Genomic DNA, 131879 nt, shown 5'->3' with positions numbered 1-131879 from the left:
GCGAGGCTGCAGCCCAGCTTCTGCCCAGCCCCTTGCTGGGGTGGCACCGCGAGGGCAGGGCCGGCGGAGGCCAGGGCCTGCCTCGCCCCAGCTGCTCGCAGGGCCGGGACGCTCGGCGCCTGGCCCTCGGCTCCTGCTGCCTCTCACCTTCCCAGCAGCAAGGGGTCAGTGAGGCGTGGCTGGCGTGGCCTTCGTGAGCGTGCGCAGCCGCCAGTGTCACGTGTCAGGCCAGCAGGGTCGTTGGCTCCTTGAAGCCTGTTGGAAGCATGTAACACCTTCGCCCAAGGAAGTTAAGGAACAAACGCAATCTGCTAGCGACTCGGGGCTTGGGGACGGCCCAGGTTTCAGCTGGGCATCTGGAGAAAGTGCTGCTCATCCACGTTGTCTTGTCTGTCGTTACGAAACCCAAAAATGGTGACCTGCGGGCCTGGGGGGGATTTCATGCTCTTGCCAAGTGGCTGGGGTGCTGCGTACCCCTTTTGCCATCACGGCACCTCTGAGTGGCAGATCGCGCCTCCCCGGGAACAGCTGCGGATGAGGAGTCAGGGCTTCGCCGCGGGTGCGGGCTGAGGGATGGTCTGTTCGAGTGTCGTGTGCCTCTTGACCTCTGGGGTTAGACTGCTGTTTAATCCCAGCACTGCCGCAAGGAAGCTGTGTCATCCCGGGCCGGTTTCCCAACCTCTCTGAGCCTTGGTCCCATCTGTAAAGTTCGCCCCCACCCCCACGCCCACGGTTAGGAGGAGTAAACCTGTGCTTCCCGACACAGAGGAGCAGTCGGTGGTGAGCACGTAAACCGGGCTTGGGCGGGCTCTGGGGACCCAAGAGCCCGATGTCACTGTGACCTGCAGGCTGTGGTCCAGGTAGTTGGGCTCCAGTTACAGGGACTGTTGAGAACCTCGAGGCTGCCGTTTAGGGGCGCACCAAGCAGCTTTCTCGTTATAATTCGGCTCAACTCAAGAAGGGACGTAGGGAGTTCCCGTCATGGCTCGTGGTTAACGAATCCGACTAGGGACCAGGAGGTTGCGGGTTCGATCCTTGGCTTCGCTCAGTGGGTTAAGGATCTGGCATTGCCGTGAGCTGTGGCGTAGGTCGCAGAGGCAGCTTGGATCTGGCATTGCTGTGGCTCTGGCATAGGCCGGCAGCTACAGCTCCGATTAGACTCCTAGCCTGGGAGCCTCCATATGCCGCGGGTGTGGCCCTGAAAAAAGCAAAGAAAAAAAGGACAAAAAAAAAATACAGAACAAGGCAAGGGTTTTAATTCTCTAGTCAGTTTTTCCTGTTTGACTGTTAACATATTGTCACGTGTGGAGGCATCCCTCAGACGGGAAGTCTGCTGCCCTCCATCAAGGCGGTGACCCAGAGTGCCTGTCCCGGCTGCCTTGGTTCCCTGGGGCGGGTGGATGGAGGGACGCGTGGATGGGTGGACGGATGGGTGGGTGGACGGATGGACAGATGGAGGGGCAGGTGGGTGGACGGACAGCTAGCTACGTGCCGTGTGGGAGACTGTCAGTAACGTGTAACACGCTCGTGTGTCGACACATCCTGACGGCTTCTCTGTGGTGAGCGTTTTGAAAAGGGGCAAAACAGTCAAATCACTGTTGTGTAGCAGAACTAATGTAGTGTCCTGAGTCAGTTGTACTTCAAAAAACTCGTAGTGGGAGTTCCTGCTGCGGTGCAGCAGAAACCAGTCCAACTAGGAACCATGAGGTTGCAGGTTCGATCCCTGGCCTCGCTCGGTGGGTTAAGGATCCGGCGTTGCTGCCAGCTGTGGTGTAGGTCGTAGACGCGGCTCGGATCTGGCGTGGCAGTGGTGTCAGCCGGCAGCTGGGAACCTCCATATGCCGTGGGTGTGGCCCTAAAAAAAAAAAAAAAAAAAAACACCCTCATAGAAAAAACAGGTTTGTGGTCACCAAGTGGAGGGAGGGGGGGGCGTTCCGATGAAAGAGTCAAACGTCGTAGGTGCAGTCGCAGGTCCCAGGGACGCGGCGTATAGCGCAACAGGTAGAATTAACTCTGCAGCGCGTCATGCGTGAGAGTTGTGATGAGAGTGAATCCCGAGGTCCCTTCACGGGGACAAGGGCTCTCTGCCTCTTCTTTGATCTCGTGTCCCTGCGCGATGGCGGGTGTCACCGGACCCCCGTGGTGAGGCTTCATGATGCCTGTGAGGGCCGTGCTGTCCGCCTGGGCCCTGAGCTGAGTAAAAGGCGAGGGGAAAGACGGGGCGGGAAGAGGCGAGCTCCTTGGCGCCTCAGAAGCAGTGCTGTCGGCCCCACGGGCTCCAGGCCCTCCTGCTCTCGGGGGGCCGCGGGCAGGGCGGACCCCAGCACCCGGTCTTTGCGCGGCAGGAGCGGCTGCCAAGGGGAGCGTCTGGTGTGACGCGCTGGCGGCCGGCTCTCTTCCCAAGGAACTCCCGACGGCAGCTTCCCAGCTTCCTCCCGCAGTACCCGACTCCGGACAGGCTGAAGAAGTGCGTGGAGCAGAAGATGGACATCCTGACCTTTCAGCCGCTGCTCGCAGAGGTAGGCAGGGTCCGGCGCGAGACACAGAGCGTGCGGCGCTCGCCACAGGCGCCCTTTCCTGACGCGCTCAGGACGAGTCCCGTCGGGGGGTCCGACAGACGGCACACGGGCTCCTTTTCCGCGCAGGGAGCCGGGAGCTTCAGGACGAGAGATGGGGGCCTTGCCCTCGGCCTCAGGGACTCGTGCCCTGGGGCTTTAGGGGGCCGGGGCAGAGCAGGACGGGGGACACCGTCTGCCACTAGCCCAGCCTCTCACGCAGACCCTGCAGTGGGGCCGGAGCTCTGAGCAGCTGGGAAGGGGACACGGACCGGTGCGGGGCAGCGGGGGCTGCCTTGCCTGGCCCGTCCCCTCCCTCCCGCTCCTCCCCTCCCCGGGTGTGTAGCGTCCGTTCTCAGGCTCATCCGTACTCTGCCTGTGGCTCAGGGGGTCGAGGACCTGGTGTTGCCGTTAAGTGTAGCCAGGCCGTAGCTGCGGCATGGGTTCGATCCTTGGCCCAGGAGCTTCCACACGCTGAGGGCGCCGCCGGAAAAAAAACCTTCGCCCTGAGCGAGGTCTTGTCTGAGTGTGCCCGCCATTGCCGCAGCAGGTGGCTGGAGCTGGAGCCGGGGGTGTGGGGTGGGGGGGTGCAGCCTGGCAGCTGCTCCCTTGCAGTGAGGGAGGGCGCCGCCCTGTCTCAGGAGGGCATTTCCTGGAAGCATTTTGGGGGCCCGTTGACTGAGGATTAGCGGGTGGAGTGAGGGCCCGGCCCTGTGGGGTCCCCCCTGTGCTGCATCGGGGTGAGGAGGAGGAAGAGACTGGACAGTGGCTGGAGAGACGTGGGTGAGGATGGGGGGGCCTCGAGGGGGCGCGGGTGAGGGGAGGGGCGGTTTGGGAGGAAGCTGGGTGGCGATGCCGCCACTGTACCCCTGCGGGCTGGTCACCCTGCACCGGAGGGCAGGCTCGGCGCGGGGCTGGGGCGGGAGCTCCCTGCACGGCCCTCCGGCCTCGTGGGAGCGGAGGGTGCTCTGCAGGGACGTGAGCCGGGGGTGGAGGGGAGGTGTCTGCAGACTCAGAAGCCGGACGTGGTTGCAGTGCTGGCGTCAGGGCGGAAGCGGGGCCGGGGCAGCGGGGAGGGCAGACCCGAGGGTCCGGAGGGCCCCAGCGCGCTGCAGCGCCGTGACCTCGTGTGGGTGTCGGCCTCTCTGCCTGTCCTGTAACGCGGGCCCAGGGCCTGGGCAGGGGCCTCCTCAGGGACACAGACGTCGCCAGAAGACAGCGGCCGCCGACTCCTTTCAGCAGCGATGACGCCGGTGGAGCTGATAGTCGGGACGGACGGGTTCAGGTTCCGCAGCACGTCCTCCTCCTCCTCGGGCCCTGCCGCTGCCTGGGAGCTGCGGTCGGCCTGACAGTGTCACCACAGACGCGCGACAAGGCACACGTCTGCCGCTTCCCTGTGTCCTTGTGATCCGCCCCACAAGCCGCCCGCAGCGAGCTGCGTCTCTTCCTGGTTCACCGGAGACCCGCTGCCTTTTCCGCAACGTCCCGGGGCCAGGAGGAGACGGTGTGTGCTCCTTGCTTGCGCTGGCGCCCTGGGCTCGTCACCGCCTGGCTTTGGGTTCACTGGGCCCTTGTTCCTCCTCCTCTGCCTTTTCAGCGATTCTGTCCCCTCTGCCCGCCGCTGCTGACTCCCGTCGGCCTGTGGCTTCCTAGGGTCTGGCACGGGGCCGGCCGTGGCCACGCTCGGCACCTGCGCCCGTGGGCAGCTCTTGAGCGTTCATTGGGAGCGTGGCCGGGGTGGCCGAGCGCCAGCCCTCAGCCCGCGTTCTGAGGCCAGCGCTCGCCTCTGCTCTCAGCGCTGCCTCCCAGGTCGCTCCTGGGCCTCTGGCCTGCGTTGCAGTCCGACTCCTGCGCGTCCTGAACTCTGCAGGGCTCCCTGTTTCACCACTCGGACTCCGCACGTGGTCAGCACGCGCCAAGGCCTCTGGAGGCCAGGCCTCTTCTCCCCGCCGTTGCCGTTGTCCTTCCCTGGGGCCGCGGGGCTGGCTGCTTGGAGCCGGGAGAGCAGGAGAGCGCGGCGAGTGGGTGCCGCGCTGTCCTTTTGGAAGGTGTGCCTGCAGGTCTTGGCCTCTGGGTGGCGCTGCCCCGCGCCTCTCCTGGCGAGCTGGCTTCCTCCTCACCCCTTCTCTTGCGCGTGGCCCCTCTCTTTTGTGGCTCCTCTCGGGGTTCCCTCTTTCACCAGCTTCGAGGAGCGTAAACTGGAGCGCGCCCTGCTGTGTCTTCCTCGCGTCGCTTTGCTGGGGTCCTTTGGGCTTATTTGATGAGCTGGACCTGGAGGTCTTCCCGCGTGGGCAGGTTTTGGCCATTCCGTCCTAAAAGCGGTGTCTCTGCCGCCCTCTCCGGGTCCTGGTTCCACTGACGCAGCGAGGCTGCGTCGAGTCTCCGTTCCTGCTTCGGTCTTTGGCGCTCTATTGCGTTCTGCACGGTTTCTGTGGCTGTGTCTTCAAGTTCACTATTTTTTCTTGCTTTTTTCCTTCCTTTTTTTTTTTTACAGTATAATCCCATCCAGCGTGTGTATGTCAGACGTCATCTCCACGAGTTCAGTGAGCATCTTTTTTGTGTGTTGTGTGTCTCTGTTTAATGTGCTCAGTTGGTCTCCGACTTTGAAGTACCTGATACATACAGCGCAGTCACGACCAGCGTGTCGATACCCGCCTCTGTCACTGGTGTCATTTTTGGTGCTGCTTCTGTTGGTAGGTTTGTTCCTCGTAGTGGATTGTCGTTTGTGCGTATTTCCATGCCAGGATTTTCTTGTTTAGATGTGAAGTGCTGTGAGTTTGACCTTGTTGGTGCAGCATATTTTTCTATCCCTGAAAATGTTCTTGAGGTTTGCTCTGGGATGCATCAAGTTTTTACCTGGAAACAGCCGGGGGTCTTTAAGCCTGGCTTGAAAGCTTTGTTGGGTGGAGCCAAAGTCGCCTTTACCTTGGGGCGCACACGTCTGAGCACCCCACCCAGCGCCCCTTCATCTCCAGCCTTTCCATCCAGGCTGTGGGACCCCACGCTTCCAGCCCTGGGGGTTCTGGGGACTATCTCCAGCAGCTGACGCTTCCCCCAGGTGGCCTTGCTGGTGTCACAGCTGAGAGGGCTCGCAGCACCTCAGGGTGGGGGGGGCCCAGGCGCCAGGTGCTGAGGCCGAGGAGCTCGCTCTGGTCCCAGCAGGCGTCTCCCCTCTGACATCCGTTGGCGGCTTGCGTGCTGGCCAGGGCTCCGCTGACGTTCGGAGGGGACCCTCGGGAGCTCTCCAGACCCTCTGTGCTGCACGCTTGCCAGCACTCAGCCCCCTCGGACCCCCAGCTCCACGTACTAGGCGCAGAGACCGCAGGGCTGCCCGGGGCTCTGTGCGTACGGAGCCTGGCAGCTCTGTCTGGGGAGGCGCTGGGCGGTGTGGGGCTCACGTAGACGGTCCCCCCTTCAGGGTCACTGTCCTGCACTGCCCAGCGCTTGGTCCCAGCTTCCAGTTCTCTCACACGGGCGCGCCGTGTGTCAGCGCCCTCGCTAGCATGTGGGTTCTTTTCCAGCTTCTGAACATGTCCAATTACAAGGAGAAGTTTTCGACTCTGCTCTGGCTCGAGGAGATTCACGCCGAGATGGAGCTGAGAGAGTACAACCTGAGCGGGGTCACCCTGAAGCGGAGCGGGGGCCTGCTGGTCCTGGAGGTGCCGGGACTGGCCGAGAGCAGGCCGTCTCTGTACGCAGGTGGGTCTGTGGCCCGGCGCGCTCTCCTGGGGGGCCTCGCAGCCAGTGACGCCCGCGCGGGAAAGCGCGTTCTCAGCGGGCAGCTCTGCAGTCCCCTCCTGCAGTGTCCTTTGCCCTGGGCCAGAAGGTGGCTGAAAACAACTCGAGTGGGGCCAGCGTCTCCGTCTCAGGGCGCGGAGGTGGCCTGAAGCCCTGGATCCCAGCGATGCTCGGTTTTCTGCCCCTTCTCCAGAGGGTTTGGTTTTACAGCACGGAACCCAGGCCTCCGGTCCTCCAGCTGTCCGCGGGGTCGTGTGTTTTCACCCAGGTGACAAGCTGATTTTGAAAACCCCGGAGTACGACGGCCACGTCATCGAGTACATCGGCTACGTCGTCGAGGTGAGAGGCCGCCCAGGCCCGTCCGCCGCGGGGCCGGGGGTCCCTTGGGTGCGGACGACCGTGCGGAAGGGGCGAGGGCAGAGCCGGTCGCGACGTCCCTGTGACGCGTGAGGAGCACCTCGTGTCTGAGGAAGCCCTGTCGTTCTGAGCGCCAGACCCTCAGCTCTGAGCGCCTCGCAGGTAGGTCCTGCCCTCGTCGCATCCGCGTCCCGCCCGGGTTCCGGAAGAGAGGCCTCGGAGCGGAGCGTGCGGAGGCGGTGTCCTCAGCCCTGCGCCCGCGGGGACGTTCGCCACCCCGAGGCCCTGGCTCGAGGCAGCCCGGGCTGGGAGAGCCAGCGGCGGCGGGGGGCACGTTCGTGCCGTCTCCCCCTGGAGCGGGACCTCTCCAAGCGTGCGGCTGGACAGGCAACGCGGAGGTGAGGTCGGCGCCGGGCCCAGCCGGTGGCTCCCCACCGAGGACAGGCGAGACCCCAGAGACGGCCGCAGCGCACGGGGTGGCTCTCCTCCCTGAGAGGAGGAGGAGGTGGCACCCGAGAGCCTCAAAAGACAGACAGAAGGCCTTGGTGGCTGAAGGTCGTCTCTGAAGGCGAAGGACAGAAGCAAGCCGCAGAGGCCGCTGTTCTGGAAAAGCCGGGGGGCCGCGCGTCGGCCAGGTCCGCCGGGCCGAGAGGAGCAGGCCAGGTGGTGTCCAAGAGCAGCGGGCCCCTCGCGGCGCTGCCACTAAGGGGGGCAGGCCCTGCCTGGAGACTGGAGGCCAGGGGGCCCGCCCCTGGTCTTGTGCTCATGTCGCCTCCGCCAGATCAGGCTTGGGTGCTGGTGCCGCCACCTGCCCTGCTGTCCCCGTCCGCAGGGCCGCTGGACCGCGCCCTGAGTCGTGAGCCTCGCCGTCCTAAGTGCGCACCGAAGGGGTGCGGGTTCTGGAGCCAGAAGCCCTCCTCCCCAGAGAGCGTCCCCTCTTCACGCCGGACATCAGCCAGCTTGGCCCTGGCGGCTGTCCTGCAGGACCTGGCCCTGCAGACGGTCCAGCCTCCTTCCTGTCCGTGTCACCCACAGGGCGCCCACATCTGAGGAGGGAGGGAGCCGAGCGGTGTCTTAGGCGCGTGGGCAGGTGGTTGGGCTGTGGCCCTTACGGACGAGGCTGACTGTGAGGCCAGCGCCTGCACCCTTGGCGCGCGCGCCTCAGTGATGGGCGGCTTGGCCGAGTCCTTCCGCTGCGGGCAGGGGCTGCTGAGCCCGAGCTGGAGGGTCCATCAGCCCCGCCAGCTCGAGCTCACTTAGCTGGAGACAAGGCTCGCGGAGCCCAGACGGCCCTGAGACCACCTTTGCTTCCAGAGCGTAGGCCCCTTGTGCCCCTGGGGTCGCCAGCCTCAGAAGAGTTGGTCCCAGATCCCAAGCGCGGCCCCTGGGTCCCGAACCCCAGACTGCGGTGTGAGGGCCGCCTCGCCCCCTGCCCGGTCCGTGAAGCGCAGCCAAGCCGGTGGTGTCTGCAGCTCTCGGGCCCGGCCTCACTCGCTGCCCTGGGGCACCCGGCCGTGCGGGGTGGTTTAGGGAGCTGCGGGCGGGCTCGGTGGCCTGAGCCCCGCGCTGCCCCAGGCCCGCCGCCGCCTCGGCGCCTCCGCCTTCCCTCTGCGTTGAGCTCCACAAGCACGACCTTCGTTTGTGAACTCCGTCGGGCCCACCACACGTGCCTTGTGTCGTGTGTCATCTTGTGTTTCCTTATCTTGGTCTCTGTAGCTCCTGGCGTCCCCGGTCTCTGTAAACGGCAGTGTCTGTCTGTACACAGCGGCCTCGGGACCCAGAGCTGGCGCCCCTCTTCTGTTGGAGGCGGCGGCGCTCGCCTCTTTGCTCGGGCGCCGGCCGGTCTGCGGGTACAGGCCCATCTTCCTTGGCCGCGATCTCCGGGGAGCCCCAGGGCCCTGTGCTGGGCATGCTGGCCTTTAGGGGCGGGGAGCAGGGGCCCCTGCACACTCGGGCCCCGTCAAGCCCACCCGCAGCCCCCCGCTTGGTGGTCCCCCCAGCTCTCCGGAAGCCCCGCTGCCTGCTGCCGCCTCCTTCCCCGGGCCCAGGTCCTCTCGGCTTAGGGTTAGGGTTTGCCTTCCTGCTCGTCGGGGAATCGCTGTCAGGAATCTGGCTTTGGCTGCAGGGTCCCCGTAGGGCCGGCCGTCCACGGAGGGCGGGGTTCCTGAGGTCGGGACACGCTGCCTCGTCCTGGCCGTCCTGGCCGTTGGTCTGTCTCCCTCGGAGGCAGCAGCCTGTCGTGTTGTCGCGCACACCCGGTGTCCGCGGAGAGGGCTGGCCCCGCTGAGTGTCTGCACATGTTTAAGCTGCCACGTTTTAGCTCGGGGCTGTGGAGCGAGTGTTGCGTGATGTGTTGCTGAGTGTGGATGGAAGATTGTCCCAAGGAGTCAAGAAGTAAATGTGGAAATATAATTGTTTCTTTTTAGATTCGTGAAGAAAATGTAACTCTTAAACTTAATCCGGAATTTGAACAAACATATAACTTTGAACCTATGGACGTGGAGTTTACTTATAACAGGTGAGCTGCCAGCGACTCTTCCAGATGCTGGGAGGGCGGCGGCTTCTCCCGGGATGGTCTCTCACATGTAGGTCGCAGCGTGGGTGCCGTGGCGTTGGCGCCCACAGGGGTGAGTGGGCACCACGTGCCTCTGCGACCGCAGCTCCATCTCCAGATGCTTGTTAACATACACGGTTGCAGGTGTGTGCGTGTTCATTCCTTTTCGGGTTTTTGGTTTTGTTGTTGTTGTTGTAGGGCTGCACCTGCAACACATGGAGCTCCCCAGGCCAGGGGTCAATTAGAGCTGCAGGTGCCGGCCTCCACCACAGACGCAGAACTGCCAGATCCTTAACCCACCGAGCGAGGCCAGGGATCAAACCCGCATCCTCACGCATACTAGTTGGGTTGGTGACCACCGAGCCACCACGGGCACTGCCGTTTCTTCCTTTTTGGACCTTGGGTGCACGGATGCTGGTTCCTCACGCTGCCCCCACCAGCCGACTCCTCTGTCTCACTCACTCGTCGTGTGTGACTTCAGGAGTGCAGGGACCCCGCCCCAGCCATCGCTTGTCCCCCCTCCAACAAGCCCCCCCCCCATTAACTGGGATCTGGTGTTTCTCCCCTGCTCTTTGGTAAACAGTGCGCACCCCACACGCAGAGGAGATCGGCCCCTTTGGCTTCCGTTGTTTGTGCCCGCGGCCCGTAGTTTCTGGGAGTCGTGTCGGTGCTGACACTCGTCGGCAGTTTCCGTCACATGGTGGGCATGCCCTGCTCTGGCCGCCTCTCCTGGGGCGGACACCCCGCGGCACTGTCCCCTGCCTTAACTGGCCTGTGGCTGCTGGGGAGGCCCCTGAGCTCCGCACGCACAAGCCCACGGCTCCTTGGCTGTGCCCGGGCGTCACACGAGGCGGCGGCAGTGCCTCCCGCGTGAGCATCTGCACGGCCGGGGGCTCCCCAGCCCTCCCGGGACCTGCCTGTGGTGCTTGTGGCAGGGGCGTGGCGTCTCACCGTGGTCCCCGTGTGCGTCTCTGCCCTTCCAGGACAGAGCACCTCCCTGCTTGTGGGCCCTTAATGCTTTCAGCTGTGAGATGCCTGCTCGTGGTTTTTGCTGAATACTTGGGTTTTTCTTATTCGTCATGCTACACTCTTAGATACATGTGTCGGGGGCAACTCCTCAGAGTTTATTACTTGTCTTTTCACTTTCTTAAAGTATCTTTGCAGTTCCCATTGTGGCTCAGCGGGTTAAGAACCTGACTATATCCATGAGGACGCAGGTTCAATCCATGGTTGGCGCAGTGGGTTAAGGATGGGTGTTGCCATGAGTTGTGGTGTAGGTGGCAGCTGCAGCTCCCACTTGGCGCCTAGCCTGGGAACCTCCACATGCCTCAGGGGCGGCCCTAAAACAAAAAAAAATCTTTTGAGTAACAGAAGGTGCTAATTTTAAGATATCAGGGGTTTGTGTATCAGTGGTTTTGACGTCTAGGTTAAGAGCTCTTCAGCGTTTGGCCGCAGCTGGAGGGAAGTGTGTCGGGGTGACTGGGCTGTGCAGAAAGGGAGCTGGTCCTTGTGCAGGCGTTCTGGCTCTGAAAGCAGAGGCTGAAGAGGCGCCTGAGGTCAGGCGGGTCTTGCTTGGTCTGCGGTTTAGAGCGACATGGAGAGGGGGTGATGTGTGGAGAGGGAGCAGCGGGGACGCTCTGGGCACAGGCTGGGCCTGTGTTTGGGGCCGGGCCGTACAGGAGGTGGGAGCTGAGTGTAAGTGGGAAATTGGAATGGCTTGTTTTTGCTCTGGAAGGCGAGGCAAGGACGTTCAAAGGAGCGGGTGTGGATCTGAGTCTGGGGGTGGGGAGGAGAGAGGGAGCATCCCTGCGGAAGTGGGGGGAGGCGGGCAGGCGGGTGCGGTGAGCTCTGGGGTTTGCACCAAGCAGAGAAAGCAGCAGAAGAAACCAAAAGGCCAAGTGGTCAAGGGACCCAGGGGCCGGGGTGGTGGTTCTTGGCCCAGAGTTCTGGAGAGACGGGAAGTTTGAATCCACTCAGAGGGTGCGGGCTGCAGGGAGGCCAGGTCTGCGGCGGGGGGTGGGGGTGGGGGGTTGGGAGGTGGCGTCTGGGAAGGACAGGCCCGTGGCCACTTGTGCTGCGCAGAGGTTTTGTGTGCCCACCTGCAGCACGTGGAAGTTCCTGGGCCAGGGACCAAACCTGAGCCGCAGCTGCAGCAATGCCGGATCCCTAACCCCCTGTGCCACATGGGCACTGCCCCATGTGAGTTTGTGATTGTTTGCATCAAGTTGCTCAAAATCAGGAGAGAGATTCCACATTTAGAAAAACAAAATCTGTGTTTCTCACTCGTTTTGAAACATTGGAGGACTGCGGCATGGCAGGCAGGACAGAGCTGAGAGGCTGGACCCTCTAGGCGGGCAGACACCTGCACCTTTGTGCTGCTTGCTTATTTAGTTCTCGTAGTGTTTTTCCTTTTTTAAAAATCAGGTTTCCTGGGATGAAATGCACATAAAACACGCCTAGTTAAATGTGCAGTTTGACAACTTGACGCTTGTAGGCCCCATGAAACCAGCCTCCCAGTGGAGCCTGTGAGCGGATCTGTCACCCCCAGTGTTTGTGCCCCTTCGCTCATCCTCCTCCGCGACCCAGCTCCCAGTCCCACGCAACCCTGTCAGCAGAGTCATCTCCGTTTTGTAGAATTTACATAAGTGGAAACAGACAGACCTACTGTTTTTTGCCCGGTATCAAGTCGCTCAGCGCAATTATTTTGAGATTCATCCTTGCTTTCGCGTGGATTCATTCTCCGTTATGACAGTAATATTCTAAGGTCATACCCCGGGTTATACCTCAGGCACCTGGGGATGGTTGCGGGTCCTTTGCGGATCTTGGCCTTTACAGATAAAGCTGCCGTGACCACTGTGTCCAGGTGTGTGTGTGGACATAGGCGCAGCTGCAGCTCCGACTGGACCCCTAGCCTGGGAGCCTCCATGTGCTCAGGTTCGGCCCTCAAAGGCAAAATATACGGAGTCTCCTCTCAGACAAGAGTTTGTACTTAGGGAAGCTTTCTTTAATTACCCTGCTTTTCTGTTCTTTGTCCTTCTTTGGAATTCCTGTTCATTTGGGTTCGTTCCCACCCCCGCCGTTTTACTTCTCGGGGTTTCCGTCTCCTGTGCTTTCATCTTGTCTCACCTTCTCACGCAGGTACTGTCTTGCTGTCCATCAGATCGTGTTCAGGGATTTCGTGTGTCAGTTTCCGTTTTACCTGTGATGCCTGGTGCCTTTTTAGTGTGTTTTGGTTTTGTTTTGTTTTTTGCTCTTTGGGGCCATACCTGCAGCATACGGAAGCTGCCAGGCTAGGGATCAGATCAGAGCTGCAGCTGCTGGCCTACACCACAGCCACAGCAGTTCAGGATCCGAGCCAAGTCTGCGACCTACACCACAGCTCACAGCAATGCCAGATCCTCAACCCACTGAGCAAGGCCAGGGATTGAACCTGCCACCTCATGGATCCTAGTCGGGTTAGTTTCTGCTATGCTGCGCCACAGCGGGAGCTCCCTCTTTGGCATTTGTTAATTATTTTTTTTCTTCAGCCTTGAGATGGCTGTTTGTTTTCTTGGTTTTAGGGGGTTTTGTTTTGGTTTTGTCTTTTTGCCTTTTCTAGGGCCACTTCCGAGGCATATGGAGGTTCCCAGGCTAGGGGTCTAATCGGAGCTGTAGCCACTGGCCTACACCAGAGCCACAGCAACGTGGGATCCAAGCCATGTCTGCGACCTACACCACAGCTCACAGCAATGCCGGATCTTCAACCCACTGAGCAAGGCCAGGGATCGAACCCGTAACCTCATGGTTTCTAGTTGGATTCGTTAGCCACTGCGCCGCGATGGGAACTCGGGGGGGGGGTTAAATAATGCATTTTATTACATTTATATGTGTACAACAGTCATCACAACAACATTTTATAGCATGTCCATCCCAAACCCTCAGTGCATCCCCCTACCCCCAACCTGTCTCCTTTGGAAACCATAAGTTTTTCAAAGTCTGTGAGTCGGTATCTGTTCTGCAAAGAAGTTCATTGTGTCCTTTTTTCAGATTCCACATGTCAGTGAAAGCATTGGATGTTGGTGTCTCATTGTCTGACTGACTTCACTTAGCATGATAGTTTCTAGGTCCATCCATGCTGCCACGAATGCCATCATTTCTTTCCTTTTAATGGCTGAGTGATATGCCCTTGTGTATATGTACCACCTCTTCTGGATCCACTCCTCTGTCGATGGACATTGAGGTTGTTTCCATGTCTTGGCTATTGGAAATAGTGCTGCAATGAACATTGGAGTCTATGTGTCTTTGCGAGTCGTGGTTTTCTCTGGAGAGATGCCCAGGAGTGGGAGTGCTGGATCCAGTGGTCGTTCTATGTTTAGTTTTCTGAGGCATCTCCATGCTGCTTTCCACAGTGGTTGCACCAGTTTACAATCCCACCAACAGTGTCACGGGGTTCCTTTTTCTCCCCTCCCTCTCCAGCACTTACTGTTTGCAGACCTTTGGATGATGGCCATTCTGGCTGGTGGAAGGTGGTACCTCACAGTGGTTTTGATGTGCATTTCTCGAATAATGAGTGATGCTGAACATCTTTTCATGTGGTTCCTGGCCATCCGTATGTCTTCTTTGGAGAAATGTCTATTCAGGTCTTTTGCCCATTTTTTTCTTTTTGATGCAGTTTTATTCTTTTTGATGCAGTGGTAAGCGGGATTGCTTCCCTAATTTTTCTTTTTGATCTTTCATTGTTAGTGTATAGAAATGCCGTCGATTTCTGTGTATTGATTGTGTATCCTTCGACTTTGCCCAACTTGTGGATGAGCTCTAACAGTTTTCTGGTAGCGTCTTTAGGATTCTCTAGGTATAGTATCATGTCATCTGCAAATAGTGAGAGTTTTACCTCTTCCTTTCCAATTTGGATTCCTTTTATTTCTCTTGCTTCTCTGATTGCCGTGGCTAGGACTTCCAAAACTATGTTGAAGAGTAGTGGTGAGAGCAGACATCCTTGTCTTGTTCCTGATCTCAGAGGGAATTCTGTCAGCTTTTCACCATTGAGAAGGATGTTCGCTGTGGGTTTGTCATATGTGGCCTTTCTGATGTTGAGGTAGGTACCCTCTAGGCCCACTTTCTGAAGCGTTTTTATCAGAAATGGGTGTTGGATTTTGTCAAAGGCTTTTTCCGCGTCTGTTGAGAGGATCGTATGGTTTTTATTCTTCAGTTTGTTCGTGCGGCGCATCACACTGGTGGATTTGTGGGTATTGAAGAACGCTTGCATCCCTGGGGTGAGTCGCACTTGGTCCTGATGTACAGTCTTTTTGATGCATTGTTGGATGCGGTTTACTAGTATTTTGTTGAGAATTTTTTTATATATATATATTTTTTTTAATTATTTATTATTTTTTTCCCACTGTACAGCAAGGGGGTCAGGTTATCCTTACATGTATACATTACAATTACATTTTTCCCCCCCGCCTTTCTTCTGTTGCAACATGAGTGTTGAGAATTTTTGCATCGACGTTCATCAGTGAAATTGGCTTGTAGTTTTCCTTTTTTGTGGTATCTTTGGTTTTGGTGTCAGGGTGATGGTGGCCTCATAGAATGAGTTTGGGAGTGTCCCTTCCTCTGAAGTTTTTTTTATCACTTCTTGGGCTTGGTTCCCAAGCTAGGGGTCGAATCGGAGCTGTAGCCACCGGCCTACGCCAGAGCCACAGCAACGGGGGATCCGAGCCGCGTCTGCGACCTACACCACAGCTCACGGCAACACTGGATCCTTAACCCGCTGAGCAAGGCCAGGGATTGAACCTGCCACCTCATGGTTCCTAGTCGGATTCGTTAACCACTGCGCCACGACGGGAACTCCCCTCTGCAGTTTTTTGGAACAGTTTCAGAAGGAGAGGTGTTAGCTCTTATCTAAGTGTTTGATGGAATTCGCCTGTGAAGCCATCTGGTCCTGGACTTTCGTTTGTTGGAAGTTTTTTAATCACAGTTTCAGTTTCCGTGCTTGCGATTGGTCTGTTGATCTTTTCTTTCTCATCTTGATTTAGTCTTGGAAGATTGTACTTTTCTAAGAATATGTCCATTTCCTCTAGGTTTTCCGTTTTATTGGTGTAGAGTTGCATACAGTAGTCTCTTATGATCCTTTGTGTTTCTGTGATGTCCGTTGTTACTTCTCCTTATTCATTTCTAATTTTATTGATTTGAGTTCTCTTTTTCTGGATAAGTCTGGCTAAGGGTTTATCAATTTTGTTGATCTTTTCAAAGAACCAGCTTTTCGTTTCATTGATCTTTTTTGTGGTTTTCTTTGTTTCTGTTTCATTGATTTCTGCTCTGATCTTTCTGATTTCTTTCCTTCTGCTCACTTTAGGTCTTGTCTGTTCTTCTCTCTTGAGCTGGTTTAGATGTAAAGTTAGCTTGTTTATTTGAGCTTTTTCTTGTTTCCTGAGGTGGGCTTGTATTGCTATAAACTTTCCTCTTAGAACGGCTTTTGCTGCATCCCATAGGTTTTGGAGTGTGGTATCTTCGTTGTCATTTGTTTCTAGGTATTTTTTAATTTCCACTTTGATTTCTTCAGTGATCCATTGGTTGTTTAGTAGCATGTTGTTGAGTCTCCAATGTTTGTGTTTTTTGCAGTTTTTTCTTATTGTTGATTTCCAGTCGTATAGCGTTGAGGTTGGAAAAGATGCTTGATAGGATTTCAAATTTCTTAAAGTTCCTGAGGTTGGATTTGTAGCCCAGGATGTGATCCATCTTAGAGAGTGTTCCAGGTGCACTTGAGAAGCATGTGTATTCTGTTGCTTTTGGATGGAATGTCCTATAAATACGTATTTAGTCCATCTGGTCTAATGCTTCATTCGGGGCCTGTGTTTCCTTATTCATTTTCTGTCTGGTTGATCTGTCCACTGCTGTAAGTGGGGTGTTAAAGTCCCCCACTATGATTGTGTTATTGTTGATTTGTCCTTTTGAGGTTGTTAGCGGTTGCCTTATATATTGTGGTGAACCTGTGTTGGCTGCGTAGATATTTAAAATTGTTGTATCTTCTGGGATTGATCCTTTGATCATTATGTAGTGACCTTCCTTGTCCCTTAAACTATTCTTCATTTTAGAGTCTATTTTGTCTGATAGAAGTATTGCTACTCCAGCTTTCTTTTGATCCCCATTTGCATGGAATATTGTCTTCCATCCTCTCACTTTCCATTTGTATGGGTCCCTAGAAGTGAAGTGGGTCTCTTGAAGACAGCATATGTATGGGTCTTGTTTTTGTATCTGTTCAGCCAGTCTGTGTCTCTTGGTTGGGGTGTTTCGTCCATTCACATTTAAGGTAATTATTGATATGTATGTTCTTATTGCCATTGTATTAATTGCTTTGGATTTGTTTTTGTTGCTCTTTTTTCTTCCCTTCTTCTCTTGTTCTCTCCTCTTCCGGTTTGATGACTATCTTTAGTGTTGTATTCGAGTTGATTTTTCTTATTTGTTTATCAATTGTAGATGTTTGGTTTGCAGTTCCTCTGAAGTTTTGATATGAGAGTCTATATGTATATGAGACTGTTTGAAGTTGTTGGTCTCTCAATTGCAAGTGCATCTCCAGTGTCCTGCATTTGTACCCTCATCTTCTCACGATTTCTGATTTTGGTGACATAATTGTGCATACATGATTTCGTATCTTTACTGTATATGTACCTTTCCTGGTGAGCCTTGTCATTTGTAGTATCTTCTTTTCCAGTTGCGGCCTTTTCTTTTCTGCCTAGAGAAGTTCCTTTAGCATTTGTTGTAAAGCTGGTTTAGTGTTGCTGAATCATCTTAGCTTTTGCTTACCTGTGAAGGTTTTGATTTCTCCTTCAAATCTGAATGAAAGCCTTGCTGGGTAAAGTAATCTTGGTTGGAGGTTTTTTCCTTTCATCATGTTGAGTATATCATGCCACTCCCTCCTGGCCTGCAGAGTTTCAGCTGAAAAATCTGCCGATAACCTTATCTGGGTTCCCTTGTCTGTTATTTGTTTCTTTTCCCTAGCTGCTTTCAGTATTTTCTCTTTGTCTTTAATTTTGGTCCATTTGGTTAGTATGTGTCTCCTTGAGTTTCCTCCTTGGGTTTATTTTATATGGTACCCGTTGCGCTTCCTGGATTTGAGTGAGTGGTTCCTTTCCCATGTTGGGGAAGTTTTTGGCTATTGTCTCTTTGAGTATTTTTTCTGTCCCCTTATCTCTCTCTTCTCCTTCTGGCACCCCTATAATACGGATGTTGGTGCGTTTCACGTTGTCCCAGAGTTCTCTGCGACTCTCTTCATTTCTTTTCAGTCTTTTTTCTCTTTTCTGTTCTGCATCCGTAATTTCCACCAGTCTGTCCTCCACCTCACTTATTCGTTCTTCTGCCTCCCGTATTCTGCTGTTAGCTGCTTCTAGTGAGCTTTTTATTTCAGTGATTGTAGTTTGCATCTCTTCTTGTTTAAGTTGTATGTCTTGTATCTCTTTGCTCAGTGTTTCCTGTAAGCTATGCATCTTCGCCTCCAGTTTATTTCCAATGTCTTGCATCATCTTCAGCATCAACAGTCTAGTCTTTTTCCTGGAGGCTGAGAATCTCATCACTTAGCTGATTTTCTGGGGTTTTTCCTTTCTCCCTCATCTGAGTTATAGTTCTCTGTCTTTTCACTTTTATTGGTTTTTTTGGTGTGATCTTTTCACAGATAATAGAGTTGTAGCCCTCTCTTCCTTCTGGTGTCTGCCCCCCTTGTGGCTGAAGGTGGTACAAGGGCTTGCTGGAGGCTTCCTGATGGGAGGGACTGATGCCTGCCCACTGTAGATGGAGCTGATTCCTATCCCTCTGGTGGGTGGCGCTTTGTCTCTGGGTGAGATTAGAGGTGGCTCTGTGCCTTGGGGGGAGGGGTTCTTTAGGCTGCCTGTTTACTGAGGGGTAGGGCTGTGATCCCACCTGGATTGTTGTTTGGCCTGGGGCTTCTCAGCGCTGATGGGTGGGGCCAGATTTTCCCCAAATGGCCCCCTCCAGAGAAAGGCACTGCTGCTGAATATTCCCGAGAGCTTTTCTTCCAATGCCCTTCCCCCACAACAAGCCACACTCACCCCAGTTTTCCCAGGAGGTCCTCCAAGAACTGCAGTCAGGTCCGACCCAGATTCCTATGGAGCCCTTGCTTTGCCCTGGGACCCAGTGCACGTGAAAGTCTGTGTGCACCTTTTAAGAATGGGGTCTCTGTTTCTCCCAGTCCTGTGGCGCTCCTGCGCACAAGCCCTGCTGGCCCTCAATGCCTGATGCTCCGGGGGCTCACTCTCCCCATGCCAGCTCCCCAGGCCTGGGGGTTTGACATGAGACTCAGAACTCTCTCCTCTGTAGGTGAGTCCCTGTGATAGTTACTTTGCAGTCTATGGATTTCCCACCCAGGAGGTATGGGGTTGCTTATATCACGTAATCGACCCTCCTACCTCTTGATGTGGCCCCCTCTTTGTCTTCTGGAATCTTTTTGAAAGTCGCCAGTCCATTTAGTTGATGGTTGCTCAGCATTTGGGTGTAATTTTGTTTTTGTGAGAGAAGTTGGGCTCCAGCCCTCTGTTACGCTGTCCTAATCCCTTCGAGATGGCTCTTGGAACTGGATAACGTTCTGGACCCTTCCTTTTATGCCCAGGATGAGAACCGTGATGTTTTATTCTCGTGAATTCCTCCCATAATGTCCTTCTAGCGTTTGTGTTCTTCATGCACTTAGGCCAAGGTGACGGTCTGCAGGTTGACAGGGCGTTCTGTCTGCGCAGCCTGTCGTCTTGCGGTCTGTGCCGGGCGGCTTTTGCACCTCCCACTGCAGGGTTTCCTCCTTGTTCGGTGATTCGCTTTGAGGTTTTTTTTTTTTTCTTTCTTAGAGTCAGTCTTGCCAAGTCTAAGTCCTGGGAGGGTCTTTGCTGGTTATTACTCATCTTGGGTGGAGTTTATTGTATCCCACGGGGCAAGGGGGCTGCCAGGAGCCCCACAGGGGAGGTTCTTGTTCTTCCGGCCCCACGCACGCCTCCCTGGGACACTGTGCGTGGGAATGGGTCCTGATGGTGACCTGCACCTCCAGATCCAGGGGAGAGACGGTCCCTCAGGTGCCCAAGTCCAGACTTTGCCGACACCCGCGTGTGTCCTGAGTCTGGGACGCCATGGGCCAGCTCTGTGCCTGTGCGGGGCCCAGGCCCTCTGGTGCTCTGGAGCTTTGGTGTCTTTTTCCATTGACCACAGAATTTTATTTTCCATTTTCCATTTACTCTTTTTGTGGTGTTAAAAAAAAAAAAAAAAAAGACAACAGGCCCACAGTGGAGCTGCTTGTGCTAAAGCCCCACGGTCAGTCACCAGACAGGTTTCACTCAGAATCTCACGGTCCCAGAAACCAGCCAATCAGGAGCCTGGGGTGGTGTCTGCCAGAAATGGATGGACGCTTAAATCAGCCAATCAGGAGCCTGGGGCGGTCTGCCAGAAATGGATGGATGCTTAAACCAGCCAATCAGGAGCCTGGGGAGGTGTCTGCCAGAGAAGCCCCAGCCTCCCCTGAAGGACAAGTGACCCTGTCATAACCGACACGCTTTTTTGCCTAAGTGACTTCTTGCTCTGCCGCCTCCTGCTGGTAAGTCTTTCCTTTTTGCGCCGCTCTCCAGGGCTGCTCCTGTCTTAGCAGGAGCCCGTTTGTGTGTGGATGAGCTCTGAGAGTTTTCGCCTGCCTGACTCCATCTTTGGGCTGTGACTTGAGTGGGTTTCAAGGGGCGACTCTTCCCGGTCGGAGATGCTTTCCTGCGGCCTGAGCAGCACTGGGAACATCTCCCCAACAAGACCCGTGCTGTTTCCTTTTCCTCCGATGCGTCCACCTTCTGCATGAAAAGAGAACTACTCTGAGAAGGGAAGGCGCCTCTGCTGTCCCGACTGGCATGTTGACATTTGCCCGGTGGCCGCCCTTGGCCTGCAGCCCCCCTGGTGGTGGCCTGCCCTGTGTGAGTGTTCCCTGAAGGTCCCGGGTGGTGACAGGTGTTGCTTTCTCCTGCAGGACCACCAGCCGACGGTGTCACTTTGCTCTTGAGCAAGTCGTCCACTTGGGTGCGAAAGGTATTTCCTTCGTGGGGGATGGTGTGGCGTCTTCCAGGAGTCTTTTCAGAAGCTCCACACAGAGTTTTGTGTAAACCAGTCTCTTTAGTTGTGCGTCAGAAGTAGAGCTGGCGGGGCTGGGGGGGTGGGATGGCCGGGGGGAGTTTGGGGTTAGCAGATGCAAACTATTCCACTGAGACTGGGTGAGCAACAGGGTCCTGCGGTGCAGCCCGGGAACGCTCTCCCGCCTCCCGGGACAGGCCGCGACGGAAGCTAATGCGAGGATATGTACGACCGGGTCCCTGTGCTGGACGGCAGAAATCAGCACAACTACGCTTTAACTAAAAAGGGGGGGAGTTCCCATTGTGGCTCAGCAGGTTACAAACCCAGCTAGGATCCATGAGGATTCTGATTCAAAACCTAGGCTTGCTCAGTGTGTCAAGGATCTGGTGTTGCCACAAGCTGTAGATGGTTCACTGACATGGCTCGGATCCCGCGTTGTTGTGGCTGTGGTGTAGGCCGGCAGCTGCAGCTCTAATTCGACCCCTGGCCTGGGGGCTTCCATGTGCTGCAAGTGTGGCCCTAAAAAGCAAAAAGCAAAAAAAAAAAAAAAAAGGAGTAAACCATGTTACACCCAGCATTTTTCTTTCTACTGGGAAGTTTCAGCGTTTTCCTACTACTGCAACCATGTGAAAATAGCATGCTTAAATTATTAAAAATAAAGTGATTGCACTCTGCTTTTCCCTTCTTGATGCAACTCATTTTTGTCCTTGCAAATAGCCACGTAAATGGCTTTGATGCACAAATCTGTGGTGCTGGCCGTGGCCGAGGAGCAGAGGGCAGGCCGGGGGCGGTGGGGGTGGGGGTGCACAGACTGGAACGACCTCAGGGCCGGCTCTGTCCGTCTTTCCCAAGCTCACCAGTAATGTCTGCCTTCTTTACCTTTGCTTGTTTCGAAAGTGTTGTTTCCAGAAGAAGTCGTTTTGCAGTCTCCCCAGGTGACGTGGAACTGGAGCCATGCCCGGGACCCCCCACAGGACGGGCAGTCCGCCTCCAAGGTACCGCTTTGATGTATGTGGATAACCGATCAGCCCTCAGCTGATGAGCGCGTCCGAGGAGTGTCGTGAGCGCCGTTCACACGTGGCCCAAAATCACAGTTAAAGTAAAACCAGCGAAAGCCTTCACAGTACAGATGTCGCGTGAAGTTTCCGTGCGGCCGTGCTGGGGTCAAGACGGCCACAGCATATGCTGGGTGGGGAAAAGAAAGGTGCAGACCTGCTCGCGTCGGCTCAAACTTGACTCGTAAACTGCATGGTAGTGGTGTACATGCCGGCAGGCGTATATACACGCTCGTACACGTGCCCAGAAGCACCGCACGCTCCGCCAGTGTTGCGTTATGTTGCAGTGAAGTTTCAAATTACACAGTGTTACGGTGATTTCTTAATTATATGATCCGGGAGCTCCATAAATGGTGACATAGCACCTGTTAGGTACCAGTTCTGTCCTGGGCGCTCTGTGTATCTCCATGAGTGAAATAGAAGTGGTTTTATTTATCACTGTATTTCCACTAACAAGAAAAACCCCAAAAAGACAAAAAAAGGGGGGGGGAGTTCCCGTCATGGCGCAGTGGTTAACGAATCCGACTAGGAACCATGAGGTTGTGGGTTCGATCCCTGGCCTTGCTCAGTGGGTTAGGGATCTGGCGTTGCCGTGAGCTGTGGTGTGGGTTGCAGACGCGGCTCGGATCCCACGTTGCTGTGGCTCTGGCGTAGGCTGGCAGCTACAGCTCCAATTAGACCCCTAGCCTGGGAACCTCCATATGCCACGGGAGCGGCCCAAGAAATGGCAAAGACAAAAAAAAAAAAAGCCCTCCGTGCCATGGTCAAACCTGGAACGTAGAATGCGGTGCTAATGGAATTTGCTTTTTTGAGTAAGTTTATCATCTGTTTTGAGTTTGTAATCCTTTTTAAATTATACCTAATATTTAGAAACCCTTTTGCCATTTTATGGTCCCTCTCCAAAAACGAAGCTTTAGAATGCTTCCATAGTAACAGAAAATCCTGTGGCAGAAATAGCAGGAGGCTTCCTTTCTTTTCTTTTCTTTTCTTTTCTTTTTTTTTTTTTCGTCTTTTTAGGGCCGCACTTGCGGCACATGGAAGCTCCCAGGCCAGGGGTTGAATCGGGGCTGTAGCCGCCGGCCTGCACCACAGCCCCAGCAACTAGGATCTGAGCCACATCTGCGACCCACACCACAGCTCATGGCAACGCGGAATCCTTAACCCCCGGAGCGAGGCCAGGGATCAAACCTGTGTCCTCACGGGTGCTAGTCAGATTCATTTCCACTGAGCCACAAGGGGAACTCCAAGGCTTCCTTTAAAGTAATCGGCCGTGTCGTCTGTATCTGATCTCTGAAAATAGAAAAGGGTCCTCAGTGGACACAGATGCAAGGTCGTCTGCAAAACTCTCTTCATCCCTCATTTCCTGGCCCATCCTACTGCCTGGTTCTCATGGGGGGGGGTCTCTGGTGCTGATGGCGGCTGTGAGGTGAGCAGGTGTTTCCCTTTAGTAGGTGCATCACGTCCTGATTGGCTGAATCTTATTAATACTTTTAATTGGAGAGTATTAACTTGTTATAGATTGGCTAAATTGCAGATCATCTCAAGGTCATTCCACCAGCCAACCAAGGTGGGATTACAGGGACTGGGTTTCCCTTCCCCCCGAAATAATTAAAAACCAGGCAAAATACAGGAAACAGCAGGTTGAGACCCTGAGCATCAGATACTGCAGGACGGTGACTCCTAAGAAGAGAAAGGCAGGAGGAGACTGCCGTGGCAGCCGCAGTGGCAGCCTTGCCGCTCCCTGGCCTGGGGCGCCTGGGAGAAGCCCGGGGCCTGCCAGGTAGAGGAGGCAGCCCTGGGTGGCTCATGGACGCGGTGGACAAGGTTCTCTGGGCAGAGCTTTCCCATCTGCAGAGTTCCCTAGAGCGTCAGCTTGTGAGGAAAAGAGCACCTGCAGAGCCTGGGCCCCTGGGTGCTAGGAAGGCCCTCTTCCCCCAGCCAGAACACAGATGGGTCTTCTGGGGGGTCCTCAGAGGGTGCTGACTGAGCCCCCAAACTCCCACCCTCCCTAAGTAACTCAGCCACAGCCCAAAGTGCCAGGCTGCTAACTGGACTATAAAATATCTACCACCCAAAACGGAAACCAGCCAGTGGGACCTAGTCCACCTTAAAAGGAAACCATTAAAAACCAAAAGGCCGACCTGTAGAATGGGAGAAAATAGCTGTAAATGGGGCAGCCAGCAAGGGCTTCGTCTCCAAAATACACAAACAACTCACAACAGAAAAACAACAACAAACAATGGAAAAACGGGCAGAGGACCTGAATAGGCATTTCTCCAAAGAAGGCATACGTATGACCAACAGCCACATGAAAAAATGCTCAGCGTCCCTAATTGTTAGAGGAATGCAAATCAAAACTACAGTGAGGTACCACCTCACACAGTCAGAATGGCTGTTAGAAGTCTACAAAGAACAAATGTTGGAGAGGATGTGGAGCAAAGGGAACCCGCCTGCACTGTTGGTGGAAAGGAAAATTGGTACAACTGCCGTGGACAGTAGCCTGGAGCTTCCTCAGAAAACTAGATACACAGCTACCATGTGATCCAGCAGCCCTCCTCTTGGGCATACATCCAGACAAAACTGCAATTGGGAAAGATGCATGCACCCCTGTGTTCGCTGCGGCACTGTTCACAGTAGCCAAGACATGGAAACAGCCTCCAATGCCCATTGACAGACAAATGGATGAAGGAGATGTGGCATATATATACACACACACACACACACACACACACACACACACAATGGAATATTACTCAGCCATAAAAAAGAACAAAATAATGCCGTTTGCAGCAATGTGGATGGAACTAGATTCACATACTAGGTGAAGTAAGTCAGAAAGAGGCAAATATGATATCACTTATATCTGGAATCTAACATACGGCACAAATGAACCTTTCCACAGGAAAGAAACAAACTCATGGACATGCAAAACAGATTTGTGGTTGCCAAGGGGGAGAGAGTAGGGTGGACTAGGCGTTTGGGCTTGGTAGATGCAGACTACTGCCTCTGGAGTGGATAAGCAGTGAGATGCTGCTGTATAGCACAGGGAACTGTATCCAGTCACTTGCGATGGAACATGATGGAGGGTCATTTGAGAAAAAGAATATATATAGAGAGAGAGTTCCCATCGTGGTGCAACAGAAACAAAAAGTGAAGCATGGAAAAGTTGACAGTCAAAAGATGGAAGAGCCACACTGATGTCCAGGTAGGTTTCAGAGCAGAGGTAAAGAGAAAGGCCATGTCGTCGGGACGAGGGGCACCTCGTCCGGCACGCGCAGCAGTCCCAGAGCGCGTGCGCACGAAACCTGCTGCTGGACAGGGTCACCAGAACAGGTGTCCGGTGGGAAAGGAGGACCGAGGGCAGAGGCACGCGGCCGATTCGGACTGACCCGCGGGATGTCGGCAGACCCCCACAGCCAGGCCTGGACACCCACTGCCTGAGAGGTGGGCGTGGAGCCGCACCAGGCGGGCCTTGTCTGGGCCGTGAAGCAGGTCTCAAATGGAAAGAATGGAAGTCACGCAGAATGCGCTCTCTGACCACGGAGGGCTGCCGTCCCAAATGCGCATAAAGGTCTTTGGAAAACGTCCAGCTATTTAGAAACTGCAAACACAGTTGCGAATTATCTGTAGATCAAAAATCAGTGGGGAAATCAGTGGTTTTACCAGAATGAAAATGAGAACACCATGTATGAAAAAGTGTTTGGAAGGACGTTCCCATTGCGGCTCAGCAGTAATGAGCCCGACTAGGACCCGTGAGGATGCGGGTTCAGTCCCTGGCCTTGGTCAGTGCGTTAAGGATCCAGCGTGGCCGTGAGCTGTGGTGTGGGTCGCAGTCCTGGCTTGGATCCCACATGGCTGCGGCTGTAGCTCCGATTGGACCCCTAGCCTGGGAACCTCCATCTGCCTCGGCTGCGGCCCTAAAAAGCAAAGAAATAAAGGTGTCAGCAGCTGCCGAGGAGTTCTTTCGGGAAACGTGTGCCACTAAATGAGCACATTAGAGAGGGAGGACGGTTCCAAACTAATGACTTCAGCGTCCTCCTCAGGAACCTCGAGAAGGAAGAATAAATGAAGCCCCAGCTAAGGAAGTTCAACGTTGGAGTGGTAACCAGTGAGGTAGGTGACAGAGGAAGCGTAGAGGAAAGCAGTGAGCCCAGAAGCTGGTGCTTTGAGGAAATCAGTGAAATTGCTCACTCTCCAGCCAAGCCAGGTGGGGAAGAGCGAAGGCCCGGGCCCGCCAGCGTCGGGGGCACGGGCGCCGTCTCGACAGCCTGCAGGTGCTGAAAAGACTCGCGAGGTGGTGGTGGTGGTCACTTGTCTGTGCCAGCCTGCCTGGCCACGAGGACGCCCAGATACGTGGTTAAACATGATCCTGGGTGCGCCTGGGAGGGTATTTCTGGACGAGGTCAGCACTCGAGAGCGTGGGCAGCGTCAGGCAGGTTGCCCGCCCCAGGGCGGGGCCTTGTCCAGTGCCCTGGGGCCTGAGCGCAACAGGCAGGCTGAGAGGGGCCTCCTGCTGGACCCTGTGAGCCGCCCCTGGGCTCAGAGCGGGGGCTCTCCTGGCCTCCAGCTGCCCCCGCCAGTCTTGGGCTTCTTGGCCCCCACAGTCACGTGAGCCGGCTTCTCGGAATAGGCGTCTTTCGGTTTACGTACGTCCTGTTGGTTCTGCTTCTCTGGAGAACGCGCTCGCGTGTGTGTGTGTGTGAGAGAGAGACAGACAGACAGACAGACAGACACACACCAGGAAAAGAAGGCTTCATCCCAGAAACCTCACAGTCGGTGTGATTCAGCACATCAACAGACTGAAGAGAAAAAAATCTCATCTCTGTAGACAGAAAAAAGGCATCTTAAAAAAAATCCAGCATCCATTATTGTCGACCAGAGCTCTCAGGGAACTGGAAATAGAAGGGACCTTCCTCCATCTCCAGACCTACTCGGTGCCTGAGGCTCTGTCCCCACAGGCTCCAAGTCCAGGTGCGTCTGCTCCTGCCACTGGTGGGCGCTACCAGGAGGTGGCCGGCAGGCAGCTGGCAAAGACGCCTGAAGACGCGCCGACGGGCGCTTAAATGCAGCTGTGAGAACGATCAAGTGATTGACAAGCTTGTAGCATGTGAGATAACACACAGAAACGCACCCTAACATGTGCTCTATGTGTAACATGTATAAATAAACGCCATTTAAAATAGCATCCAGGGAGTTCCCATCGTGGCGCAGTGGAAACGAATCCGACGAGGACCCATGAAGTTGCGGGTTTGATCCCTGGCCTTGCTCAGTGGGTTAGGGGTCCGGCATTGTCGTGAGCTGTGGTGTAGGTCGCAGACGCGGCTTGGATCCCGCGTTGCTGTGGCTCTGGCGTAGGCTGGCAGCTACAGCTCCGATTAGACCCCTAGCCTGGGAACCTCCATATGCCGTGGGTGCAGCCCTAAAAAGTCAAAAGGAAAAATGGAAGTGTTTTTTAAAGTATTGGGGATAAATCTGACAGATGTGCAAGACTGAACGCCGCAAACTGCAAATCACCGGTGAGATGAAGCAGCAGCCCTAACCCTGGAGAGAGACTGTTCGTGGGCCAGAGGCACAAATGGTAAAGACAGGTCCTCTCCCCACCGTGACCTAGAAGGTCGGCGCTGCTCAAGTCCAGACCTCAGCAGGCTGTTCAGTTACAAAATTCATAAATGCAAAGGGCTTTAAAAGTTTAAAACATTTTTTTTGGGGGGGGGCGCTTCTTAGGGCTGTACCTACGGCATATGGAGGCCCCCAGGCCAGGGGCCTAATCGGAGCTGCAGCTGCCGGCCTACACCACAGCCACAACAGCGTGGGATCTGAGCTGCGTCTGCGACCTACACCACATCTCATGGCAACGCTGGATCCTTAACCCACTGAGCGAGGCTGGGGATCGAACCTGCGTCTTCATGGTTGCCAGTTGGGTTTGCTGACTGCTGAGCCATGACGGGAACTTCAAAACATCTTGAAAAAAGAACAGACTCTTTTGATGTGCTGCAAGGATACAGGGGTCACAAGAGTGTGGTTCTGTCGTCAGGGTGACAGGTGTATCAGTGGCACAAAAGAAAAGGCCCCAAGATAGGCCCACACATATTTGAACCATGGACACTCTCCAGGCAGTTGCGGTGGAGAAAGGACAGTCTTTTTAACAACCGGTGCCGGGACAGTGGGCTGTCTGTGCAGAAAAGTCCACCGGGACCCGTGTCTCACAGCAAGTACAGAAAGTAACTCCGAGTGGTTCAGAGCTCTGCGTGTGAAACCAAAACCTCTAGAATCTAAACAGCAGGTAAGAAAATCTTCACGTCCTTAGGTCAGGCAAAGAGTGTTTAGATGTGATGCCAAGAGTCTGAGCAATAAAGAAAAGTGACCCGGAGCTCCCGTCGTGGCGCAGCGGAAATGAATCCGACTAGGAACCATGAGGTTGCCGGTTCCATCCCTGGCCTCGCTCAGTGGGTTAAGGATCCAGTGTTGCCGTGAGCTGTGGTGTGGGCTGCAGACGCGGCTCGGGTCCTGCGTTGCTGTGGTGAAGGCCCAAGGCCACACCTCCAAGTGGACCCCCAGCCTGGGAACCTCCATGTGCCACGGCTGCGGCCCTGAAAAGACAGGTGGTAATAATTTTAAAAAGTGATTCAATGAAATTAAGTATTTTGCTCTTTCAAAGACATCAAAGTGGAGTTCCTGTTGTGGCTTAGGGTTGAGAACCCAGCATAGTGTCTGTGAGGATGGGGGTTTGATCCCTGGCCTCGCTCAGTGGACTAAGGATCCTGTGTTGCCACCAGCTGTGGTGTAGGTCGGGGCGCAGCTCTGATTCGACCCCCTAGCCCAGAACTTCCATATGCTGCAGGTGTGGCCATGAAAAAAGAAAAAAATGAAGGCAAAGCAGAGACAAGTGACAGGCTGGAAATACTTCAGAGCGCGTGTGCGACACGAGGTCTGCGTGGAGAATAGAACTGTGCGCACTCAGCAAAATAAAAACTCCATTTAAAACACGGCTGACGACGTGGGCAAGCATTTTACCTGCAGCCTCCCGAGGACAAGTCCCCAAAAAGGCGCTGGACAAGCTTCATCAGCAGGGACGTGGGTCAGGGCGGCCAGGACAAACCAGATGCCACCGCCCTGGCTGGGAGCCTGGGCAGCAGGAGGAGCCCCCGTGCGGGGCCGCGGGGCGTTTCCCCGGAGGGTTCGCAGCGGCCGCTCGGGGGTGGCCAGAAACGCCCGCGGGGCCTCCTGACAGCCTCTCGGCAGGGAGGACAGACACAGGTGCCCGCGGCGGCACAGGCGCCTGCAGACCGCCGGCGAGCCTGGGCGTCTGCAAGCCGACGGCCAGAAAGGCGCACACCCTGCGCTTCCAAAGACAGAGCCGCGCGCGCACGTGGGCCAGCCGGAGCCGCGGGAGCGCCGAGGGGCCTCGGGGCTGGAGAGGCGTGCTCGGCCCTTGTGGTGCCGGGTCCCAGGGGTGTGTGTGTGTGTGTCGGAACTCGTCAGATCACACACTTTGCATGTGCCCACCGCCGTGTGTGTCATTTACACCACGCAGAACTCGCGCTGCGGCGGAGGGGCATACGTGGCTGAGGCCGGGGCTCAGTGTGGTGCCACGTATGGAGAATTTGCACTGTGAGGACAGCGGGGCAGTTTTACTTCTGGGGTTAATCCTGTGAACGGAGCCGCGTGATGACCCCACGTTGCGTGTGCAGAGCTGGTTGTTACCACGCTGCTTCTAACGGGACATTTGCAAAACAGGTCCGTTGGTCCCGGTCAGGTTCCGTTTTTGCTTAAATACCTCGTGAGACCAGTTCCCCGGCGGGATCCGCGCACAGCTGTATCCCGGAGGCAGGCGGGGTTCCGCCCAGAGCAGAGACGGGCCTCTGCACGCCTGCGACTGCGGAGAGCGTCCTCGGGGTCCCTCAGGGCAGCCAGGGGCCTGGACTTGCCTCGGGCCCCTGCAGGCTCTCCCCCAGAGGCACGGCGTCTCCCGGGAGAGAAGACACGCGGGACTCAAGTGAAAGGTCACCCTTTGTTTTGGTGTCATCGTCACAGAAATTGATTTTTGAAAGGGGACTTTGAACAAAGCTTTCGAGCACCTTTTTAGTCGATACTCTATCTTCATTATGTTTTAAGGGCATGACTTGTGATCTGTGCAGAGAGCTGGAAAGGAGATAAAACAAGCAGGACACGTTGGTAATTGTCTCTGCGCTCTGAGCCTGTGTGAACAGAAAACTTGCTTTTTTTTTTTTTTTGTCTTTTTAGGGCCGCACCCATGTCACATGGAGGTTCCCAGGCTAGGGGTGGAATCAGAGCTGCATCTGCCGCCTACACCACAGCTCGGGGCAACGCCAGATCCTTAACCTACTGAGCGAGGCCAGGGATCAAACCCACACCTTCACGGACACTGTGTCGGGTTCTTAACCCACTGAGCCACAGCAGGAACTTCACAAAACACTGCTTAAGCTGTTTTTCTGCATGGTTATTTCCAGAATAGGAAAGCCACGAAGGACCAAACTAAGCTAGCACCAGAGGAGCAGCGGCGGGCAGGTGCCCAGGACACTGCGGGACCTCTGGCCTTCCCTGGGGACGGGGGCCTGGGTGAGTCTCTGGGGACACAGCGGCTCCTGCACGGGAGAAGACACACACTCTGGCCACGGAGACTGGGTGACACCGCACGGTGCCGCAGGAGCCACGTGGGCCGAGGCGGGGCATGAGGGGCCTGCCCTCCCCGCGGCCTCAGAGCCCCTCTCTCCCCCCCCCCCACCTGCCCCGTCTCCCCCCACCGCCCCCGCCCCATGTAGCCACCGGAACCCCGAGAGCCAGGGAGGGGTTTTTCAACCCGATGCTGAACGAGAACCAGCAGTTGGCGGTGAAGAGGATCCTGAGTGGCGACTGCCGCCCGCTGCCCTACGTCCTGTTCGGGCCTCCTGGGACTGGGAAGACGGTGACGGTCATAGAGGCTGTGCTGCAGGTAGCGCTCCGCAGGCCGCGCGTCCCCGTAGACCAGCTGAGCTGTGGCTCCAGGCAAGAACCAGGACGAGGCCGCAGGGAGCTCGCAAATCCCCAGTGATCTCCTGTTGAGGGCAGGGTGGTGTAAGAGCCAGCTGCGCAGGGTCGGGGTTCAGAGGAGCGGACGGCACCCGTGTCTGGTCTGTCGGGACTGAAGCGGAGTCTGCGTTCAGTGCCCTGCTTCCTTTGGGACGCAGGTCAGCCTGCACGCACCCGCCCCCAGTGCCGCCGGGCCCGGTCGGAGGGGGGGGGTTCCCTGGAGCCCCGCCTCGGCCTCAGGCTCTGGGGGAGCCGGGGCTCAGCCCCCGGGGGCACGGGCAGGGGGCTGGTGCGCCTCTCCCTCTGCCTCCCGCGTGCCCTGGATGCAGGTGTTCCACGCTCTGCCGGACAGTCGGATCCTGGTCTGCGCGCCCTCCAACAGCGCGGCCGACCTGGTGTGTCTGCGGCTGCACGAGAGCCGGGGGCTGCGGCCCGGCGCCATGGTCCGCGTGAACGCCACCTGCCGCTTCGAGGAGGTGAGCGCCGGCCCCCGGCCCCGGGGCGGTCCCCTTCCCCAGCACGCAGGTCTCCCGTGTCGTCTCGGCGCTGCTCAGGGCTGGGGCTCGGTCGGTGGCTCCCGAGGGACTGTTTGCGTTGGCTCTGCTGCGTTGGTTTGCTGCAGAAGCTCCTGGCTGCGTGAACAGAGGAGGTTGCCGTTCTTTGGGGAAGGATCCGCAGGGTTGTGTGTCGCCGTCCTGGCTCGAGAGTCTGTAAGACGTGGGCAGAACTGAAACATTTTGACTTCAGAAAGCCCTCGCCACTCGGTCATGACTACGAAGGGGCAGCAGGACGGGAGCATCTGGGGTCCCTTTCAGCTCGGGTTACGTCCGGTCGAGAGAGAGATGCTTCGTGCGTTCCCGTTGTGGTGCAGGGGGTTACACGTCCGCTGCAGGGGCTCGGGCCCCGGCTTGGGAACTGCCGCGAGAGAGAGGACGTGCCCAGGGGTCTGAAGGGCACCTGCGCCCCCTCCCGCCCCCCAGACCATCCTGGACGCCATCAAGACGTACTGCAGGGACGGGGAGGACGTCTGGAGAGCCTCCCGCTTCAGGGTCGTCATCACCACGTGCAGCAGCGCGGGCCTCTTCTACCAGATCGGGCTGAGGTGGGCGCTGGGCCCTTGGGGGGAGCTGACTGCGAGAGAGGCCCACGGGGCCAGGGGCGCGGGTGGGACGGGGTGGGGGGGGAGCCCGAGGCGGAGGCGGGGGGCGGGGGGGGGGGAGCTCGGTGTGGTGGAGGCGGGCGGTGCCCAGGGCATGGTGGCAGGAGCAGAGCAGCGTGCAGAGGGGGCAGGGGCACCGGGGCAGCGAGGCGAGGCCTTGTTGGCCGGGACAGCCGGGCAGGCATGAGCCTCTGGGACGCGTTTGGTCTAGAGTTGGACACTTCACGCACGTGTTTGTGGACGAGGCGGGCCAGGCCAGCGAGCCCGAGTGCCTCATCCCCCTGGGGCTGATCTCGGACGTCGACGGCCAGGTGAGGCCGGCCCGCGCGGCCGCCCCGGGGCGGGGGCTGGCTCTGCCCCTGCCGCGGTCCCTTGTGGACCAGCCGCCGACCGCTGTCCCGTTGGCGGGTCACAGATCATCCTGGCCGGAGACCCCATGCAGCTCGGCCCCGTCATCAAGTCCAGGCTGGCCATGGCCTACGGGCTGAACGTCTCCATGCTGGAGAGGCTGATGGCGCGGCCAGCATACCTGCGGGATGAAGACGCCTTCGGGGCCTGTGGCGCCTACAACCCCTTGTTGGTGAGCTTGGACCCCCTGCTGTTGGATCAGACAGGAGTCCCTCTCCCTGCGTCCACGGGCCACGCCCCGGCCAGCGGCCCCTCTGCCACCACCCCCAGCTGGGCCACAGGCACCCAACTAACTCCTCTGTCCCCTGAGCTCAGAAGTGTGTTTGCGGGGCTCCCCCAGGGGCTCCCGGGGACCGGCCGGCTGTCCCAGGCGGCAGCCGAGGCCGATGGCGGGGGTCTGGGCGCCGAGCCGAGAGCTCCAGCAGCAGCAGTGCGGGGGCACGGGCTTCCCCGGCTGCTCTCTGGGGTCACGAGACCGTGGGGCCGTGCAGCCCACAGGGGGTGCGCAGCGGAGGCAGGGCACCACGGGTGGTTCCGGTGGGCCGGCTGCTTTCTCCCTCCGGCTCGAGCTGACCTTGGCCCTGGACCTGCCCCTGCTTCCTCCGCGCAGGTGACGAAGCTCGTGAAGAACTACAGGTCCCACTCGGCACTGCTGGCCCTGCCGTCCCGGCTCTTCTACCACCGCGAGCTGGAAGTGTGCGCCGACCCCAAGGTGGTGACGTCCTTGCTGGGCTGGGAGAAGCTGCCGAGGAAGGGCTTCCCCCTGGTCTTCCACGGGGTGAGGGTGAGCTGCGGGCCGGGCCCTGGCGGGCAGGCGGCTGACGGGGTCTGCGCGGGGCTGCTGCTGCTCCGCGCTGAGTGAGGCCGGCAGACGCCTGCCCAGGGTGGAACCAGAGCCAGGCTTGGCCCTGACGCCCCTCTCTGGGGCAGAGGCAGGGTCCCCTGGTGCCCTCAGGCCTCGAGGGCGCCCTGCTGTGGCGGAGGTGGACGTGAGTGCAGGCGCGGCTGGGGGCGCCCGCTGTCTGGATGGAGAGAGTTGCAGGGAGGAGGGTCCCCCCCTGCCGCGAGGCCCCACTGGCCACTGCTTCCCCAGCTTCGGGTCCGGAGCGACCCGGTGTCAGGAAAAGCCAAGCAGAAACCTTGGGGGGCGCGGCAGGGACTCAGCTGAGGAGGGCGGTGGCCTGAGCCCGGGAACTGGCGGAGGGCAGCCTGATGGAGAGGCTGGCTGGGGAGGGAGCTGTGAGCACGCAGGGGGCTGTAGAGGGAGCAGAGGGCGTCCCCTGCTGCCGCAGTAGAGTCAGGACTGTTGGCACGACCTTGGCACGGATGCGATCCCTGGCCCAGGCACGGTCCCCTGCCATGGGCGCAGCCAGAAGTAAGAGAGTAGAAGGAAGTAGCGCCCCCAGCCCACCGGATAAACCTACAGCAGGACTGTGAGACGAGTCCAGACGTGTTGCTTTAGTGAGTCTCCAGGGCCTGAGTACGGGGGCCCCCGCCTGGGCCCTGGGAGTGAGTCCAGGGGGCTGCAGCGCTGCCTGGGCCCTTACTATCCCCTGGGGCGTGGCACCCCGGGGTCACCTGACTCCCCTGTTGGCAGCCCTTCCCCCAGAGCTCTGTCCCCAGCCCAGAGCGTCAAGGGGACGGCAGCGTGGTCTTGTCCGGAAAGACGAACGGTCGCTCCTGTGCTCAGACACAGCCCAGGGGACAGCGGGGCTGTGCCCAAGCCTGAGACACTAGCCGTCTGGTGGGATTGCAGAGGCAGCCTTGGACTTGGCTGTTCGTTTTTTCTGCCTCCTTAGTCTCAGCTGCGTCTTTAGCCCTCCCCGTCTCGAACTTGCTCTCACCTTTTCTTGGTTTGCTGTCATTCCCAAAAGACAAGACGCCCGGCCCTAGCGCTCCTCGTCCTCGTCCCCGTGGGGGCACAGCCAGCGCCCTTGCCTTCCAAGTGTGTCTTCACGGGACTCTGTCCTTTTTTCCTTTTTAATGCCCGAACCTGCGGCATGTGGAAATCCCTGGGCCAGGGAGTGCATCAGAGCCGCAGCCAGGACCTCCGCCAGGTCCTTTAACCCACTGTGCCAGGCCAGCCGTCGAACCCAGGCCACCCCTGCCACCTGAGCCACTGCAGTCAGGTTCTTAACCAGTTGCGCCACAGCAGAAGCTCCATCTTTCTCAGTGTTTTTTATTAAAGTATGGTTGGTCCGCAGGGTCGTGCCCGTTTCTGCTGTGCAGCGAAGTGATCCCGTTGCATGTGTGTACACACACACACACACTCTCTCTCTCTCTCTCTTCTCCCTCATTACCTTCCATCATGTTCCGTCACAAGAGACGGGAAGGAGTTCCCTGTGCTGTGCAGTAGGGCCTCAGTGCTGACCCTCGCTAAATGTCGTCGTCTGCGTCTCCTGACCCCAAACTCCCCGTCTGCCCCACTCTCTCCCCTGCCCCCTTGGCAACTACCTACCAGTCTGTTGTCCAGGTCTGTGAGTCTGGCTCTCTTTTGTAGACAGGTTCATCTGTGCCGTGTTTTCGATGCCACCTGGAAGTCACGTCCCGTGGTATTTGTCTTCCTCTTTCTGCCTGCCTGCACTCCGTGTGAGAGCTTCCAGTTCCATCCATGTTGCCGCACAGGGCATCCTTCTCTTCTTCTTTATGGCTGAGTAGTAGTCCACTGTGTGCAGATAGCACATCTTCCCACTCCAGTCATCTGTCCGTGGACGTGTAGGTGCTTCCATGACTTGGTTTTTGTGAACAGTGCTGCGGTGACCATAGGGGTGCAGGTACCTTTTCAAATTGTAGCTGTGTCCGGACACATGCCCAGGAGTGGCATTGCTGGGTCACGGTAGTTCTGTATCGCGTCTTCTGAGGAAGCGCCATGCTGTTCTCCACCGTGGTCGCACCAGTCTACACGGTCCCAGCAAGAGTGCAGGAGGGTCCCCTTTTGTCACACCCTCTCCAGCCCTGGTCACCTGTGGACTTACTTGTGGCGGCCGTTCTGACGCGCGAGGTGGTCCCTCACAGTAGTTTTGATTTGCGTGTCTCTGGTGATGAGTGGTGTCAAGCATTTGTTTCACGGGCCTGTGTGCTTTTTTTGGAGAAATGTCTCTTCAGGTCTCCTGCCCGTTTTCTAACAGGGTCGTTTGCTTTTGCTGTTGAGTTGTGTGTGTGTTTTGGAGGTGAGGCCCTTGCCGTCGCATCGCTTACAGCTGTTTTCTCCCGTATTCTGGGGGTTGTCTTTTCTTGCTTTTTTTCGTGGTTTCCTTTGCTCTGCAGAAGCTCGTAAGGGGAATTAGATCCCATGGTTTATTTTTGTTTCAACGTCTGTCGCCTTGAGAGGCTGACCGAGAAGACGTTGCTGCGGTTGCTGTCTGAGAGTGTTTTGCCTGTGTTCTCCTCCGGGAGCCGGGTGGTGTCGTGTCTTGTACTCAAGCCTTTCGGCCTTTCTGAGGCTGCTTTTGTGCGTGGGGTGAGGAGGGTGCGTCCTGGTGACGTTGATGTACGTGCAGCGGTCCAGCTTGCCCGGCACCACTTGCCGAAGAGACTGACTTTTTCCCGTCTCATATCCTTGCCGCTTTTGTCAGAGATTAATTGACCATGGATGTCTGGGTTTACTTCTGTACCAGTTCCACGCTGTCTTGATGACTGTGGCTTTGAAGTATCGCCTGAGGTCTGGGAGCGTGATGCCTCCTGCTTGGTCTTTTTCCTCAGGATTGCTTTGGCAATTCTGGGTCTTTTGTGCTTCCATGTAAATTTTAAATAAGAAAGTTGTTTATTCTCATTCTGTGAAAAATGTCATGGGTAATTTGATAGGGGCTGCATTAAATCTCATTGCTTTGGGCAGGATGGCCATTTTAACAATTTTAATTCTTCCAAACCAGAAGCATGGGCTATCTTTCCATTTCTTTGAATCCTCTTTAATTTCCTTAATGAAGATTTTGTGGCGTGCCCGTTGTGGCTCAGCGATAATATACCCAACTAGTATCCATGAGGACTCAGGTTCGATGCCTGGCCCCATTCAGTGGGTTAAGGATGTGGCATTGCTGTGAGCGGTGGTGTAGGTCTCAGCTTAGATCCTGCGCTACTGTGGCTCTGGCATAGACCAGCAGCTGCAGCTCCGATTAGCCCCCTAGCCTGGAAATGGTCATATGCCACAGGCGTGGCCCTTAAAAAGTCCGAAAAGAAAGAAAGAAAAGTCTGTAGTTCGCAGCATATAAGTGTTTCACCTCCTTGGTCAGGTTTATTCCTCCGTATTTAATGGGGGGGGGGTTGCGATTAAACAATGTGTTCTGGGTTTTCTATGGGGTTTTTTTCTTTCTTTTTAGGGCTGCACCCACAGCATATGGAAGTTCCTCAGCTGGGGGTCGAATCCAAGCCATAGCTGCCAGCCTGCACCACACCAATGCAGGATCCAAGCCACATATGCAACCTGCACCGTAGCTCATGGCAACACCGGATCCTTAACCCACTGAGCAAGGCCAGGGATCAAACCCGCGTCCTCATGGACACTCGTCAGGTTCTTTACTGCTGAGCCACAATAGGAACTCCACTAAGAATATTTCGGTGACCTGTTTTTTATTTCTAGTTTCACTAGGTTCTGACCAAGAACAAAGGCCTATGAATTCTGCTTTTAAAAATTTGTGGCCAAGTCGGTGCCAGCTGGCCGGCAGCCTCCGCAGGCCAGGTGCTCTGCTCCGCCCCTAGCTCCTAGGCCTCGTCCGCTGGGCTCTTCTCTCCCTCCGTCCAGCCGGGGCAGGGGGGCAGCTCCCCAGGCCGCAGACTTGCCCCTCCAGCCGCTCCTCTGCAGCATCTCCGCAGCTGGGGATGAGTCTCTCAGGAGCTAACGTGGGGCGGCCCCGCCAGCGTGAGTCTGCCTGGGAGCGGGGCTGCCTGCCCAGGGCTGAATTGCCTGCCGCACCTGCTTCTCTCCTCGTCCGCAGAGCCTCCACAAGCTTCTGTCAGAAACTGCACTTCTGGGACGGACGTGCCATTCTCTTGTCTCCTGCTTGTTCAGGGCACCGAAGCTCGTGAAGGGAGAAGCCCGTCGTGGTTCAACCCCACGGAGGCCGTGCAGGTCATGCGCTACTGCTGCCTCCTGGCCAGGAGCGTCTCCAGCCAGGTGTCTGCTGGGGACATCGGCGTGATCACACCCTACCGGAAGCAGGTGTGGACCTGCCCCGGGGAGCTCCCCCGTCTTCTGCCGGGGTGGGATCTGGGGAAGGAAGGTGGCCACGGCTCTGTGGAGGGCTGCCCAGCCAGTCCCCCTGCGTCTGCACCTGTGCCCCGAACGGGGAGGCTGGGGGCCAGGCTTGTGGGGTGGCCTCCACCGTGGGGGGCTCCCGCTCCGTGGGCAGGAGGAGGCCCTCCCCTGGGTGGCGAGGGCAGCCGCTCTGCACTGGCCTTCCCGTGGTCCCGGTGAAAGCGGGGCCTGCTTCCAGGACCTGTGTTCCTGCGTCGCAGCTTCCAGTTGGTTCTTCTTTACCCCTGGAGGGCTGAAGCCCCGTCCTGCGCAGCTGGTCAGCCGTCCCGCCTGCAGGACCCTCGCCCTCGTCCCTCCTCCCAGCTGTTCGGTTGTGGCCTCACCGCCGGGTTCCTGTTGGAACGGCCTAGGCCCAGCGCCGTCGCCAGGGACGTCCACGTCCGCACTGCGGGCGTCTTCGCCTCCCTGCACAACGCACCCCTGCTGCGCGCGCGCGTGGGGGAGGGGCCCCGGGAGGTGCGCCCCCCGCCCCCGCGGTGCCCCTGAGGTCAGGGCTGGTGCCGCGACCAGCTTGGACTTGGAGGAAGCTGCTTGGCAGTTGACAGGCAGCAGTGCCCCGGTCCCCCTGACGGCGGGCTTGTGCGGAACCGCAAGGAACGTGGAGGCTTGTGGGTGGAGCCTCCGCGCGTCTCCTTCGCAGGTGGAGAAGATCAAGACTCTCCTGCGGAACGTCGGTCTGGCGGAGGTGAAGGTCGGGTCCGTGGAGGAGTTTCAGGGGCAAGAGTACTTGGTCATCATCATCTCCACCGTAGGTGCCCGGGCGGGGCGGGGGCGCGGGCTGCCCCTCGGCAGGGACCTGTGGGTGCGCTCTTAAAACAGACGCACGAGGGAGTTCCCGTCGTGGCGCAGTGGTTAACGGATCCGACTGGGAACCGTGAGGTGGCGGGTTCCGTCCCTGGCCTGGCGCAGTGGTTAACGGATCCGACTGGGAACCGTGAGGTGGCGGGTTCCGTCCCTGGCCTGGCGCAGTGGTTAACGGATCCGACTGGGAACCGTGAGGTGGCGGGTTCCGTCCCTGGCCTCGCTCAGCGGGTTAAGGATCCGGCGTTGCTGTGAGCTGTGGTGTAGGTCGCAGACGTGGCTCGGATCCCGCGTGGCTGTGGCTCTGGCGTAGGCCGGCGGCTACAGCTCCGATTCGACCCCTAGCCTGGGAACCTCCATGTGCTGTGGGAGCAGCCCAAGAAATGGCAGAAAGACCAAAAAAAAAAAAAAAAGGCACAAGAGGGAAGCAAGCCGGGAAGCCGTAGTTAACAACGTTGCAGGAGGAAGGCGGGGCTGCGGCAGCGGCAGGGACAGGGCGCGCGGGGGAGGCAGATGCGGAAAGAAGCCTGAAAAGCGCCTTGATCAGCGACGCCTGCTGGCCCAGCGGGTTAAGGACCCAGCATTGTCACTGCTGTGGCGCAGGTTCAGTCCCTGGCCCGGTGACTCCACATGCCAAGGGCTGGGCTGAGAAAAATGACCCTGAGCGAATAGTGCGTATGTCACATGCAGAGAGGTTAGGAAGTGCACACAGGACAGCTGCGCGCAGCCTCGCCTACAGCCCCACACCTGGAAGTGCCTCCCGGGTGTTTGGAGGGTTCTCTTGGGTGTAGACGGAGGGGAGTGAGGCCTGCCGCCCCCCCCCCACCCCGCTGCTCTCATGGTCTTTAACCACCCAAGGAGTCTCGCACATGCTAACGTTTCACGTGTCACATGCCAAAAATGTTAAGGTACTCGTTTCTTTGTGTCTTTCAGGTAAGGTCAAACGAAGATCAATTTGAAGACGATAGATACTTTTTGGGATTTTTGTCCAACTCGAAAAGATTTAATGTCGCCATCACCAGACCCAAAGCCTTGCTGATCGTGCTCGGGAACCCTCACGTTCTCGTGCGGGTGAGCTGTGGGCTCCGGGGAGGGGCCCGGCCGGGGCGCGATGGCAGGACGCTGCGTGGCGGGCCGAGTGTGAGGCCGGGCCTCTCTGTGTCAGCAGGACCCCTGTTTCGGTGCGTTGCTGGAGTACAGCATCACAAGCGGTGTGTACACAGGATGCAACCTGCCGCCGGAGCTGCAGGCCCTGCAGAAGTGAGCCCTTGGCCGCCTGCGGGAGGGGCTCCGGCCCCGCCCCGCCCCCACCGAGGGCCCCGCCTCCTGGCGGTAGCCGTCCCCCCTCCACCCAGTCCTGGGATGACATTTCGGGGCAGCGACCCCCTTCCCGTGCCCCTCCTGAAACCACCCTGGCCCCCCCCACCTTTGGAGGCCACGGCTGTGGCCAAGTGTGCGGCCGCCCCTTCCTGCCAGCAGAGCCACTGTCTGCGGGGAGCCGGAAGACGCCCCGGAGCCCCCCGCTGATGAAGGTCTGGGCGGGGCCCCTGCCAGCCTGCCTCGTCTTTCAGCCTTGGTCGCAAGCACCGGGGCTCCTGGGTCTGACACCCGCTCATGCCGCTGTCAGCTCCGCATGCCGGCCGGTGCCCACCCTGCCCCTGGATGGTTACTGCAACCGTCACTGCAATAAACACGGGCGTGAGCATCCTCATGGCCTCAGGTCCCTGCCAGTCCCTTGCCTTCCCCTCCTGGCACTTGAGCCACGTTCACTCCCCGTGCCAGCTGTGGGGAGCCCCTCGGGTGCTTTGTCTGAGACAGGCCGGCCGCCGGGGATGGGGTCAGCGTCCTGCCCACCCCGTGTCCTGGTGCAGCAGTGCAGGGTCTGTGCCCCCACCTTTGGCAGCCATGGGCAGGGTCACAGGGACTTTCCCATGTGTCCCACAAACGTTGAAAGTGGGGGTGGGGGCAAGGGGATCGCGTCCACACCGAGGGCCCCCCAGAACCAGCTTCCACCACCCCACTCCCAGGGCCTGCTCCTTTGTCAGCAGTGTCTCCCCAGCCCCCCAGGTGGGGAAGTTGAGGCCCTGGAGGTCCAGCTGGAGCCTCGCCTGAGGTTAGGGCTCTTAACTGCAGATGCACCACCGGTGGCTGTCGTGGGTCTGTTGGTGGGCGGAGGCTGGCCCCAGAAACAGGAGCTGGTGAGGACGGGAGAAAGTTCTGGTCTTGGCCACGTGCGTGGGGAGGTGGTTACCACCACAGGCCACGGCTGGTCTGCAGTGTGGGCAGGCGTCCCGGGCCAGGGGCACCTCAGCAGTGACCCAGAGGTGTGTCTGGAGGGGCAGGACTTGGGGTGCAGTCAGGGCTGAGGGCAGCCTGGCTGGGCAGGGACAGGCAGGAGCGCTGCTGACCACAGGACAGAGGGGCACAGTCTGTGGGAGGCCAAAGTGCCCAGACTGGCGTCGACCCCCGGGGAGCAGCGGTCCCCACAGACAGGTGTGGCATGTGGAGGCGTTGCAGCTTTTGTACTTAGAGTGAAGCTTGGGGACTGTGCCCGGTCCCTCTCATCATTGCCGTTCTTTTTTTTTTTTTTTTTTGTCTTTTTTGCCATTTCTTGGGCCACTCCTGCAGCACATGGAGGTTCCCAGGCTAGGGGTCGAATCGGAGCTGTAGCCGCCTGCCTACGCCAGAGCCACAGCAACTCGGGATCCGAGCCGCATCTGCAACCTACACCACAGCTCACGGCAATGCCAGATCCTTAACCCACTGAGCAAGGCCAGGGATCGAACCCGCAACCTCATGGCTCCTCGTTGGATTTGTTAACCACTGCGCCACGTCGGGAACTCCAGTTCTTCCTTTGTAAAGCTGCTTGTCCCCAGGACACTGTCAGTGCTGCCGATGTCACTTAGAGCAGTGAGAACGGCCTTTCCATCGAAGCCAATGGGATCAGAACACCCTGCAGCTTGACACCCTTGTCCCTTAGGAAGGACCCCAGCAAGCTGTCCCTTCCCGCCGTCCCCTCCCACGGGCTCACCCCCAAATGCACAGCGTCGTGGGCAGAGAGTCAGGGGCATGACGACTGGGCTGTACCCCCCCCAACCCTGCAGAGCCAGGGGACACCCCTGCCAGCGAAGGGCCCGCAGAAGTGACGCAGGGACGAGCAGACCAGCTGGCTGGCTCCACCTCCTCTGCCAGGTGCCTGGCTACCCTGGGGCAGTGACTGCCAGTCCCCAGGGTAGGGGGACGGACTGGGGCAGAGCTCCCAGCCCATGTTCCAGCCAGGTGTGGGCTGAAGCGACCCTCTGCTGTTTGCTGCTGCTGAAAAGTGGACCTGTGGTTGCTGTGGCCTGGCCTGTTTTGTCCGGCATCCTCTGAGCTTCTACCAGACAAACGACGTGACACCCATCAAGGAGGCCGTCTGTCCTGATGCTAGAGACCGTGAGGTGGCACCTGGGAGCGAGAGCTGCTTCCGGGTGGCTGGAACTGGTGGCGCACGGCTCAGCACGGGGCACGGACCCTGCAGGGTCTCACAGCTAAGTGTGGGTGTGAGCACGCTGTCCAGCCCTCGTGCTCAGGGCTGGAATGAGACCTGTGGGCGTCGCCTTCTTTCCTCCCCCTCGTCTCCATCGATGGGAGGGCTGACCAAACTGCATCTCAGCAGAGGTGAGGGTTAAAGGGTTCACCTGAGCAGAGCCCCGCAGCCTTTTGAGAGCCTTCAGTGTGCCGAAAGCCACGTGTGTTGCCTTGAGACAGCCTCACCACTGCCGGTCTTTCCCCAGGGACAGGCTGGGCCAGCCCAGCACGAGGATCTGTGGCCGGCAGCCACCCCTGCCCAGGCTTTGTCGGGAGGGGGCAGGGCTCCGGCCCTCGGTGGGATTTGAGACTCTGTCCAGGGTGTCACCTCCCCAGCCAGGCCCCTCTCAGGGTTGAGTATATAGCACTGCAGCAGGGGTGTGGGGCCACCCGCTGCACAGCTCCCTGTATTCAGGGCACTGGGCCCGCCAGCATCCGCTGCGTCGCCCGCCAAGGCCTCAAGCCAACTCTGAGCACGTGGAGGCCAGTGGTGGTGGCCTGTGGTGGACTTGCCCACGGAAGCTCACCCCAGAACAACCGCCACACGCCTGGGAGGTAACCTGAAGAACCAAGAAGACGTCGTGGAGGAGGAACCGCAGCTCCTTTCCAGGGGCCAAGCTGCGATTGAGAGGGATGCTCCCGCCTGGCACGGGTCTCCGTCCTCCCCAGTCCTCCGGGTGTGCAGGGAACGTAGGCCCAGGGATACCCGAGTGCTCATGGCAGAGGCGGTGGCACTGGGCCTGCAAGGCTGTGGTTAGGAAGACCTGCAGCTCCGGGGGAAAGGCCAGAGCCGGGTCTGGAGGTGCCTGGGCTGTCTGGGTGGGAAAGGGAGGCAGCCCGAGGCCCTCCGTCAGTGAAAGGTACCCGGCGTCCTTCGGAAAAAAAGCACAGAGACCCTTAAGCAGGGTTTTCTAAAGATTGTGATGCCGGGAGGAGGGGGGTGGCTTCGTACAGGACACCCCCCAGCGCCTCTGCCGCTGCCCCCGCCCCCGAAAGACATGGGGGATGAGCTCAGGGCAGTACTGAAAACGGGGATTCAAGGCAGGTGGTTGGAGGAACTCAAGTAAAGTTGAAACTCCGGCTAAGGTTAGATGCAGAGACGGTGCCTGTGTATCTGGTTTCAGTGGGGTGAGGCCCTGCCAGGGGACAATAAAAAGCGGAAACCCGCAGCGGAGCCTTGCGGGTGGCGGCTGGGCTCTGCGCCTGAGACCTAACCTAGAAGTGTGCGCGGTGGCGCTTGAGGGGACGGCGGAATGGAGGGGCTGAAAGGAAGGTGGCGGGGCGCGGGCCCAGAAGCACCGGGACGCGACAGCTGGCACGGGCGGGCGCAGAGAAGGCTGTGGACCGAGGCGAGCGCACGGGGGGCTGGGGAGGGGATGCGGGGCTGCAGAGGCAGCGGGGCCGCAGGGGGACCCGGCCGCCGGCCGGGGTGGGGGGCACCCGGGGCGATGGCTGCAGGGGAGGGCCGGGGAGGAGACGCCCCGAGCCGGGAGGGGTGCAGTCCCCGTCTGCATCCGCAACCCCCGCGGCGGGTGGGGACCTCGGTGCCCACAGTGGCGGCCGGGCTTTGGTAGGGAGAGGAGAGGAACGGCGCGGAGCGGCTCCCGGACCCGGGGGCTGCGAGAGGCGGCCCGGGACACGCCGGCCCCCGCCGCGCCCGGGCCGAGGGGCGCTCGGCTCTGCCCCTCCCGCGTTCTCGGCCTTGTTCATTCATTGTATTGAAAGATTTTTTTGCCGAGTCATCGCTCGCGCCGCAGCTGCGTGCTGGGGGGGGGCGGGGGGGGCGGAGCCACGCCGCCGGTTGCCGCAGGTAAACAGCCCCCTCCCCGCGGCGGGACCGCAGCCGCCGCCCGCCGCTCGGGGCGGGGGTCCCGCCGCCGCCCCCGCCGGAAGGACGCGCCAGGGCCGCGCCGGGGCTGCAGCCGAGGCGGGGGTGGCGGCGGCCCCCGCACCCCTGCGCCGGCCCCGGCGGCCAGACCCCTGCCCCGGGGGCGGCGGCGCGCCCCGCGCCCCCCATGCACCAGCTCCTGGAGCAGTCCGCGGACATGGCGACGGCGCTGCTGGCCGGAGAGAAACTGCGCGAGCTCATCCTGCCCGGCGCGCAGGACGACAGGGCGGGCGCGCTGGCCGCGCTGCTGCTGCAGCTCAAGCTGGAGCTGCCCTTCGACCGCGTGGTCACCATCGGCACCGTGCTCGTCCCCATCCTGCTGGTCACCCTGGTCTTCACCAAGAACTTCGCAGGTGAGGCCGGGGGCGCGCGGGCCGCCCCGCCGGGGCCTGCAGCGGGGGCGGCGGCTCCCCGGGCCCTCGGCGCTCCCCCCCGCCCGCCCGGTGCTGGCGTGTGTCGCGCGCGCGGGTCGCCGGGGCTGCCTCCCGGACCCTCCGCTCCGATTTTTTCTTTCTCCCCTGCCGTCCGCTCACACCAGGCGGCCCCATCCTGGACCCGGCGGGCCCAGCCAGAGATGAGAGAGGCCACGAGGGGAGTGGGCGGCGTCCGGAGGGAGAGAGGAGGGGCCGGGGGACCAGGAGGGACGTTACAGGTGGCGGGTGGTGCATACAGCTAATAGATGACCTGAAGGACGGCTGGGCCTGGAAGCTGCTGGGCAGCGTCGTGGGGCCTGGCATGGGGTGAGGGGCCCTGAGAAGTGGGCTCTTCCGCTGCGCCACGCGGGGAGCCTGGCAGGGTCCGGGGCAGAGGCCGGGAGGGAGGCAGGACCTGGAGCACATCAGGTGGCGGTGGGCACTCGAGCCTCCGGCTGTAGCTTGTGCGGGTAGAAGAGAGATCTGGACAAGGGCAGCGCCCGAGCGGCTGAGCCTCCTGTCGGCACACACCCTGCTGATGGGGTTCAGGGCGTCTGGGGCACACAAGGGCGTCCTCAGGAGACGTGACCCCAGGTGAGGTGGGAAGGAGAAGGGAGCCCCCCAAGGGTGGGGGTGGGACAGGTGCGATGGGCACCCCCACCCAGGGTCCGGCTGGCAAGGGGTCTCAGGGTCCAGATGTCCAGGGCGGTCCCTCTGCGGCCCATCCGTGTGCCTGGGACCCGGACTCACTTTCCTGGGATTCCTGTGACCTGGGCTGCCAGACCTGAAGGCGGACGTTGTCCAGGCTGCCTCCCTCGTGCCACTCCCGGGCTGGGGGCACACGGGGGCCTGGGGAGTAGGGTGTACACAGCCGTGTCTGTGTCCTGGGGCGGCCATAACAGACGAGCACAGACAGGTGGCTCAAAACAACCAAACCGGATCCTCTCGCAGCGCCGAGGCCTGAGGCCCAGAGCCCCAGTCCAGACGTGGGCTGGGGGCCCCAAAACTGTGGGCTTCCCATGGCTTCATTGTACCATAGCACCCAACCTCTGCCCCCGTATCCACACCTTGTCCCAGGACTCTGTGTCCACACTTCGCTGGTTTCAAGAGCCCGCCTGTCATTGGCTCCGGGCCCGCCCGGTCCAGTTGACCTCGTCTCCCCTTGGTCACATCTGCAAAGGTTCTTCCCAAACAAGGTCACGTCCCTGAACCAGCTCACCCCGTGTGGGGCTGCCCCCAGCACCCTCTGTGCCCCCCAGGCTGGGCCACCAGGGTCCCCCCATGTGCCCTTCATCCCTGCCCCCAGCAGTGCCCTTGGCCTCCCCACGTGACCCGCCCCTCTGGCCCACCTGTGTTTGGGGACGGGCGTGTGACCACGCTGGTCAGGAGGGGCCGATGCCTCTCTGTGTGGCAGGCAGGTCTTCTGGGCGGTGGCAGGTGGTGGTGGTGCCTGCCACCCAGCACCCTGGGGCCCAAACCCCACTGCCAAGAAGTGTGTCTGGTGGGCGGGCCCGGGTTTGCCCCAAGGAAATCTTGTTCCAGGTCACAGAACAAATGGGGTGGCAGGGGTTTCACGGTTCAGCCGCCACCCCGCACCCGCCTCTGCTCCCCTCAGCGGGAGTGGTGTGGCTGCTGCCCTGGCCCTCCCAGGACAGTGCCCATCTGCCTGGCGCTCCTCAGAGTCTCAGGCACCCTCACTTAGGACTTGGAAGGGTCCCCAGGCCCCTTCTCCGTACTCGAGGAGAGGAGGAGCCTGGCAGGTGGAGACCCAGGGATAGGCACGTGCTGGCCGGGGTTCGAGGAGCCAGCTGGGTGGCACTGGCCTTCTAGCCCGGGACCTTCCTGAACGCCAGGGCTGTGCGTGTTCCCAGGCTGGAGGGTGGCAGATGGCGGGAAGTCCCCCTCACTGCTCAGTAGACACCCCGCCGTGTCACCCCGCTTCCTGGTGGACCCAGGAGTCAGGTGCGCGGCTGAGACAGGACGGGCGAGAGCTGAAGGGGGACCCGGCTCTGCGGGCGTTCCACGGGCCCTGGGCTTTTTCCTCGAACGGATCGAGGCCCAGCTCATCATGTGGCGCTTCGCAGAGACCCTGCCTTCCGACAGTCCGAAGGTGCGTGACAGCCCTGCGCTGAGCAAGTGTCTTGGTGCCAGTTTTCCAACAGCATCTGCTCGGTTTGTGTTTCTGTGTCACATTTTGGTGATTCTCACAAGACTTCAGGCTGTTCCGTTGTCACCGTAGTCGTCCCGTCGGCGACCCTTGATGTTAATGTTGCCAAAGGATCGCGACTCCCTGAAGGCTGAGATGATGGGAGCGTGTTTTAGCAGGAAGAGGGTTTTTTGTTTGCCTTTCGGCCAAGCCTGCGGCATGTGGATGCACCCAGGCCAGGGACCGAACCTGCGCCACAACTGCCCTCAGAGCCACAGCAGTAGCAACGCCTGATCCTAACCCGCGAGGGAGCTCCAGGAGAGTCTTTGGAGTTAGCGCGTACAGTCTGAGTTCAGATGCGCGTACGTACAGCGGGTAGACGTGTCCTACGGCGCAGCGTAAACGGTGTCTCTGCAGCCCTGGCAAAGAAAAACCCGCGTGTGGCTCGCTGGACAGTGACATTCGGTTTCCTGCCGTGGTCTGGAACCGAACCTGCAACCTTTCCCAGGGCGGCCTGCCTGGGCACGCCTCTCTGAGGTGCTCACCCAGCTCGGGATGGGCGACCGTCTTGCCCCCCAAGGACCGGGAGGCCCGGGGGTCTGCAGGGCAGGCAGCCGTGAGTCTGGGAGGGAACTGGGGTGCGTGCAGGGGCTGAGAGGACGCGGTCGAGAGCTGGGCTTGGCCTGGGGACCAGGAGCAGCCCCATGTTCTCCCCAGAGCCGGGGGTCCCAGGAGCACCCATGGGTGAGGACCCTGGCCACAGTGTCCTCTCTTGGGATAGCTGGGGACAGCCAGGTCTGGTGTCCACACGGTGCCATCCTCTTAGGAAAGGTGCCCTTGCTGAGCGGGCTGGGTCTGCACGTCCCCACGGGACTCGTGCTGGCACCTTGGGTTTGCAGCTCAGGCCAGGACTTGCAACCGCAGCGCTTCGGTGCCAGGGCCACTGCACACGCGTGCGTCCCCAGGTATCTGCGTGACAAGTGCAGTCTCCGCTGGGCTGTCAAGGGCGCCATCTGCTTAGTGGGCCAGGAAAGGCCGTGACCCTGGAGAAGGGCCCTCGGGGCCAGGGGGCCGCGTCCCTCGCTGCTCCCCACCCTACCCGACAGGCAGAGAGGTGGTGGCAGAGGTGAGAGGACCGGGGGCTGCGGGGGCCCTGCTTCCGTCCGCGGGCGGCCTGGCTCCTCTGCCTGTGGCATTCACACGGGGGGCCGGCCCCCTCACGCCTCAGCGCCGGGGAGGCCACCTGGTTCCCCTGGGGTCTGGGGACCTCCCCCCGCCCTGTCCTTTTCCCCCAGAGAAGAGCACCTGCCCTTCCTTGGCCCCGGGGTCGGCTGTGAGGACAAGAAGTGAATAAAATGCCATCTTCTCAACCACGAGGTGGGTCCCACACCTTCTCTGTGTTCTGAGCTCAGATCCGCGTGCTCCTCAGGGACCTCGGGCTGTGGGGACCAGCCTTTCCTGACCCTCCCCGTCTGTGGCCAAGCCCCATCTCTCGTGTGCTTCGGCAGAGCCCACGCCGCATGTCCCCTCCTGCTCGCAAGGCCTCCGTGACTGGCCCATGCCCCCGCACCTGCACCCTGCGGAGCCCAAGGGCCTGCTGCCATGGCTGTGGCCCCCGCCACCTGAGGCCCTCCGTGAGCCCCCCTCGAGCCTCAGGACGGTGAGGGGCTGTCATCCTGCCGGCAGTGCCCTGGGGCTCCGTGCACAGAGGAGGCCGGGTGACCTCCGCGTGCTGGGCTGGAGCCACCTGCCATAGCCAGCCCCCTTGACCCCTTCGAGGCCCCCGCAGCGACCATCTGCCTCTCCCAGCGTCACAGGTGGGGCTTAGCACGGAGCAGGCCTTGGGACTGGAGGAGCCTGCCCAGACAGGCAGGTGGGCAGGCGGGCAGGCATGTTCGTTCCTGCTGCTTCCTGGTCTCAGGTCCCCATGGGGTGAGAGGCTTAAGCTGGAGCAGAGGGAGCGTGGGCAGACACGCCCTGGAGCCGTCCTTTGGGTGAGGGGTCCAGGCCTATTGGTGGCTGTGGTCGGGCGGGGGGCAGTGCCCTCCGGTCAGTGGGACGGGGCTCTCTGGGCGAGGCCCGGCCACGCCAGCTTGCAGGGGCCACGAGCCCCGAGCTGCGGTGAGGAGGGTGGGAGCCTGGCCTGGCAGTGGGTGGCCCGGCCTTCGGGGTCCGTGAGGGTGGCTCCGAGCGGCTACGCTCTCCCGTCTAGGAAGCGTTCCAACGTGAGACCCAGCCGGCGGCCCGGCCCCGCAGGATCCTCCGCCCCGGTCTGTGCCCGTCCTTGTCCGGGAGGGAAGGCAGCGCGGGGACGGCCTTCCTTCCCCGTGTGGGAGGGACCCCCCTGTTCCCTCTCAGTGGCAGACATTTGGTCCTGGCGGTGAAGGGCACACCTCAGGCTCGCTGCCCTGCCCACCTGGCATCCCAGGTGCCCAGGCCTGCCTTGCGCCTCACCTCTCGAGGGCACGCAGGGCCACACTTGTTCTTCTTCAGTTGTGCCACCGTAACTGCCTCTGGCCAGGTGGGCCCTGTCTGTCCGGGACACGTGGCTCCTAAATGCGGAGCCTGGGGCAGCACGAGGCCGTGGCTGGTCCGGCTGCGCCACTGGAGGAGGGACCTGGCCAAGTGGTGTGGGCGCCGCCCCCTCTGGGACGGGTTCCCCATGTGCACACAGAGGTCCCGTGGCCTTTGGAGAGGGGCTGGGTCTGGGCTGTCTCCTCCCAACTCACCTCCACCTGGGCCACGGCCGTGGGCGAGGGGAGGGGCCCCCAGGGCGAGACCCCCACACACACACCGCCAAGGTGGAGGGCAGCCCCCCCCCCCCCCCGCCCCTGTCATAGGGTTTCTAGTTAAAGAAGAGCAGTCCCTGTGCGGGCAGCTGAGCGGCAGGCAGGCAGGCAGGCGGTGCTGCCCGCCCAGCGCCCTCTCCTCTCTGCCCCCAGAGGAGCCCATTTACTGCTACACGCCGCACAACTTCACCCGCGACCAGGCGCTGTACGCCCGCGGCTACTGCTGGACGGAGCTGCGGGACGCGCTGCCCGGCGTGGACGCCAGCCTGTGGCCGTCGCTGTTTGAGCACAAGCTGCTGCCCTACTCGCTGCTGGCCTTCGCGGCCATCATGTACGTGCCCGCCCTGGGCTGGGAGTTCCTGGCGTCCACGCGCCTCACCTCCGAGCTCAACTTCCTGCTGCAGGAAATCGACAACTGCTACCACCGGGCGGCCGAGGGCCGCGCGCCCAAGATCGAGAAGCAGATCCAGTCCAAGGGGCCCGGCATCACGGAGCGCGAGCGGCGCGAGATCATCGAGAACGCCGAGAAGGAGAAGAGCCCCGAGCAGAACCTGTTCGAGAAGTACCTGGAGCGCCGCGGCCGCAGCAACTTCCTGGCCAAGCTCTACCTGGCGCGGCACCTGCTCATCCTGCTGCTCAGCGTGGCGCCCATCTCCTACCTGTGCACCTACTACGCCACCCAGAAGCAGAACGAGTTCACCTGCGCGCTGGGCGCGGCCCCGGGCGGCGGGGGCCCGGCGGTGCGCGTCAGCTGCAAGCTGCCCTCCGTGCAGCTGCAGCGCATCGTGGCCGGGGTGGACATCGTGCTGCTCTGCTCCATGAACCTCATCATCCTCGTCAACCTCATCCACCTCTTCATCTTCCGCAAGAGCAACTTCATCTTCGACAAGCTGCACAAGGTGGGCATCAAGACGCGGCGGCAGTGGCGCCGCTCCCAGTTCTGCGACATCAACATCCTGGCCATGTTCTGCAACGAGAACCGCGACCACATCAAGTCGCTCAACCGCCTGGACTTCATCACCAACGAGAGCGACCTCATGTACGACAACGTGGTGCGGCAGCTGCTGGCCGCGCTCGCGCAGTCCAACCACGACGCCACGCCCACGGTGCGCGACGCGGGCGTGCAGACCGCGGACCCCAGCGCCGAGCCCGCCGAGCCCGCCGGCGCGGCCGAGCCGCCCGTGGTCAAGCGGCCGCGCAGGAAGATGAAGTGGATCCCCACCAGCAACGCGCTGCCGCAGCCCTTCAAGGAGCCGCTGGCCATCATGCGCGTGGAGAACAGCAAGGCCGAGAAGCCCAAGCCCGTGCGCCGCAAGACGGCCACGGACACGCTGATCGCGCCGCTGCTGGACGCGGGCGCGCGCGCCGCGCACCACTACAAGGGCGGCGGCGGCGGCGGCGACGCGGGGCCGGCCCCGGACAAGAAGCACGCGCGCCACTTCTCCCTGGACGTGCACCCTTACATCCTGGGCACCAAGAAGGCCAAGGCCGAGGCCATGCCCGCCGCCCTGCCCACCTCCCGCAGCCAGGAGGGGGGCTTCCTGTCCCAGGCAGAGGAGTGCGGGCTGGGCCTGACCGCCGCACCTACCGCAGGTAGGGGCTGGTTGGGGCTGGGGGGGGCAGAGGGCCCCAGGGAAGGGAGGGCCCACGCCCACCCCCCTCCCCCCACCCCCTCCCCAGCGCGCCGCTGGGGACCCGTGAAAGAGGTTGAGGATTGAGCCAGCGGATGGAGGCAGGGGACGGGTGGACAGGTGAGCCCACTGCAGGGCTGAGTGCAGGCGAGACCCTGTGAGGCAGTCCAGGAGAAGGGCCCTGTGAGGCAGACCAGGAGAAGGTGAAGGCTGGGTCAGGGGCTGGCAGGGCCCAGCGCCTTGAGAAGGTTCTGGATTGGGTGCTGCTGCTCCTGGGGCAGCAACAGTGGGGCGGCTCGGTCAGGAGGCTGTGAGCAGGTGCTTGGGAGCCCTGAGCCCCCTGCCGCCAGGTGGGGGGGCGGGGGGCAGGGGGGAGCGGGGCCTGCAGGGGCTCTGTGTTCTCTGGGCTGTTTGCAGATGCTCCGCTCCCAGAGGAGGAAGTCCTGTACCCAGCAGAGCCAGCCCGGGCCTCGCTCCCCTCCGGGGGCCCGTTTCACGTCTGCTCACCCCCCGCAGCCCCCGCTCCGGCCCCGCTGTCGCCAGCCAGCCTGGGCAAGGCTGACCCCCTGGCCATCCTGAGCCGCAACGCCACCCACCCGCTGCTGCACATCAGCACTCTGTACGAGGCCCGGGAAGAGGAGGACGGGCCCCCCCGGGCCCCCGCGGACGTGGGCAGCCTCATCGCCATCCCGCCCCCGCAGCAGATCCTCATCGCCACCTTCGACGAGCCGAGGACGGTAGTGAGTACCGTGGAGTTCTGAGGGGCAGGGCTGCCCGGCCGCCCCAGGCCCTCTGCATGACGGTGGCGCGCCCGCCACTGACCCCAGCCCTGCGTGGATGCGGCCTCCGCTTTGCCCGGCACTGCCCGCTGCCCACCCCCCCACCCCCCCGCCGCCTCCTGTCCGCTTGCCTCAGGGCTCAGCACCTCTCCCATCCGGCCCCCAGGTGGCATTGTCGGGGCGCTGGCTGAGCCAGGGGCTGGCCGTGACCCCGGGGGTGGGGGGCCCGGCCAGAAAGGCCCGGAGCCGCCCTCGCCCCCTGCACCAGGGGCTCGGCTGAGATGAAGAATTTATTTTTTTAGTCGATTTTGTCTTGGGCCTGGGCAGTGGCAGGACAACTCAGGAGGGAGCTGGCGGCGGCGGTGGGGGCACCTCCGGGGCTCAACCCTGCAGGGCCCGGCAGCCCCTGATGGGAGGGGCTGGGGTCCGTGCTCCAGTCCAAGAGCAACGTGCACTTTCTCCGCGTACCCGACAAACCCGTACCTTATTTTACTGTGGTGACTGTAAGCAGCGAGTCTGTTTATTATCAGGAGGCTTGGGACACACTTAAAACAAAGGATGGTGTGTGTGTGAGTGTGCGAGTGTGTGTGCAAGAGGGCGAGGGCGCCAGCGTGCCAGTGGATGTGTGCGTGATCCTGGAAGCTTGCGAGCATGGGCGCGAGCGGGCACAGGAGAGGCTGGGCGTGGGTGCCAGCGCGCCGGCGAGGGAAGGAATCCAACGCAATAACCATGCCCCCTCCAGGCCTCCAGCCCCCTGGCTCGGCCGGCGTCCACCAGGCTTCCATGGGGGCCCAGGGCCGGTGATGGGCGGGGCTGTCCCTATTACCTCAGCCACGGCGACGACGTGACAGTATTACCAAGGTAGCACCGAGCATATCAATAAATATTATTCTGATACCCTGCGTCCCGAGTGGTCCATCCTGCACGGCGTGAGGTGCTGGGGACCGGCAGGGCCTGGGAGGCGGCCCCGCCCTCCGGTCATCCCCAGCCGGGCAAGAGCACGTTGTCGCTCGGAACGGGCGTGTCCTGCATCCCGGGCTGCCAGGGGGCTGCAGTGGGCCTCTCAGGAAGCCGTCCGCCGTCTGAGGCCTGGGGGCGGGAGCGCCCAGGTCCATGGGGGGCAGCAAGATCGGGCGGGACTCGGGAGGGTTGCCCAGGAGAGGCGCCCTTGATGCCATCTGGCGGTGCTCGTGCCACTGGGATGGAGGGCAGGGCGCCTGTCTCACCAGGCCCAGGACGCAGGCGGGGCTGAGGCTGGTCCCAGGGCTTCACCAAGGAGTCACACACCTGCAGGCCGTGGCGGGGGACCCCGAGAGTCTGAACAGAGGCTCCTGGGAGGCAGGTGGCTGGGGCAGGTGGGGTGCAGGCCTCAATGGCGGGTGCTTTGCAGGAATCAGAGCGTGACCTCCTGACCGGCATGGCCTCCTCCAAGCCCCTCCGCAGGCCTCCGTGGAGCAACCCGGCTCGATGGGCTGGGCTTTCCGAGAATGGGGACAATCCATCGATCTGTGTTTTGGGTGTCTTTTTTTTTTTTTAATTTTTTTAGGGTCACACCTGTGTCACATGGAGGTTCCCAGACTAGGGATCGAGTCGGAGCTGCAGCTGCCAGCCTACACCACAGCCACAGCAACATGGGATCCTTAACCCACTGAGCGAGGCTAAGGATCGAACCCACGTCCTCACGGATACTAGTCTGATTCATTACCACTGAGCCACAATGGGGACTCACCGATGTGGTTTTTTTTCTCATCACTTGGGCGTGGTGAGGCCGTGAGAGCAGAGGGGAGGGGGCACACCCCACCTGGGGCCTCACGGGGAGGCACCCCAGGCAGTCACCGGGCCAGGAGAGGGAACCCATGGTTTCTGCAGGGTGAGCAGCTACAGGACTGGCCTGCGTGCTTGACCTCTGAGCACAGGGCAGGGGCGTGGCCCTAGTTGTCAGGCGCCTGGCCTGGGTCAGATGGACTTGGAGAAGGAGCCCCCAAGGACACAGTACCCAGGGGTGGGGGGGGCGGTCAGGGGCTCTGGACCAGAGCCCTCTTGGTCCCATGCAAGCAAGCAGCTCCGTTGTGCCGGTGAGCCGGGCACCGGGGCCAAGATGACCCTGCTGGCAGGATGACAGTACCCACCCGGGGACCCGTCTTGCTGGCCTCAGGCAGCAGCATTTGCCAGGTCCCCCTGCCATACCCTAAGTAGGGCTGGAGTCCAGCCCGGCCGTCCCACCCCGACCCGGGCACACGCTGTGGTTCTGCCCAGAGTAGAGATGACCCTGAGCCGTGTAGGGACGAGGCTCCACCCTGTGCGGTGAGGCCCCAAGGCCATGGGAGTTCCACAGGCACAGGTCCAGGCAACGCTGGGCACAGCAGCCACAGAGCGCCCCCCACCCCCCGTGTCTTCACTGAGACTGCTCTGCTCAGCCCTGTCCCCTGAGCCAAGGCCTGGCAGGACATTTCAGACCCAGTCTCATCCAGAGGCCTGCTCCTTGGAGTAAACACGTGGCCTCTGGGGTGTGAACTGGCCCGTGGCCTTGGCTTGCTGGGAAAGAAGGGGCCGAGTCAGTGTCCCACAGACACATCCATCTCCCCACAGGTGCCATGGGACGTTCCTTTGACACCCCCGCCCCCCGAATCTGCTTGCTCCTTCCCTGCACCTCTCCCAAGAGGAGGGGCTCCCGGAGAACTGGGACCCCAGCCGTCAGCTGAGGCTGCAATCCAGGCTTCTGGTCCTCACACAAGCCCCACCTGGGCTTCTCAACCTGTCTGCCGCTAGGCCCCAGGCAATCGCGCACAGCCGCTCTCCTGTGTGAATGGCCAAGGAGGGCAGGAGGGCAGAATCGACCTGAGCTGGCACACAGGAACTGGACAGAGGCCTGGGCCAGGGGCCTGGCTGCTCGACTTCAGCCCAAAGCTGTTTAGATAACAGATCACAGCCCAGCCTGTGGGCGGGAGCGGGAGCCCGCCCCGCACGAGTGAACGGGGGCAGGGGCCTCTATGGCTCACGGCAGCCCGTCCGCAGGAGGGCCACCGCCAGACTGAGAACCCTCCCGGGACCTGCACGGGTCACCAGGTCTGGGCCAGGCGCCCCCTTCCTGGAACCAGCTCTGACCGCAGGTGGGCTGACCTCAAAGGCCAAACCAGGCACCGGCTGGACGGGCTGTCCTGAGGGCCCCCACCGCCCACCAACCGCGGACCCTGCCGCTTCCCCGGCCCCCTCTCCCCCGGCCGCCCCTGCCCACGTCTCCCCGGGCCCCAGCCGCCAGGCCGAGGGGTGCTCGAGGTGGCCACATGGTCGCCGTTGGGGACCCGAACACTGCTCCTCTCTGGCACCATCACCGCCTTTTTGAGTAGTTTTGACGGTTCTGTATCAGAGCAGGCAAAGCCACCCCGAGGACGCTTTTTATTTACTAACTGGGGGCTGCGGCCAGAGAATTTTAGGGCGCGTCTCAACTCGGGTGGCAGACCTGAGACTCGAACCTGTGCCGCGTAGCCGACACAGGAGTCCTCGGATCAAGGGGCCGGGGGCGGGGCGGGGCTTCTAGCGCGCGGCCTCCTGGGAAGTGAAGTCCGCGGCCGCTCGCGCGCTGCCCCGCGGGAACCGTAGTCCGCCGGCTCGGGCCAGGCGCGCGGCAAGAGCAGACAGACGGCGCGCGGGACTACGCTTCCCGGCATGCCGCGCGCCGCCCGGCCCCCCGGCCCGGGCCTGTCCGGCCGCCCCGCCCCGCGGCCCCGGTCCGCCCCGTCCGGTGGGGCGACGAGCCGCATGGAGGCCGGCTGAGGAGCGCCGCCCTGCTTCGGTACGCCGCGCGGCACGGTCCTGGGGCGGGGGGCGGCGCGCGAGGGCCCCGGTGGGTCGGGGTCAGGTCGTGGTCGAGGTCGGGGGACCAGCCAGCCCCCAGCGTAGGGTCTCGGGCCAGGAGGATCAGCCCCGGCCTCCGAGGGGTGCGCGCGGGGCGGGGGGTCGACGGCAAGGGTCGAGAGGGCTCAAGGGCTCGAGTGGCGCACGCGGGGGGCGGGGCCGCGGGGCGGGGACCCGGGCCGGAGTCGGTCGGAGTCGGGGGCCGGGGGCGGAGTCGGTCGGAGCCGGGGGCCGGGGGCGGGGTCTGGCCTGAGCCGCCGTGGGGGGCGGAGGGGGGCGGTGGAGGGTCCACACCTCCCCAGGCGGCGGCTGCAGGGTCTCGGTGGAGACCCTGGGCGCTTCCTGCCCTACATGCTGGAGGCCTCTGCCCTTCAACCCGAGCAAGCACGGCTGCCATATGGGCAAAGTAGACCAAACTTCCAAGGCCTGTAGGTCTTTCCCTGCCTTGTTTCTGTGAAGCAGCTTTATTGAGACACAACTTAAATATGCCACAAAGTACCACAAAGTTCACCTATGCGGCTTTGCGAAACTATCCCGAGAAAGGAAGCGAAGGCACATGGAAAACGAGGAACTGGCCCAGAAGTCCTCGGCTGACTTTGGGCGTCAGGACAGCCTCTTCGGGAGACTGGGTGGTTTCCAGGTGGAATCCTCCTAGCTTTCGGGGTCCCCTGGAGAGGAAGCCGTCCAGGCCGCCCCCTTAGCACGCTCCCGTGCGGGCTCCTCTGACCCTGGGCCTCTGATCCTTTTGCTGCTGATGCCCCCTCATTGTGTAACTAGGAGGGAGCCCCGGCCTTGGGGTCAGCGGTCAGCCTTGCAGGACGGCGGTGATGCTGCGGTGTCTGAGGCTGCTGGGCAAAACTGCCAAGAGGGGGCCGGGCATGGTGGACAGACAGGCCCCTACACAGTACCCTGCGGTGGAGGTCAGTGTCGGGACCTAGCATTGGGCCGTGTCCAGGTTCCAGGGGGTCAGCCAGGTGTGCTGGACGAGGAGCCATTTAGGCGTCCAGCTCAGATGTGAATTGGCATGTGCCCTCCGCCCCAGTCCCGACCTTTGCCACACCTCCATAGAGCAGGGCCTGCCAGACCCAGGAGGGTCTCCAGTGGCCAAGGTGCCCAGGCTTCAGAAGTGGGGGTGTAGGGGGTAAGGGTCCTGGGCCACACGCTGCTGCCTCCCGGTTAGTCATTTCTCTCGTGGCCCGCTAGTCCGGCCGGTCTGGGACCCTTGGCTTTCTGGGCAGGCCTTGGGGGTTGCTCTTGGCCAGCAGTGAGAGGCCCGGCCAGGGCCTGGGAGGCAGGCTTTAGCTTCCTAATTTTTAAGGGGCGGTGAGGGAGAGAATGGCTGTCTCCGTCGCTCTTGGATCCTGACAAAATGCCACCAACAGGGGCTTCAGCAGCAGGCTGTTTTCTCAGTTCTGGAGGCGGAACGTTCAAGATCAGGTGCTGGCTGACTTGACCGCTGGTGAGGGCTCTCTTCCTGGCTTGCAGACAGCTGCCTTCTGCCGGGCCCTCTCGAGGCCGGCAGCGCCTGGCCCTCCTCTGCCCCGAAGGCTCTAACCCCGTCACAGGCCCGTCCTCATGACCTCACCTAACCCTGCTCATGTCCCCAAGTCCCCACCTTCTGATTTCACCCCACTGGGGTGAGGGCTTCAAAATACGAATTCGAGGGGGACACACTACGGTGCATGGCAGTGAGACCCAGGAGAGGGGACGGTGCCCGGGCTGGGCAGGTGGGAACCCAGGGCCTGCCGCCCACACCGTCTGGTGTCCTGGGGTCAGCCAGCAAACCGTTCTCTGGGCTCCCGCGAGCACCTTGCCGCGGCCCGGGGCTCCCCCTGCCCGGTGAGCGGGTGTGTGCTCTGGGGGGGGCCGGCCAGACGGGCCCTCCTGAGGCTGTCAGATTCCCTCAGGTTTGGCGTTTGTCTCCTGGAAGCATGTGTTCTCTGCTTCTGTCATCTGTGTGGAGCCGGCTGATGGGGGCGCCCTCTCCGTAGGCGAGTCTCCCGAAAGCAGGTGGCCCTGGGTTTTGTTCTGCCCTCCATCTTGGGGACAGGAGGCCACACTTCAGCAGAGGGAAGCCCACCGAGGTCTAGAGGGCACAGGCCAAGGTGCCATCTGAGGGTGGCATGCCGTGTGCCGACAGTGGAACGGCTGGGGGGCTGCCGACCACCCTGGCCCTGGCGGCGGGTCGAAGCGGCCTCTGCCCAAGGCCACGCAGTGCTGGGGGGGGCGGTCTGAGGTCTGGCCCCCCTGTGGCCGGCCCCCGCAGCACCGTTCCTGGCCGCTGGCCTGGTGTCTTCCCAGGCCCTGCTCCCTGGAGAGCCAGCTCCCCGCTGGGTGAGGGGACGGGGTGCCCGGATCTGGCAGGAGTGTCTGCTTTGTGCGAGCTCCACAAGGCCTCGGCTGGCAGGTAGGCGCTGGAGCCTGGCTTTAGGAGGCGGCGTGTTGCTCTCCCCGCCGGGGTGTCCGCCTGAGGCCCGCCGGTCTCCGCGGCGTGCAGGGGTGCCGAGAGCTTCCAGAATCACAGCCTGCGGCTGAGCAGAGGCAGAGCCCAGGTCCGGGGTCCTGTCGGCGTGGGTCCTTGGCTCCCCTCTGGGCAGGCGAGAGGGGCTCGGGTCCCCGCCTAAAGTCCGTGGAGATGTGCCACGGTGGGCAGGGCTGGGAGGAGGCCGGGTAACCCATGGGGGGCGCCGGGGCCCTGGCCGAGGATGCGGAAGCCGGATCGCCGGCAGAGGCACAGCTGTGACAGCATCAGAGGCGCTTTTTAGAAGCACGGGCTCTTGCCACCGAAGTGGCCTCGGCGGCTTTCCCGCTCCGCCCAGCCCGGCCCGGCCCAGGCCAGGCACCCGCCCCCCCCCCCCCCGGGAGGGTCCTGGTGGCCCAGGGGGTGGCCCAGCCATCCGGGGCCCAGCCGGTGGGGGGGGGGGCAAGGTGTCCCCAGCCTGTGGCCACGACCCGCGGGGGAGGGAGACGGAGGCAGGGTGGCCTCCCTCGTGCTGGCCGTCCCGGGTAGCCTCGGGGGCGCCGCAGGCTGAGGCAATGACAGGGCCAGCGCAGGAACCGAGAGGCGGGCGGGCCCCCCTCCGCCTCAGACACAGCTTCCTGTTTCCATTTCGGTCCGAGCCTTGCGTCAGGGCGGCGCGTTCCACCGTGAGGCCCAGCCAGCGGCTGCCCGCCGCCCGCCCGGGCAGGGCCTTTCCCGTCGGGGCTGCCGCTTCCCCAGCGGCGCCCTGCCCCCTGCAGAAGCCCCTCGCCAGCCCGGGCGCCCCTTCGGCCTGTGCCCGTCCTGCTCCCCGACCCTGATTCTTCCAGAAGGCTCAGCCGCCCTCGGCGGGGGGGGGGGGGCAGGGGGCACCACCCCGCCTCGGGCTGCGTGTCCAAGGCCTCTGCTCTCCCGGGCGGGAGCCCAGGGAGGGCCAGCACTGCCCGGGCACCCGCGGGGCTGGGAGCGGAGCCTGGGTTGGGCCGAGGTCACAGGGAACACAGGGGTGGGGACCCCGACGGCGTCTTCTGCGGATCTGACTACTCCTCCGTCCCTCTTGGGATGAAAGTTGCAGCGCGTCCAGCCCCAGCGAAACAAGTGAGCGGCTCCGCGGCCGCGTGGGGGCCCCAGGCGCCCAGCGACTGCTGCCGCTGCGCGTCCCGCAGGCTGCATCCCTCGGGCGGTGGGCTCCTGGCGGGCAGATGGGGGCTGAGACAAACCCCGTGGCACCGCTGAACCCAGATGCGAGTAGCTCCCGGCTCGGCAGTCTCCAGTCACTTGCCCATTCTCCAGTGGCCACCATGTTTTTTCCCTTTTTTTGCCTTTGCAGCGCTGCACCCGCAGCACATGGAGGTTTCCGGGCTTGGGGTCAAATCAGAGCTGCCCCCGCGCGGGATCCGAGCCGCATCTGCGACCAACACCACAGCTCACAGCAATGCCGGATCCTTAACCCACTGAACAAGACTGGGGATCGAACCCACGTCCTCGTGGATGCTAGTTGGGTTCTTCATTGCTGAGCCACGATGGGAACTCCAGCTCACCATTTTAACAGCTCTCTTGAGCCAGGCCTTGGCCTCTGCGGCTGAGCCTCCCAGTGCCCGCGGGTGCCAAGTGCCCTGTCCTTTGGAGGCAGGACCCAGCTGTAAACTGGACCGTGCATCCAGAGGTAGAACCAGAGGCTCCATTAGACTCCAGTTTGGATTTCCAGAGGCATCTCGGGGGGGGTTGGGCGAAGCGCGTGGGCAAACGCTGCTCTCCTGCCTGGTGGGAAGCGCCCGTGTCCAGACACGGCCCTGGCCGGCCCCGAACCCCCTTCGGCCCGGCGGCTCTGGGGGTCTCCGTGGCCCCTTGTCCCTGGCAGTCCTCCTTCTCTGGCGAGAACGGCCTTTCTGGGCTCGCCCGCCTGCCGCCCCTCTTTCGGAGCAGCAGGGTGAGGCTGACCCGCCAGCCGGGCTGTCTCAGTTCCTGGCCGCCCTTTTGCGAGTTTGTGTCTCTTTTCTCGAACCGGAAGTGGTAGTCTCGGTTCACAGAGCCACCCCCAGTCCGTCCCTCTGCTCCTCCTTGAGTCTGTGCCAACACCTGTGGCCACGCTGCTGGCGATAGGTGCTGTCCCTGCACGTGGTTCCTGCACGCGGACCCCCTCTGTCCGCTTGGTTTTTTCTTTTTAGGGAGTTTTGGAAACTGTTTTGTTCTAAAGTCAAAAAGGAAACATCCAGGTCTGGCAGCTGCCCGTGGGCGCTTCCTCCGCTGGGGGAGCGGGAAGGGCAGCCTGTCCTACTCTTGGGCGACCTGGGTGTCCCCTCTCCCCACCTTGGCCCGCACGGTGGCCAGGGGGCGAGGTCCTGCCCACGGTTCATTTGAGAAGACGGAGCCCCAGGCGCACACTGACCCCGTGTGTGGCCGGGGCTCCAGGTGAGGACACAGCGCCGGTGTCTCCTCAGGCTTCACCCTCTGGTGCCGGGAGCTGCCGCCCAGCCATGGAGGCGCAGGAGGAGCAGCCACCTCGCGAGGTCAGAGGCCTGGGCGGGGGCCGGGTGCTGGGCAGCTGCTCAGTGGACGTGGGCTTCCCGGGGTCCCCCAGCCTTTGCCCGGAACCTCACGTGGTGTCTCTCAGTGTCCCGGGCAGCCGCGTGGAGGGTGGAGAGGCCTCGGGCGGGGGGCTCACAGGCCCCCAGCATCCTGGGAGCTGACAGAGCAGCTCCCCAAGTCCCGGGTGGGCGCCCTCAACTCCACGCCCCCCTTCCCTCCAGGCTGACACGGAGCCCGTCGTGACCTCAGGGATTCCGGAGGTGGTGCCCAGGGCGCTTCGCGGAGACCCACAGAGCCTGTGTGCGTGCTCCCCAGGTCACTGCGCTGGGCAGGGCTCAGGCTGGGGGGCCCTAGCTGAGCAAGGGACCCTGGCTGGCCATGGGGTGCTGGGGGGACGCCTGAGCTCAGGTGGGGCGAGTGGGGGCTGCAGCAGAAGCCCCTGCTCAGGTTGGAAGGTGGGTGTTTCAGAGCCCCTGGGCCCCACACAGCTTCCCTGTCTCAGGCCCCTCGCAGCCTGGGGACTCCCAGGGGGGAGCGCAGTGCTCCCCAAGGCCCACGCGGGCCCTTTCCCCAGGGCGGGGCCTGGCTGGGCGCTTGGCCACATGTCACGGTGAGTGAGGACCAGTGGCTCGAGGCTGGACGGGACCCCTGTGTGCACCCGTGGCCCACTCGGTGCCCTGGGGTCCAGGCCACCAGTGCTGGCAACGTCCCTGAGCTGGGCCTTGCTGTCCCTGCAGCCGATGTGGATGCCTTCAACCTGCTGCTGGAGATGAAGCTGAAGAGGCGGCGAGAGCGGCCAGACCTGCCACGCACGGTGACCGAGCTGGTGGCCGAGGATGGCAGCCGGGTGTACGTGGTGGGCACAGCTCACTTCAGCGATGACAGCAAGAAGGACGTGGTGAAGGTGAGGCCGTCAGCCTGCCGGGACCTCGGCCTGGGCCCCACGAGCTCGCGCGCCTTCTCCCCTGCAGGACGGGCAGGCCTGTTTTGTAACTTCCCTTGTAGGAGCAGCGCGGTTTAGGCGCTGAGCTGCGGCCACAGCAGCCGCTGTGGGTGGCCGGGGTGGGGCTGCCGGCGCCGCGGCCCTGCCCGCAGCCCCAGGCGAGTGAGTGGGCGCGGCCTTTGCAGACCATCCGGGAGGTGCAGCCCGATGTGGTGGTGGTGGAGCTGTGCCAGTACCGCGTGTCCATGCTGAAGATGGACGAGCGCACGCTGCTGCGGGAGGCCCGGGAGGTCAGCCTGGAGAAGCTGCAGCAGGCCGTGAGGCAGGTGTGCCGCCGGGCCCCGATGTGCCGCCGGGCCCCGACGTGCCGAGGCGCCCAGCCCCCGGGGCCTGTCTGGTCCAGGACCTGCGGTCCTGGCGCCTGGGACAGGGATGGGGTTCAGACGCGGGGGGCGGGGGGGGGGGTGCCAGTGCAGGACAGGAGTTGGCCCGGGGCCCGAGGACCCCGGCGTGCTGGGGGGGGCGGGGGCGCGGCTCTCAGTGTGTCGTCGGGCCCAGGTGCCAGCCCAGAGCCTTGACCCGCACTGTGTCCTCTCCGCGGGGGCCCTTGCACTGACAGGGGTCCCCAGAAGGTGCGGGCAGAGGACCCGAGGGCTGCGCTGGAGGAGAGGTGGGCCCGCTGGGGGGGGGGACGCTGTCGGGAGGGCCAGGAGGAGCCTCGGGGCGTCCACTGTGGGTGAGGTGCTCGCTGGGAGGCCCTGCTGGGCGTCCGCTGGGTGCCCCCCACCCCCGGGCACTGACCCCCCCCCCCGCCCCCCCAGAACGGGGTCATGTCCGGGCTCATGCAGATGCTGCTGCTGAAGGTGTCGGCCCACATCACGGAGCAGCTGGGCATGGCCCCGGGCGGCGAGTTCAGGGAGGCGTTCAAGGAGGTGCGCCCGGGCCCGGCCGGGGGGGCGGGGGGGGGTGGGGGCGGCTGCCCCGGGCCCGAGGCCTCTCCCCCCCCCCCCCCCGACCCCCACCCCGCCAACACGCGGCCTCTGCCCAGGCCAGCAAGGTGCCTTTCTGCAAGTTCCACCTGGGCGACCGGCCCATCCCCGTCACCTTCAAGAGGGCCATCGCGGCGCTGTCCTTCTGGCAGAAGGTCAAGCTGGCCTGGGGCCTGTGCTTCCTGTCGGACCCCATCAGGTAGGGCCCCTCGCGCCCTCCCCGCCCCTCCGCCGGTGCCCCCCCGCCCCGCCCCCGGGCTGGCAGCGCGCCCCTCTGCCCGCAGCAAGGACGACGTGGAGCGCTGCAAGCAGAAGGACCTGCTGGAGCAGATGATGGCGGAGATGATCGGCGAGTTCCCCGACCTGCACCGCACCATCGTGTCCGAGCGCGACGTCTACCTGACCTACATGCTGAGGCAGGCGGCCCGCCGCCTGGAGCTGCCGCGCGCCTCTGACGGTGAGGCCGGCGGCGGCGGCGGGCTCGCTGGGGCCGGGCGGGCGGGCAGGCGGGCGGGCAGCCGGGAGGGAGCTGACACGTGCCCCCCCCGCCCCCCCCCCCGCCGCAGCGGAGCCCAGGAAGTGCGTGCCCTCCGTGGTGGTGGGCGTCGTGGGCATGGGCCACGTCCCCGGCATCGAGAAGAACTGGACCACCGACCTCAACATCCAGGAGATCATGACGTGAGTGCACCTGCCTGTCCCTCGCCGCCGCCCCCCCCCCCAGGACAGCGGGGCTGGGGGGCGGGTCCCGCGCCCCCCGTCCCCGAGCCAGGCCCAGCCCGTTCTCCCTCCCCAGCGTCCCCCCGCCGTCCGTCTCCGGCAGAGTGGCCCGGCTGGCCCTGAAGGCCACCTTCCTGGGCCTCCTGGGCTACAGCCTGTACTGGATGGGGCGCCGCGCCGCCAGCCTGGTCCTGGCCCTGCCCGCCGCCCAGCACTGCCTGCAGAGGGCGGCCGGGGCCTGGCCGCACAAGTAGGAAGGACGGAGGGAGCCGCCGCGTCCGAGGGCTGCTGAGGGGTGCGGGGCCGCCGCCGAGGAGCTCCTGGGGGCCGTCCCCAGGGGGGTCCAGGCCCGCCTGCCCTCCCTCCCGAGCCCAAATAAAGAATCATTGAACCGTCTGAGCTCAGGCCTCACAGCAGCCCCTCCGCCCCCACCCTGCAGGCCCTTAGGAGGTTCACGGGCGGCGGCAGGTCAAGCCGGCGGGGGCTCCCCTCGGGCCTCCCTCCCTCACTGTGCCTTCTCTCCGCCGGGCGGGGGGCCCTTGCTCTGGGTGCTGGGCCGGTGCTGGGAAGGGCAGCCCGGCCCACGAGGCCCTTGGTGGGGCTCCCGGGGGCGTCCCCCCCCCACCAAAGGGCGGCTTGGCCGAGCTTGGCGGCCCCGGACTTTGCCAGCAAGGGCTCTGCCTGCAGAGATTATGTGTTTTTGGCCGTTAAAGATGTCTGAACCTTTTTTACTCAGGTAATTTTTAACTTAAACTGAAGCAAATGTCAGGAAACACTAGCCTTAAATCCAGTTGGGACAGGGAGTCTCATCCCGAGAAGGGGGGGAAGGGGGGCGCATGGGGAGGGTCGGCTTCGGCGCTGGGAAGCCAGGCCAGCCTCCAGACGCAGCCCTGCCCGCTGCCCCTGGCCACCTGCCGCCAGCAGGGCTCCAGGGCTGCCGCCGGCTCAACTGTGAGCTTGCAGGCCGGGGACCTCGAACCTGCGCCTTGTGCATCTGGAGGAGGGTCCTGGGATCCCACCGACCCTCAGGGGATAGAAGCAAGGGCCCGCCAGCTGGCACGGGAACCCCCTTGGGGCGGGAGACAGGCCCAGGGCCTAGCTGACCCCATGCAGCCCCTGCGCCTGGTCGTCACCCGTCTGCGAAGTCCCTTGGTCACCTGTTTACAGCGTAGCATCTGTGCACCCCGTCTGGGGCCCAGGGCCATGTTTGATGGTGTTTGTGTTGACTCCATGTCTGACTAAATCAGGTGAAACCCACGGCCGTGAGCTGGGCCGAGGAGCCTCGAGCTGGGCCGTGTCCTTCCTGTCATCCACCCACGTGTACGTGTCCCTCAGAGCTGAAATAAAATCTAATTTTGGAAGCCTGTTATGTGACGTGTAGAAATGGCAGCCAAGGGCGTTCCCGTCGTGGCGCAGTGGTTGACGAATCCGACTAGGAACCATGAGGTTGCGGGTTCGGTCCCTGCCCTTGCTCAGAGGGTTGAGGATCCGGCGTTGCCGTGAGCTGTGGTGTAGGTTGCAGACGCGGCTCGGATCCCGCGTGGCTGTGGCTGTGGTGTAGGCCAGTGGCTACAGCTCCGATTTGACCCCTAGCCTGGGAACCTCCATATGCCGCGGGAGCGGCCCAACAAATAGCAAAAAAAAAAGACAAAAAGAAAAAAAGAAATGGCAGCCAAGTGACAAGGAAGGCTGGGGAGAGGCAGCGGGTGATGGGGCCCGGCTGGGCGTCAGGAGGGTGGTGGCGCCCTGCCCTGCCTTCCCATCCATACCCTCGGGCTCCCCGCATCTCTCCCCGCAGCTCGGGTCTGCCCAGAAAGACTTCAGGGAGGAGTTCCCATCGTGGCACAGTGGAAACGAATCCAACGAGGAACCATGAGGTTGCGGGTGCGATCCCTGGCCTCGCTCAGTGGGTTAAGGATCCGGCGTTGCCATGAGCTGTGGTGTGGGTCGCAGTCGCGGCGGCTCGGATCCCGCATTGCTGTGGCTGTGGTGTAGGCGGGCAGCTGCAGCTCCAGTTTTGCCCCCAGCCTAGGAACCTCCATATGCCGCAGGTGCAGCCCTAAGAGGCAAAAAAAAAAAAAAAGACGTCAAGGAGCAGGGGAGGTGGGCTGGGGGGGTAGGGGGGGTAGTGTGGGCCGCGTGAGAGGCTAGTGGGGGGGTGGGGTCTGCCCCCAGGAAGCCGGAAGCATGGTTGTCTGCCCCGAGCTGTGTCTCCTGCTTCCTTCTGCCCTGGGCCAGCTCTGAGGTGCAGCCCGGAAGGCCAGTAAAAGCGGCTGGGGGGCTCCCAGGGCTACCAAGTCCCCCCACCCCAGCCAGGGTCTTCCCTCCACCGTCCAGGGGGTGCTGCGGGAATGAACCCCAAGATCTGGCCAGGTGTGGGGGGACGGAAGGGCCAGGTAGACTTGGCCGTGTAGCCTCCGACGGGTCGCCCACAGGTCTGCCCCCTGCGAACCTCACTCCTGAGGAGGTTCCCCCCGGTCCGGGGCACCTGCCCCAAACGGCCTGGAGGAGGGGCAGAGACATACCTGCCTGACCCCTGTCAGCGGGGGGTCAGCTGGGCAGGGGGAGGGGGCGGGGAAGCCCAGGCGGAGCGTCCGAGGGCAGCAGGTGAGGTCTGCATTGGACCCAGGGAGAGGTGGCGTCCGGGGACAGTGAGAGGACTTGGGGGGTCTGGCGGAGGGGCCCACACACAACAGCCGCTGACAGAAGAGGAGAGGCCTGAGGGCGACGGCGGCCGCCTGTTTGCCTAAACCATCTGCTAAGTTGTCCGGGGCCCTTCTCAGGGCCCCTCCTGGAGCCCGTCTCGTGCAGGGAGGGGCTGCTGGGTGGAGGCGGGGGGCGGGCCCCTCCCAGCGGCGGGGGTTGCATGCAGAAAGCCTCTGTCTGCATCCCTCTGGCAGGGAGGACGGAGGAGTTGCTGTCCAGGTGGCAAGGGAAGGGCCCGGCCAGGGGCCCGGAGTCCATCGTCAGACTCAGGCGGGACAGAGGCCGTCCCTGAGGTCCGCCCCGGAGCAGGAAAGGGCGGGGAGGGGGGGGGGGGACCTGACGGCTGCCTCGAAGGGGGAGGGGTGGTGAAGAAGGACACTGGGTCACAATTACAGGACAAAGCAGCAGGTCAAAGGAAGCCGCCTGCCCGAGGCCTGGGGAGTTACTTTGCACCATCGCCCCCACTGGGACGTATCGCAACACAAGTTCGTGTCACGCGGACAAGCAGAAGAAAACGAGGTTTCGCTTCTTCATCCGTAAGACGCGCCTAGGAGGGAGGGGACCGGGAGGGGCGTGGGTCCACCCGGGCACTGCCAGCGCTGGAGGCAGCCCACATGACGGCCCCGAGCCCAGGTTCCCTGTGCCACGCAGAGGACTCTGCTTGGACAGTGACTCAGGTCGAGACAGGCAGGGAGAGGCCACTGGGTCTTCAGAGCTGCTGGCAGGAGACAGACAGGCTTCGGCTCGGGAGGAAGGAGGCTGTGCTGCCCGCGGGCAGAGGGCCCGTGCAGTCGGGGCCCCAGGGCCTTGGAGTCTGGAACTTCAATTCCCGATTCCCGCAGAGAACAAGGCAGGACAGCAGGAGGCGGCAGGGCACTGCCAGCAGGTGGCAGACCTGAGCCTGGCTGCCCCACAACCAGAGGGTCACCACTGGCTGGGGCTGGAGCACTTGGGCCTGACTCCCAGGCTGCCCTGTGCCCGGCGCGGATGGCGGGCCTGACCCGCGGGACATGGACAACCGCACCCCGTGGGTCCACTCTGGCAGCTTCCTCGTGGACAAGGAGCCGGAGCTGTTTTACCTGCTCAGCCTCAGCCCCAGCGGGTAGGGACGGCAGGGGAGTGTCTGGGATGGCAGGGCTCTCACCTGCCGCCTCCCTGCCCCCAAGCATCCCGCTTTGCTGGCATGCTTCCCAGGCTAGGGACCCCAACTCCCCTGCCCACAGCCCAGCCTCCACCCTGGGGGGCATGATGCGGGTGCCGCGCAAGGGGCTTTCGGGGCCACACAGAGATCGGGAGGGCTGCAGCTTCAGCATGCTGGATGGGCCCACGAGCCTGGTCACTCAGACACCGGATGGTGCCACAGCAACGGCAGCCAGGCTGCCCTCGATGCACCATGGCCAGAGCACGCAGGGGGCCCACCCAGCCTGCCTCGGGCCACCGACGGACAGCTGCGGGCCGGCCCTGTGCTCCAGGGTGCTGCATGTTTGCATCCCGTCCTGCAAGGCCTAGGCCTGCGTCCATGGGTGGCACAGCCGCGATGCCGAGCCTGGCTGACCACTAGGTTGTCTTTGCCAGGAGGGGCCGGGAAGGGGTGGAGCTCAGCTCCCACCAGTCCGGGCCACATGGGCCCTGTTCTGCCAGCAGCACCCGCTCACATGAGGGACCCAGGGAGGCCCCGGAGGCCACGCAGCCCAACAGTCAGGCCAGAGGCAAGGTTGGCCCTCCCTTGCTGCCCCTCCCATGCTGATGTGCTGGGACCCTGGGAACCCACCCGAGGCCCCTCTGCTGTAAGCTCAGCAAGGGCAGCCAGCAGGGCACAGAGCCTGGCACCCATGGGCTCTCAAAAACCCGTCGCGCCAGATTCAAGAGTATGAGCAGGATAGTGGGGCGAGGAGGCGAGGAAATGGGACAGGAGGGCCTGGGCCTGGTGGAGAGGAAAGGGTGACACCAGGCTCAGGCTAGGTCTCCTGGGCAGTTAGGAAGGAGCCTGGGAACAGGGGACTCTGCCAGCAGGCAGGTGGGGAGGACCCAGGTGGGCCCAGGCGGAAGAGAGTGGTCAGGCTGCAGGAGGGAGGGGCTCCAGGGGGCCAGGCCCCCACCAGGGCCTCACCGCACTGTCCCCCTTGTCTGTGTGCACCCCCCCCCCCCCCCCCGCCGCACGCCCCTGGCAGAAAGTAGGCTCGTTGTTCATCTCAGAGAGGACGACCTCGAGCTGGAGGGTGGAGGGTCTCCCCGACGTCACAAGCCAGCAGGGGCAGAGGCGGTTGGCACTGTGGCCCCAGGGGAAAGGCCCCAGGGGTCCTTGAGGTCAGGTGTGGGGGGGGAGGTGCTGGAATAGAGGCGCCCCAGCTGGTGGGGGGGTTGAGAGGGAGGGGGTCTCAGGTTTTACTCTGGACCCAGGTGGGCAGGGACTTGGGAACCCCTCCAAGGACAGTTCTCCTTCCGCACATCAGCGGGGTCACCTGGGGGAGGCGCCCAGGCTTATCTGAACTGAGCCGGGAGTCATTCTTCGACCCCTGAGCCCAACTCCTCACCTGGGGGCCGGCCCTTCAAGGCCAGGCTCGGCCCTCCCCACCCTGCACCCTCCCTGCCTCCTGGGCAGCTCGGGGGCGGGGGGGAGGGGGGGGGTTCTCTGGGCCAGGTGCTGTTCTGGGGGAACTGGTGCCCAGATCAGCAAAGCTCCTGCCTTCCAGAGTATGGGAGAGAAAAAGACACACAAGAAACAGGAAGATAAGGTAATGAGCTCATTTCAGAGAAGTGCAAGGAACAACACGGGTGACAGGAGGCAAGGCAGGGTGGCATGTGAGGAATGAAACTCCAAGTGAGTCAGGAGCACAGCAAAGACCTGCACTAGGGCAGCGCCTGGCTGGGAGGCTGGCAGGCCCTCGGCCTGGGCCTGGCCCCCAACGGCCCCACCAACCCTCGGCACTGGGTGGACAAACTGTCCCCTTTCCTTCCTGTCCTGTGGCAGCGAGCCAAGGACGATCCAGGGCTAGACCTCCCCACAGCGTGGGCCGAGGCTGACTGTGGCTTCACCTCGGCGTTGGGGGCACCCTGGAGGTCCACTGCGGACGTCACTCGGCACAGCCACAGGCCCAGAGGACTCCGCCTGGACTGGTCGATGCCTCCCGAGGCGGACCTCGAGGGCCCTGCCGGCTGTGGGAGGCCCAGTTCCCACCGCACACTCCAGCCTTCAGACACAGCCGGGCGGACCGGGACTGAGCCCACCCCAGACCTCGCATTTCCGGAGCCGAGACTGGCGCGGAACTAGACAGGGCGTGACCAATCAGAGCCAGGCTTTCTGCGGGCACGGCCCCAGCGATTGGACAGCGGGCGCGGCCCCGCCGAGAGAACAGCGGGAGCGGGGCGGGGCTTCCGGTCGGGGCAGAGGGGCTTCCGCCGGCGCGGCGCCCTGAATGGCAGTGCTCAGGGCCGCGCTCGGGGCTCCTTTCGCGGCCGCCCGCGCCCGGCCGCCGCCCCTCGGCCGCCGCCCGCCGCCCGCGCCCTGCTCCGCCCTGGCCGGCGCCATGGAGCCCGCGCCGCACTGGTTGGTGGGGCTGCGCTTCGACAACCGCGCCCTACGCGCGCTGCCCGTGGAGACGCCGCCGCCCGGCCCCGAAGGCGCCCCGTCCGCGCCGCGGCCCGTGCCCGGCGCCTGCTTCAGCCGCGTGCGGCCCGCGCCCCTGCGCCAGCCGCGCGTCGTGGCGCTGTCGGAGCCCGCGCTGGCGCTGCTGGGCCTGGGCGCGCCGCCCGCCGACGCCGACGCCCGCGAGGCGCGCGAGGCCGAGGCCGCGCTCTTCTTCAGCGGCAACGCGCTGCTGCCGGGCTCCGAGCCCGCCGCGCACTGCTACTGCGGCCACCAGTTCGGCCAGTTCGCCGGGCAGCTGGGAGACGGCGCCGCCATGTACCTGGGCGAGGTGTGCACTGCGGCGGGCGAGCGCTGGGAGCTGCAGCTCAAGGGCGCCGGCCCCACGCCCTTCTCCAGGTGTGTGCGGGGGGGAGTGCCCGTGCCCGTGCCCGGGGAGCCGTCCTCCCCGGAGGCGAGGTTGGGCGTGAACGGTGTGACCCGGCTTGTAGAGCGTGCGGGGTAGCGGCCCGTAGCCGAAGGAACGGCTTGTGCGAAGGCCCTGCGGCCGGGACAGGAGGACCGGCAGGGGTGCTGTGGCTCCCGGGCCCCTGCCCGCTCAGCCTGGCGCGGTGGGGGAATGGCCAGGCCGAGCCTCTAACCCCACAGCGCTGGCAGCTGCCCAGGCCGCTTTCCTGAACTGTCCAAGGACTTTGGACTTGGTTCTGCAGGTCACACACTCGCGTTTACCGCGTGCCCAGCCTCGCTGCGGTGCTTGAGCAGCACAGGGCTTCCTCTAATAGCTGACCGGGCAGCCAGCTTCCGCCCAGCACCCTTAGCCTCAGCATGTCCCTTCGCAGGTGACTCCTGTGTAGCCAGTACCCTGGACGGGGACAGACCCGTCCCAGGGGTCGCTCTCCCAAGCACAGGCTTCCAAGCACTTGGGGCCAGCCCTGCTGTGACCCCACAGTGAGGTGGGCAGTGTCACATGCCCGTCTGGGCGCCCTGCCATGCTTGTCTTGTACTCTGCTGGCTGTTTGGTCTTTTCCACTCTGGAGCTCATATATTTAGCTCACATTGGTTAAATGCTTGTTGAGTGGCCCAAAGAATTACACCTAACTTGGCATCTTATGGTGGAAAAAATCCTGCGGGCGGTCTCTTCTCTGCCGGCCCCATGCCCTCCCTCCGGGGGAGCTGCACCTGTCTCCCACCCCCACCCCCAGCAGCCCCACCTCAGAGCTGCAGCTTAACCGCTTCTTCCCCAGTCTTGACACTTTTCTGTCTTTGAAAGTCCCTGCGTTCAGCCCTGGGCCAACTGGTGGGCTGATGGACCAAAGCCTCTCACCCCAGGCCTGCCCGTTGTATGAACCTCTTAAACTTCATGTGTTCACTCGGCTAATTTATTTTTGCAAGCTATAAAAAGACATTTTTGTGAGAGTACCTGCTGTTGGAAGTTGCTTTTTATATTTGAAGACTTGAATTTTAAGTCCGTGTTTCCAGACCTGAGGTCCTTTGAAAGAAAGGCGCTGTTTGGCCCTTATCAGGTTTGTGTCCACCCACCACCCCCAATGTTTCCTGGGGTCCCCAGCTTCAGCAAGACTTCAGACTAACATCTGAAGTGGCTGTGAGTGGCTTAGGGCCAGCAGCTGCTGGAGCCCCCAGGCTTGGGTTTGGGGGTGGGCAGGTGGCTTGTTGCCTCTGCCTGTGGCCGCAGCAGGGGTTTCAGGACGGCCACCCCAGCGGGTGCAGGAGAGCCTTCCTCAGCTGGGTCTACCCCTGCAGTCTGGCTGGGACGCGGGCACCCGGGGGAGGGGCTGCTGTCTCCCGGCCTTTCCGCTCTGTGGGCAGGGCTGCGCCGGGCCCTTTAACCCTTGCTGTGTAATCTTCCCTTCCGGTTGCTGCTTTGGGCACCTTGCCCTGGGCAGAAAGGTAGGCTGCTGGTTTTCAGGGGCACTTTTACCAGATTCAGGGTTAGCTTGGGCACAGCATGAAGCTCAGCTAGGCTGAGAGATTCCCAGAATAGAGCGAGGATGGGACGTTGGAGGCAGGCTTGCAGACGAGACAGAGGAAGAGGCGCATGGCATGTGGCTGCGGACTGAGGCAGGAACCGTCACCCCGCCGAGCTTTGGGAGGGTGGGGGGTGCTAGAGAGGCACCACTGGGTCTGTCCGCACCAGGGAGGCCTGCAGCGGTCTTACCGGCGTCCCTGGTCCTGCCACAAGGCTAGGCCCCAGGCTCACACTGGGCCCTGGTCTGGCCTCTTCCCCACCAAGGATGTGGGCGGAGGTGGGTGCAGCCCAGGGTCCTCCCCTCAGGCTCAGCGTGGTTCCACAAGGCTTTGTTCTCCCCTAGAGCATTTTCTAGACGGTTCTTGCCTGGGAGGCTGCTGGGACATCTGACTTTGCAGAAGGCGGGCACGCAAGAGGACCGTGGAGTAAAATATATAAGATGACAAGGAACCACCCCCCCAACCTAGAATTCTGTACCCTCTGAAATTACCCCTCAGAAGTGAGAGAGAGAGAGACTTTCTCCAAACAAAAATCAAGGGGCTTTGGTACTAACAGGCCTGCCTGCAAAAAACGTTACAGTTATTTATAGAGAATGAAAACTAGGTAGGGCGGGGGGGGGGGGGGGGGGGGGTTCCCGGGAACCAAAGGAAGGGCAGGTAAAAGTAAGACCTGTGCTTCTCTGGTCTTAACTGATACACAGGTAACAGTTTGTTTAAGATGATAGGAGTTCCTGCAGTGGCTCAGTGGTGAATGAATCCGACTGGGAACCATGAGGTTGCGGGTTCGATCCCTGGCCTTGCTCAGCGGGTTAAGGATCCGGCATTGCTGTGAGCTGTGGTGTAGGTTGCAAATGCGGCTCGGATCCCGTGTTGCTGTGGCTCTGGCGTAGGCTGGCGGCTACAGCGCCGATTCTACCCCTAGCCTGGGAACCTCCTTATGCCGTGGGAGCAGCCCTAGAAAAGGCAAAAAGACCAAAAAAAAAAAAAATTAATACTATAAAATGATAGTAGCAGGAGTTCCCACTGTGGTGCACCAGGACCAGTGGCATCTCTGGAGCCCTGGGACACAGGTCCGATCCACGTCCCTGCACAGTGGGTTAAGGATCTGATGTGGCTGCAGCTGCAACATAGGTGTCACAGTTGTGGCTCAGATCTGATCCCTGCCCCAGGAACTCCACGTGCCCCAGGGCAGCCAAAAAAGGGGGATTAAAAAAAAGGTAACCATGAAAAACAAAAATAAAAAAAGGGAACAGTCCATCTGACCATGTTGCTTATGTGTCAGTGAAATCATCGAGGCAGTGGCGTAAAGGACGGGGGGTCAGGATGACCTGTGAGCATGCAGCACCGGCCCTGTAGTGTTACGGAGAAGTAGACCTGGACTAGTTGTGAGTGTCTGTTACAAACGCTGCAGCAGCCATGTTTATATATTTATTTCTGCTTTTTAGGGCGGCACCTGCGGCATATAGTGATTCCCAGGCCAGGGGTTGAATCGGAGCTGCAGCTGCCGGCCTACACCACAGCCACAGCAATGCAGGATCCAAGCTGTGTCTGCAACCTGCACCACAGCTACAGCAACACCAGATACTCAACCCACTGAGTAAGGCCAGGGGTCAAACCCACGTCCTCATGGACACTAATTGGGTTCATTTCCACTGAGCCATGATGGGAACGCCCTAGGGCAACCATCCTTTAAGGAGTGAAAAAGAGGGGCTCCCGTCATGGCAAAGCAGAAATGAATCCGACTAGGAACCATGAGTGCACATCGCTCTCTGAACCCTCTCTGCCAGCCTGGCTTCAGGTGTGTCAACACGGTGGCTCTGACACATGCCAGAGGAACCCGCTCATCTGTGGGCGCAGCTACCATGCCAGCCAGGACGGGACCAAGTGTGTGGACATGAACGAGTGTGAGACGGGCGTGCACCAGTGCAGTGAGACCCAGGTGTGCCACAACCTCCCCAGCTCCTACCTCTGCAACTGCAAGGCTGGCTTCCAGCGGGCCGCCTTCGGCCGGACCTGCATTGCTGTGAGCTATGATGTAGGTTGCAGACGCGGCCCGGACCCTGTGTTGCTCTGGCTGTGGTGTAGGCCGGCGGCTGTAGCTCTGATTCCATCCCTAGCCTGGGAACCTCCAAATGCCACAGGTGCGGTCCTAAAAAGCAAGAAAAAAAAGAATCAACGGTCTCATCAGATAAATTTTCTAAGACATAAAGAATACTTTTTGGACTTTACACGTGGCTCGGCAGGTTAAGGACCCAGCATTGTCACTGCAGTGGCATGGATTCGATCCTCGGCCTGGGAAGTTTCTCATGCTGCAGGCCTAGCCAAAAATAACGGTAATGACAATAATGGGTATTTAGTGTAAAAAGCAAAAGTTCAGGTCATTCCAAGCTGCCCTAGGGACTCTGAGGCTCTCCCCTGCCTGCAGATAATGCCCTGTGTGTATGTTGTCATGAGAGTGTTTTTATAAAGGACGTTTCATAAGCACGGAATCGTCGATTGGTAAGTGTGTGTGTGACACTGGCAATGGGCCAGGCCTTGTTTTTTTGTTGTTTCTGGTCACGCGTGCAGCACGTGCAAGTTCCTGGTCCGAGGATGTAACCTGAGCCACAGCAGGGACCTCCCAGAACACTTCCTTTTTTTCTTTTTTTTTTTTTTTGTCTTTTAAGCCCACACCCTCAGCATATGTAAGTTCCCAGGCGAGGGGTCAGATCCGAGCTGCATCTGCAGCCCACACCGCAGCTCACGGCACTGCCGGATCACGGAGCAAGGCCAGCGACGGCACGCGTCTCTTCACGGATCCTAGTCGGTTCATTAGCGCTGAGCTGTGACAGGAACGCCCCAGAACAGACGCTGCGGCGATGCCGAGCTGCTCATGGGTGGTTTTTAGAAGGCCTGGGGTGCTTTCTAAAAGTCTCCTGTTGGCCGCACCTCGGCGTTGAGCGGACGCCTGGCCAGCAGTGACCTCTGTGTTGGACCCCAGACAGGCCGACGGCCGCAAAGTGCTGCGCTCCAGCATCCGCGAGTTCCTGTGCAGCGAGGCCATGTTCCACCTGGGCATCCCCACCACGCGGGCCGGGGCCTGCGTCGTGTCCCAGTCCACCGTGGTGCGGGACGTGCTCTACGACGGCAACCCCAGGCCCGAGAAGTGTGCGGTCGTGCTGCGCATCGCCCCCACGTTCCTCAGGTAACGGCCCTGCCCTTGTCTCCAGGGACCTCCTGAGCAGGTCCTCACCGCAGGGAGGCCTCTGCCCCCCCCCAACCCCGTGCAGCTGAGCCGGGCGGGGCCTCGGGCTGCATAAAAAGCACCAAGGAACCGGCCTCCTTTGGAGTCACTGGAAGAGCGGCAGTGACACTGGAGGTGGCCCTCTCCTTCTCGCCCCCCTGGGCTGACCAGCATGCTCCTGGCTGCTGCCTCTGGGGGGGGCCCGGTGGGCCTCCCTCGATGCCACCGCGCTGTCTGGCATCGAGCATCTTGGTACTGAACCTGGCCTCTTCCGGAGTAGCAGGGGTGGCCTTGCAGTTCTCCCATCCTGGGGCGCAGGCTGATCCAGGCCAGCCCTGTGCATCAGCTGTCCCCTGGCTGGTCCCCCGGTGCCTGCCAGCCACCATGCCTGAGACCGACAGTCCTGGCTTTCTGTTGTCCCCTGGGAGTGGGAGGAGCCTGGGCAGGAGCTGGCCTCTTCCCAGGAGGCCGGGGCCGGCTTGTCACGGCAGCTCTGTGGCATCCGGACCAGACCATCTTGGCCTCAGGGCCATTCTTGTAGGGTGTCAAGTGGCACTGCCGGTAGCAAGCCCAGTTGTGACAACCAACATGCCGTCCCCTGGGGGGTTGGTCGCCCCACTGCAGGATGCCAGCGACCGCGAGGCCCTCTGTGGGGGGAGGATGGCATGGAGCCCCTCGCCCCTGAAGGGCAGCGTGGTGGTCCTGGCCCACAGTCCCCAGGAAGTGCCCGGGTCTTTCTGCGTCACTGAAAGACCACTGCCGGTGTGTTTGTTTGAATCAGGTGTCCGTTCCGCTCGGCTGTGAGGGCCAGCAGCTTCCTCCTCCTTCGTTCGCAAGCGGGGACGCCACGTCTAACCTGGTGAAACACGGGTCTCCCCCCAGGTTCGGCTCCTTCGAGATCTTCAAGCCGGCAGACGAGCTGACGGGGCGCGCGGGCCCCAGCGTCGGCAGGAACGACATCCGCGTGCAGATGCTCGACTACGTCATCAGCTCTTTTTACCCCGAAATCCAGGCCGCCCACGCCGGCGACAGTGTGCAGAGGCACGCCGCCTTCTTCCGGGAGGTGGGTGTGGGCTGTGTGCCCCCGGCCAGCCGGCCGGCCTGCCTGCCGGGAGGGCCTGGTGGACGCAGGCGACCCTGCTCCTCGGTCACCACGCAGTGGCCTGGGCGGGGCCAGCCAGGGTCAGGGCTCCTGGAACAGACCCACGACTGCTGTCCGAGCAGCATCGACAGGCCCGGGTGCTGCGCAGAGAGTTGTGGCGGGAAGGACTCGGTCGGGTGGGAGTCGGTGCCAGTGGGGCTGGTCCCTCCCAACCCCCGTGACGTGGCCCCCCAGCCTCTCAGTTTGGGGGAGACCCTGACTTTCCTGGCTCCCGGCCGGGGGTCACCGCGGCACTCTGGACCTGCACGCCCGACCGTGCTTCAGCCGTCTTTCCCGTGGGCAGTGACCGGGGACGCTGGGGGCTCGGCTCTTAGCCGAGGCGGGTGGTCCAGGCACCCCCGGAAGCCTGGGGGGAGCTGTTCCACTCTGGGAGCGTCCGCAGGCTCGTGTGAGGCGTGGTGTGCGGGGCCAGTGTCTGTGGGCCTGCAGTTGGTAGGCATCCGAGCTGCACAGGGCCCTGCGCCCAGGCAGGGGAAGAGGCAGGCTGGCAGCGGGACCCTGGGCACAGCAGCTGGGACCTGGGGCAGGCATGCTGAGAATGTGGTGACCTCGTCTCCCTGTCGTCCTGCTGGGCCTGAGTCAAGGGAATGCCAGGGGTCTCTCATTTTCCTGCTTTGGATAAAAGCCCAGATCGTGTCTAGAAAAGAGGCAGACATGACATTCCTGTTGTGGCTCCATGAGGACTCAGGTTCGACCCCTGGCATCGCTCAGTGGGTCAGGGAGGTGTGGCCATGAGCTGAGGTGTGGGTGGCAGACAAGGCTATAGGCCTGCAGTGCAGCTCTGATGCCACCCCTAGCTGGGAACCTGCACAGGCCATGCAGCCTAAAGAGCAAAAAAAAAAAAGGTAGGTGGTGTGAGGATGAGAGCGCCACACAAACGGACCACCCCACGTGCTCTTTCTCCTTCTTCAGGATTCTTGGGTGTTCTCCCCTCAGCTGAGCGTTGGCTGAGATGATAGGACTCCGGGTCAGGCCCCTTGGGAGTCGCTGTGGCGCAGGCCGTGGGGGGGGGCACCCCGATGGGGGGTGGGCAGCGGGGAGCAGCCGGTGGCCGGCCTGTTGCAGGTGACACGGCGCACGGCCCAGCTGGTGGCCGAGTGGCAGTGCGTGGGCTTCTGCCACGGCGTGCTCAACACGGACAACATGAGCGTCGCGGGGCTCACCATCGACTACGGGCCCTTCGGCTTCCTGGACAGGTGAGCGTGCCCACTGCCCGCCGGGGTCCCCGGCGATGGGGAGCACGTGCAGGTGCGCGGCTGCTTTGGTTAATGTCTGGCTCGGCGTTTAATCCTCAGCAGCGCCTGGCCGGCCCTTCCCAGCTCAGGAGCCCCTGGAAGGGGCTGAGCAAAGCAGCTTACAAAGCACCCTCTGCTCCCGGCTGGAAAGTGGACCGAGGGGCACAGGCAGGCGAGGGCGCAGCACCAGCATGAGGCGGGGGACATCCAGGCCCTTGACCTGAGCCTGTGCACGGACAGGGCAGGAGCGCAGTGGCCACCTGCCTCTGTACACCTGGGCCCGCACCATCTCTCTCCCCGTGTGGCAGGTATGACCCTGACCATGTGTGCAATGCCTCCGACACCGCCGGGCGCTATGCGTACAGCAAGCAGCCCGAGGTGTGCAAGTGGAACCTGCAGAAGCTGGCCGAGGCCCTGGACCCCGCGCTGCCCCTGGAGCTGGGTGAGGCCATCCTGGCGGAGGAGTTTGATGCTGAGTTCCGCAGGTACTACCTGCAGAAGATGCGGAAGAAGCTGGGCCTTGTGTGGGCTGAGCTGGAGGAGGACGGCGCCCTGGTGGCCAAGCTCCTGGAGACCATGCACCTGACAGGTGAGTGTGGCCAGGGCACACAGGCTGCGCTGTGCTGAAACAGACGTCGCATGGAAGTGACCCTCCAGCCACCTCCGTGTACAGCTCAGCAGCATTAAGCACCCTCACCTTGCTGTACCCATCTCGCCACTGTCACCTCCTCCCAAGCTGACACTGCCCGTTGAGCACTAACTTCCCAGCTCCTGGTACCTCTGGGCTGCTTTCTAAGACCACAGCTCCTCCAGGGACCTCACACACGTGGGACTCAGTATTTGTCCTTGTGCCCGGCTGGCCCCACTCAGCATGGCGTCTTCTGTGATGCTCATCCATGCCAGGACGTGTCACGTGTCAGGAGGCTCTTCCTTTTCAGGCCGCACAGTCTTTGTGGCTGGGCTGCCTTTTGCTCTTCCGTTGTCTCGGACACGTGGGCTGTGCCACGTCGAGCTACTGTGACTAGTGTTGCTGCGAAAGCCGAGGTGCCAGGACACGTTTGGGTCCGTTTGCCAGCCTTTGAGGGCTGCACCCAGGATGTAAGTGTGGCTTTCCTGGCGGCTCCGGCTCCGAGGGCTGGAGCTCTTCACTAGAAGCAGTCGCTGGGTGGTGGTGCCCTTCCTGCTCTTGGGGAAGAGCGGTCTTTCCCAGGCGTGTGATGGGAGCCGTGGGCTGGTTCCTAGGTGGCTTTTCTCCAGCTGAGGGTTTCCTCCTGCCCGTAGTTGGATGTTTTACACTTCGCATCAGCTGAGGTGAGCGTGTGGGTCCGCTTCCTCATTCACACCGTCGTGAGGCTGGAGGGTGGGGGTCAGGGGGCCGTCTCCTGGCTGTGTCCTCACAGCCGAGTGGGGAGCTGGGGCACGAAGCCCATCACGCGGGCTCCACTCTGGTGACCTGCCTCCCAAAGGCCCCACCTCCAGATACCCTCACACTGGGGACTGGGGACCTGGGTTTCAACGCGTGGATTTGGGCGGGGGACACGCGTGTTCCTTTCGTGTGCGTTCCACTCGTGCGCTCCGGGGTAAGTCTTCTTGGTCCTTTCAGTGTTTCCTCGAGGGTTCTCACGTCCGTCCTCAGGAGGGTGCTGCTCTGTGGTTTTCTCTTCTCGGGGGATCTCTGTCTGGCTTTGGTGTGGAGGCAGCGCTGGTTGCTGCGAAGGATTGGTATTCATTCTTCCTCTTTTTCTTCTTTTGCCACACCTGTGGCCTGTTAGTCCCTGGACCAGGGATCAAACCTGCGCCACAGCAGCGACGCTGGATCCTTAACCCACTGAACCACACGGAACTCCGTTTCTTCTTTCAGTGGTCGGTAGAATTTACCAGTGCCGCGCTCTGGTCCTCATGTTTCCGTGTTGGGAAGCTTTTACTTCATTGCTTTTTGCTGTGGGAATATTTAGATTTTCTATTTCTTCTTGAGTCAGTTTTGTAATTTACGTGTTTCTCTCTAAATCGTTGTTCATAGTTTTAGTCTTTTATTTCCATATAATCAGTAGTGACATCCCCACTTTTATCGCTTTTAGTTATTTGTGTCTTTTCTCTGTCAGTGTAGCTGAAAGTTTGTTAAATTTACTGATTTTTTAAAAGAACCAACTTTGGTTTCATTTATTTTCCTCTTGTTTTTGTTCTCTTTCAGCTAACCCTGCTCTAATCTTACTTCCTTTCTGCTATCTTTGGTCTTATTTTGTTCTTTTTCTAGTCACTTGGGTGTAAGACTAGGTTATTGATTTGAAATCTTTTTTTTTTTTTTTCCTCTCTTTGGCTGTGACCATGGCATGTGGCAGTTCCTGGGCCCAAGCCACTACAGTGATGACACTGTGTCCTTAGCCCACTGTGCCACCAGCGAGCTCTCGAAATCTTTTTCTAAAATTGCGGAATTCCGGAGTTCCCGTCGTGGCGCAGTGGTTAACAAATCTAAGAACCATGAGGTTGCGGGTTCGATCCCTGCCCTTGCTCAGTGGGTTAACGATCCGGCGTTGCCATGAGCTGTGGTGTAGGTCGCAGACGCGGCTCGGACCCTGCGTTGCTGTGGCTCTGGCGTAGGCCGGTGGCTACAGCTCCGATTCGACCCCTAGCCTGGGGACATCCACATGCCGCGGGAGCGGCCCAAGAAATGTCCCTCATGGCTGCAGAGGACACGCATCGTCTAAAGGATCAAAACTTATTTCAGGGCCTAAGACATGCTGGCCTGGAGGATGTGTGCCTGAAGGGCTGGGGGGCCTTGTGACGCTCCGTCTTGACGGTGACAGTGCTGGTGACACGAACTCCAGCTTAGGAGACTCTCCTGCATCTTACTGTAGTCGGATCGTGGGTTGGTTTGCTTGCTTTGCTGGTGCCCACGACCTGCAAAAGTTCCCAGGCCAAGGATCAAATGTGTACCATAGCAGCAACCCGAGCTGCTGCAGGGACAATGCCAGGTCCCGAACCCGCTGCACCACCAGGGAGCGCCTAGGCCGCGGTTCTCATCCCTTCTGCCCACTTCTCCTGTTTTTTCTGTTTGACAGTTGGTTTGTTTTTTAGGTCCGCGCTGTACTTACCCGTTTCATAGAACGAGAAACTGGGGCTCAGAGGCCGTAAGGGACGGAGCGATTTGCCCGGTTCAGGACGGGGACTGAGCTGGGTGGAGACGGAGAACAGGCTGGAGAGGGGTCGGGAGTCCCTGGCCTGAGGCCGAGGACGGCCCTCACGTGTTGGACGACGTGGGGTCGCTGGTGACGGGCCGGGGATGGTGCCCTGAGCAGCCGTGTGTTCCAGGTGCCGACTTCACCAACACCTTCTACTTGCTGAGCTCCTTCCCGGCTGGGCCGGAGTCTCCGGACCTGGCTGAGTTCCTGGCTACGCTGACCGCACAGTGTGCCTCCCTGGAGGAGCTGAGGCTTGCCTTCCGGCCCCAGATGGATCCCCGGTGGGTGCTCGGTCTGGCTTCCCGGGGACGTCTCCTGAGGAATACTTAGAACGAAGCATGTGTGTGGGAGGTGTGTGCGTGTGGGAGAATGCGGGGCCCAGGCGGCCCCTCAGCCCCCAGGAATGGGGTGGTCTGTCTTTGTGGCACTGAGAGGAGACCCCCTGGTCAGGGGAAAGGACAGTGATGCTGACACTGGAATGGGGAGGCCAGGTAGCACAGGCGGGGGCACAGTCTCTGCTCTGGGGGTGTGTCCCAGGAAGAGCCGGGCGTGGACTCTCTTTCCAGCCAGACCCAGTTCTTTGCACCATCAGGTCGACAGGGAGCAACCTGCGCTCACAGCCCATCACCAGTTCCACGGCCAGACGGGAATCCAATGTGGGGAGTGGGCTGAGGGCTGGCAGGTCCTATTGAACGTGAAGCCGGTGAAACTGGCAAAAGGGGCGTCAGGGGCTGCCTTCCCTGCACCAGCCCCCAATCCCCCCCCCCGCCCCCAGAGGTGGAGGAGGACCCAGCCTTGTGGTCACTAGGGGAGGAGCCCACAGCAGTGACCTTCTCCCAGAGGGCGTTGGCGCTGGGCTGGGATGTAGGCGGGTGCCCAGCAGTAGGGAGACAGGCTGGGGTAGGTAGGCTGCCTGGGTCAGCCTGCAGCATCCGTGTGCGTCACACGGACGGGCTGCTGCAGGGCAGGGGTGCACAGCTGGCAGTTGCCCTGTGTCCGCTTGTCTATTGGGTCTGGGGGCCCTCACACGTCCGCTCTGCACAGGCAGCTCTCCATGATGCTCATGCTGGCACAGTCGAACCCGCAGCTCCTGGCGCTCATTGGAACACGGGCCAGCCTCACGCGGGAGCTGGAGCGCGTGGAGCAGCAGTCACGGCTGGAACACCTAAGCCAGGAAGAGCTGCACAGCAGGAACAGGAGCCACTGGGCAGACTGGCTCCGCGACTACAAGTGAGGCCCGGGGTGGGTCTGACGCCCACGCAGGGAGCCAGTGGGGGCTGGGGCGGGGCCGACACCCACGCAGGGAGCCAATGGGTTATAACGGTGGAGGGAGCCAGCGGGCTTGGGTGTGATTCCAGAGCCCGGCTGGAGAAGGACAGGGAGGGCGCTGAAGACGCCGCCACCGCCACCTGGCAGGCTGAGCACGTGCACGTCATGCATGCCAACAACCCCAAATACGTCCTGAGGAACTACATTGCGCAGAACGCCATCGAGGCCGCCGAGAACGGCGACTTCTCAGAGGCAAGCACCCCGCCTGCCCGCCTTTCCCGCTGCGCGCAAGTGTGGGGAGCTGGCCCAACACCCACTTGCTCTCCTCTAGGTGCGGCGGGTGCTGAAGCTGCTGGAGACCCCTTATCACAGGGAGGGGGAGGCCACCGAGCCTGGGGAGCCTGAGGAGGCCGAGGGGCGGCTCTCCTACAGCAGCAAACCTCCGCTCTGGGCAGCAGAACTGTGCGTGACATGATCCTCGTAACCGCCTTGGAGGCCCCTTCCCAGGGAGGCCCCGAGGCCGGAGTCCTCGAGTCCACGAGGCGGCGCCCCCCCAACCCGTCTCTCATGACGCCAGAGACGTCCAGTCGGGATCTGACCCGTCTCTGTCTGATGCCGACTCGGCAGCGCAGCCCAGCCCCGCGCTCGCGCTCCCCGACATGCTGCTTTGCACAAGGCCAGCTCGGCAGAGGGGCCCAGTGGGTTGACACGCAGCCCGCGCCCACCTCGCCAGCCTAGGCAGGGAGACGCCGCTCCCAATAAACCAGCCGCTTCCTCGGATCCCTCCGTGTGGTCCTTCTGCTCCCGCCCTGGCCCCAGGATCAGCCCAGGAGAGAGGCGTGGACGCGGGGGGCAGGGGGCGGCAGCACCTTTATTCCCCACGCAGGCCCCTGGCGGGGGCGGGCCGGCCCTCAGGCGTCCTGGTAGTAGTTGTTGAAGTTGATGCGCAGCAGGAAGTCCTCCAGGTGGGGCTGGTAGCCTCGATTCACCAGCTTGCTCACCACTGGGGAGTGGGGACGGGGGTCAGCGAGCAGCTCGGCAGGACCCAACCCGCCGCCCGCAGGGGCCCCCCCCCCAGCCCCCTGTTGGGGGTACGGGTCACCTTTGAAGAGGAAGTGCGAGTAGTACTTGAAGGTGCTGTAGGACTGCTGCATGAGGGCGAAGTTGGGGTGCTCGGCGCCGTGGGGGCCGCCGGCCAGGCCCCAGGGCTGGGAGATGAGCTGGCTGCGGAACTTGAGGACCAGGCTGAAGAGGCTGTGGATGATGTTCATCACCGGCGCCGCCTTCTCGGTCAGCAGGCCCCTGCGGGAGCAAGGCAGCTGCCGCGCGTCGGTCCGCTCCCCGTGGGGGGTGCCCGCGGCCCGGCGCCCCCCCCCCTCACCTGAAGACAGCCTTGTGCAGGTACTCAGCGTGGGCACGCTGGATCTCCTCCAGGTCGCCCACGGAGGCCAGCCGGGTGCGGAACTCGCACCAGGTGACGTGCAGGATCTGGTTGGCGATGTACCCCTGGATGACCTTCACGAAGTGCTGCATCTCGTGCTTGAACAGCTGCAGCTGGCGGAACTGCACGGAGCTGGCCACGTGGCTCATCCGCGCTGCGGAGAGTGTGTGTGGGCGGGGGGGGGGGGGGGGGGGGTGAGCCACAGCCACGCCCAGGGGTGCGCTGGGCCCGCCCTCCCCCCACTGGGCTCACCCGTGCGCTTGAGGTGGAAGCAAACATCCTTGAGCGTCCACATCATGAGCTTCAGCTGCAGCAGGAAGGAGAAGATGCCGCTGTACCTGCTCAGGCAGCCCTCGGTGACCACGATGTTGAGGGGCCAGTCAACCTGCCGGGGAGGCCAGTGAGCACGCCTGTGTCCAGAGCCGGCCCCCGCCAGTCCACACGAAGGGGCTCTGCTGACCTTGTACCTGAGCTCCAGGCAACTGAGCACGTCCGGGGCGTTGGGGGCAAACGCCTCGGGCAGGAACTTGAGGGCGAAGGAGAGGTTGGCCGCGTGCGGGGTGTCGCCGTGCAGGCTGTACTGCAGGGCCTTGCTCAGCACGGAGTTGAGCACCAGCGGGCTGAGCAGCTCCCCGGGCGTCTGCCCTGCCCCGAGCTGAGATGAGAGCACAGGCGTTCCCAGCTGTCCCCAAGTGTCCCCAGGCGTCCAGATGCCCCCCCCCCCCCCGCAGCCCCAGCCCGCCTCACTCCACCCCGGGCTCACCTTCTCAAAGAGGAGGTCGCTGAGCGACTGGGCGAACTCCCCGTCTTCCATCAGCAGAAAGTGCCGCAGCGCCTCGAAGTGCGCCCCGAGGTGGAGTTCCACGAAAAAGTAGTCCACGGCGGCCTTGTTCACCAACGAGACGCTGGGGGGAAGGGCCTGGAGTCAGGGGGGGCTGCAGGGGCGGGGCTGCGGGCGGGGGCGGGGCCGCAGCGGGGGGCGGGGCCTCACTGCGCAGCCAGCGGGGCGGTGACCGAGTGCTTCATGAGCACCGGCAGGGGCAGCAGCTCGCTCAGCTGCACTGCCGTCTCGTCTGCGTCCGGCTGGACCCAGGAGTCCTCGGGGAGGGCAAAGGCTCGAGGAAGCCCGTGGTGCAGGAGGCGGGCGACAGGAGGTTCTGCTGCAGGGGGGACAGACCACTGTCACCTGCCGGGGACACGCTGGCCCCGGCTCCCGCTCGCCCGGCGCGGTCGGCCCACTCACACATGGCCTCGTAGCTGTCCGGGTACTGCTCCAGGCGGTACTGCCCCGCTAGGCCTGCCAGGTAGGCCTGCTCCATGCCCCAGCGCTGCGCCGCCTCCTCGCCGAGGCCTGGGCTGCTCTGGGTGTCCACGCCTTCCTAAGACGACCCGGCCTCAAAAGCCCGCCCCTTCCCCGGGGGAAGAGGGAGTAATGCTGGGTGGGAGCCCCGCATGTCGCCTGGTCCCGGGACAGAGCCCTCATTGCCCATGAAAGGGCAGGCTGGGGTGGGAGGGGCAACCAGCAGAGCGTTCTCCCCCGACCCCTAATCCCTGACCCCTGACCTGTGAGCTTGGACGGCAACTCGCAGGGAGGTCCACGGTGTCCTCACTCCTCCCTGGGCAGAACAAATGGGGTGGACGGCGGGCGGGGGGGTGGGGGGGGGCGTGCCTCAGGGCCAAGCCAACTCCCAGACAACAGACTGCTCCCCTTCTCCCCATCCTGGGCCCACAGGCACCACCAGGAGCAAGACAGCTCTGGGGGCTCTACTGACCTGGCTCCTCAGGGCTGCCGCCTCCCAGGACACCGGGCGCAGCTCCAGCAGTGGGCGAGGCCTGGGGGCCCCTCTCTGCCCCTTCCAAGGCCGTCTCTGCAGGTGGCTGCGGCTCCCCCTCCTGGGCAGGGCTCTGGGCTCCTAGGCTGAGGCCTGACTGGGACCCGTGGTCAGGGGGGGTCTGGTGGGGCCTGGGCATAATGGGCTCGGCTTCCCCTGAGAGCACCCCCAGAGTCACCTGGGACTGAGATACGTGTCCGTGGACGTTCCACCGTGGCCGGGAGGGGACCATGTCACACACGTTCTCCCCCACCTTGATGCTGGCATCTGACACGTGTCCGTGGACGTTCCACCGTGGCCGGGAGGGGACCGCGTCACACACGTTCTCCCCCACCTTGATGCTGGCATCTGACACGTGTCCGTGGACGTTCCACCGTGGCCGGGAGGGGACCGCGTCACACACGTTCTCCCCCACCTTGATGCTGGCATCTGACACGTGTCCGTGGACGTTCCACCGTGGCCGGGAGGGGACCACGTCACACACGTTCTCCCCCACCTTGATGCTGGCATCTGACACGTGTCCGTGGACGTTCCACCGTGGCCGGGAGGGGGCCGTTCCCGAAGCATAACCCCCTGTGGGAACGTCGCCCTCTGACATTTGTCTGGGGAGCTGCCCCATGGCCTGGCTGCCCTCTTGCGGGGAGGTCTTCTGGGGAGAACATGCATGGGGCAGTGCCACCTGCCCATCTAGGACACACATGTCTAGCTGCACATGAGTGTCCTCCCACTGGGGCTGCCCCTCACTGCCCAAGCCACCTCCCGTGGACTGAAAGGGCCCTGGGAAAGCTGAGGTGGCCACAGCTGGCCTCAGGATGGTTCTGAAATCGTACTCCTGTGGCCCAGAGGGCCCTGTGCCCACTGCTGCAGATGGAGCCGGGGGAGGCAGGTCGGAGCCAATGGTCTGCAGCGCCTCCTCCAGGACAAGAGCTGAGCCGGTGTGCAGAGGCTGCTCAGCCCCCTGGGCTGTGGGCAGGAAGTCTCGGATGCTGAGGCCCACAGACAACAGCCCTGGATCCTCCACCGGATCCAACAGCAGGCCTGCTGCTGGCCCAGAGCCACAGGCCCCCTCTCCTGGAGACTCGGGGAGCTGTGGCATCAGCCTGCTCGGCCCATGGGGACCATCCCGGGCAGCCTTGGGCTGCTCTGCAGGCCCAGAACCACAGCCGCCACCTCCGTCTGGGTGCTCGGGGCACGGAAGGGAGGCCTGAAACACAAGTGCATCTTGGTTCCTCCTGTTCCCTGTTCTGTCCCCGACTTCAGTCCCCTACACCAGAACACATGATGGGGGCAGTGGGGACACAGGCCCAGCCCCCAGCCTGGGAGCAGCTCTCACCTGGGTGCAGGCACCTGGGAGGATGGCCAACGGCTCCAGGGGCTTCCCCTCACACACAGCTCCCAGCATCCCCTGAAAACCGACCAGCAGGATGAGAGGCAGCAGCGCCCCCACCGCCCACGACTGCTACGCCCTCCCCACGGGGCAGCTTGCGCAATGCTTTGCTGCAGCCTGGCCAGCACCCAGCACCACCTCTTCCCGGTCACAGCACCGACAAGCGATGACAACAGCACCACCCACCCCTCCTCGGGGGCATGCGGGCAGGTCTGTGCATGGCACCAGGGGGTCCGGAGTTCCTGAGAGCAGAGCGAAGAGCTCCCGACTGCAGCTGTGGCATCACCTGAACACGCTTCTCATCCTCTAAGAGAAAGCGAAGCCGAGCGTCCGCCAGCCTGTGCCTCTGGACCCTCCACAGCGCCTTCCGCTCCCGACGAGCAGCCTCTGCAGACAACTTGCTATAATGATCCACCAGCGCCTGCCTGCAACCACACACAGGACTGGTCACCGTGGTCAGCCCACTGTCCAGCCAGTGCCCCAGGGGCTGGACAACTCTTGGTGGCACAGGCCTCCGACAGGCAGCCCACCTGCAGGTGGCACCTTCCCAGGCCCCCTCAACACCTGCAGGTCTCTCTGCCCCTGGCACAGCAGGTGTCTGCTGAGTGACTACCAGACTGAGCTCCTACACAGCATGACGGACGGAAGGGACTGGTGAGGGGCTGGGAGCTGCCCAGGCCTTCTAGGAGTCAGGCCTCGCTCCTCAGCTGCAGCTGTAATTTGAAAAGATACCTGTATTCTAATATTCCCTGCAGCACTATTCACAACAGCTAAGACATGGAAGCAACCTGAGCAGAGGAGTGGATAAAGAGGATATGGTACAGGAGTTCCCGTCATGGCGCAGCGGTTAACAAATGAGGTTGCGGGTTCAATCCCTGGCCTTCCTCAGTGGGTTAAGGATCCAGCGTTGCCGTGAGCTGTGGTGTAGGTCACAGATGGGGCTCAGATCTGGTGTCGCCGTGGCTGTGGCGTAGGCCAGCAGCTACAGCTCCGATTAGACCCCTAACCTGGCAACCTCCATGTGCCGTGGGTGCAGCCCTAAAAAGACAAAAAAAGAATATGGTACACACACACAAGGGAATATTATTCAGCCACTAAAAAGAATGAAACGATACCATCTATAGCAACATGGATGGACCTAGGTGTTGTCGTACTCAGTGAAGTAAGCCAGAAAGAAAAAAACAAACACTGTATTATATCACTTATATGTGGAATCAAAAATATGACACAGGAGTTCCCGCTGTGGCACTACAGGATCAGTGGCGTCCCTGCAGCACCAGGGCACAGATTTGATCCCCAGCCTAGCACAGTGGGTTAAAGGAACCAGCATGGATGCAGCTGCAGCATAGGTCGCAACTACGGCTTGGATCTGATCCCTGGCCCAGGAATTCCATATGCCACAGGGCAGGCAAAAAAGAAAAAGAAAAAAAAAAAAAAGGAGTTCCTGTCATGGTGCAGTGGTTAACAAATCTGACTAGGAACCATGAGGTTGCAGGTTCGAGCCCTGGCCTTGCTCAGTGGGTTAAGGACCCGGCGTTGCCATGAGCTGTGGTGTAGGTTGCAGACGCGGCTCGGATCCCGCGTGGCTGTGGCTGGGGTGCAGGCCGGTGGCTACAGCTCCGATTAGACCCCTAGCCTGGGAACCTCCATATGCCGCAGGAGCGGCCCTAGAAAAGGCAGAAAGACAAAAAAAAAAAAGAAAAGAAAGAAAAGGTAGCTTGGCATGTTATGCCCAATGATTTTCTTTTTCTTTTTATAGCTGCACCCACGGCACAGGGACATTCCCAGGCCGGCAGTCGAACCAGAGCTGCAGCTGAGACCTACACCACAGCCACAGCAACACGAGGCTGCATCTGTGACCTAGGCCACAGCTCACGGCAACACCAGACTCTTAACCACTGAGCAAGGCCAGGATCAGACCCACATCCTCACCGACTATGTCAGGTCCTTAATCTGCTGAGCCACAACAGGAATTCCAGGGGCACAGCCTCTGCACCCAGTTTCCTTCCCATGTAAGCAGGAGAATGACATCTACCCACACGCACACAAACACACGTGTGTACACACACAGGACGGCACGGGTACACATGCGCAGATAAAGCGCACCCCTCAGTCAGCCACTGGCTCCATCACAGCTCCACTCACTGTCCCCACGGCCAGGACACCTAAGACCCCAGAAAACAAGGAGGAAGTGACAGCTCCCACAAAAGGCCCCAAGCCGCCAGCTCGCCAGCTTAGGAAGTGCAGGGGAGAACGGGGCATTCTGTTGACACAGCAAGAGACAGACTGGGACGGGGTGCCAGGCAAGTGCCCACTTCAGCCAGGCTGCTGACAGGCTTCAAAATAAATGCAACAGGAACTGCTTAACTCAAAAGAAACAGGGGACGGGGCAGTGTGTGGGCTAAGCCTGGATCCCAACCATACAAACCGATGGTGAGGAGACACCCTGAGTTCAGACCACTCCCCAGCTGCCTGAGCGGGCACTTGAAAGTTTCAGAAGAGGTAAACAGCCACGAAGATCAAACCAGCAGTGGTGCCCTTGCAGCGCCCTCGTCCCGGGAAGGTCCCCCTGGAGTGGCACCATGCCCATGCCACCCTACCTCGCCTTCCTCTCCAGCTGCTCCTCCAGGGCCTTCAACCTCCTCTCCCGGTCTCGGAGCTCGCGGGCATAGCTGAAGTCGTCATCCAGCTCCTCCTGCCTGGCTGCCCGGCGACGCTGCACGACAACCCGCACAGGCAGCCTCGCTGGTAAAGCTGCCTCCCCGAGCCTGTGCCCCCCAGGAGGAGCCCACCCACCTCCTGGTCTCTCATAAACTGCTCCTTCAGCCTCTGAAACTGCTCTCGCTTCCGGGCATCCAAGGCCATCCGCTCAGACATCTGCCGATCTGCAGTGAGAGTTCGAGGGGCGCTGCTGTGAGGAGCCGCAGCAGGCTGCCCCAGAGACAGAGCGGGGACGGGGCCACACGCACCACTGAGCGCGCTCAGGACCCTGGATGCTGCTTCCCGGGCGTGGACAATCAGCTCTTGCTTTGCGATTTCCATTCGTAATTCCTGAAAAAGACCACCAGTGATTGAGGCATCTCGTCCTCTGCCCCCTCCCCTGGGTGGGCCCGGTGGAGGGGTGTGTCTGCTCGGACCTTGGGTGGGCTGTCCGGGGACAGTGGCCAGGCTCTGAGGGCAAAAGTGCCCATCCTGCACAGTGACAAGGCTGGTTCCCGGGGCAGTTGACACAGTCTCACAGAGCAATCTGGAGGATGGGATAGGATGGAGGGCCAGGCCCAGGCTGCCCAAACAGGCTGGCTCTTCTTCCACTCTAGCTCTCACCCCCCTCTTTGTTCTCTGGGGTCTGCCCTGCTCACATCTCCCTGCTAAGCACCAGATGTTGGGCCTCGGAGGCTCCATCAACGCCCCCTCCACCCCCGCCACACAGGAGGCTGGAGCTCTGGCCCTAGTACACCTGCCCCTTCTGAACAGGAGGGGAGCTCAGAGAGGCCGCCGAGTGCAGGAACCTCGGGCCCTGCTGCCCTGGAGCCATCACTCGGCCAGCCCCAGGAGGAACACAGAGACGGGGTGCAAGCAAAGACCCGGGCGCCCCGCACCTTCTCCTCCTTGCTGAGGGAGCTGTGGCGTGCCACCCTCTCCATCCGTCCCACGTAGATGGCGCAGTCCTTCTCGATATCCTTCAACTCCTCGAGGGAAAAAATCACCGAGATGCGAGGGACAGGGACGTCAGAGCAGCAGAGGTAATGCTGTCGGGGAGGAGGACCTGCAGTGAGCCCAGCGATACTCAGAGCCACATCCCGCTCTGCCCGTGTCGCGTGACCTGCGTGGACAGCCTGCTTTCTCAAGAACACCGCATGCCTCACTGACAGGCTGCAGGGCTCTGAGGACATCCCAGGCTCTGTGGGGGTCCATCCAGGCCGAGGCTGCCCTGCGGCAGAGACCACCTCTGGCTCCCTCTAGCCGAGGAGACCGGACACAACCACACTCACTTACTGAGTCAGCCCAGGCAGCACAGCCGGCGCCCCGCCCTCTTCTCCCCAGAGCCCCACCTCCTCGAGAGCCCCACCCCTCCCCAAAGCCCCACCTCCTTGAGAGCCCCACCCCTCCCCGAAGCCCCACCTCCTCAGAGTCCCACCTCTTCAAAATCCCACCCCTCCCTGGAGCCCCACCCCTCCCCGAAGCCCCACCTCCTCAGAATCCCACCCCTCCCTGGAGCCCCACCTCCCCGGAGCCCCACCCCTCCCCGAAGCCCCACCTCCTCAGAGCCCCACCCCTCCCCGAAGCCCCACCTCCTCAGAGCCCCACCCCTCCCCGAAGCCCCACCTCCTCAGAGCCCCACCCCTCCCCGAAGCCCCACCTCCTCAGAGCCCCACCCCTCCCCGAAGCTCCACCTCCTCGGGAGCCCCACCCTTCTCAGGAGCCGCCCCGCCCCGCAGCCAGTCTCTCACAGCACCGGGGGACTCAGCAACGAAGCGGCACCAGCTGCTCCCACTGGGCCCTGAGCCTGTCCTGGCGGCTCCCATCTGACAGCCCCGCACGGGCGCAGCTGCTGCCCACTGATCTGGCCTGCGACCGGCTGGCCAGCCTGCTGGGACATCAGACAGCAGCTTCCCCCAGAGGCTGCCCGGCACAGGGCTCGCTCCACAGCACAGCCAAGCCCGCCACCCTCCACAGCCGCCCCGGCCAGAGGGCCACTACTCCCGCAACAGCTTGGGTTTTCCGTCCCACCGACACAGCCCGTCCCTGCCCTCTGGGGACAGTTTCCATGGGGAAGAGGGAGCAGAGGGGCTCTGAAATGCCTGCAGCTTTTCCTCCTCTCTTGGGACCAGACACTCAAGAGGGCCGCGCATGAAACTCGGGGAAACGCTCCCCGTGACCCCTGCTGCCAGGCAGCCAACCCAGGGCTGAGGACAGAGGGCCAGGCCGCCTAGGGACCCAACCGCCGAGGCCAGCGCCACGGCGCAACGAGCAGCCCAGGGCAAGGGGTGCCTGTCAGGCCCTCACCCGGGGGCAGCAGAGCTTCAGCAGGTTGATGGTCTTCCCGCACACGTACACATCGTGGGCAACGTGCTTCAGGAACACGGGGACGCAGGCCTCCACCTCTTTGGAAACGAGCACGTAGCCGTGGGTCCAGTAAGACTTGTCTGCATGTGGGACAGGACACACAGGGTCTGCATGCAGCCGTGGCCCCAACCCGCCCGGCGCGGTGGAGGCCCAGCCCAGAGGCAGACCTACCTCTGCAGCCCAGGTACTCGTGGTTCACCTGGATCATGAACTCGCCATAAACATCTCTGAAAACCCCGCTGTAAACCCAGTCGTGGATGAACCTGCCAGGGCGGGTGGGCCACGGTGAGGCGTGGGGCGAGAGCGCTGCCCCAGCCCACCTGCCCCCCACCACCTATCCAAGCCCACCTCTCCTGCCCTCCCCCTCCCCAACTGCAAGGCCTGTGCTCAGCAGGTGTCTTAACTAGAGGATAAGCCCAAACTCAGTTGGGACTGAGTGCGGCCCCGCCCCGCGCCCACCGCACCGCGTGTAGGGCTCGCAGCTGGTCTTCAGGAGAGACAGCAACACCGGGTAGTGCTCGTTGCTGCAGTTGTCCAGGGCCTCCTGGTAGAGGTAGGAGAGCAGCCTCACCCCCTGGAGACACAGGGAAGAGGGTCAGTGCAGGCACCACACACGGCAGGCGGCGGCTGGGTCTACGCTCTCGGCAGGAATCCAGACTCACAGTGGGGAACGCTGCCCTGGGCTCTCCTCCGCCAGTGCCCGGGAGTGCGGTGCCCACACCACAGAGCTCGGCCAGGTACCTAGACACAGAGGCCAGTGAGACCAGGCGAGCAGAACCTGTCCTAGCCCTGCTCTGGTCCAGCTTTAAAAACCACTGGAAAAAAAAAATGAAAAAAAAAAAACCAAAAAAAAAACAAAAAACCACTGGCACCTCAGGGACCTCAGCTTTGAGCTTCCTGCCAGAATCCCCCCCACGGGGGGACCCCAGGACCCCCCGTGCGCCTCCACCTCCTTCCCAGAACTGGCCAAGACTCTGAATCCCTCCAGAGCCCATGACCCTTCCCCACCTGCAACTCTGCCCTGCGACCCCTCCTGCACCCACCACCTTGCCTCCCTGTCCTGGATGGCTACCAAGTCCCCCGGGGCCCCCTGCCCCTCCACCCGGCTGCAAGCTATGCTCTGCATGGCAGCCCACCCCCCTCACAGCACCCTCCAGACCCCCCAGGCTCCTGCCTCCCCCCCTGCACCCCATCTCCAGCCCCGGGGGCCCCACACTCCTGCCCCTCTGTCTGCAAGAACCCCTCTCCCACTGAACGCACCTCCCCGCTGCCCCACACCCTGCCTCCTCCAGATGGCGCCCACGGCAGACACTCTGCCAGCTGTTTACCAACCGACTCCTGTGTGCCAGGGCCACCCCGTGTGCCTCTCAGACAGGAGTCCCTGGCCAAGGCCCGGGTGGCGCTCTGCTAACAGACAGCACCCAGCACCTCGTGAACTTGGCTGGGGCAAGGGCTTGCCATACACCCGCCCACCAGGGCTGTTTCATGGGCCTCCCACCTGCCCCCGCGAGCCACCAAGCCAAGGCTCACCTCAGCTGCCGGCCCAGTTTCTTGAAGAGAAAGCCAATGGTCAGGAGGCTCAGGGTGGGCGGCGTGGAGAGGACGCAAGCCCGGTAATACTGCAGGTACCTTCTCAGGCCGCTGGTGAAGGCCTGCAGGGCAGGGGTGGAAGAGGGAGGCTGGGAACCAGCAGGTGCTACCTCTCCCCACCCCAGAGTGGGCCTCCGGGGGTCACGTGCAGACAGCCCAGCCCAGCCGGAAGACCACAGCCACTGCAAATCCTGTGTCTGCAGCCAGGGCGGCTACACCGGGAGTCCGGACCCTGGATCCCAGGTGGCCCGGCTTTGCGCACAGACACCAACTCTGAGGTCTCGAGGACTCGCGTCCTGGGCAGCACCACAGCAGTGTGGCCCCAGCTCAGGAGGCCTGCATGGAACACTCCCGAACCCAGCAGCAAGGAGCCAGCTGCCCTGCCTTCACATCCCAAACGACCCACACGGCAGGGCTGCCTTGGCCTCTTCCTGCCCTCCCGGCCCCCCAGACCTGCCCCAGCACCTGAAGCTCCTCTTGCGTCATCCCGACAACCCCACCGCGGTGCGAATGTGAAAGGACCAGGCCAGCGCCTGCCGCCCTCCTCTGTCTGGACGCCCACCCCTTTGCATGCTGGGCGCCGTGCCCAGTGTACGGGCCAGCGAGCAGGCTTTCAGGAGGAGCTGCTTCAGATCCGAGCCAGGGGGCACAGTGGGGAACAGGCAGCATGTGCCCAGTACACACTGTGTCCTGCCCCCAGAACCCCCAGCACCAGCCACACCGCCCCCCAGTGTCTCGTGGCCCAAACACAGGTGCCCAGCTTCCGATGGGGTAAGGAGCGAGTCAGACATGGATGGCCAGCCTCCATCCCTGAAGCGCAACACGGACTGGACGTCACCGAGGAAAAAAGGTTTGTCCTGGCGGGACCTCTGAGGCTCTTCTCCAGAGGGACACCCGCGACAGTGTGAGGCCAGGCCGTACCTGGAACACGAGGCCCTTGCTGCATGAGGAGTCCAGCACAGGCTGCAGGGAGAAGTCGCTCAGGCGCGCGTAGTGGGTCCCACACTCGGCCACCTCTGAGAGGAGGCTGCTGACGCTCTCGGGGGACGCCCCTGACACATGGACGCCCCGCTTCACTGTGAAGGCCTGAGCTGGCTGGACAGGACAAAGGAGAGGTCACTGGGGCCAGGCACCCAGAGCCCACCATAGCGCCGCCTCCCAGTCCCCCACATACCGGACCTCGCCACTGCTCAGGGTGCCCCCAAGACCAGGCCAAGACACACAAACAGCAAAGGGCGCGGGAGACAGTCTCCCATGCCACCTGCGAGGTGCCCACAAACACCTGCCTGGGGGCTGAGGCTGTAAGCAAGTGCTCACCATTGATCTGATCAACTCCCAAGCACCTGCCTGAGGAAACCACAGGAGAGGCACAGCAATACCTGCCACCCGCACGACTTCCCCATAACAGTCTTCGCAAACACAAGCCCTGAGCCGACCCACGAGAGGGCTGATTCCGACCAAACTCACGGCGTGCAGAGAGCGCGGGGCGGGGCGGGGGGGGGAAATGCATGGCTGCCAAGACCCGCTTTCAAGAGAAGGAAGAGAACGCATGGGCAGTGAGGTCCTGCTGTAGCACAGGGAACTCTGTCCAGTCTCATGGGACAGCCCCACAGCAGACGCTAACGTGAGAAAGCGGAATACACGTGCCAATGCAGGACCGCGCCCCTTGGCCGTACAGCGGAAATCGACACAACGCTGCCAATCAACTAGACTTTATTTTTTTAAAAAAGAAATTAAAGAGGAGGAAGATCTCAAATAAGCCGACTGTACACATCAAAGACGCAGCAAAAGAGCGGATGAAGCCCCAGCTAACAAAGAAGAAACCGTAGAGAGAGAGTGGAGGTAAATAAAGGGGAACAGAAACAAGAGAGACAATCATGAAACCAAACGTCAAGAGTTAGTTCTCTGAAAAGACCAGCAAAGCTTCAGGTGGACTAAGAACAAAGAAAGAGTCATTACTAAAATCAGAAATCAAGATGGGGCCATCACTACTGATTCTGCAGAAGTGAAAAGGATTTAGCCTATGAACAATCATAGGCCAACAAATTAAAGAACCTAGACGACATGGACAAATTCCTGAAACAGGAGTTCCTATGAGGGCACAACAGAAGCGAATCCGACGAGGAACCACGAGGTTGTGGGTTTGATCCCTGGCCTCGCTCAGTGGGTTAAGGATCCAGCGCTGCCGCGAGCTGTGGTGTAGATCGCAGATGCGGCTCGGATCTGGTATTGCTGTGGCTGTGGTGTAGGCCGGTGGCTACAGCTCCAATTGGACCCCTAGCCTGGGAACCTCCATATGCCGTGGGTTCAGCCCTAAAGAGACAAAAAAGACAAAAAAAAAAAAAAGAGTGACCCTGTGAAACCCTAAGCACTTCACCCTCAACTGCCCTGAAGTCAGAACCGCAGACCCCTCTCAGACCCCCTCCCTATCTAAGTCCTCTCTGTGTGGCCGTGGGCATGCGTGTACCCCCAGGGCCCGTGCTTGTTCTTCAAAGTTCCCTGATGGAGTCTTGCTGGGGGTACCCTACACTAGTACTAAGAACCACGAGGGCCAGACGAACACGACGCTGGCCTGGTGTAGCGCAGGGATGCCTGTGGGGTTGGGGGCTGACCACAGATGAAACAGGCTGAACAAGCACCTCAGGCCCAGTGAGTGGGTGCCTACAGCCGTCCAGGCAATGGGCTGCGGCCAGTACAACACCTCCCAGCAAGTCCAGATGGGAAACATTAACGTCATCTGAGTTTTATAATTTAAAGAGAATAAAAACAGCAAAACCCCAACAAAGTCCAAGACGAGATGCCTTCACTGGTAAATTCTACTAAACAATTAAAGAATTAATACCAGTTATTCCTAAAGTCTTCCAAATTCTTTGTTTTTGTTTTTTTTGTCTTTCTGCCATTTCCAGGGCCGCTCCCTCGGCATATGGAGGTTCCCAGGCTAGGGGTCGAATCGGAGCTGTAGACGCCGGCCTGCGCCAGAGCCACAGCAATGCGGGATCCGAGCCGTGTCTGCGACCTACACCACAGCTCACGGCAACGCCGGATCGTTAACCCACTGAGCAAGGGCGGGGATCGAACCCGCAACCTCATGGTTCCTACTCGGATTCGTTAACCACTGAGCCACAATGGGAACTCCAACACTTCCTAATTCTAAGAGGCTGTTACTGCACTGATGCCAAAACAAGATGAAGACATTACAGGGAAAAAACTACAGGCCAACATCCCTTATGAACACAGATGCAAAAATCCTTGATAAGGAGTTCCCGTCGTGGCGCAGTGGCTAATGAATCCGACTAGGAACCATGAGGTTGCGGGTTTGATCCCTGGCCTCGCTCAGTGGGTCAAGGACCAGGCATTGCCGTGAGCTGTGGTGTAGGTCGCAGACGCGGCCGGACCCCGCGTTGCTGTGGCTCTGGTGTAAGCCGGTGGCTACAACTCTGATTAGACCCCTAGCCTAGGAACCTCCATGTGCCATGAGTGTGGCCCTAGAAAGGATTAAAAAAAAAAAAAAAACACACACACACACAAAAAAACAAAAACAACCAAAACAAAAAACACTAACAAACTGAATCTAACAGCATGTTAAAGGATTCTCTACCACGACTAAGTGGGTTTTATCTCAGGAATACATGGAGTTCCTGCTGTGGTGCAGTGGGATCAGTGGCGTGTCTGCAGCACCAGGTCACACATTTGATCCCAGCCCAGCATAGTGAGTTAAAGGACTTGGCATTGCCAAAGCTGTGGTGTAGGTCACAAATGGTGACCCAAATCTGATCCCTGGCCCAGGCACTCCATATGCCTGGGGCAGTCAAAAAGCTTTTCAATGTAATATACCAAAAAATCAATGCAACATGCCACATTAACAGAATGAAGGAAAAACTACATAGGCTCATCTCAACTGATGAAAAAAAAATTTTGAGAAAACTCAACAGCCTTTCACAATGAAAACACTCAATAGGCGTTCCCGTCGTGGCTCAGCAGAAATGAATCTGACTGGCATCCATGAGGACGCAGGTTCCATCCCTGGCCTTGCTTAGTGGGTTAAGGATCCAGCATTGCCGTGGCTGTGGGGTAGGCCAGCAGCTACAGCTCGGATTTGACCCCTAGCCTGGGAACCTCCACAGGCCACAGGTGCGGCCCTAAAAAGCAAAATAATAAATAAGTAAATAAATAAATAAATACCTGTTAGAGCTAACAAATGAATTCAGCAAAGTTCCAGGATACAAAATCAACACAGAAAAATCAGTTGTATTTCTACACAGTTGCAATAAACAATCCAAAAGTGGAAACTGAGGAGTTCCCTGGGGGCCCATCAGGCTAAGGATCCAGTGTTATCACTGCCATGGCTCAGGCTGCCACTGTAGCATGGATTCAATTCCTGGCCCCAGAAGTTCTACATGCAGTGGGCACAGCCAAAACAAAAACAGAAATGAAAAAGGTTCCTGTCATGGCTCAGTGGTTAATGAACCCAACTAGTATCCTTGAGGATTGGGTTAGATCCCTGGCCTCACTCAAAGGTTGAGGATCCGGTGTTGCCGTGAGCTGTGGTGTAAGTCGCAGACGTGGCTCAGATCCACAGTTGCTGTGGCTCTGGTGTAGGCTGGCGGCTACAGCTCTGATTAGACCCCTAGCCTGGGAACCTCCATATGCTGTGGGTGCAGCCCTAGAAAAGGCAAAAAGACCAAAAACAAACAAACAAAGAATAAAATACGTAGAAATACTAAAAAGGCAAAGAAAAAATTGTAGAAATAAATTTACCCAAGAAGACAAAAGACTTGTTGCCGTGAAAATTAGGAAACATTGCTGAAAGAAATTAAAGACTTAAATAAATAGAAAGACATCCCATGTTCATGAACTGGAATATCTAAAATTGTCAGATAATAATATACCCAAAGTGACCTCTGAATTCAATACCATTCCCAAAGGTATCACTTACAGAAATAGAAAAACCCTAACTCTAAAATTCATATGGAATTACAAGGGGCCTGAATAACCACAACAATCTTAAAAAAAAAAAAACCTGGAAAACTCACACTTCCTACAAAGCTATAGAAATCAAAACAGTGTGGCACGGACATAAGGACAGATGTGAAGACCAATGGAACAGAACAGAGCCCAGAAGTAAACACTCACATATAAGGTCAATTAATTGGCAACACCTCACAGGTATCATTCAATGAGGGAAAAAGTGGTGTTTTCAACAAACAGTGCTGGGTAAATGGAATATCCACATGCAAAAGATTTCAGTTGGACCTTCCCTTTATACCAGAAACAAAAATTAACTCGAAATAGATCAAATGCCTAAACTTAAAGCTAAAACTACAAAACTCCAGGAATTCCCATTGTGGCTCTGCTGTAACAAACCCAACTAGTATCCATGAGGATGCGGGTTCAATCCCTGGCCTTGCTCAGCAGGTTAAGGACCCAGCATTGCCATGAGCTGTGGCGGTCACAGACATGACTCAGATCTCGCATTGCTGTAGCTGTGCTGTAGGCCAGCAGCTGCAGCTTGGATTCGACCTCTAGCCTGGAAACTTCCATATGCCACAGGCATGGCCCAAGAAAAAAAAAAAGACAGCAAGAAAAAAAAAAAACAGTGGGGTGGTTACACAACATTGTGAAGGTAATTACTGCTACCTAGACCACTGCAAAGTGGTTAAGATGAGTTCTCCCTGTAGCACAGTGGGTTAAGGACACAATTGCAGTGGCTTAGGTCCCTGTGGAGGTGCAGATTTGATCCCCAGCCCAGTGCAGTGGGTTAAAGGAAGCAGTGGTTAAAGGATCTGGCATTGCTACAGCTGTGACAAAGGTCAAAGCTGTGACTGAGATTCAATCCCCGGATCAGGAACTTCCATACGCCACTGCTGCAGCCATAATGAAATAAAAATAAAAAATAAGGTGGTCAGGACTGTAAGTTTTAAGGAATGCTGTTTTATCACAGTTTTAAAAGGGTGGGAGGATTGATCCCACTCCAGAGAAAGACCACTCACACAGCAGAACCCTATGAGACCCTGAAAACGGCGTCGGGAGCAGCGGCCCAGCCCAGCACCAGCTGCCCGAGGAGTCGGCTGCAGCGCATCTGGTCCAAGCCCAGGATGTGCTTCTAGCACAAACTCAAGTCTGAGAACAGCCGCCGGAAGGGAACTCTGAAGACAGAGACTGGGCCCTGGCTGAAAGAAGCCTGCAGGACAACACTCGCGAAAGGCTGCCCTCTTGTAAGCAGTTTCTCTTAATAAACACGCAGCAAGAGACAAAGGCTGGGCGAAATGCAGAGCGCCAGGCCCCTCACGCAGGGCAGCCTGGGAGCAGGAAAAGCGGTGCCTGTCGCCACACGCAGCAGGTCCCGAGGATCCGCGGCAACGGGCCCGCTTCTCCGGTTTCACTGCTGGCGAGAAACAGCTGTCTCTCGTTGCCGCTTTAAAAGGACATCCAGGAATTAACACTTCTTAGAGCTGAACCCAGACGACGCGCACCAGGCAGGCCACAGAGCCGGCTTCCCCACCCTGTCACGGGCGGCCCCAGCCGGGGACGCAGCGCCTTCCTTACCTGGCAGAGGGAGAACGTGGCCGACACGACCCCCAGCAGGACGTTCAGCGTGTCCTTCACCAGCTCACTCTCCTTCACCAGCACAGGCTGCGGGGCCTGCAGAAGGGCGCCCCCCAGCACCTGCAGCTCCCCTTGGCGGAGCCTGCAGAACCTGTCGAAGGCGTCCCTTCCCGCCTCGGTGAGGTAGGGCTCCTCTCTGTGGCCGGGAGGGCTGTGTGGGGAGAGGGGCAGTGAGCAGACAGAGCACCGTGGCTGCAGGAACACAAGGCAGAGCGAAGAGCGACCCCAGACGACGAAGCATCTAAGACCAGGTGTGAACCCCAAACAAGCACACAGCCTCTCAGGCAGCGTCCAGCAGACTCAGCACTGCTCACAAGGGACCTCGCCAGACAGCTCTGTGCAGCATCCAAGAGGAGCAGCACATGCCCCCCCGCCCAGCACCCACGGGCACACAGCGGGCCTGAGGCTGACACCTCGCTGGTGATGCGCCTTTACACTGAAAACAAGCACGAGGTTCCAACACTCGGGTGCCAGCAGCACACGCTCAACAGCCCAAGCGTCCACGAGCTGACGAGATAGAGTCCCTGCGTGCCAGGGGACGACAGCCCAGCCTCAAAAGGAAGGGCGTCCCGACACAAGGGTCAGAGGAGCTGCCGCGGGCAGGAACCCTGAGGACGGGACGCGGAGAGAAGCGCGTGGCGCAGGAGCTCAGGCAGGCGGGGACCCCGCTTCCGCTTCCGGGTGCCTAAGGGAGTCGGCATCAAGGCGACAGGCAGGAGAGCGGGTGCCAGGGGCGCGGATGCGGAGTCAGGTTCTTGGGGGCAGAGGGTCAATTTGGGAAGATAAAGTTCTGGAGACGGACAGGAGGGAGGGTCACAAACTGCGGACGGCCTTGGCGCCACTGAGGGGACACTCCAGGCGGTGCCGGCGTGAAACCTTAGGTCATGTGCACATCATCGCCCGCCCCCAAAAAGCGCAAAGCATGAATTTCTAGGAGACATCAGGGAGGCCGGGTCTCGCAGAGGACGGCTGGGGGGACACGCGCACCCTCGGGTCGTTGGCCTGCGGGGTCCCATAGGGGGTTGAGGAACAACACAGCACGGAGGCCAAAAGAGGCCCAAACACAGTATCGCTTCCTAAATGTCCCTTCGGAAACCATCAGCCCCTACTGATGAACGGAAAAACCGTGCTTTAAAACCCTCTAAAAAAGCAACTTTTTTTTTTTTTTTGGTCTTTTTAGGGCTACACCTGCAGCATACAGAAGTTCCCAGGCTCGGGGTCAAATCGGAGCTGCAGCTGCCGGCCTACACCACAACCGCAGCAACACAGATCTGAGCCGCATCTGTGACCTACACCACAGGTTATGGCAACGCCAGATCCTTAGCCCACTGAGCAAGGCCAGGGATCGAACCCTCATCCTCATGGATACCAGTTGGGTTCATTACCACTGAGCCATGACAGGAACTCCCAGTAACTTAGTAACAGGAGCCTAAGAAAACTCTCAGAATTTGTTAAAACTAAAAATGCTTTTTAACGGACAATGTGCCATAATTTGCTCCTTCCCTCTGTCAGCCAGTATCAGACGGCAGGGCCCAGAGCAGCCAGGAGGACAAGCCCAGCCCTCACAGGGCAGGTGCTGCAGATGGAAGCTACAAGGAGGCTCGACGTCCAGCCCAGGACCAGCTCCCTGAGGGACAGGAGACCCCCCTGGGGCAAGGAGAGCATGAGGAAAGGGCCTCTGAATGGTCAGGAGTCCCGGGACAGGTGTGCTCGAGGCACCCTGCTCCTACCCACTCTTTCAGGGTCAGTCCCCGACCACCACGGCCACGTGACCCACTCGGCAAGTTCGTATGCCAGCTGGACTGACACTTCCAAGCTGCTAATCCCAGCTATCTGGGCTCTTTGAGGAAAGGCCACGTTCGGGGGGGTGGGGACAGTGGCTCACGAACCATCCAATCTGCTCCCAGCACCTCCGCCTGCTGGCCTCATAGGTGAGCACGGCTTCCCACAGGTCGATGTCTGGAGTAACACCCGGCTCGGACTGGGAATCAGGAGTCAGATTGGGTGCCGACTGGAACCCTTCGTCTTCGGACTGATCCACGCTCAGAGGGACCTGGAGACCGCAGGAAAAAGACATTTCCCCCGTGACAGGGTGTCTAGACGTCACCCAAGCGCGAGGAGAGTGCGGGGAGCTCTCCCGCACCCGCGCAGTGACTCCCCATCTACTCTGGGGCAAACCCAGCAGAACACGACTTCCGACTTGCTCCAGCCCACAAGCACCACACGATGTTTTCACCCCTAGGGAATCATTTGAGGGACTAAAGAAGTTCATTCATTATCAATGTCCAGTTTCACACAACACAGACTCATTGAGGCTTCCGAGCCTCAATATAACGTACACTGAAACCGTTCCTAGGATGCACGCCTCTGATGTAGAAATGCATTCTGGCAAATCCAGTATAAGAAAAAAAATCACAGACACATGTACATCAAGATATTGGCTGTGACATCACCTTTGGAGACAATCTAGGAACCACAAAGAAGGGAATGATGGAGCCAGGGCAGCCCACCCTTTCAGCAAAGGCACAGAATGCAAAGGCAAATGACAATTTACTTAATAACATAGGGGAGTTCCTGTCGTGGCTCAGAGGAAATGAATCTGACTAGCCTCTCTGGCCTTGCTCAGTGGGTTAAGGATCTGGCATTGCTGTGGTGTAGGACAGTGGCTACAGCTCCATTCGACCCCTAGCCTGGGAACCTCCATATGCTGCAGGTGCGGCCCTAGAAAAGACAAAAAAAAAAAAATTCTCTGAGCATTGCTTAGTGAAATGCAATCCTATTTGATATGCAACATTTGGGAGTTCCCATCGTGGCTCAGTGCTTAATGACTCCGACTAGGAACCATGAGGTTGCGGGTTTGACCCCTGGCCTCGCTCAGTGGGTTAAGGATCCGGCGTGGCCGTGAGCTGTGGTGTAGGTTGCAGACGCGGCTCGGATCCCTTGTTGCTGTGGCTCTGGTGTAGGCCAGTGGCTACAGCTCTGATTAGACCCCTAGCCTGGGAATCTCCATATGCCGAGGGAGCGGCCCTAGAAAAGGCAAAAAGACAAAAAAAAAAAAAAAGCAGTTCCCATCATGGCTCAGCAGAAATGAATCTGACTAGCATCCTTGAGCATGCAGCAGCTACAGCCCCAATTAGCCCGATTAGACCCCTAGCCTGGGAACCTCCATATGCCGCAGGTGAGGCCCTAAAAAAAGAAGACAGGAGTTCCCCTTGTGGTGCAAGGGAAATGATTCTGACTAGGACCCATAAGGTCTCGGGTTCAATCCCTGGCCTCGCTCAGTGGGTTAAGGATCTGGCGTTGCCACGAGCTGTGGTGTAGGTTGCAGACATGGTTTGGATCCTGTGTTGCTGTGGCTGTGGAGTAGGCTTGCAGCTGTAGCTCCAATTAGACCCCTGGCCTGGGAACCTCCATAAGCCGCAGGTGTGGCCCTAAAAAGCAAAAAAAAAAAAAAAAAAATCTGAAAAAGTCCGTGTTATTGGTACAAAAAGCATATAAAACTACATATACGTTTGGGACAAATGCTTCCGTCACATATAGCCACTGAGCAATTGAAATGTGGCTTCCGAGACAGGGGAGAGTTGGACGTTTTTAACCTAAACATCAGCTCAAGGGCAGAAATGACTTAACAGCATGTGCTGTCACTTAGGGGAGGAAAACAGCAGGTGGCGGGCCTGCGGCGGAAAGGGGCTCCGCGAACCCCTCCAGCAGGTCCCCCCTCTCCCCTCCCCCCGGCTCAGCATCAGATCCCTGGACTCCAGCTGCCCTCCCTTTACCCCGCCAACGGCCGGTCGAAGGAGGCACTTCCCAAGCCTCATGAGCCGGAGGCAGGACGCAAACACGCTACCTTGATGGCCAAGCCAGAGAGGTCTGCGCTGTCCGGCACCGGGGGCAGGTCCAGACGGACGTCCAGGTCGGCGGTGCGGCTGTGCACGAGGGCTCCGAAAAGCGAAACTCGGGTGTCTCTCTCAAATCTGTCCCCGTAAGGGTCGCCGTACGAGGACAGCCCAAAGGCGGGCAGGCCGGTGCCCGGCGCCGCCTCCATCACCTGCAGCGTCTTCCGGATTAGGTCCCGACACAGCTCCTCCTCTCCGGAGATGAGAGAGCGCACGTCCGCCTCAATCCCGCTCAGGTGGCAGCAGTCGTAGCCGCCGTAGCGAACATTTCTGCCGACGTGCTCTTTGGGGAGGAAGTATTCCCGCCTGCGCTGCAGCACTCGAGGGGGACCACTGCCCGCCAGCTGCACCAGGAGGTCCAGAACAGAGCCCAGCTCCGCCAGCGGCCCGCGAGGCGCCGTCTCCAGCCCCTCCACCAGCTCCTCCAGGCGGTCGGCCTCAGCGCCTAGACCGCCCACTCGCAAGTCGAAGGACAGCATGAGGATCCTGTTTTTCACCGGGAGTCTTGGGAGGTCTGGCTGCAGCTTGCGAGCCTCATCTTGAAACAGGTTTGTGAAAAGAGCATTGTAGGCCACCTTCTTGAGGCTCTGCTTGGCCCTCTTCCTGCTTCCGCGGCGCTGGCCCAAGTGAGCCTTCGCAGCCGGCAGGAGGGCCTCGCACAGGTCGTCCAACAGCTGAGGTACGCTGGCCATGCCCCCTCTTCGCGCCGGGCCCTCGCGCGCGGGACGTCTCCTCCTGGCCCCCGGGCAGGGACGGGCGGGAGAGGCGCCGCGGAAGATGGAGCGTGGAGCCCAGCCCGCGGGTCCGCGGGCCCACCAGCCCCTTCAGCCCTGCAAAGCCGCGCGACCCCCGGCTCCCGCCGCCGCCGCCGCCGCCGCCGCGTCACCGCCTGCGACAGGCCTGCCCGCCGGAGCCGGCGCGCCGGAATTGCGTCACCCGGGAGGCCGGCGGCCGAGCGGAGGAGGCGGGGCCCGGAGACCTCCCTCGCAGGGCACTTCCGGCCTGGAAACTCGTTCGGGGGTGGGGAAACTGAAGCGGAGTCGCGCTCAGTAAAGGAGGCGGAGTCAGGCTTTCGCAGAACGGATGTTTACTGATTCGGCGGCGCGGAGAAGCGAGGGGCGAGCGGTCTGCGCAGAGGCGGGTCGCGGGAAGGGGGGTTCCAGGCCGCTGCAGGGGTCACAGAGCCCCGGAGCCAGGGTCCTGGCAGCCTTGGAGCCTAGACCTCCGGACAGGGGCCTCAGGCAGAGGCGTGCTGGTGAATGGTCACCTGCAGGCTCTTGGGAGACTGCTTCGTAGTGCCTTTTTCGGGGTGTAAATAGTCCCACCCTGGCCGATTTCAAGCCACCAGGTCAGGGCACTCAAGGAGGAGCTGGGAAGAGGTGCGCAAGCAGCCTGACACAGCTGTAAGCTGGTTCAGGGCAGCACCTCATTCCCGGAACAGGAGCCCCTCTCCCCACAGCTCTAAGGCTGCTATCGCCCAAGGCCCCAACATTCAGGCTGAGCCTGGCCTCCCAGTCTCACCGGCCACTCGCAGCATCTTCCACTGTGGCTCCAGCTGCCCCCTCAAGTGCATCAGGGCTTGCATGGTCTCTAGGGAGGCCGTGCAGAAGGGGCCCAGGCTGGGGGGTGCCTCTCCATGCAGCACCCTGGCCAGGACCACCGCAAGCTGGGGTGTGGACTCCTGGGCCAGGAGCAGAGGTAGAAGCAATGAGTCACTGGTTTCTCCTCACCTCCTACCCGACAGCAGGTCCACCCCGCCCAACTCACCTCATCCACAAGGGCCAAGACTCGGCCCCCTGCTGGGCCCCGAAGCAGTGCAGCCAGGAGTGCAGCTTGGGGGTCTTGCAGGCCATGAGCAGGCCCCAGTACCACCAGCACCAGGTCAGGCTGGAAGCTGTAGGCCAGGGGCAGCACCAGGGCCAGGACACAGCTCAGGAACCCACCGGTTGTCTACGGGAGTGACAACATAGCCCAACCCCTCATCCAGGGGACACCCCTCCTGCCACTCAGGCCACCCCACCTCCCAATCTCTGGTGGGCAGACATACCCACAGTCCCTCCAGGAAAGGTAGGTGAAAGCCAGGGGCCTGGCCCTCATGGTGATGCCAGTGAGCAGCAGCTGCCCTGCCCTGGGACACCACCACTCACCCTTGGCAGTGGCACAGAGACGTGGAACATGGACAGGGCAGCTGCCTCTTTGCCCCCGACGTTCAGCCATAGAGTCCCCCTTCCAGGGGAAAGCGAGCACATGGACATGAGTGCCTGTGTGCGAGGTGCCGCCCACCCTCCAGAGCCCAGACAGAAGAGGAAGAGCTCATGGGCAGAGACGCCAAGACTGCAGACCCTTTATGCCCGAGACCCTCCCGGCATTGCTCCCAGGGGCCCTTCTGCCAAACTCCAGCTGCGGAAAGCCTCACCCACCCCTCACACCTGGGGATCCAGGCTCACGTGCCCACCCATCCACTTGCGGAACTAAACACATGGGCCACCCGAGAGCCATACCCGTCATCGGTGAGATCGGGGGGCCGATCCAGCTGTCCCACAGCCACACAAAGCAGCCTGGAGGAAGAGTTGGTCCCTGGATAGACAGCACTCACTCCACCTGGAACCCATTCCCAGAGCCCCCGCCCCCACGACATGGCCAGCCAGGGCAGGGGGTGCCCACGGACCCTGCCCTCGGAGCCTCAGACCAGCCAGGTGAGGCTTACCTCTGGGCTCCGTGGGACAGGCCACACCGAATGGCCACGTCCAGGGTGGCAGCTACAGCAGGGCCTGGGGTGGCTGCGATGCCGCTGCTCACCTGCAAGGTAACAGCGGTGGAGAGTAACTCCCAAAGCAGGTAAACAGACCCATCCATCCCTTCTTTTTGTTCTTGTCTACATGGCTGTCACCTGTACACTCTGAGGTCACATGGCTCCACTTCTGAAACTAAGACGCTTCAAAGTACAAAGCACCCCCTTCACCTCTGTGCTGAAGAGCGTTTAGTTGAGGGAGCTGAGGCGAGTGTTCCTGCACCCTGTCCCTGGGGGCTGTTCTGGGGACGGTCCTGGGCGCGAGGCACCCTGCAGTCCACATGGTTCTGTACCACCCAGCCCTCCCCAGACGGGCCTCCCCTGACTCCGCTGCGACCCCCAGCCCCCCACTTGCCTCACCTGCCCATCCAGGATCCTGTCCAAGAGGTGCAGGACCCTCCCAAGTGCAGAGAGGGCCTTATCCTGGGCCAGGGCCTCGTGTGGCCTGTGGGGACCAGCCCGAGGGACACAAGGACACAGAATGACACAGACCGTAGATGAGTCACAGGCACCTGTGCAGACGTGGCCCAGCCCTTCTCCTCAGGCCACCCTGCCTACCTGGCCCAGGCCTGCGTCTCCTCCTGTGGGGCTGACCCCTCCTGACAGAGGACGTCATGGGGCAGGACCAGGTCACCGTCCAGTGGCGCAGGCAAGGCAAGAGCAGTGCGGACAGGGGGCGTGGGACGGAGGCGTAGCTGGTCCAGGAGGGAGCTCAGCGCAGCCACGGCCTGGGCTGCTGCTGTCTTGAACTCAGGCCCCGCAGGCATTGGAGGCGAGGGCTCCTGCCCCGGGGAGCGAGTGCTGGAACTCAGTACAGGGGCCACACCTAGGGGGTGGTTCAGAGTCACCGCCACGGCACAGGAGGCTGAGGAGCAAGTCCGCAGCCCGACCCAGGCCTCACCGACCTTGCTGCCGGAGGCTCATCCAGTGAGGGGCCTGCGCTGCCCGGACACTCTGGATGGACTGCAGGGCGCTGCGAGGAAGAGCAGGATCAGGGAGCCTGGCCTCCCACCCGTGGCCCTTCCCACCTTCCCACCCCTCGCACCTGCCATGCGGAGCCATGGGCCCTGAGAGCGGCGGGGCGGGGTCGCCGAGCAGCGCTTGTACCATCATGCACACGGACTGGGAGAGGGACTCCAGGTGGTAGCCGCCCTGGGAGCACGGGAGGCAGAGACACCACAGGACAGGGGTGTCACTGGCCCGGGCAGGATGCCCTGCCCCACGTGGCCGGACCCCTCCCGCTGCCCCTCAGCCTCTGGCCCAGCGTCCTCCCTGCCCGCCGCGATCACCTCCAGCACAGCGCAGACCCGGCCACCAGCCAGCACCTGCAGCAGCTGCGTGAGGTGGGCGAAGCACTCGGGCGTGGCCTGCATCTGCCCCTGGAACCAGAACCAAGTATGCCGAGGGCCTGTCCCCAGAACCCCAGAAGCCCTCCCCGGCCAGGCCAGGGCCTCACCTCGGAATCCCCGATTGCGGAGTCAAACCCTGCCGAAACCAGGACCAGCTCGGCGTTGAACTGCAGGCAGGGCCAAGTGAGGAGAGGCAGACAAAGGCTGGAGCAGAGGGAGGTGAGGCCCCTCTGGAGGGACCCTCCTCACCCCAAGGGTTCTGACCCGCTCTGGTAGAGTGAGGGGGTCTCTGGGCCCCGAATCCCCTCCCGCCCTCCTGCCATCAGGACTGCCCCCCCAACCCCCGCGCCCAGTCACCTCAAAGGCCAAGGGCAGCAGCACCTGCAGGAAGGCGGCCATGTAATCAGCGTTTCCCATCCCGACCTGCGGCCACGGGGTGTCAGTGTTGGCCCTGCCGGGGGGGCTGCGGAGTCTGCCCCTGCCCTCGGGGCCCGGGCTCTAGGGGCGATCCTGGCACCATGCCCTGGGCTCCACCGGAGGGGGTGATGTGGGCAGGGTGAGGGCTCTGGGTGGGGGGCCTGGGGCGAGGGGCCAGCACCTGGTTCCAGGGCAGGTTGACCGTGAAGCCAAGGCCCCGCCCGCGGCCGACGGTGTCTGCATCGGACTCTCGCAGGTAGGGCCAGAAGCGCCCGTGCTCATAGCGGTGCCAGGAGAAGTAAAGGACGCTGCCACAGCCGGCCGGGGTCAGGGGTCAGAGGTCAGGCCCTGCAGCCGCAGGGCACCTCGCAGAACCCTGACCCCCAAGCCCAAAGCTCTGTCTCCCCCCTCGTGCTTTCCCAGGCCAGACAGACTGTGTGTCCTGAAAAGTGAGGTCACGGGGAAGGGTCTTGAGCCCATGCCCACCTTACCTGGGGTCATCCTCAAAGATATACTGGGTGCCCTGACCATGGTGGATGTCCCAGTCAACGATGAGGATCCTGGGGACAGCCAGCTCTGGGTCACTGAGGGGCAGGGCCTCCCACCTCCAGGCCAGGAGCCAGGCCCAGGATGGGAACGGGCTGGGTAGGGTCTCTCAGAGGCCCTCGCTACCCCCTTCCCGTCTGGCCTGGGCCTCGGCCTGCAGCCCAGCTGGCACCAACCTGTGCAGTCCATGTTTCTGCTGGGCATGCTTGGCTGCTATGGCCACACTATTGAACATGCAGAATCCATTGGCGGCGGCCCTCTGGCTGTGGTGCCCAGGCGGCCTGGGGGTGAGAGCACCGTGCAGGGCATGTTGGGGTCGTTCCGAGCCCACGCAGGGCCACCCGCCCACAGGTCAGGGCGGCCAGGGCAGGGGGCAGCGCTCACCTCACCAGGGCGAGCCCGTTGCGTGCAACTCCCGCCAGCACTGCATCCACCAGCTGCAGAGCAGCCCCTGCGGCCAACCGGGCACAGTGGAAGGTACTCTGCGGGGGGCAGGGATGCAGATAAGCCCCCTGCCCACTACCCTTCACAGGCGCAACCCAGGCCCGAACCAGGCTGCAAGGCACCAAGCACTGGGCAGAATGGACCAGGCCAGTGCCGGAGGCAGCAGTGGCAGCCAGTAGGATGCTGGCACCCGCCCAAGTCCCCAGAGGAGTGGGTGGGCGGGGGTGTCCCCAGGGCATGCACCGGATGGAAGTAGACGGCGTCGAACTGTCTGGATAGGGCCTGGAGCTCCTCAGTGCTCAAGGCCTGGGTTCCCCGCAACAGGGCCACGTACTCGGGGCTGCAGAGAGGCAGGCGGCAAGGCAGGGTCACCAGGAGGAGCAGGTATTGGACGGAGGAAGGGCGCCTGGACCCCAATGGGACTGCCCACCTCATTTCTCCCTCACCCACCCATCCCGTGGTGAAAGTGAGGTGTGTGGAGGAGGCACTGGCCGGCTGGGGCAGGCCCAGGTCGTCGCAGGAGTGCTCGGGGCAGGCGGTCCCCCGCGGGCCTGACCTGTGCACCAGGCCCAGCTCCGCCTCCGAGGCCTCTCGGGCTACCAGCCGCAGGCACCTCTGCTCCAGGCCGCGCTGCCGCAGGCGCTCCAGAGCTGTGGTCAGACGCTCAGGACGCTCGATCTCGCACTCGGGGCTGAATGGACAGGGAGCTCAGAGCCCGGAGCCCCTCCGCGACCCCCCCTCGGCCAGGTCCCACTTACTCGTCCCACAGCAGCCGCGCAGCCGTCATGTCCTCGTGGTACACCAGTGCGGTCCCCATGGCCCGGCCGCGTTCACTCTGGGGCCGTCCTCTGCGGGCTGGGCAGGACGCTACCGCTCACAGGCAGGTGAGGGCACTGCCCGTCCCACTCTGCAGCCCAACGCCTGGGGCCGGGGCCGCGGGCACAGACGGGAAGGAGGCCGCAGGCCCCAGCGGGGAAGGGTTGACAAGGTGTCTCTGGGACTCGGCTTCCGGCTTCCTCGTCCTGGGACCTGGAACCGCCCCGCCTCCGGCTGCCGCAAGCCCCGCCCCCGCGCGGCGCGGACCGCCGAGCCCACGCCGGGGCCCTGCCCGCCAGCCGCGGCTCCACCTCCTGCTCCCGCCGCGGGCGGCGCCCCGCGGGCCCTGGTGCTCCTGCAGAGGCGGGAGCGGAAGGGCGCGAGGACCGAGAGCCAGCGGGCCCAGTCTCCTGCGGACTGTCGCGGCGGCCCCACCTGCACGCTGTGCCCACGCAGCAGCCCCGCGCGTGTCCGTGCCCCTCCGCCCCAAGCCTCTCCCAGGCCCACTCTGACCGCGCAGACCGCTGGTCGGACACGTCAGTAGCCCATCGCGCCCAGAGCCGCCCTAGAGCCCCCGGCCGGGGCTCAGGGAAGAGCTGCGCGGGCAGGCCACGAGGAGGAGGACCCTTGCCCGGGGCTTAGCGAAGCGCGGGCTGCAGCGCAGCGCTGCCCCCGAGGATCCAGAGAGGAGGAGCGTGTCCGATGTAAGCTCCGGGAAGACCCCTGGCCAGAAAGTGGACGAGTTGGAGGGTCAGGGCTGTGCAGAGAAGCTGGACGGGAGCGGCACGGCGCGGGGGAAGGCGGCGCGGAGGCCGACAGAGGGAGGGTTGGGGCGAGGGCTGCAGCAGTGAGTGAACGAACGAGGCCGCAATGGAGGAGGCGCGGGCACAGCCCAGAGCAAGATCTTCAGAGAGAGAAGGAAACGGGTCGCGCAGGACCCGAAAGGGCTCCAGGGGCGGGGTCCTGGCCTTGGAGGCGGAGCCCCGAGGGCGGGTCTCTTGAAGGCGGGGCCGAGGGTCCTGGAGGCGGGACCTTGGGAGCCAGAGTGCCCCTAGTCGCGTTCTTCAGCCGCCGTGGCCCTCCCTACAGGGAAGGTCTCCACCGTGAGATGGATGCAGAAGGAGGCCCTGACAGGGCCCCGCTGCCCGGGGCCCGCAGCCCCGCGGAGATCGCCATCGTCCTGGCTGACTTGCCTTCCTGAGTACATGCCCGCGAAGGCGGGGCCTGCGGCAGACGGGCCAGCCAGGGTCGCTGAGAGCCGCGGGTCTGGGCCGGGCTCCGTCAGAGGCACAAGAGGCCTCCTGGGCAGAGAAGGCCGGTGTCCACTGTGGCAACTCCTCGGACCGGATTTGGCTGGATCAACTGTGTGCGTCCATTTGAGTCCCAGGCCAGGAGAAAGGAACAGGCCTGGCCCGGCTTCAGGTGCACCTGCCAGGAGAGCAGGTGGGAGGAGCCAAGGCAAAGCCCAAGGGTGGCCAGTAACCCAGCTGCCAGCCCTCAAAGGAGGAACGGCGGGCAGACAGCAGCGGTGGCTCACTGATGGTGGTGGGGCATGGCCAGGCAAAGGGCAGGAAAAAAAACACCGAACCTAGTTTTCTGCTAAGGCACAGGCGTCTCAAGACACCAGAGGTGCCTGGAGGGGTCTACTGTGACCACCCCCCAAAGCCTGGCCTTGGAGAGTGCAGGGAGTCCTAACATCTGGAGCCGAGATCCATGTTGGACCCTGACACACACACACACACACACACACACACACACACGCACCCCCGCCCCCGTCAGCCTCTGGCTCCAGGATCTTAGAGGAAAGCCACCCTACAAGAGGGGCAGAGCCAGGCCGTGAGGTGGGGGCTCCAGACTTGGGGCTCATGGCACAGGATGGGGTGCACCAGCTTTGTGACCTGGGAGGGAAGGGGTCCCCAGTGGCTCAGGATGGCCCAAGGCTCCCAGGCCAGCCTCCATACTCTGCACGGGGCTGCAGCTCAAAAACCTAAAGCTGAAGACCTACCCCAAGAATCAGCAGGTGAGGCAGAGCAGGAGAGAGAAAGGGTTTATTTCCTCCAGCCGAGTGGCCACGCCACGTGGCCGATGTACATTCCAGGCTGGGGATGCAGAGGTGTCCCTGAGTCATCACCTGTGCCCTCCCTGTCCTTCCTCTCAGCAATGGCAGAAGCCAGGCCTCGACCCTAAACCCCTCCCCCACCACAGGCTCCGAGGCTTCTTGCTGCACCCTGGAGGAGCGGACCACTGCTCAGGGGGCCAGAGGCCAGCCCCAGGTCAGGTGGGCATCCCGTCCAAAAAGGCCAGGTGCTCCTCCAAGGAGAGGCTGAGGTGGGGCCTGAGAGCAGGAGAACAAGCTTGTGGGAGGGGCTCCAGGGAACGAGGGCACTCCCAGGACGCGAGCCCCAGCCAAAGCCACAGGGGAAACCAGGATGGCCCTTCCAGGGGGAAGCCCCAGCCAGGTTCCAGGGGTCTTCACAGGGCCGTTTCCTTGGAGACCTTGGTCCCCAGCTGCTGGGGAGGCTTGAAGCTGAGCACCTCTTTATACGTGACACCTGGGGCAGGGTGAGAGTGACAGAGTTACGCGAGACGGGGCCCCTCGCCCCTCAGACAGCTCCCCTCACACCATCCCTGCTGAGATGGTCGCCAGCAACCAAGACGAAGCCCCCGGCCCAGCTCCCTGGTGCTCACCCCGACCAGCCAGAAGTCCCGTGGGGTTCCACTCAGGGTGAGGGTGGGAGTGGGGGTGGGGAGAGCTCCCAGGCCCAGGGCACAGGCTTTGAGCCACTGACCTAGGGGCTCCCCACCCCTAAAAACGACAGGGTCAGAGGTCAGCAGGTGGGCTCCTTTGTCTCACACGTGCAGGGGCATCCTAAGTCACAGCCACTTTCAGCCCACCCGTGGCCAGCCACAGGGACTGTCCTCCTACCCACGGCCCCTAGATTGCCCTTGGCCCCGCAGCCTGCCTGTGAGCGGAAGATGACCCAGGAAGGTGAAACAGTGTTCACCGGCACGGCTGCTCAAGGTTGTAGCAGGGCACACTCCAGCTTCCAGATGAGTGTGAAGCCCCCCCCCCCAACAACCTGCAGCGCCCACCTCCCTGCCTGTGCTCCTGCTGGAAGGGACGGGCCGGCTCTGTTCAGCCTGCCCCAGCGGGTCCCTCCCCCAGTCCTGGAAGCACCCGTTTGGAGACCACTGGTACTCCCCAGGCCCAGCTGGGAAGGACTGTGCCTTTAGAGCAGGTGCCCCTGTGGCTCCTCCCCCACGGGGTGCCTCCCAGGCCCGTCACCTGACCCTGGAGCAAAAGCCGGCACGCGCAGAGAAAGTTTGTGTGGAGAGGCCATTGCTGTGGGGCTGGCTTCTCCCAGGGGAACAGGACGGGGTGAATTTGCATCCCTGACCAGGGGCTCAGCCACAAACGGTCACGTACCTACCACAGTCTGCAGTCAAAGCAGAAACTCTTACTACGCTTTGTGGCTGGACCGCAGGAGGGATCCTGTGGCCTGTGGTTTGGGGCTACCTTTTTTAGCAACAGAAAACTTAAAAGCAAAAAACACAGCACCGATAAGGGCAGAACCCCTGCGGGTGGCACTGAGAACCCAGTGACGCCGAGCGGCGCAGCTGGAGAACCACCACCTGCCCAGCCCCACCCTCCCCCACGCGCAGAACCCCAGCGCGGGTCTGAGGCAGAGGCAGCATGGGGTCTAGGACCATGGCAGCCAGCACCACAGCTCCAAGGGCACAGGCTGCTCCCGCAGACATCCCTGCTCCCCCGGCGGGTCCTGCAGCCGAGAGGACACCTGCCCTGCTGCGGTGGAGATAGACAAGGCCCACTCCAGCACGAAGGAGGCTGGAGACCTGGGCAGGTGTTCCTGAGCCCAGCCTCAGACTGAGCAGGCCCGGGCAGCCCTCAGAGATGAGGAGGGGTCCTTGGTCTAGGGGGACGGCTGACGCAAAGCCTGGAGGTGCAGCAGAGGTGGAGTGGGGGCTGAACGGCTCAGAGGGCGGGGGTGGGGGGGACACGGGAGGGCTAGCGAGGAAGGGTGAGGCGCTGCCTGGAGTGGACCTTATCCTGCTTGTGGGACGAGGGGGTGTGCAGCTGCTCAGGTGGGAGGGCTCCCGGAAGGGGCAGAGAGAAGCAAGGAGATTCAAGGGGTAGGAGCTGAGGCCTGGGGAGTGGGTGCCAAGGGGCTCCAGGGTGACCCGGTCTCTGGCCCAGAGGGCAGGGGGCACGCTGGCAGGTCCGGGGGCCGGGAGCAGCCCCGTGCCTGTGGCTGTCCTGAGCCTGGAGCCGCCTCCCTGCGAGTTCCAACCAAAATCCCTCTCCTCTCTGTGCAGAGCCTTTGCCGGGAACGCCCTCCCTTTCATCTTTCAGCTACTTCTTCTATGTTTTGGTCTTTTCAGGGCTGCACCCGCAGCATAGGGAAGTTCCCAGGCCAGGGGTCAAATCAGAGCTGCATTTGCGACCTGTGGCCTACCCCACCGCTCATGGCAACGCCGGATCCTTCACCCACTGAGCGAGGCCAGGGACGGAACCTGCATCATCCTGGATACTAGTTGGGTTCGTTACCACTGAGCCCCGACAAGAACTCCATCCTTCAGCTCCTCTGCCCTCTGCCCTGTTCCTCACCTAACCTGCAGCCCGGGGTGGGGGGGCCCAGGACCCCGGGCCCCGGCCACCTGCACGGGGCTTGTGCGGTCGAGCCGCGGACCCTGCCCAGAGCCCTGCACTCACGCTTCCACTCGTCCAGCGTGCGATCCACGTCATCAAAGGACTCGTCATACTTCTGGGCCTTGGGCTCATCCTCCGTGTCCTGCAGCGACTCGAAGTAGGGGTGGGTCAACGCCTCGGCCGCCGTCACCCGCCGCTCTGCATCCAGCACCAGCATTTTCTCCAGGAGGTTCACCGCTGGGGGAAGGGTGGGTCAGGCCTGGCTGAGGGGAGCGCCCCGGGTCCCCGCACCAGGTCACGGACCCCATGCCCACGCCAGCCCCACCCTACCCAGAGGGCTCGCGTTGGTCAGGACGGAGGCAAAATCCTTTTTCTCCAGCTCAGGGAGACCCTTCATGTAATTCTTGGCCTGCGTGGGAAGCGAGGGTGAGGGGCCGGCCCCGCGGCCCAGGCCCAGGCTCCAGCCCACGGCCCCCTCCCGACTGACATCCGCACTCTGCAGCCTCTGCACGAACTCCTCGGGGGGCGTCCCCGTCACCTTCATGATCTCCTTCAGCTGGTCCAGGTCTCGGCTGAGGTCAGGAGCACAGCGTGGGGCCAGAGTGCGGAGCTGGTGGAGGGGAGCCCCGGCCTGCCTCCCCGCCCCCCCCAGGAGGAGGGGAGCCCCGCCCCCGCCCCCCCAGGAGGAGGGAGCCCCGCCTGGCTCCAGGTGGAGGATACGGTCACTGCCTCTGAAGAGCGTCTTCCCTGTGATCATCTCGGCCATGATGCAGCCCACTGACCAGATGTCCACTGGGACAAAAGCCCCTGCATCAGGGCTCGGTGGGCTGGGGAGGGGGACACACACAGACCGCGGCGGGCGGGGGGGGAGCGGACAGACACGGGAGTGGGTGCAGTGGAGGGGGCGAGGCACAGGCGCCATCAGCCCGCCTGGCGCAGCCCAGCTCGGCAGCCCCCCCCCCCCGACAGCAGGGGCGCAGGCAGGGCGGCTTGGAGGCTGGGGCGGGGAGCCCCTGAGCCTCCGGCGGTTCCTCACCCGTCTGCGTGTAGTGCATCCAATTCAAGATGACCTCAGGTGCCCGGTACCAGCGCGTCACCACGTACCCAGTCATCTCGCTGTCGGCCTGTCTGGCCAGGCCGAAGTCCAGGATCTATGGGCAGAATCGGGAAGGTGGGGCACCGGGGGGCGGGGGGGGGGGAGCGGGGGCAGCTTGCGGCCCAGGAGACCCGAAGAGGACTGGGCACACCAGGGTCTCCAGGACACCCTCTGGGCTCTGAGGTCACAGCCACGTACCCCTAAGCCTCCCCCTTCGGTGCCTCCCCACAGCCAGTCACCCCAAATTCTAGACCAGGCACCCCAGAGGGGTCTCCTTCCCTGCCCTCCCCTCCCCGCTAACCCCGCAGGGCCTGGCGGCACCTCTGGGGAGGCCTCCTCAGCCCAGCCCTGGCTCAAGCCCAGGGAGCCGGGCACACATTCCCCACCAGCAAGGTCCCACAGGGCCCATCTGCCCATCAACTGCTTGCCAGTGCCTGTGCCAGGCCTCCTGCAGGCCAAGGGCTGAGGGCACGGCAAGCAGCAGGGCAGGTTGAGGGAGGCCCGAGCCCCCAGTTGGCACACACCTTCAGCTCACAGTCCTCATTCACCACCAGGTTGCCAGGCTTCAGGTCCTGCGAACAAAAGACGGCTGTGCAGCACCCCCCGCCCGCCCGCCCCAGGGTGCAAAGGGGAGGGCCTGGGCCGCGCCCGACCGTGGGAGCATCCAGGCCGCTGAGGGTGCAGGGGCGTGGGCCCCAGGGCTGTGTGCAGGCCTTATGCCCCGTCCAGTGAGAAAGGAGGCCCCTGAGCTCGAGGGCCAGGACTCACCCTGTGGATGACGCCAGCAGCATGGATGTACTGTGTGGACAGAGCGGGCAGCGGCAGTGAGCTCAGGGGGACCTCAGAGCCCCGGCCCAGCCCCGGGGCTCCACCCCCTGTGACGGCCCCCCACCTTCAGCCCCTTCAGCATCTGGTAGACAAGGAACTGGATTCGGTCGTCACTCAGCTTCTCGTGCTTCATGAGCTTTCCCAGGTCGGTGCCCATGAACGGCATCACCAGGTAACTGCAGGGACCGGGCAGGTAGAGACGGCAGGTGTCACGCCTGGGGGCCCAGGCCCGGGCGCCCCCGTCACCCTGCAGCACCCGGCCTCCGGCTCCCACAGGCCTGCACGGGGCCCCATCCTGCTGGCCCCACGCAGCCCAGCAGGTCACGGCCGTGCTTCGGGGTTTCCTGAAGGGAGCTTGCCTGCTGGGGGTGGCGGGGAGGGCGCAAGAGAGAGAAGGGAAGCGCCCGAGGGCAGGTGGGACAGCAGGACATGTAGGTCAGAGGCGGGGCTGGACAGGTGGAGGGAGAGAGAAAGGGAGAGACACACAACGGCCCGCCAGGACACAGAGGCCAGTGTGCGTCCTCGTCCTTCCCAGGCCTTCCCAGGCCTGGCCCTTGGCTCTTGGCTGACAACAGTGTGAGTCCAGGGGTGGCCTCCTGGGCAGCCGCGGGGCAGGCTCAGCAGAGCAGGGCAGCGCTGGGTGCCCTGTGGCGCCCCTCCCCTGCCACCAGCAAAGGTCAACGGCTCCAATTACAGGCCACGCACTTAGTGCCAGGGTGCCAGAGCACGGGACTTGCTAACAGACCCTCAGGTCCAAGGCTGGCATCACTGGCACTGGAGCAGGAGGCCCAGGTCCATCAGGCAGTACCTAACGGTACTGCCTCCAGCCACCCCCCTGCCAACCCCCAACCTGAAGCTGACACCCAGGAGCCACCCAACACCACCTGCTCTGCCGGGCCAGCCCCAGGCGGCACTCACAAGTCTGTAAAATCATCCAGGGTCTCATCGGGCGTGAACACGTCCAGCAGCCCAATCACCTGGGGAGGAGGCCAGAGCACCAGGTTGGCAGGGAACACGGGGGCTCAGACACAGCCTGCTCTGGGCAGGAAAGCCTCCTGCAACTGGCCTGGTCTCCCCCCACCATTCAGGGCCTGGCTCTTGCCCACCAGCAGCTCAACCCAGCCCTGGCACACACGCCCATGGACAAAGGCTATTTTGGGATGGTGACAGCCAGGATCCTCCAGGGGAGGGGCGGCCCCAAGTCTGGGTCAGCTCCCAGGCCATCCAAGGAGCACCAGCCCCATGGCCCTTCCTCCCCCTCTTGCTGTCCCCACTGAAGACCCAGGACCACTGTGGGGACAGCCTCTCAGGGGAGAGTTCCTTCGAGAGGCTGCGCCTCTGCCAGAGGCCCAGGCAGGCAGCACTGTGGCCACATCGACAGCCCTCTGACCAGGGGTGGTGGACAGCAGACAGGTAATGTGACAACTGCTACCTGGGGTTCCAGTGACACGGCCTCCAGGGACCCTGGGAGGCTGAGAATCAGAGTGGCTGGAGGAGCAGGTGGATGCACTGGCAGGGGGACACCTGGCAGAAGCCAGGCAAATGATGGCCGGGGCAAGAGGGAAATTGCTTGGCGCGTTTGAGGAACACGGGAGAGAGGCCAGGTGGCCAAGGACCAGGCCAAGGAGTAGCCAAGGAGAAGCCGAAGGGAACCCGAGCAGGCCCTCGAACACCAGGAAGGTTTGCTTTGATCCTAAGAGCCACTGAGGACGGTGAGATGCTGAATGTGTCCCCTGGCTGCTATATGGGGACAAACCAGAGTGAGGTGAAGGTGGACGGGAGTGGAGGGACAGCTAGATGACCAAAGCAGACACCAGGGCCAGAGATGTGGGCGGGGTGGAGGGAACAGAGTGGGACATCCAGAGGGGCCTGGAGGCAGGTAAGCCGAGGGCCCTGGGAGGAGGCTTTGGCAGGAATGGGGGGGGGGTATCCACCAGGTTGATGGAGATGTCTAGGCCTCTGCGGTGCAGACAGGGCCTGGGGCGGGGGCGGGGGGGGGGGGGAAGGACGGAGGACCTCACGCGGGTGTGCCACTAGGCCTCACCGAGCCTAGCTCCTCCTAGTAACTGGGTTTAGGAAGCTCTCGGAACAGTCCTGCAGGTTGCAGCGCTCCGCGCTGTGGGTCAGGGGCTCCCCTGGGAGAAGGACCCACTGGTACAGATCAGGGCGGGAGGTAACTGGACAGAAGGCCTAGAGATGGCACTGGAGCAGCAGGTGGTGGGGGGAGTGGTGGTGGGGAGAAGCCGGGTGAGGACTCTCTGGGAGAGGACAAGCCAGAGTGTGACCAGATGTGACCCAGAGGCAGTAAAGGCCCGGCTGGGCTGGTGAATGGGTGCCACCCGGGAAGGGTCAAGGGTAGAGGAGTCTGAGAGAAAGAAGGACCCTCTCTGCGAGGGGCTGAGAGGTGGGCGTTGGTCAGGAGCCAAGGGGTGAGTTTCCTGGTGGACACGGAGGCTCATTCTCGTGGTTCTGATGAGCCAGGAGGCGCCAGACCAACACGATCAGTCGGGGTCTGGGCACCCAGATCACCAGCCCTCAGACTGGGCAGGGGTGGCTTGTGTGGGAGAGGACAGAGCTCAAGGCCACAGGCAAACAGCAGGAGCACCCCCAGCAGAGGGAAGGGCTCTTAGCAGCCAGCAGCGTCCCCAGGAGAGGCTTGAGGCAGTTCCGGACGCAACAGAGACTTTTCCCTGCCGGAGGCTGGGTCCAGCCCCTACCCCAAGGGCTGTGAAATGCACGCCGCTGGACATGAGGAAGGCGTGTGCCCCGTGTCCTTCGCACACCAGCTCCCCAAGGCCCACACAGGCCCCCTCGGGGCTCCCAGGGCTGGGGCTCAGGAGGTAGAGGGAGCACAGCGGGTTCAGGAGGGGGTGCCCAGAAGAGACACGGTGCCCCTTCCAGAGACTCGCCTCTCGCCTCGGGGATCCTGCTTGGAGGCGGGACCTGGAGTGAGCCCCGGGCAAGAGGGCGTCGTCCCCTGACGGGGGCCTGGGCCGGGCGGACGAGCCGGATGTGGCCTCGGGAAGGAGCCAAAGACCAGACCGGAGTCCTCTCCAGGGCCTCGCCGCCGCCGAGGGGCCGCGGGACAGGCGGGCGCGGGCGCGGGGGCGGGGGGGGGGGGGGAGCGAGGCGACCGCGCGACTCACGTTGTCGTGGCGCATGTGCTTGAGCAGGCGCAGCTCGCGGTAGGCGCGCTTGGCGAACAGCTCGGACTGGAAGGGCCGGTACAGCTTCTTGATGGCCACCTTGGCCCCGGTGCGGGTGTCCACCGCCGAGCTGCGGGACGCACCGCTTAGCAGGAGGGCCGGCCTCGCCGCCCGGCCCCCCGCCCGGCCTGCGCTCACCACACGGCGCCGTAGGCGCCCGAGCCCACGGGCTGCAGGTCCTGGTACACGACGCGCACCTCCCAGGCCGTCTTGGTCACCTCCTGGCGGTAAAAGCCCTTGCGGGCGGCCGCCGGGGCGCTCATGGCTGGCCGGGCACCGCCCCGCCGCAGACCCCGCGCCCCGAGGACCCGGGGCCCGAGCCCCGCGGGGCACCCTGGCGCGCGCCCCTGGCCGCGGCGCGGGGCAGAGCCGGCGCCGCGCCGCGCCGCCCGTCGCCGCCGGGGCTCCCCCGCTCCCGGCTCTCGCCTCCGAGCTCTCCGGAGCCGCCGACCCCGGCCCGGGCGCAGCGCGGCCCCTCCCCGGCCGGCGCACCAACCGGCCCCGGGCCCGCGCGCACGTGACGCCGCGCCCGCCCTCCGGCCCCTCCGGAAACCTGAGGCGGCCGCCCGGCCGCCCGCCCTGCCGGAGGCCGGAGCCGGAGCCGGGGGAGGGGACGGAGGGGACGGGGAGCGGCGCCCGCCGCCCCGGCTCGGCCCAGCCCCCGGCGCCCGCCCCTGCCCTTGCGATGAAGCCAGCAGACCTCCAGAGAGGAGGCGTCTTAACAGGGGCCGCGCGGGGCCCGCGTCTCCCGCCTGCAAGCACCGCCCCGGGCCGCTGGCCCACGGCGGGCGGCCTCCCGGAGCTGGGCAACCTCCAGCCCATCCCCGATCACTGTCCACCCCCCAGCGCGCCGCCTGGTCGGCCCCAGCTCCGCCGTCCCCAGCACCTGCCTTCCCCCTTCCCCCTTTCCCTAGGAAAAAGTCAGTTCCATCTCCCAAGTCATACAGTTGCAAGTCCCTCTGCCTGTCCGGCCCCTGCCCAGCCTAGGCCCTCTGGTTTGTTCAAAGGCCAGCGGGAGCCTCCTCTCTCTCTCCAGGAAGGTGTGCCTGACCCCAGGGGTGAAAGGGCCTCTCAGTGCCCCGCCCCAGGTGGGGGCTTCATCATTTCATGGGTTTGGCCCCTCCTCAACCCGCTGCTCCTGCAGGACAGAGCCCCCAGTCCTTTCCTTGTCCTCCCCTGGCCCAGTGACCCAGGCAGGAGAGTGGGGTAAGAAGATCCCCAGGGCCCCCTGCCCCGCCCTCTGTGCCCTGCACCATGAATCAGCAGCTGAGCAGCTCAGGCCTGGCCAGAGCAGCTTTACACCTGGGCTGCCGAGGGCATCTGGGCGCTCTGGAGTGGCCGGCTGGTCAGTGGGAGCAGCCTGGGGTCACTGGAGCCACCACCGCCTCTCCCCAGGTGCTTCATGCCCTGGGCTGCCTGTGGCACTCTGCCTGCCTCCTCCAGGAAGCCCCCAGCAGTCCAGAGGTTTCTGCGTCAGACCAGACCCCCCAGTGAGGCATGTCCCAGTTCTGCTCCTGTTCGCCCCCGGCCCCCCGCCCAGGACTGGACCCAGCCTGGTCTCCAGGGGTTTTCCAGGACCAGAAGCCCAGTACCCGCACCACCCAGGCCTCTGGAGGCCCACCTCCCCAGTGGTCTGCACCCCAAGGCCTAGGGCAGAGACACAGGCTGTCCCTGTCCTGCGGATACCCTGCCTGATTCCCCCTGGGGGGGTGCCTGTGGGCTGAAGCAGCCCGCCATCTCCCTGGCCCTGGGAGGGGCAGGCCTTTGCTCTCAGAGACCCCTGCTGCCCCCCACGTCTTCCCTGACCACTGGGTGAGGGGGCAGGTCTGGATCTGGACCAGAGCCCGTGCAGTAAACCCCGGCAGGACAGACAGCACCCCTCACTCTCAGCAAGCAGGGAAGATGCTGAGACCGCTGCTTGTCTGTCCAAGGACCGGAGGAATGGGGCCACCCCTCCAGGCCGTGGGGACAGCAGGCAGCAGGCCCTGGAGCCCAAGACACAAGCTGAGCGAGAGAGGACCCCTTTTATTGTGAAACCCTGGGGCAGGCACTTGACATTCAGATCTCCCTGATCCCGCAAGGCCAGGGGTCGCCCCCCAGCCCGCCTGACAGAGAAGCCCCTTGAGGGAGGACCCGCACCCCCAGTGCATTTCCAGCAGAGGCTGGAGGTCAGCTGCACCCTGGAGGGGCAAGACAGGGCTGCCCTGCAGACGCAGAGCAGGCAGAGGTTTTCTTCAGGGGCTCTGGGCCAGGGGCCAGGATCCGAGTCCATACCGGAGTGTGGGTCCTCCATGCTGGAGCCCCCAGGCCTGCCAGCCCCCCAGCTGGCATGGTGCCCTCGGGCCTCTGGAACCTGCTGCAGATCCCATGCCCAAGGAGACAGGATCCTTTTGCTCACATGGCTGACCCTGGTCACCTCGCCCCTGGCCGGCAGCACGGCTCCCGCCCCAGGACCTGGGGGGGTGGGCAATAGTGAGCCACCGCCACTGCCGCCCCAACTTGGGCCTCCTGCTGGTCATGGTCGCTGGCCTTTGGATGCCCTCAGGTCCACACATGCCTGCGTCTGCTTTGACATGTGAATCCCAGGTGTGCCCCAGATAGCACAGGTGAACACATGGCTCCAGGCAGCTGTCCCCACCTGCCCCCCAGGGAAGATTCGGCTCAGCACTTTGCAGGGCAGCCCCTTCCCACTGAGCGGCTCTGACCACCCAGACTTTTGTCTCCAGGAGGCTGGGCCCCAAAGCACCACCACCCCCCCGCCCCGCCGACCATGCGACAGCCCTCTTCGGCTCAGGAGACTGGAAACAGACACCATCCCCGGGGGGTGCTAGGGCACTCAGGTCCCCCACAGTGAGGTCCCAAGGGAGACCCAGGTTGCTGGGAGCGGGTTGGGGACCAAGGAAGTCCAGACAGCTCTGCCCAGACTCCCACGTCGGTGGCTCACACACGAGCATCCACGTGTGCAAACTCGCCCCAAGGAGCATCACGTAGACAAGGGGTCCTGGGAGGCAGGCTGAGGGAGGGGGCGGGCCGGCTCAGGCCCTGCCTTGAGGTCGCCTCACTGCTCAACCTCCAGGCTGCCAGGTGGCCGCGGTGGCTCCGGGGGCTTGAAGCTGAGGACCTCCTGGTAGGTGAGCTCTGCGGGGGGAGCGGAAGGGTGAGCTCAGGCCCTCAGCAGCCCAGGCGCTTGGGCTCCTTCCTGGGCCTGCCTTGCGTGGCCTCTGAGCCTCCGATGGACACACCAGACCCCTGGAGTGGGGCAGGGGCACCTTGTCACCCACCCAGACCACTCTCCAGAGGAACGGGAGCACTCTGTGCAGAAAACAGGCAGCGCCTGGCCCAAGGGGCCCACGGCCCCACCCCCACCCCCACCCACCCTTCCATTCCTCCGCCGTGCGCTCCTTGGCCTCGATGCTCTCATCGTAGGGCTCTGCTTCCGGCTCATCCTCCGGGTCGTGGTACTGGCTGAAGTAGGCGTGGGACAGGGCCTCGGCCGCGCTGACCCTCTGGTCACTGTCCAGCACCAGCATCCTTCCCAGGAGGTCCACAGCTGCGGGGTGGCCCGGGGGGTCAGCGCCACATCCGGGCGAGACGTGCAGCCCATGCCCCAGGGCCCACGCTCACCCAGGGGGTTGGCGCCGCGGAAGATGCTCCTGAGATCCTTCTGGGGCACGGGGGGCAGCGACTGGATGTACGCCCGGGCCTAGCGGCGTGTGGAGGGGGCTGCTCAGGGCCCACCTCCCCGGGCCTCAGCCAGGTGGGGGCTTGCCAAGAGAAGCCCCCAGACCCGTTCACTCCAACAGGCCTGAGCAAGGGCAGGTGCTGACCAGAGACCTTCCCACTCTGGATCTGGCAGCTCCAGCCCCTCGCCCGGCCCCGATGCCTGGAGGACCTGGGCCTGGTGCCACTCCACTGCCCTGGCCAGGGCATGCCGAGATTTTACCCTCCCTGGCCCTCACGCCAGGAATCCCCGAAGGGGTCAGGTGCCTGCCTTGAGGTCTATTCCACTGTGAGCCGTGCTCCCCACACGGGGCGCCTATTCCCACAGCGCCCCTTCCTCTGGAGTGCCTGGGGGCTTGGTCAGCAGAGGGAGCCGGTGACCGACGACTCACGTGTTCCGAGGATATCTTCGCTAGAACCTCAGGGCTAGGCGTGCCCACCACCTCCATGATGCGCTTCAGCTGGTCGATGTCTGCTTGGCTCAGGAAAGGGCCGGCAGCCGGGCATGGACCCTCCCCAGGAGCCCAGACCCAAGACCTGGGGCACTGCCAGGAGCCTGCTCTCCTATCGCTGGGGACAGTGAGCCCAAGGCGACACGGCGGGGGCAGAGGAGGCGAAACTGGCCAGAAAGGGCCAGAGCCCACCTCCCTCGACCCCCACCCGGCAGGAGGGGGCTCTGGCTCAACCCTCCTCCCTAACCGGGCCAAGGATACAGTCATTTCCTGGGAAGAGGGCCTTTCCCTGGAGCAGCTCGGCCATGATGCAGCCCACAGACCAGATGTCCACTGTGAGAGGAGGCGTCCCCATTAGCCTGCCCACCCGAGGCCCCGCCTTGGAGAGGCAGCTGGGACTGCACCTGCCCAGAGGCCCCTCAGCCACCCCCCCACCCCCAGAGAGCCTTGGCCTCCGGGTCCCACTGCGCCCTCCACAGGCCGCCGGCCGATGTCACCTGTCTGGTTGTAATGCATCCAGTTCAGCATGATCTCGGGGGCACGGTACCAGCGAGTGGCCACGTAGCCAGTCATCTCCTCGTCGGCCTGGCGCGCGAGCCCGAAGTCCAGGATCTGCGGGCACCCCCAGGGCTGTCGGTGCCTCTGGGTCTCCCCTTCCCGCCCGCCAGTCCGGCCCGGCCCCCGCGGCTCACCCGCAGCTCGCAGTCCTCGTTCACGGCCACATTGCTGGGCTTCAGGTCCTGCAGGGCGGGCGGCCAGAGCGGCGTGAGCGAGGAACGCAGCCTGGGCAGGAGCCCCACCCTCGCCGCCTGCACCTACCCGGTGGATGATCCCCGCCGAGTGGATGTACTGCCGAGGGGAGACGCGGGCGTCAGCTTCCGCTCTCGAGCGGCCCGGCCCGCCCCCCTCCCCTGAGCCCACCTTCAGCCCGCGCAGCAGCTGGTACACGAGGAACTGAACGTGCTCGTCGCTCAGCGCCTGGCACTTGACGATGTTATTCAGGTCGGCGCCCATCAGCGTGGTCACCAGGTACCTGCGTGGGGTCAGGGGTCAGCACAGGGGCCCCCCACCCCGCGCCCTCCCTGAACGAGCTCACCAGCTGCGGCTCACACTTCGCTGAAGTCCTCGATGGAGGTGGCCGGTGTGAACACGTCCAGCAGCCCGATGACCTGGGTGTGGAGGGCAGTCAGGACCCGGCGGGCTGAGGACGCCCCACCCCGGGCTCTGCCGCCCCAGCTCACGTTCTCGTGCTTCAGGTGCTTGAGCAGCCGCAGCTCACGGTATGTCCTTCTCGCGTGGATGAGAGACTGGAAGGGGCGTGACAGTTTCTTCACCGCCACCCTCTGGCGCAGCCGAGTGTCATAGGCTGAGCTGCAAGGAGGGCATGAGGCAAGAAGGCCCTGGCACTGGGAGGTGCCCGCACACTCACTCCGAGCCTCTCCTCTCCCTCCTGGGGCAGCTCACCCCCCACCCTTCCCAGCCTGCAGGGTCCCGGCCCGCCCGCCCCGCGGGGGAGCCCAGAGCAGGACCTGGATTAACCTTGACTGCAGAGATTCTTGCCCCCAACTCAGGGTGGAAAAAACATGCCAGGAAGACAGCCACCAACACGCTTCCACAGCAAACAGTCCTCGGGCTCCCCTGGGGGCCCGCACCCTGGGGGCTCCAGAGCCCCCTCCAAAGCCCCTGAATATTCAAAATACGGACAAAAAACTGAGCAAAGGTCTTCACTGCATCAGCACTCTTCACAGTGAGGAACCGGACATTGAAAAATGTCCAGGGGTCCCCGCTGTGGCGCAACAGGATTGGTGGCGTCTTGGGAGAGCTGGGATGCAGGTTCGATCCCCGGCCTGGCTCAGTGCCACAGCTGCGGCTTAGGTCGAGTCGGTGGCTCGGATCTGGTCCCTGGCCCAGGAACTCCAGATGCCGCTGGGCGGCCAACAAAGGACAACAAAATGTCCAGCAGGAGACCGTCTCTGGGCTCAGAGACCACGAAACACCTCCCCTCGCCCAACCCCCTCCCCAGAGGGCCAGGCCTGCAGCGCCCCCAGTCTCCCCACCTACGCTGCACAGCAAACCCTGTCTGGCATCGTCTTTTTTTTTTTGTCTTTTTGCCTTTTCTTGGGCCGCTCCCGCGGCATATGGAGGTTCCCAGGCTAGGGGTCCAATCGGAGCCGCAGCCCCTAGCCTACGCCAGAGCCACAGCAACACGGGATCCAAGCCATGTCTGTGACCCACACCACAGTTCATGGCAACGCCGGATCCTTAACCCACGGAGCAAGGACAGGGATCGAACCAGCAACCTCATGGTTCCCAGTCGGATTCGTTAACCACTGCGCCACGACGGGAACTCCTGTCTGGCATCGTCTTGAAGCACAAAGGGCCTGGCCGCCCAGGGCCCCCCACCTGGCCCTCGGCCCCACTGCCCTTCTGAAAGCGCAGCCTTAGCACCATTTTCCTTCCAGCCGGAGCTCACCTCTTCCCTGCCTCCCACTTCATCTCTTGTCTCCCGTCAAGGACGGCCTCTTCCATCAGGAGGCCGTGGAGCCTCAGGCCACCCCCCAGGCCCACACAGCCCAGCAGCAGTTCCTGGGCCCAGGTGGCAGAGGAGGAAGGCCCTTCCCCCCAGCCTGCAATCTGCAGGGGAAGGTCCAGGTCATTGCTGGGGGGGGGGAGTAGGAAGTGGCCCCTCACTGGGGGTGGGGGTGCAGAGGATCCTTTTGTGTTTGCACAATCCAATGATGGGGGGGCAGAGGTGGCCGGCTTGGCAAGAGGAGGGAGGCACAGCCCTGTGCAGCGAAGCACAGCGGGGCAGACAGAGACCCCCCCTCCGGGAGCAGGACAGTCCCTAGGGCCTCCCAGCAAGAGCTCTGTCAGATCCCCCAGGGGCTGCCCCCTCTTCCTGGCCTTGAGGCCTCAGACATGAAGACAGGCCTGTGGCTGGACTGGCCGAAATGGCCTGCCTGAGGTTCCAAAAGGCTGGCAGGCTGGCCAGTGAAAACCCCTGCTCTGCGCTCCAGTGCTGGGTCTTGGGAGGGAGTCTGAGAAGCCCCTTCTTAACCTTCTGCCAGATCCTAAAGTGACAGTCCCACCACCCTCGAAACCCCCACAGGGGACAGGAGCTGACTGGAACCTCGGGGGTACGCTAAGGACATGCTGGGCTCAGGGGCGCCTCTCAACCTCCGCCTCCGCAGCCAGACTCACTGTACACACCGCGACTGCCGCCAGGACTGTCCGCAAGCCCTCCAGCCCCCACCCGCCCCCTCGCAGAGGCCTCTGCCCCCGCGTCCCTCCTGCTTCCAGCCTCAGGCATCCGTCTGGGCCCCCGGGGCCCAAGTGCAGGGCTGTCTGAGCTCTCTGGCTGGGGGCGAAACTGGGGTGGCATAAGGCGGGCATCTCTGATCAGGTCTACACCCCTTTCCGATCGCAGACCCCCCAGGAAAGCAGGGGAGGCGGCTGGACACACCCGGGAGCTCGAGGCCATGCTGGGGGCGTTGGGGGGGGGAATGGGGGGCGCTGCCCTCCCTTCAGAGGAGCTGTTCTTTCTCAAACAAAACTCCCCACCCTCGGGCGGGGGCATCTGCTCGACCCCAGGACCTCGTCCCTGACCGGGGCCCCCGGATGCCTGCTCAGACATTTAGGGGCCCGGAGACCTGCCCTCCGGCCAGCTGTGGCTCCGCAGGGTTCGGGCCTGCGGGGGCCGCTCCGGCTCGCAGGGGACGACCCCTCGCCCGCCGGGGAGAGGCTGGCTTGGAAAGTTTCCCTCACGCGCCCGCCCCCCATTCATTCCCCGGATCCGCGTGAGGCCCGGGGGCGGAGGCAGGGCGCGCCCGTCCCCGCGCCGGGCACCCCGCGCCGAGCGGGCAGGGGGCGCGCGCTCGGCCCCCCCACCCCGATCCCCCGCCCGCCCGGCCCGCCCCTACCAGACTGAGCCGTAGGCGCCCGAGCCCACCGGGCGCAGCCCCTGCAGCCGCTGCGGCACCTCCCACACCGTCTTGTTCAGCTCCTGCCGGTAGAAGCCGGCGCGCGGGCCCGACATGTCGGGAGCGGCCGCGGCTCGGCCCGCGCCCCCCGCCCCGCGGAGCCCGAGCGGCGGCCGGAGGCGGGGCGGCCGGGGCGGGGCCGGCGAAGGGCTTCCCGCAGCCGGACGCGCGGCTTCCTGCGCTTCCGAGGCGCGGCCGAGCGGAAACCGGCCTTCCCGCGGCGGCCGCGGGGCCGAGCGGGGCGCTGCGGGGCGCTGCGGGGCGGGGGCGGCCCCGGGACGACGCAGCGCCCGTCCCGCCTCGCCCGCCCGGGGTCCGCGCACCTGCCCGGAGGCCGCAGCGCCTCCCGCGGCGCGGCGCGGCCCGGACCCGGCCGCCGCCTCTCCGGACTCCTGTCCCCGCACCCTCCCCGGCCGCAGCGGCGCCGGCACCTCCCCGCTGCCCGGCCGCTCCCTGCACCCCGCCCTCCGCCTAGCCCGGCTCCCGCGTCCCAGCCCCCTCGGCCTGCTCGGTCCGCGCGGCCCTCCTCTCTCCCCACCTGCTCCGGGCCCCGCGCCCCTCCCCCAGCGCGCTTCTCGAGAGGAAGGTCGAGCCGCCTACCCCGAGGAAGCCGGGGGGCGGCGGCGGGGTGGGGGGGAACGAGGAGAGAGCGTTGGCATCAGAACAGACAGTCCCCGCTCCCGAGAGGCAGGCATTTAGTTGGATAGGGCCCCCTTCCCCGAGGGCAGATGCGGGGGGCCTTGGATCCTGGGCTAGCTGTCTTCCCTCCCCCCGGGGAGGCCGTGTGGCCTTGGCGGTGTGGGTCGCTTCCCGCACGGGGCGGGCTGCTGGGCTGGGCCCAGCCTCCCCTTGGGAGAAGCGGGCCTGCTGAGCCAGGCCTGGAGACCAGCCCTCAGGACCAGGGACAGCGGCGGCACCAAGGGGTCTTTGGGGTGTTGCGCCCGTAAGAGGCTCAGCTGGGTCCTCTTTGGTGCCTGGTCCTCCTGAAACAGATGCCTTTCCTCCTCCTGAAACGGCTCCATCGGCTGTCATCTCTCCCAGGAAGCCCACACTGATCCTCCTGGGTGCGAGGTCAGAACCACAGCTGCTGAGGCCTGGGAACTCCCAGCCCTGCCCGTTTCCTCTCTCCACCCAGAAGGTTCAGTTTTCACAGGCCGGGTTAACCGTGAAGAGGAATGTACCCCTTTTCGGCATCTGGCTAGAGCTCTGGCTGGGCCAGAGCAACTGCTTTCATTTCCCAGGTTGCAGCGACAGGGGCCCTGAAAGAGTGTTGCCCTCCTGACCCTCCCCTCCTCCGGAAGCGGTGGGGCAGGGGCTAGGCTGCCCCATCCAGGAAAGTGGGAAATCAGGCTGAGTGCCCACTCTTCGGTTGTTTTTCGAAATAAGCGAAAACCTGCGTTTTTATGTAAAATCTCCTGATTTTTAGAATATTTTTTAGCTGTTCCCGCAGTGTGCCAAATTCCTGGGACAGGAATGAACGCTGTGCTACAGCAGCGACCCAAACTGCTGCAGTGACAATGCCAGATCCTTAACCCACCATGCCACAGGAAAATTGCTAAATATTGATAACCAAATTAAAATAGAAGTTGGAGTTCCTGCTGTGGCACAGTGGGCTAAGAACCTGACTGCAGGATCTTGGGTTGCTGCAGAGGCACAGGTTGGATCCCAGCCTGGCACAGTGGTTAAAGAATCCAGCGTTGCCACAGCTGTGGTGTAGGTTGCAACAGCAGCTGGGTTTCAATCCCTGGCCTGGGAACATCCGTGTGCCCCTACTTGAGACCCCCTGCCCTTGCAGTGGGTTAAGGATCCCTCTTTGCCACGGCTGCCACTTAGTCTGCAGCTGCAGCTCACATCTCATCCCTGACCTGGGAACTCCATATCCCTCGGGGTGGCCAAAAAATAAACAGGCAAAACAAAACAACATAAAATGTGTCAACAGCAGTACTGGGCAGACACATCTGCCAAATTGGGGCTCTGGGGCAGCCCAGAGGTGAGAAGGGAAGCGGGGTCCCAGTCCCAGCCACTCCGGCTACCCTCGTGTGACTTAGGCCCCATCTCCCGCCATCACCCGGCCTTACTTCCCTCTCTGGGAGCCAGCCCGTTGGTTGGGGGTGATGGAGTGAGGGCGCTGGTGTCCCCCTCCCCCAGCTGCCCTGCCCAGGCCTCCTCAGGCTCTCACGCTGGGGGCGCCTTTTCCATAGTGGGCTGAGGTTTTGTGCGGAATTCATGAAGCTGCAGCTCAAGCAGAAGGCGAATAGGCGGGAGGCAGCAGGACCGTGGGAACCTGCGGCTGGCCTCGGGGAGGGACCGCCTTTGTCTGAGCCCTGCCTGGCCGGGCGGGCGGCGTTCCCATGGCAACGGGCTGCCCTTCCCGGAGGCAGGCACCCAGTCCGCCCTCCCCCTTGGAGGCAGCGGTGTCTGTGAACCCAAGGGACCCTTGCCATCCTTTCCCTCACCGATCCCCTGGCATCCCGGCCACGAGTGGTCAGCGCTGAACGGGGAGAGGGGGTGTGCCTGCAGGGGAGAGACTGGGGGGCCTCCAGGAGGGGACAGAACAGTCAGAGCTTGGTGACTGGGCAGGTTAGGAGTCTCCTTGAGAGGTGACACCAGTGAAGCTGGGTGGAGCTTCCTGACAGTCCTGCCTCTGGATTTAGCCTGACTTGAGGAACAGGACAGAGGGTGGTGGCCATGGGCGCAGGGCTGTGGCAGGCTGGCCGGGGGCGGGACTGACAGGATTTCAGATTTTTGTTCTCACTGTGCTGCCTGTTTTCAGGTCCTGTCCTGGCTGGCAGGTGGAGGACTGAGGCAGGCGGAGGATGGAGCCTGGAGCAGGTGTCGTGATGAAGGGCACCCAGGAGCAGCACGTGTGAGGTGCGAGAGGGTGGGGCATGGACTGGAGGGACACAGAGGAGCCTCCCGAGAGCCCTGGGCCCCACCCCCGGCCTTCCAGTCTCCACTGTGATTCAGGCCACCTCTAAATACCGAGACCCCACCCCTTCTCTCCATGTCCGCCGCCCCCTACCCCAGGTCCAGGCCACCCGCTTTTCAGCCCCACCCTGGTCTCCTGGTTGCGCTTCTCCCTAAGGTCAGAACAAACTTTCTAGAAGGCCATCTGGCCTTCACAGGGCCCCTATGGTCAGGGAGGGTTCTTGCTTTTAACAAGCAAGCCGCCAGCGTGGCCCGGGGCTGTTTCTGCGACCTGGAAGGTGAGGTCATGGCCTGCCCCCACCCCCGCCATTCTTGCCTCTTTGCTCCCACTGAGGTGGGTGGGACGAAAAACAGGAAGGGGATTAAACAGGGTGGGTCACACTTGGGTCCGCCTGCTGGCCTGCCCACCCCACACGCCCAAGCCCCATGCCCAGTTTCTGACCTTCATCGGCCTCGGAAGGAGGGCCCCTGGGTTCCTTCACACCCCTCCCTCCCAGTGGGGAGGAGACAGTCCCACGGGGCCTGCAGCCCCCACTGCCCCACCCCCCAGAAACGACACTCCCAGACTGTGCCCCCTGCTCTGGTCTCCCCGCAGCTTGTTCAGATTTCCTAACCAGCTGGGTCTCTGGTCCTCACCATAGCCGCTTTAGGAGTCCCTGGGGCAGGCTGTCAGGAGTTTGCCTAGGACCCTTTCATGTGGGAGAGACCCACTCTTGTTCTCTGTGGCCTGAAATGGACGGCCCCTGTGCAGAAGTGGCTTATGATTGAGGCCCAGCCCATTGAGACCTCTCAGCCACAATGGTGGGCCCCGAGTGGAAGAGACGCAGGCTGAGGTTGCCTGTCACCAGCATCCCCAGCCTCTGAGAATAAAGCAGCACATGTTGAGAAGCAGGTCAGATGGAACCCAAAGACCTGGGAGCGCCTGGATCCAGCCATATCTGAAGCTAGACCCCTTTACTTCCTTCTATGGAGGCACCAAGTCCCTTTTCTGCTGTGTTGGAATTCTCGGAGCACAAGGGCTCCATCCCTTCGGGACACTATCCCTCAAGCCCAGGGATGCTGTGCGCACACATGTGTAGGCACGTGCATGTGTGAGAGTGTTTTTGTTTTTTGTTTGCTTTTTAGGGCTGCATCTGTGGCATATGGACGTTTCCAGGCTAGGGATCAAATTGGAGTGGCAGCTGCCAGCCTATGACGCAGCCACAGCAACGCCAGATCTGAGCCGCATCTGTGACCTACACCACAGCTCAGGGCAACACTGGATGCTTAACCCACTGAGCGAGGCCAGGGATCAAACCCACATCCTCACTAGTTGGATTCGTTTCTGCTGACACAATGGGAACCCCCCGTGTGTTTTTGATGGGCACAGGTCTCCTTCTCTGCAGGAAACAGGAGCAATCTTCCCCTGTCACCTGACTCTGGGGCAGCCCCCTTCCTCCCTAATCTATAGAGGGGCCCCTTGCTCTCGGGCACATGGTCCTTGAACCACGCTTCTGTCCCGAGTCACCCTGGGACGGTTCCCAGGAGAAGAGGACCCTCGTGGCCCGACGGCCTTGAACAGGGGCAGGCAGGGCCCTCTCTCCAGGAACCACCGAGTCCAATGGGGTCTTCACACAGAAGGGGGGGACCAGACCTGTGAGACACCCCCACCTGAGGAAGGAGAAAACAGGTCGCTGAGAGCTCACGCCATGCCCCCTCCACCCCCAAGCTCCTGGCCACGCAGCCCCAGGAAGGGAGGCGTGGGGATCTCACGGCCA

The 131879-nt window shown here is 62.2% G+C and overlaps 8 protein-coding genes across 33 annotated transcripts in view; 4 read left to right on the top strand and 4 right to left on the bottom strand.

Moving 5' to 3' along the window:
- The window catches only part of MOV10L1 (Mov10 like RISC complex RNA helicase 1), a 57370-nt gene extending 17676 nt beyond the window's left edge, over positions 1 to 39694 (top strand). The window contains 19 exon segments of the mRNA XM_047788397.1: positions 2405 to 2519; positions 6077 to 6254; positions 6562 to 6632; positions 9077 to 9168; positions 20183 to 20241; positions 21181 to 21278; positions 26045 to 26114; positions 28581 to 28707; positions 29815 to 29918; positions 30122 to 30291; positions 30698 to 30844; positions 31349 to 31470; positions 31739 to 31838; positions 31943 to 32107; positions 32546 to 32719; positions 36941 to 37090; positions 37827 to 37934; positions 38921 to 39058; positions 39156 to 39694. Coding sequence (XP_047644353.1) covers positions 2405 to 2519; positions 6077 to 6254; positions 6562 to 6632; positions 9077 to 9168; positions 20183 to 20241; positions 21181 to 21278; positions 26045 to 26114; positions 28581 to 28707; positions 29815 to 29918; positions 30122 to 30291; positions 30698 to 30844; positions 31349 to 31470; positions 31739 to 31838; positions 31943 to 32107; positions 32546 to 32719; positions 36941 to 37090; positions 37827 to 37934; positions 38921 to 39058; positions 39156 to 39251 — 2284 coding nt within the window. The 3' untranslated portion in view covers positions 39252 to 39694.
- Positions 39695 to 43525: 3831 nt separating this feature from the next.
- PANX2 (pannexin 2) lies at positions 43526 to 52100 on the top strand. 3 transcript variants are annotated; one of them, XM_047785935.1, is made up of 4 exons: positions 43735 to 43798; positions 47300 to 47381; positions 48947 to 50386; positions 50842 to 52100. In XM_047785935.1, exons 2-4 carry the CDS (start codon positions 47360 to 47362, stop codon positions 51183 to 51185), a joined length of 1806 nt encoding a protein of 601 aa, XP_047641891.1. In that variant the 5' UTR covers positions 43735 to 43798; positions 47300 to 47359; the 3' UTR covers positions 51186 to 52100. The 3 variants fall into 3 exon arrangements, with proteins under 3 accessions (XP_047641890.1, XP_047641888.1, XP_047641891.1); XM_047785934.1 differs by lacking the exon at positions 47300 to 47381 and having other exon boundaries at positions 43526 to 43798; positions 50941 to 52100; XM_047785932.1 differs by lacking the exon at positions 47300 to 47381 and having other exon boundaries at positions 43526 to 43798.
- A 2814-nt stretch (positions 52101 to 54914) lies between these two features.
- TRABD (TraB domain containing) lies at positions 54915 to 64084 on the top strand. 11 transcript variants are annotated; one of them, XM_047785921.1, is made up of 12 exons: positions 54922 to 54996; positions 55836 to 55978; positions 59979 to 60047; positions 60288 to 60366; positions 60804 to 60970; positions 61195 to 61335; positions 61629 to 61679; positions 61831 to 61941; positions 62058 to 62197; positions 62283 to 62455; positions 62565 to 62676; positions 62792 to 64084. In XM_047785921.1, the coding sequence occupies exons 2-12, from the start codon at positions 55886 to 55888 to the stop codon at positions 62967 to 62969; spliced, it is 1314 nt and encodes a 437-aa protein (XP_047641877.1). In that variant the 5' UTR covers positions 54922 to 54996; positions 55836 to 55885; the 3' UTR covers positions 62970 to 64084. The 11 variants fall into 11 exon arrangements, with proteins under 11 accessions (XP_047641883.1, XP_047641877.1, XP_047641879.1 ...); XM_047785923.1 differs by having other exon boundaries at positions 60288 to 60381; positions 61858 to 61941; XM_047785920.1 differs by having other exon boundaries at positions 60288 to 60381.
- A 1487-nt stretch (positions 64085 to 65571) lies between these two features.
- On the top strand, positions 65572 to 81841 carry SELENOO (selenoprotein O). Of its 3 annotated transcripts, XM_047785914.1 has the most exons (9): positions 68823 to 69406; positions 73974 to 74177; positions 75099 to 75279; positions 76444 to 76574; positions 76922 to 77202; positions 79923 to 80073; positions 80837 to 81022; positions 81151 to 81313; positions 81393 to 81841. In XM_047785914.1, exons 1-9 carry the CDS (start codon positions 68838 to 68840, stop codon positions 81543 to 81545), a joined length of 2019 nt encoding a protein of 672 aa, XP_047641870.1. In that variant the 5' UTR covers positions 68823 to 68837; the 3' UTR covers positions 81546 to 81841. The 3 variants fall into 3 exon arrangements, with proteins under 3 accessions (XP_047641871.1, XP_047641870.1, XP_047641872.1); XM_047785916.1 differs by lacking the exons at positions 81151 to 81313; positions 81393 to 81841 and having other exon boundaries at positions 80841 to 80984; XM_047785915.1 differs by lacking the exons at positions 76444 to 76574; positions 76922 to 77202; positions 79923 to 80073; ... (1 more) ...; positions 81151 to 81313; positions 81393 to 81841 and adding exons at positions 65572 to 65714; positions 65817 to 65957 and having other exon boundaries at positions 68393 to 69406; positions 75099 to 76435.
- Positions 81842 to 81914: 73 nt separating this feature from the next.
- TUBGCP6 (tubulin gamma complex associated protein 6) lies at positions 81915 to 103759 on the bottom strand. Of its 4 annotated transcripts, XM_047785906.1 has the most exons (26): positions 102832 to 103758; positions 100874 to 101037; positions 98925 to 99135; positions 93300 to 93473; positions 92319 to 92440; positions 91451 to 91529; positions 91253 to 91362; positions 90960 to 91051; positions 90729 to 90868; positions 89321 to 89470; positions 88691 to 88772; positions 88518 to 88606; positions 88322 to 88437; positions 86008 to 86164; positions 85668 to 85739; positions 84845 to 85538; positions 84275 to 84763; positions 84066 to 84118; positions 83746 to 83881; positions 83494 to 83662; positions 83266 to 83407; positions 82963 to 83157; positions 82755 to 82887; positions 82443 to 82656; positions 82164 to 82363; positions 81915 to 82064 (listed from the first exon to the last, which is right to left on the bottom strand). In XM_047785906.1, exons 1-26 carry the CDS (start codon positions 103570 to 103572, stop codon positions 81973 to 81975), a joined length of 5016 nt encoding a protein of 1671 aa, XP_047641862.1. In that variant the 5' UTR covers positions 103573 to 103758; the 3' UTR covers positions 81915 to 81972. The 4 variants fall into 4 exon arrangements, 3 of the variants coding, with proteins under 3 accessions (XP_047641862.1, XP_047641860.1, XP_047641861.1); XM_047785904.1 differs by having other exon boundaries at positions 84275 to 85538; positions 102832 to 103757; XM_047785905.1 differs by having other exon boundaries at positions 84275 to 85538; positions 86008 to 86146; positions 102832 to 103757.
- A 191-nt stretch (positions 103760 to 103950) lies between these two features.
- HDAC10 (histone deacetylase 10) lies at positions 103951 to 109487 on the bottom strand. 6 transcript variants are annotated; one of them, XM_047785909.1, is made up of 20 exons: positions 109186 to 109485; positions 108984 to 109118; positions 108671 to 108767; positions 108368 to 108465; positions 108160 to 108264; positions 107929 to 107997; positions 107619 to 107745; positions 107378 to 107443; positions 107128 to 107187; positions 106961 to 107050; positions 106717 to 106823; positions 106577 to 106644; positions 106230 to 106497; positions 106032 to 106116; positions 105588 to 105679; positions 105382 to 105438; positions 105028 to 105106; positions 104648 to 104830; positions 104402 to 104561; positions 103951 to 104249 (listed from the first exon to the last, which is right to left on the bottom strand). In XM_047785909.1, exons 1-20 carry the CDS (start codon positions 109242 to 109244, stop codon positions 104239 to 104241), a joined length of 2016 nt encoding a protein of 671 aa, XP_047641865.1. In that variant the 5' UTR covers positions 109245 to 109485; the 3' UTR covers positions 103951 to 104238. The 6 variants fall into 6 exon arrangements, with proteins under 6 accessions (XP_047641865.1, XP_047641863.1, XP_047641866.1 ...); XM_047785907.1 differs by having other exon boundaries at positions 103951 to 104561; positions 109186 to 109486; XM_047785910.1 differs by having other exon boundaries at positions 103951 to 104561; positions 107378 to 107401; positions 109186 to 109486.
- A 1787-nt stretch (positions 109488 to 111274) lies between these two features.
- Positions 111275 to 119364, bottom strand: MAPK12 (mitogen-activated protein kinase 12). 3 transcript variants are annotated; one of them, XM_047785918.1, is made up of 12 exons: positions 119181 to 119364; positions 118983 to 119112; positions 116755 to 116813; positions 115901 to 116012; positions 115777 to 115806; positions 115533 to 115580; positions 114949 to 115063; positions 114633 to 114704; positions 114451 to 114479; positions 114243 to 114321; positions 113976 to 114149; positions 111275 to 111795 (listed from the first exon to the last, which is right to left on the bottom strand). In XM_047785918.1, exons 1-12 carry the CDS (start codon positions 119303 to 119305, stop codon positions 111716 to 111718), a joined length of 1053 nt encoding a protein of 350 aa, XP_047641874.1. In that variant the 5' UTR covers positions 119306 to 119364; the 3' UTR covers positions 111275 to 111715. The 3 variants fall into 3 exon arrangements, with proteins under 3 accessions (XP_047641874.1, XP_047641873.1, XP_047641875.1); XM_047785917.1 differs by having other exon boundaries at positions 114400 to 114479; positions 119181 to 119362; XM_047785919.1 differs by having other exon boundaries at positions 114400 to 114479; positions 119240 to 119347.
- A 1683-nt stretch (positions 119365 to 121047) lies between these two features.
- On the bottom strand, positions 121048 to 127311 carry MAPK11 (mitogen-activated protein kinase 11). Of its 2 annotated transcripts, XM_047785903.1 has the most exons (12): positions 127135 to 127311; positions 124456 to 124585; positions 124325 to 124383; positions 124136 to 124247; positions 124034 to 124063; positions 123907 to 123954; positions 123712 to 123826; positions 123476 to 123547; positions 123155 to 123234; positions 122667 to 122745; positions 122419 to 122592; positions 121048 to 122180 (listed from the first exon to the last, which is right to left on the bottom strand). In XM_047785903.1, the coding sequence occupies exons 1-12, from the start codon at positions 127248 to 127250 to the stop codon at positions 122101 to 122103; spliced, it is 1095 nt and encodes a 364-aa protein (XP_047641859.1). In that variant the 5' UTR covers positions 127251 to 127311; the 3' UTR covers positions 121048 to 122100. The 2 variants fall into 2 exon arrangements, with proteins under 2 accessions (XP_047641859.1, XP_047641858.1); XM_047785902.1 differs by lacking the exon at positions 122667 to 122745 and having other exon boundaries at positions 127135 to 127298.
- Positions 127312 to 131879: the final 4568 nt, after the last annotated feature.

Source organism: Phacochoerus africanus, chromosome 7, assembly GCF_016906955.1.
Source record: "Phacochoerus africanus isolate WHEZ1 chromosome 7, ROS_Pafr_v1, whole genome shotgun sequence".
Taxonomy (NCBI): domain Eukaryota; kingdom Metazoa; phylum Chordata; class Mammalia; order Artiodactyla; family Suidae; genus Phacochoerus; species Phacochoerus africanus.
The sequence above is the reverse complement of the archived record's forward strand: the minus strand, read 5'-3'. Positions and strand labels throughout refer to the sequence as shown.

Coding starts and splice junctions, on each gene's coding strand:
- PANX2 (XM_047785932.1), top strand. CDS start 43,573: ATGCACCAGCTCCTGGAGCAGTCCGCGGACATGGCGACGGCGCTGCTG. Junction 43,799..48,946: donor CTTCACCAAGAACTTCGCAG/GTGAGGCCGGGG, acceptor CTCTGCCCCCAG/AGGAGCCCATTTACTGCTAC. Junction 50,387..50,841: donor GACCGCCGCACCTACCGCAG/GTAGGGGCTGGT, acceptor GGCTGTTTGCAG/ATGCTCCGCTCCCAGAGGAG.
- TRABD (XM_047785920.1), top strand. CDS start 55,886: ATGCTGCGGTGTCTGAGGCTGCTGGGCAAAACTGCCAAGAGGGGGCCG. Junction 55,979..59,978: donor CACAGTACCCTGCGGTGGAG/GTCAGTGTCGGG, acceptor GTGTCTCCTCAG/GCTTCACCCTCTGGTGCCGG. Junction 61,680..61,830: donor AGGGCTGCGCTGGAGGAGAG/GTGGGCCCGCTG, acceptor CCGCCCCCCCAG/AACGGGGTCATGTCCGGGCT.
- SELENOO (XM_047785915.1), top strand. CDS start 68,838: ATGGCAGTGCTCAGGGCCGCGCTCGGGGCTCCTTTCGCGGCCGCCCGC. Junction 69,407..73,973: donor GGCCCCACGCCCTTCTCCAG/GTGTGTGCGGGG, acceptor GTTGGACCCCAG/ACAGGCCGACGGCCGCAAAG. Junction 74,178..75,098: donor ATCGCCCCCACGTTCCTCAG/GTAACGGCCCTG, acceptor GTCTCCCCCCAG/GTTCGGCTCCTTCGAGATCT.
- TUBGCP6 (XM_047785904.1), bottom strand. CDS start 103,572: ATGGCCAGCGTACCTCAGCTGTTGGACGACCTGTGCGAGGCCCTCCTG. Junction 91,530..92,318: donor AAACTGGGCCGGCAGCTGAG/GTGAGCCTTGGC, acceptor CTCTGTGTCTAG/GTACCTGGCCGAGCTCTGTG. Junction 82,065..82,163: donor CTCGCACTTCCTCTTCAAAG/GTGACCCGTACC, acceptor CCCACTCCCCAG/TGGTGAGCAAGCTGGTGAAT.
- HDAC10 (XM_047785907.1), bottom strand. CDS start 109,244: ATGGGGACCGCACTGGTGTACCACGAGGACATGACGGCTGCGCGGCTG. Junction 109,119..109,185: donor GCGCGGCTGCTGTGGGACGA/GTAAGTGGGACC, acceptor CTGTCCATTCAG/CCCCGAGTGCGAGATCGAGC. Junction 107,998..108,159: donor CAGAAACATGGACTGCACAG/GTTGGTGCCAGC, acceptor GGCTGTCCCCAG/GATCCTCATCGTTGACTGGG.
- MAPK12 (XM_047785917.1), bottom strand. CDS start 119,305: ATGAGCGCCCCGGCGGCCGCCCGCAAGGGCTTTTACCGCCAGGAGGTG. Junction 114,150..114,242: donor GACCAACGCGAGCCCTCTGG/GTAGGGTGGGGC, acceptor CCCTTCCCCCAG/CGGTGAACCTCCTGGAGAAA. Junction 111,796..113,975: donor CACGCTGGACGAGTGGAAGC/GTGAGTGCAGGG, acceptor ACCCTGCCCCAG/GTGTCACGTATAAAGAGGTG.
- MAPK11 (XM_047785902.1), bottom strand. CDS start 127,250: ATGTCGGGCCCGCGCGCCGGCTTCTACCGGCAGGAGCTGAACAAGACG. Junction 124,586..127,134: donor GGCGCCTACGGCTCAGTCTG/GTAGGGGCGGGC, acceptor CCCTCCTTGCAG/CTCAGCCTATGACACTCGGC. Junction 123,548..123,711: donor GATGCATTACAACCAGACAG/GTGACATCGGCC, acceptor CTCCTCTCACAG/TGGACATCTGGTCTGTGGGC.